A 102,099-nucleotide genomic window follows, 5' to 3' on the forward strand; every position below is an offset into this window, starting at 1 on the left:
TAAGTGGTATCACATTGCTTTTTAAAATTTTAATTTACATTTTTCTCACTGCATGCATTTATTGACCAGTTATAATTCCTCTTCTAAAAATTGCCTGTTCCTGGCCAGGTGCAGTGGCTCACGCCTATAATCCCAGCACTTTGGGAGGCCAAGGTGGGCAGATCACGAAGTCAGGAGTTCGAGATCGTCCTGGCCAACATGGCGAAACCCTGTCTCTACTTAAAATACAAAAAAAATTAGCTGGGTGTGGTTGCTGGCACCTATAATCCCAGCTACTCAGGAGGCTGAGGCAGGAGAATTGCTTGAACCTGGTGTGGAGGTTGGAGTGAGCTGAGATCGCACCATTGTGCTCCAGCTGGGGTGACAAGAGCAAGACTCTGTCTCAAAAAAAAGAAAAAAAAAATTGCCTGTTTCTATGCCTTGCTTGTTTTCCTTCATGAATTACTGTGATTTTAAATGTATTCTGCTTACCTTTGTTTTTTTTCTGCTCCATACGTGTGTGGGAAGTGTTTTCTCCTAATCTGATAGCTTGTGCTTTAATTTTGTTTATGGAGTTCTTTTCCTTGTGGTCTAGAGGAAATGACTGAACAGCTCCGGCTAACGTGTCATCTGCACAGGGCACTTTGGTGCTTTCATAGTGCCCGAGTGCTGGCAACACACACTTCTCTTGACACCTGGATCCTGAGCACGGGCTCTTTGGGTCAACATCCCTGCTGCTCTACCTGGTAGGAAAATCCCTTGTCCCTAAAAGATTTCTTTTATTTATTTATTTATTTTTGAGATGGAGTCTCGCTCTGTCGCCCAGGCTGGAGTGCAGTGGTGCAATCTTGGCTTTCTGCAACCTCCGCCTCCTGGGTTCAAGCAATTCTCTGGTCTCAACTTCCTGAGTAGCTGGGATTACAGGCTCATGCCACCACGCCTGGCTAATTTTGTGTATTTTTAGTAGAGATGGGGTTTCGCCATGTTTGTCAGGCTGGTCTTGAACTCCTGATCTTAGGTGATCTGCCTGCCTCGGCCTTTCAAACTGCTGGGATTACAGGTGTGAGCCACCGTGCCCAGCCTCAGTCCCTAAAAGATTTCTAAATGGGGCTTGAAACCTGAACCCTAACTCACAACATCCCAATTCAGATGCAATCACATGGATAATGCTTTCAGATTTTGCAGTGCTTTAATATCCATGATCTTAAGTGACCCTCTTAGGGAAATGAGGGGAGGGTTGGAATTAGATCTCCAGTTTATTGGAGGAAACAGTCTCTCAGCAGTTCCCAATGGCAACTGTGATGGTGTGGGCCATGAGCCTGATTTGTCTCTCAATCTTGGCTTCTCTTCCTCATGTGGCTATTAATTTTCATCTTGAAAGAATTCTGAAGCATTGGCTTAGCAGGGGAATGTGACTGTAATATCCTCAGAAGGGAGGTTTGTGTTAGTAAAATTGAAAGTAGTCATGGCCAATCTAAATTGCTGCTATTGTTTCTCTGGCTTTTGTCCCGGAGTTGAGACAGCAGAGAATTTAGCAAGGCTGGGGTGGAGCTGGGTGTTTCAGGAAAGGACTCAAGAGCCAGGAAACGCCCACTGTTCAGTTACTCAGGGCCTGGATGAACGGATAGAAATGGCTTTCGCTGCGTGAAATTAACACTTTCCTTCTTCCTTAAACCCATGCAACTTTGTGAACCAAATAGTGTGAGATCTAGTATCGAGGAGTTTTTTTAATGAAATACGAAATACTCATAAGAGGAGATAACAGTCACATCGAATGCTAAATCCACTATGGTTACAATTATGAGAAACAAATTCTCTGAAAGAAAAAGGACAAATGAGGCCGGGTATGGTGGTTTAAATGCTGATAATCCTAGAACTTTAGGAGGCTGAGGAGGGAGGAATGCTTGAGGCCAGGAGTTTGAGACCAGCCTGGGCAACACAGTGAGGCCCCGTTTCTATGAGAAATTAAAAACAACAACAACAACAACAACCGGGTGTAGTGGTGTGTGTCCACTCTAATCCCAGCTACTTGGGAGTCTGAGGCATGAGAATCATCTGAGCCCAGGAGGTAGAGGTTGCAGTGAGCCGAGTACTCCAGTTTGGGTGAAAGAGCAATAACCTGCCTCAAAAAGAAAAATTTGTGTTTGAGCCAGTCACCGTGGCTCACGCCTATAATCCCAGCACTCTCAGAGGCTGAGGCACTTAGGCCAGAAGTTCAAGACTAGCCTGGGCAACATAGTGAGATCCACCAGTACGAAAAAGAAAGGAAAGAAAGAAAAGAAAGGGCTGGGCGCGGTGGCTCAAGCCTGTAATCCCAGCACTTTGGGAGGCCGAGGCGGGTGGATCACAAGGTGGAGAGATCGAGACCATCCTGGTCAACATGGTGAAACCCCGTCTCTACTAAAAATACAAAAAATTAGCTGGGCATGGTGGCGCGTGCCTATAATCCCAGCTACTCAGGAGGCTGAGGCCGGAGAATTGCCTGAACCCAGGAGGCGGAGGTTGCGGTGAGCTGAGATCGCGCCATTGCACTCCAGCCTGGGTAACAAAAGCGAAACTCCGTCTCAAAAAAAAAAAAAAAAAAAAAAGAAAAGAAAGGAAGGGACCTTGTGTGTTTTGCTTATTTGTAGGTCCCTGATGCCTGGTACATAGTTCTCTCCCTTTCTCTCTCTCTTTCTCTCTCTCTCTCTATATATATCTATCTATCTATATATATATATACACACACACACACACACACACACACTATATATGTACCATCATATATATAGCTATAACGTGTGTATATATCTCTCTCTATATGATATGTAGAGATGTGTATATATCTATATATTTTATATATAGATGTGTCTATCTATCTATAGAAAAAGAGAGAGAGAGAGCAAGTTGGGCACAGTGGCTCACTCCTGTAATCCCAGCATTTTGGGAGGCTGAAGTGGGCAGATCACTTGAGGTTAGGAGTTCAAGACCAATGTGGCCAACATGGTGAAACCCGGTCTCTACTTAAAATACAAAAATTAGCTGGGCATGATGACGGGCACCTGTAATCCAGCTACTTGGGAGGCTGAGGCAGGAGAATCGCTTAAACCCGGGAGGCAGAGGTTGCACTTGCCGTTGCACTCCAGCCTGGGCAACAAGAGTGAAATTCCATCTCTTTTTTATTTTATTAAAAATTTTTTTTTTAAAAATAAAGATGGGGTTTCACCATGTTGGTTAGGCTGGTCTTGAACTCCCAACCTCAGGTGATCTGCCGCCTTGGTCTCCAAAGTGCTTGGATTACAGGCGTGAACCACCACGCCCAACCTTGTGAAATTCCATCTCAAAAAGAGAGAGAGAGAGAGATGCACATTTTTTTTTAAGAGATAGGGTCTTGCCGGGCGCGGTGGCTCAAGCCTGTAATCCCAGCACTTTGGGAGGCCGAGGCGGGTGGATCACGAGGTCGAGAGATCGAGACCATCCTGGTCAACATGGTGAAACCCCGTCTCTACTAAAATACAAAAAATTAGCTGGGCATGGTGGCGTGTGCCTGTAATCCCAGCTACTCAGGAGGCTGAGGCAGGAGAATTGCCTGAACCCAGGAGGCGGAGGTTGCGGTGAGCCTAGATCGCGCCATTGCACTCCAGCCTGGGTAACAAGAGCGAAACTCCGTCTCAAAAAAAAAAAAAAAAAAAAAAAGAGATAGGGTCTTGACCTTTTACTCAGGCTGGAATGCAGTGGCGTGATCATAGCTCACTGCATCCTTGATCTCCTGGGCTCTCGAGTTTATCTTGAGTTGATAAATTTTAACAAGTAAATTAATAAGTGAGGAATTCATTGATTCAATTATAAAAGTCTAGCAGGAAATCCAATAAATTGTAATTATAGGTACTGGGGAAGCTAAACACATTAGGTAAGGGAGCCTCACTCCTCACTGGGAAAAGGGGAAGTTAGGAGAAACTTCAGAGCAGCAAAGAGGAACCTGACAACAGTTCAGTTCAGTCTTGTGGAATCCAGTGATGTGAGACAAAATCGGTCCGTCCTTAATGACGCTGCCGAGCTTTGATTGCGCTGCTCTGGGGCCCCTCTCTGGCCTCTTTCTGTGGTAGGAGTCATGAGCTATTGTTTAAGTTGTGATCTCTATTATTTGTAGGTCAAAGCATCCCAACAGACATAATCTTTGTTGTTAATACTTGGTATATAATCACATAACCCTTTTTTGGGTGGTAGGGAAGGGGAGAAGGACAGGGTCTCAGTCTCACTCTGTTGCCCAGGCTGGAGTGCAGTGGTGTTGAAAACAGGTTTATAAAGTCGGGAAAAATCCACACTGAGACAGTGGATCAGTCAGCAAGGCTAGTTTACTTCCTGCAGGAAGGGTGCAACTTGCTGGCAGTCTCACCACGAGAGCACACCTGAACAAGGGAGACAGGGACATTTATAACTTTCATAACATGACGCAATCGTTCTACTGCTGTGTCCAGTTTCCATTGGCCAGAACGGAACCTCACATTCTATGCTTGACTCGATTGGCTAAAAACTAGGAAATTTCTTGAATAGATAAGGGGGAAAGAAGACAAGGAAGAAGAGGAAGCGAGTCAGGAGAAGGTCAGGAGGGTTTCCAAATAAGGAATGGCGTGCACCAGGGTTTGGAGCTTGCCCAGTTCTGTTCGGACATGCCAGAGTGAATCAAGGTAGGTGATTTAACATGTAACTGATTTAGAGAATATATAAACATGGGGCTGGGTGCCTGTAATCGCAGCACTTTGGGAGGCTGAGGAGGGCAGATCACCTTAGGTCGGGAGTTTGAGACCAGCCTGACCAACATGGAGAAACCCCATCTCTACTAATACAAAAAATTAAACAGGCTTGGTGGTGCATGCCTGTTATCCTAGTTACTTGGGAGGCTGAGGCAGGAGAATCGCTTGAACCCGGGAGACGGAGGTTGCAGTGAGCCGAGCCGAGATCATGCTGTTGCACTCCAGTCTGGGCAACAAGAGCGAAACTCTGTCTCAAAAAAAAAAAACCCAAAAAACATCATATATATGCATGGGTATATGTTTATGCTAATAGCAGATAATGGCCATGGAGCAAGAGATAGTAACTCCTTATAATGTAGTCTAAAATATAAACTTTGAAGAAGAACTTTCCCATCTCTCACAAGTGGCATGATTGTGGCTCGATGCACCTTTGACGTCCTGGGCTCAAGTGATCTTCCTGCCTCAGCCTCTCAAATAGCTGAAACTACAGGTGTGTACCACCCTAGACAATTAAAAATGCCTACTGGTTTTTTGAAATGTGTTTTAGTGTTTAAAAAGCTATATTCTCTTTCTCATTTTTTTTTTTTGTTTTTTTTTGTTTTTTGAGATGGAGTCTCACTCTGTCTCCCAGGCTGGAGTGCAGTGGTGCAATCTCAGCTTACTACAACCTCTGCCTCCTGGGTTCAAGCAATCCTCCTGCCTCAGCCTCCTTTGTAGCTGGGATTACTGGTGCCGCCACCAAGCCCAGTTAATTTTTGTATTTTTAGTAGAGACAGGGTTTCACCATATTGGCCAGGCTGGTCTTGAGCTCCTGACCTTGAGATCTGCCTGCCTCGGCCTCCCACAGTGCTGGGATTACAGGCATGAGCCACCTGTGCCAAACTTTTTTTTCCTTTTAGTTTACTAGACATTTATTCCTTTAGTTGAACAACCTCTACACAATCAAAATGTATGACTTAAGATCTTTTCTTGAGAAGAAATTTAGGTCTCAAGAACTTTTATGAACTTGCTACGAGTACTTCCTGGAAATCAATGACCTGAGCCTTTTGAAACCCCTGGAGAAGATAGGAGAAACCCCGGTTCAGAGCAACGAGCATTTAAATTAAGTCAGCAAAGTCAGAATTTAGAATTGGGCAATTCCTCGTCTATGTTTTCTTTACAGTCAAATTCACCCTGGAAAACAGTAGCCTAGTCTCCTGAAAGACATGATGCAAAAACAATGCATTATGGTGGTACACTTACAGTCAAAGTGGGCACACGAGTGATGTCCCAACTTTGTGGAATGCTAAGGATTTTTAGGGTACTTTGGCCAGGAGCCGGGGAAAGAGTGGCAGAAAACACATACGGTTGGAAACCGTGCACTAGTATGACTTTTCCTCAAGCCTATGGGAGAGGACAGAGGGGGTAACCCAAGGTATTTTAAAGACTGACTGGACGAAGTAAAACAGGAACGGCTGCAAGAAACAAACCTCTCGGACACCAAGCTGGGAAGGAAGGGGTGATTTATTCTGCTGGGAGCAAGGTGGCATAGCTGTCTAACAGCCAAGCTCTGCTCACCAAGTCCCTGCCCTTTTAAAGTTTCACAACTCTAGAAAGTACATGCCAGAGGGTCTTGGGCCATGGAGTAGGGTAGGGTACAGTGGCTTGGGGGGTGGGGGTTTGATCGTGTTTAAGTAAAAACAATGCCTTCTTGGTATGAAAGATTCCATACCAAGCCTGCGATCTATAAGAGGGTGATCAAAGATGGCGCCCGCTCTGCCAGCCTTTACTTCTCCTATTGAAATGCAATGTGAGGCCGGGTGCGGTGGCTCAAGCCTGTAATCCCAGCACTTTGGGAGGCCGAGGCGGGTGGATCACAAGGTCGAGAGATCGAGACCAACCTGGTCAACATGGTGAAACCCCATCTCTACTAAAAATACAAAAAAATTAGCTGGGCATGGTGGCACGTGCCTGTAATCCCAGCTACTCAGGAGGCTGAGGCAGGAGAATTGCCTGAACCCAGGAGGCGGAGGTTGCGGTGAGCCGAGATGGCGCCATTGCACTCCAACCTGGATAACAAGAGCGAAACTCCGTCTCAAAAAAAAAAAAAAAAAAAAAAAAAAGAAATGCAATGTGGAAGTTGAGACAGAGGTGGTCGTAGATGCTCAAGGGTGATTAAGGGTCTCCTTCCTCAGAAGAATGAGGTACTTATAGCCAACTACTTTTCCCCCTGATGTGACTGAAGGGATTCATAATGATCACAAATTAGTGTTACAGTTCAGAATTTTAGGGTTGACTGCTAAGCTCACACTTGAAAGGTATTTATCTAATGGCCGCTGGCTGGCCAGCTTCCCACCCTAGCACTGATTGCTAGCTGACCAACCTTAAGGCTAATATTTTATCTAACACTCAATTTCAAAATACACCAGTGTTAACACCACTGCCAATAACCGTTGAATGCCAGGAAGCCATGGCACTGAGCCAGGCGCTTTAACCTTTTATGTGAACTTAAAACAGTACTGTGCGGACTGAGGCAATTTTCTTCAGGCTAACCCACATCTGTGTCCCTAATTTTCTAAATATAATCGTGATGTAGTTAAGAAGTCCTCCTCCCACCCCACAACTTCTAAAGCAAAGCCCAATTTAAAAAGCCGGTACCTGCCAAACTGAGAAAAACCCAGCCACTTGAAAGTAAACCAGCAGAGCATTGCCATCATCCCAATAAAGCTGCAGACTTCATATGCACCAGACAAATCTACAGGGCTAGCTTCCGTACTCTTCTTTTAAAGAGTTTATTTTAAACCTATTATACTGGCTGGGTGCGGTGGCTCACGCCTGTAATCCCAGCATTTTGGGAGGCGGAGATGCGTGGATCACCCGAGGTCAGGAGTTCGAGACCAGCCTGGCCAACATGGTGACACCCTGTCTCTATAAAAACAAAAAACAAGAAAACCTATTATACCACACAGTGTATTTTGTCCACTGACATATAACTCCCTAATAACATAAAGCAAAGACGAAAACATTTGTCTTATTAGAAACAAGATACACCATCGCCTATTGTCTTCAAACATTATTGCACTCTAACTTTCTTAATCTGACAAAGCATTTATGAAACAATCTGCAGACTAGTTTTAACAGACAAATAACACCTGTAAGCAGACATGACTGTCCACAATTTTTTATTAGGTATGAATTTTACAAACTTGCTTGCGTAAGTGGTAACGGAGGAGCTGGAGAGTATTGCGCCTTCTCCAAGCTGCCCGATGAGAACCACCAAGAGTGTGGTGGAACTTACTGCCCTTTCCAAGGCCACGGCTCTTTCGGCCTGTAGATGTCGGTCCACACATCTCCCTGTGCTGGTGGACTGGTTTGGTGACCCACTGGGTGTCAGGATTTCTTCTGAGAGCTTTATGGAATGGATCAATGAGAACAACTTCAAAAAATTTGTATGTGGAATCTCTGCCAACCCAGTAAGAATTCAGGACTCTTAGAGCCCCACAGTGGCGTCCACGCGCTCCTCTGCAACAGACTGAAGCCTTCGAGCAAACTTTAGCTGGTTAACCCCATGACGAACAGGCTTGCTGTAAGTTGCACCCTTGGAACTGGGCGTTTTCGGCCACCACGGCGAACACGAATCCTATATATAACGTAACCTTGCTTGGCGTTGTAGCCCAGTCGTGGTCTTTATCAGGCCGGGTGGGGCGGGGAGGCCTGTGGAGAGCAGAGAGCTGCACTGCCGGTGGCGGACCCTCAGAAGAAAGCGCATGACCGAGACTGCTCCGCCCCGCGCGGTGGCGCGTGCCTGTGGCCCCAGCTACTCCGCAGGCTGAGGCTGGAGGATCACTTGAGCCCAGGAGTTCTGGGCTGTAGCGCGCTATGCCGATCGGGTGTCCGCACTAAGTTCGGCATCAATATGGTGACCTCCCAGGAGCGGGGGACCACCAGGTTGCCTAAGGAGGGGTGAACCGGCTCAGGTTGGAAACGGAGCAGGTCAAAACCCCCGTGCTGATCAGTAGTGGGATTGCACCTGTGAATAGCCACTGCACTCCAGCCTGGGCAACACAGCGAGACCCCATCTCTAAAAGAAAAGAAAAGAAAAAGAGACTGCTTCTTTCTCCATCACTCCTGGATATACCTGTATGCACTCATCTTGGCTTACCTGATGGCTGCCGCCAGACGGAAAGGCTTTTTTTTTTTTTAGGCAGAGTCTTGTTCTGTTGCCGAAGCTGGAGTGCACTGGTGTGAATTTTAAATTTTTTTGTAGAGATGAAGTCTTGCTGTGTTGCAGGTCTCAAACTCCTAGCTTCAATTGATCCTCCTATCTCAGCCCCACAAAATGCTGGAATTATAGGCGTGAACCACTGCGTCCAGCCTGGTTACAAAACTTCCATGTGCCTCAGTTTCTTTATCTGCAAAACGGGGCTAATAATACCTTCTTCATAGGAGTTCTGTGAAACGTAAGTGAGTGAACATATGCTAATCACTTAGAAGCATGTCTGGTACACAGTACACTTTCAATCAATGCCAGTTTTTATCACGTATTATTATTATTGTAAAATACAGTATGTCATTATACTATGTATTATTTGTTCTACATTTTCAAGAATTAGTCACTTCGAGTTGTATTTTCAATATTTTCTGTTTTTACCTTAATCTATAATATCTGATTTTACTTTAATCAGGGATGTGGTATGTATCATTTCTGCCCTTCTGTGGTATGAAATAGGAATGGTTTTTGTGAAGTGCATTTTAATGCTTAAAAAGCTGTGTTTTATTTGCTCTATCATCCAGGCTGGAGTGCAGTCATGCGATCTCAGTTCACAGCAACCTCTGCCTTTCGGGTTCAAGCAATTCTCTCTCCTCAGCCTCTCAAGTAGCTGAGACTACAGAATCATGCCACCACACCCAGCTAATTTTTGTATTTTTAGTACAGATGAGATTTCACCATGTTGGCGGTGCTGGTCTTGAACCCTTGACCTCAAGTGATCCACCCACCTTGGCTCCCAGAGTGCTGGGATTATAGGCATGAGCCACCATGCCGGGCCTGTCCTCTCTTTTCTACTTTATCAATCTTTGCAATATCTACTTCTCCTTTCTGTGTTTGAACTGGGTATTATTTCAACCTCTTCTCAAATTCCATTTTTCAGTCTCAATGCCTTACCTCTGAGAGCTTTCCACTCTCTATCCTCCAGATAATTTTCATCATCAAGATTTTGGAAAAAGATCTTCAACCCACGGCTCTGCTAGCCCCCTGGTGAGCCCTGTATTAAGCCACACTTCCTCTTGCTCTGTCTGCGAGCCGGAAGTGCCTGAAACCAGACGTTCCTTCTAGATGTGGCCAAGATCCAGCCTCTTCCCCTTTCCCTGTCATGACCCTGACACTCGGCTTTGGACTACATTATTGCTTTTTTGTTTTGTTTTGTTTTTTAAGACAGGGTCTTGATCTGTCACCCAGGCTGGAGCGCAGTGATGTGATCATTCACTGCAGCCTTGACCTTCCAGAGTGTGGATGATTCTCCCATCTCAGCTTCCCGAGTGGCTAGGACTGCAAGTGTGTGCTACTACACCTTTGTATTTTTAGTAGAAACGGGGTATCACTATGTTACCCAGGCTGGTCTCAAGCTCCTGGGCTCAAGTGATCTGTGTGCCTTAGCCTCCAAAAGTGCTGGGGTTACAGTCATGAGTCACCGCACCCGGCCTATTGCTCCAGTTCTATTTTGCAATGGTTCTCATCTTTTCATCTTTTCCTATCCTTAGACTAACTTTTTGAGAGCAAAAGATATTATGGAACCACCCACTATAGCTTATGTAGGCTTACTTGGCATTTTTATGAACAGAGAAAGGGGTTTTCGATGTGAGCTAAAGAGCTAGGAGCCAGATCAATATCTTCAACCCTTCTCTCCTTTCTTTCTTTTTTCCTTCATTACCGCTGCTTTGCTCCCAAAACTATTGGAAGGCATTCTTTGTCTTGTCCACAGCTGAAGTTTCCATTATTTTTTTTATTCCATCAACCTTCATTAAACTCCTTTTTTTTTTTTTTTTGAGACGGAGTTTCGCTCTTGTTACCCAGGCTGGAGTGCAATGGCACGATCTCGGCTCACCACAACCTCCGCCTCCTGGGTTCAGGCAATTCTCCTGCCTCAGCCTCCTGAGTAGCTGGGATCACAGGCACGTGCCACCATGCCCAGCTATTTTTTTTGTATTTTTAGTAGAGACGGGGTTTCACCATGTTGACCAGGATGGTCTCGATCTCTCGACCTCGTGATCCACCTGCCTCGGCCTCCCAAAGTGCTGGGATTACAGGCTTGAGCCACCGCGCCTGGCCTAAACTCCTTTTAATATAGCACGTACCATGCTCAATCTTGGGCGTATGCATTTGGATAATTCAAAATTGTTGCCTTCAAAAGGCTACAATGAGAGAAATATGTGTAACACAGCTCAGGCCTAAGCAGGAAAATCAGGGCAGGCTTCTCAGAAGAGGTGACAACTTGAGTTGGCCCTTGGAGAACAAGTAGGAGTTTCCAAGGAAAACAAAAAGCAGCAGAAGGATGGCGTTCCAGACATGCCTAGTGGTAAACTGCACTATTAGTTTGATGCAAACTTAATTGTGGTTTTGGCCATTACTTAATTACATTTGCATTAATGTAATAATTATCTGAAACTTCGTGAGAAATGACCCAAAACTTAGCGGTTTAAAACAACAGTAATCATTCCTTATCTCCCAGGGTTTCTTTTCTTAAATTAAAAAAAAATTTTGGCTGGGTGCAGTGGCTCACATCTGTAATCCCAGCACTTTGGGAGGCCGCAGTGGGTGATCACCTGAGGTCAGGAGCTTGAGACCAGCCTGGCCAACATGGTGAAATCCTGTCTGTTCTAAAAGTACAAAAATTAGCTGGGCATGGTGGTGCGTGCCTGTAATTCTAGCTGCTCAGTAGGCTGAGGCAGAAGTGTAGCAGGAAAGGCCACGAAACAAACCCCTCGAACACTGAACTGGGAAGGAAGGGGAGATTTATTCGGCCAGGAGCAGCAGCGGCACAGTTTCCTAACAGGCAAGCTCCCCAACAAAGAAAATCCTTGCCCTTTTAAAGGCTTACAACTCTAGACATTACATGTGAAAAGGTCTTGATCCATGAAGTAGGCGTGGGGTAGGTGACTAGGTGGGGGTTTGATCGTGTTTAAGCAAAAACAGTGCCTTCCAGAAAGATTCCTCCATACCATGCCTGCAATCTACAGGAGTGCTATTAAGGGTGGTGCCCGGGTCTGCCAGCCTTCACTTCTCCTATTGAAATGCAACCTAGAAGTCTAGGGGGAGGCCTCTTAGAAGCTTAAGAGGATGAAGGGTTTCCTTCCTCACAACCCCTTTTGAGAATCTCACCTATAACATTAGTGAGAGTTCTCGCTCTCATTCTCATCTTCCTGATCCTCTATTTTAGCTATTAACTTAGTAAGACTGTTCCATCGCCCTGTTTTGAGTTTAATTTCAAAAGCTGTATGCATAGGGGGTTCTGATGGATCGTAGCAGACATCGGGTTGTCCATCCCCTGGGCTACACACCTTTTAGTGAGTACCATTATATAAACAGGTTCCCTTCTGTGTCCCTGTATATTCATAATGACTGTAGAACAGAAGAATGGCAGCAGCTTTCTGTCCTACCTCAGTAACCTGGTGCACACACTGAGAGCATTCTCTAAAATCAGTTAATGTCCCTACTGTATACATCCAAATTTTGAGGATAGTAAGTCCCATGATGAGTTTCCTCATGCTTTGACCATGTGTGGGCCAGCCAGCTTCTGGGATGTGGCTGGAGCAAGGCTCATTGTCCTTCTCAAGGTGACTCTGCAGTCACTGTCTGGGTCTGGTCTAGCTTCCCAAGTTTTGGCTGCTGCAGGTTTCACGCGGCTGTGGTGAATCCGGGCTGGGATTCCCTCTACACTTACAGCTGTGGGAGTGGTCAGGATCACGGTCTGGGGTCCCTTCCACCGTGGCTTTAGAGGCACCTTATTCCAGTCCTTTATCCACATGTGATCACCTGGTGAGAAAGGGTGAACTGGGGAGAATAAGCTTACAGGATGTCTTTTATTTACCCAAGCTGAAATAACCTGAGTGATTTTTTCCTAGAGCTTGTAGCTGTCATCCTAGCTCAATCTCTCCCCACACCTGAGGAGTTCCTGGGAGTGCCCGAAGTATGGGCGGGGCCTATGATATAAGACTTCACAGGGGGAATATCGGGAGTACATCTAATTTTGAATAACACCAAGGGAAGTGCCTGCACCCACTTTAATTCTGTTTCCTGACTCACATTTTCCCTAAGCTGTTCATCTGCTCCACCTTCTGCTTGGAGAAAGTCCTTTTTCTCATGAATTTAACAGGCCTTTTTCTTTGTACAGCACCCCATGCACTTGAAGAGTTAGAGAGGCACACCGGGAATCAGTATAAATGTTCACAGTCTTATCTTCACTCAGTTCTAGGGCCTGAGTCAGAGCAATAGCTTCAGGCTTCTGAGCCGAAGTACCTGAGGCAGCGGCATGGTCTCAGTTACAGTGTCCAGAGTTACTACTGCACAGCCTGCACACCTTTTTCCTCATGGATTAACAAAACTGCCTCTATCCGCACACAACTCCCATTCTACTGCTATCCATGGCTGATCCCAAAGATCGGGCCTGCTTGGAATAAACTTCAACACAGATGTGTTCAGCTGGGCCTTCTAACACTGGAGGCTAAGTGGCGGGGTTTAAGGTGTGCCGACCTCGATGGCGATGTGGGGATTTTCACCTACCAGACTCAGGTATTTGGTTAACCTAGCATTAGTCCACCAGTGATGTCCTTTTGTATTCATTAGGGTCACTACTGTGTGGGATGCTTTGATGTTGAAATTTTGCCCCAGAGTTAGTTTATCAGCCTCTTGTGCTAGCAGAGCAGTTGCGGCCAGGGCCCTTAAACATGGGGCCATCCCTTGGGAACTCCAATCAGCTGCCTGGGGAGATAAGCTCCAGGCCTGGGCCAAGGTCCCACTGTTTGCGTTAGAACTCCAACTGCCCTTTTTTTCTTTCTGACACATACAATGTGAAGGTCTTCGTTAAATCAGGTAAACCCAAATCCAGGGCTAACATAAGTTTTACTTTCAGTTCCTGATAGGCCTGCCGCTGTTGGGATCCCCATTTAAAGGGTTTCCTGTCTCCTCGTATAGGTGTTTGGCCAGTACTATGAAGTTTGGAATCTGCAAGCTACAGAAACCCACGGCTCCCAGAAACTTTCTCACCTGCCTTCTAGTGTCGGGTTCTGGCAGGTTGCAAATGACTTGTTTCCTCTCTGCTCCAGGCTGAGCTCTCTCTGCTGGATGGTGAACTCCAGATATTGCTCTTGCTGTCAGCGAATCTGGGCTTTGTTTTTAGACACTTTATACCCACAGTCCTCCAGGCGCTGAAGTAAGGCATCTGTTCCTTTAGCGCACCTGGCTGCCGTGGGGTGTCCAAATAAAAGGCCATTAGCATATCGGAGCAGCATGCAGCCTAAGCCCTTAGCAGGAAACTTCTGGAGTTCAGGGGCTAGTGCCTACCCAAAGATGGTGGGAGAGTTCTTTTTTTTTTTTTTTTTTTTTTTTTTTTGAGACGGAGTTTCGCTCTCGTTACCCAGACTGGAGTGCAATGGCATGATCTTGGCTCACCGCAACCTCCGCCTGCTGGGTTCAAGGAATTCTCCTGCCTCAGCCTCCTGAGTAGCTGGGACTGCAGGCTGTGCTACCATGCCCAGCTAATTTTTGTATTTTTAGTAGAGACAAGATGGAGTTTCACCATGTTGACCAGGATGGTCTCGATCTCTTGACCTCGTGATCCACCCATCTTGGCCTCCCAAAGTGCTGGGATTATAGGCGTGAGCCACCACACTTGGCCATGGTGGGAGAGTTAGGCACCTGGGGGTAGCCAGGTCCAGATGTACTAGGAGGTTACACCTGTTTCTGGATTTTTCCATTGAAAAGTAAATAGTTTCTGACCATCCAAGGCCAGTCCAATGCTAAAGAAAGCATCCTTTAAGTCCAAGCAGGTGAACCAACTATTCTCTGCTGTCAAGAATCCCAATAGCATGTACGGGTTGGGTGCAGTTGGGTGCAAAGTCATTGCGGCCTGATTAACCAAACACAAGTCCTACACTGGCCTATAGTCTTTGGTCCTTGGTTTAGGAACAGGCAAGTGGGAGGTGTTCCATGGGGACTGGCAAGAACTATAATTCCATAGTCCCTTAAGTACTTTAGGTGGACCTGAATGCCTTCTAGGGCCTCCCAGGGAACTGGATATTGCTTTTGCCTAATGACTGAACCCCAGGCTTGACTTCATTCAGCACAGGGGCCTGTTGATTGCCAGTCTGGTGGATCATCCTCTGCCCCGACCTGTGGCCATCGCTTGGCTACAGCAGGGATCAATTCTCATCTTGGTTCAGTCAGAGTCTCCACTCCTCCTCCCGAGGGACTGTGAGGGCCGTGATAATCCCTATCTGAGGGAGTTTTAGCTGTGGGGAGCCCTTATCAGTGAAGGTGATAGTAGCAGCTCTTAGTTTGCTTAGCAAGTCTCTCCCCAAAAGGGATAGGGGGCAATCTGGCATGTACAAGAACTGACGTATAACCTCATGGCCTCCCACTGAACAGATCCGAGGCAAACAGAAAGACTGTTTTTCTGACACTCCGGTAGCTCTAACATCAGTTGTTTCTTTTGATAGGGGGATTCCAGGACTGTCCTCCTCTCCTGACCATGGGCTCTTTGGGGGCAATTGAGCCTGGTCCCCTTCAGTCCAGCAGCCCTTCCATTAGATTGAACAGAGCTCCTTCGCTTTTGTCTGATGCCTCATGCTTAAGATCTCCCCGTGTTTCTGTTAACTGGGGGCACCTGCCCTTCCTGTGTCCCACTTCCTTACAGTAAGCACAATGGTGATGCTACAGGCGTGGGCTGGGGAGCCTTTCAGGAATCCCCTTTCCCTGCCCTTTTTGGGGCACTCCTCTAACAGCAGCAGCTTTGTCGAGCTTGACGCTCGGTTTTTGTTTGTTTTTTTTTCTTTTCTGATAAGGCCCCTCTGCACCAGATTAACCTTTGAAAGCCCTCTGGGGTGTTATTTTTCCAGTTGATAAGATCAGCTGAGGTGAACAGCAAGTAGGTGAGAACATGCCTTTCCACCATGTGGCCATCCTCATCCACGCCTGTTTAGTTTACCTCTGCTCTCTTAAAGGCACCTGCACTCTTGCCTTGGGTTGCAGATGGGTTGCTATGGGAGGATTTCCTCTGCATTCTTGGGAGTCTGTGTCCCTGCTGCTGAATCTGCCAGGACCCGGGGAATCTGTGTCCTTTGGTGGGTGGAGCGGGGTTTCTCCCCAGCTGTCTGCTTCTTTGCCATCAGTACGGTTGCTGCCTGTCCTCTCAGCCACCGTGGAGGGTTTAAAACTAACTGTAGCCACAAGTCTATGTATGGAAATTGATCAGGGTGTCCTGACTGGCGTGTAACCTCATGCCATACTTTGGAGACAAGAGACCTGTCTAAGCTCTCCTCTGAGGGCCAATCCACCCCAAATGCTGGCCAGCCTACCTCACATAAGGTTCTCAGCCTCCCCGGTGTCATAGTCACTCCATAACCCCCACTAAATCCCTTCTTGAAATTTTTCAGCGTAGTCCCCAGGGGAGTAGGCTTACTATGAGTGTGACCCATGTTTTTGCATAGAAAAACAGTACTCATAGTAAGAACAGTACTCACAGTAAAAACAGTACTCACAGTAAAAAGAGTCTTACTCCACCATCAGTTGCTCCTACCCTGCATGGCACAACACACCCTCTCTCACTTTCACTTCAGGCTGGTAGGATCGTCCCCATCTCAGAGGTGTTTCAGATGCCACGTGGCTTTGGAGTTTTCATTAATCCCCTCACAATGCCTAGATTTCGAGGGTACCTCCTTCCAGCCGTATGCAGATCGCCCTAATCCTGGCCGGCCCCACAATTTGTTCGGAGCTTGGGGTCCCCTCTGATGGACCTGTGGCCCTCACATCTCATGGCTGATGAGTCCAACTGGACCCCTCCAATCATTCAGACAATCACACTCCTCCCTCCACTCAAGTTGAAACCAAAAGCAAAACTTCCAAGGTTAGTTGCAGAAAGAGAGAGAGAGACAGAGTCAAGTTCAAGAGTGCCAAATCCGACACACGTGGGTGATCAGGCCACGTTTCCACCTAAAGGAGGTGGGCAAGTTTCCCAGGATTGATCCTACTGTGTTTCTGTCATCTGGACACTCCAAGTTCCCGTTCCTTCTTGGTGTTCAGCCACTGGGTGGATCCACACTGCAGGGGCTTTCCTGCTCTGCTCTAGCGAGGCTTTCCACTGGGGCCAATACCTGCCTGGGATCACTCTCAGGAACTGCGTCGCCCAAGTGGGCTAAAGTCCCCCACAGGGATGCTAGGCAGGGCAAGGCAAACCTGCCTGAAAGGCTGTGCCTGCCGGCGCCAACCAGTCAGGGAACCAAATAAATGTAGCAGGAAAGGCTGAAAAACAAACCTCTCGAACACCGAACTGGGAAGGAAGGGGTGGTTTATTTGACTGGAAACACAGGGGGCATAGTTTCCTAACAGGCAAGCTCCCCAACAAAGAAAATCCTTGCCCTTTTAAAGGCTTACAACTCTAGAAATTACATGTGAAACTGTCTTGATCCATGAAGTAGGCGTGGGGTAGGTGACTAGGTGGGGGTTTGATCGTGTTTAAGCAAAAACAGTGCCTTCCGGAAAGATTCCTCCATACCATGCCTGCTATCTACAGGACTGGGATTAAGGGTGATGCCCGGGTCTGCCAGCCTTCACTTCTCCTACTGAAATGCAACCTAGAAGTCTAGTGGGGAAGGGCTTTTAGAAGCTTAAGAGGATTAAGCCGGGAGCGGTGGCTCACGCTTGTAATCCCAGCACTTTGGGAGGCCGAGGCAGGTGGATCACGAGGTCAAAAGATCGAGACCATCCTGGTCAACATGGTGAAACCCCGTCTCTACTAAAAAAAAAAAAATACAAAAAATTAGCTGGGCATGGTGGCGCGTGCCTGTAATCCCAGCTACTCAGGAGGCTGAGGCAGGAGAATTGCCTGAACCCAGGAGGCGGAGGTTGTGGTGAGCCGAGATCACGCCATTGCACTCCAGCCTGGGTAACAAGAGTGAAACTCCATCTCAAAAAAAAAAAAAAAAAAAAAAGAAGCTTAAGAGGATTAAGGGTCTCCTTCCTCAGAAGAATTGCTTCAACTGGGAGGTGGAGGTTGCAGTGAGCTGAGATTGCACCACTGCACTCCAGCCTGGGAGAGAGAGTGAGACTCCATCTCAAAAAAAAAATCTTTTAGGGACAAGGGATTTTCCTACCAGGTAGAGCTGCACGGGTGTTGACCCAAAGAGCCCGTGCTCAGGACCCAGGTCTCACCTTGGAGTGGCACTGCACTCCAGCCCGGGTGACAGAAGTGAAACCCTGTCTCAAAAACAACAAAATGCATATACACAGAACATCTTTGGAGAGCTCATTTTTAAAAACTACATTGGGATCCCAAGGCTAAATGTTTGAGAAACACTGATCAAAGATTTGTGTTTTTTGTTTTGAGATAGAGTCTCACTCTGTCTCCCAGGCTGGAGCTCAGTGGCTCGATCTTGGCTCACTGCAACCTTCACATCTCAGGTTCAAGTGATTCTCGTGCCTCAAGCCTTCTGAGTTGCTGGGCTACAGGCGTGTGCCAAAACACTCCACTAATTTTTTGTATTTTTAGTAGGGACAGGTTTTGTCATGTTGGCCAGGCTGTCTTGAACCCCTTCCTGACCTCAAGTGATCCACCTGCCTTGGCTTCCCAAACTGCTGGGATTACAAGCATGAACCATCATGCCTAGACTTATTCTCTGCTTTTTCTGTTTGAAACCTCGTGTAGATTTATGTACACCCCTTTCTTTCATTTTGTACTGGATTGCCTTTTGGGAAGTGTTAGTTGGTGACATGTGGATATTCTTGGATAGTCTTCCACTATGTAAAACTTAATGTCTTGGAATCAGTTGGGATACTTTTAGTTGCCAACAAAAAATTCAACTGAAAATGATTTAAGTGATGAAAATAATTTATTGACTTGTGCAACTGGAAGGTTCAGAGGTAGCGAGGAATTTAGGTGTGATTTGATCCAGAGTCTCTCATTTTTGGGAGGACCAGACTCTGATGTGTTTATTCATCTTCAGGTGGACTTTCTCCACATTAGCAAAAATAGCTGCAGTGGGTCCAGGTTTGACATCATACTCGGAAGAGAAAAAGCATCTTTGTCTTGAGATTCACTGTGATTGGTCACATGCCCACACTTGAACCAACCACTTATATCAGAGCAATAGAATACTTGGATTGCCCTAGTGTAGTTCACATGCTCCGCCCTCAGAGCTGGGGGTGAAGTCGATTCTTCCCGAACCATGTGGTCCTCCAAGTGGAAACTGAAACTGGGAGTGGCTGGGAAGGGGGAAACTGGATGCAGAGGTAACCACAAGGGTCCAACGCTAAATTAATTGTGATGTGGTTCATCTGAGCAACATCAGTGAGCCCCCACCAGGTAAGGTGCTGGGTCCTGGGGTAAGCCATGAGCAGGACATAGGCAGTCATTGTTTATCACCCCCCAAGAATGTAATCTCCGTAAAAGTAGGGAGGTTTCCGCTCTTGTTCACATTCATATCCCTGAGCCTGGAGCAGCACCTGGCACATAGTTAATACCTGTTAAATAGGAGTGTAGTGGAAAGATGGGTGTAATCTCCAAGTAATCATGCCATATACAGTTTAATTCTGGCTCTAGGGACTTAGAGGGGCTGGGGGGTGTGATCCACTCTTTACTTCTCCTCCTTCTCTTCTCCCTACCGTTTGGGGCTTCCCCAGGGTGAGGAACTGGGAGGAAAGAAATGGCAGGGGTTGCACATGCCTGGGGCCCATTGGTGGTTGGAAATGCCCCAAATCTCCCTAGACTCCAAGCTGGGTCCATTCTTGCTTATGATCCCCAGCAGCTGGAGTACAGCTGAGGTGTTCCTGGGGGTGCTATATAGCTTTACCATGGCTCCCTTCTCTGCTGAGGTGCCCTTTGGAATCAGGGATGCCTGCCTCCCCTGGGGACTTTGCCTCCACCCTTTCTCTCACCTCTGTGTTTCTTCACGTGGAACCGGGAAGCCCCTGTCTCCCTTAATTTCCCCACCGTATTTAAGGCATATTAAAGTTTTCTGGAGGAAAGTTCTCATTGAACCTGCAGCCTCTCCCCAAACCCCAAGGCCTATGAAGCTCTGAATAGAGAGGCCTTGAACTGAATGTGACAGTAATAATACTTATATCAGATCAAGGATGCCTAAGGACCACGGTTACTTTGTCAAACTGTACAGATGTTTCATCCAGAACGTGTTTAGAGTAATGATAATGATATTGTGGCAGAGAGAGCTTTGTCCCCAGCGTGCTTTTCTCTTCTTCTTTTAGTAATGAAACCCCATTAACTAGCTCATGGATACTTAGGATGACCCTACATTTCCCAGCCACCATTGCAGTTGTGTGTGACCACGTGACTAAATCCTGGTCAATGAGATGTGAGAGGAAATGATGTGTGCAACATTTGGTCACATCTTTAAAGAAAAAGGGCCTTCTTACCACTTTTTTCTTCTTTGTTATGAGACAGAGTCTCTCTCTCAGTTGCCCATGCTGGAGTGCAGGGGCAAGATCTCAGCTCGCTGCAACTTCCGTCTCCCAGGTTCAAGCGATTCTCCTGCCTCAGCCTCCCAAATAGCTGGACTACAAGTGCTCGCCATGGTGGCTGGCTAATTTTTGTATTTTTAGTAAAGGCAGGGTGTCACCATGTTGGCTAGGCTGGTCTTGAGCTCCTGACCTCACCTGATCCACCCAACTCAGCCTCCCAAAGTGATAGGATTATAGGGGTGAGCCACTGTGCCTGACCTTTTCTTTTGGATATAGATTCTTGCTGTGTCACCCAGGGTGGAGTGCAGTGGTGCAATCATGGCTCACTGCAGCCTTGACCTCCCAGGCTCAGGTGATCCTCCCACCTCAGCCTCCCAAGTAGCTGGTATCATAGGCACATATCACCATGCCCAGCTAATTTTTGTTTTTGTATTTTTTATAGAGACAAGGTTTTGCCATATTGCTGGGCTGGTCTTGAACTCCTGGGCTCAAGTGATCTGCCTGCCTTGGCCTTCTAAAGTGCTGGGATTACAGACATAAGCCACTGTGCTTGGTCTCACATTTTTTTTTTTTTTTTTTTTTTGAGACAGAGTCTCACTCTGTTGCTCAGGCTGGAGTGCAGTGGCTCAATCTCAGCTCACTGCAACCTCTGCCTCCTGGCTTCCAGCGATTCTTTTGCCTCAGCTTCCTGAGTAGCTGGGATTAAGGCATGTGCCACCATGCCCAGCCAATTTTTGTACTTTTAGTAAAGAGGTTTCACCATGTTGGCCATGTTGGTCTTGAACTCCTGACCTCAGGTGATCCAACTGCCTCAGCCTCCCAAAGTGCTGGGATTACAGGTGTGAGCCACCGCGCCCAGCCAGGCCTCACTTCTTTCTGTCCTTCCTGCCAGCTCGAGGGTGGACTTGGAGGTGGGCTGTCTTTGACCAGGTTAATGAGGACAAAACCCTCGGGATGACAGAGCAAGCTGCTGAACGAAGCCTGGATCTCCAACACCATGGAGCCTCTGTAACCTCCGACTGCTGGTGCGGGGGCAGTCACAGGACAGGCTGGGCTAAGCCTCCGTGATTTTGGGTCTTATTACAGCAGTTGAACCTCAGTCTCCACCAATACAAATTATCATTTCTGGTCGGGGGGAGGTACATCTTACATGCCAGGCACTATGCTAAGCTTTTCACATGCATGATTTAATTTAACCCTTACAAAAACTCCATTAAGTCAGGCATCGATTAAGACCTTTTGGGGAAAAACCACAGAACAAGTAGAACATGGAATTTACTGAGAATCAAATAACTTATTCCAGAAATTAATGGTTTTGTCTCCTGCCTGCTCAGGTCAGGCCCTGAGCCACTTCTGCTTTCAAGGGTGGGAGGCAAGAGGAAGTATTTTAGAGATGGTGAAATGGCTGTCCCTGCCCTGCAAGTCACCTCTAGCCGACCATGCTCTTTGTGTGACCTCGGTGGAAATACCTGGGACTCACAAAGCCTTTGGTAGGACAATTTCCTTGGCCTGCAGAACATTTGACCCCTGCATGGACTACTGAGGGAGCAGGGGGAGCATCCAGAACGCTTCCCACTGAGCGACAGGCAGCTTTCAGTCACCAGCCTCCGTGTGTCACCGAGGCTGTGCTAGCCAGGTCATCTATCAACCCAAAGCAGTTGGTAGAATGATGGCATCAAATGTTGACCACATGCACTTTGACATCTATTGTTATCTCATTTAACTGTCACAATCACTCCAAGATGTTAGTACAATTATTGCCTCCATTTTCCAGATGAGGACAGTAAGGTCCAGAGAGGAAGTTGGTCAAGGGCATACGTATAGACCTAGGATTTTATTTATTTATTTATTTTTTGAGATGGAGTCTTGCTCTGTTGCCCAGGCTGGAGTATAGTGGGGTGATCTTGGCTCACTGCAACCTCTGCCTCCCTGGTTCAAGCAATTCTCATGCCTCAGCCTCCTGAGTAGCTAGGTTTACAGGCATGTGCCACCAGGCCCGGCTAATTTTTGCATTTTTATTAGAGACAGGGTTTCGCTATATTGCCTAGGCTGCTCTCAAACTTCTGACCTCAGGTGATCCATCCGCCTCGGCCTCTCAAAGTGCTAGGATTACAGGCGTGAGCCACCATACTTGGCCTTAGACCTAGGATTTTAGTGCCCTTAGTCTGATTCCAGACCCCAAATCTTAACCAGATGGCTGAGAATGAATTCAGGTGGAATTTTATTGTTTTTTTTAGACAGGGTCTTACTGTGTTGTCCAGGCTGGAGTGGAGTGGTGCAATCGTAGCTCGCTGCAGCCTCAATCTTCTGGGCTCAGGCTATTCTCCCACCTCAGCATCCTGAGTAGCTGGGATCTCAAGAACTTTTCTTTTTTTTTTTGAGACGGAGTTTCGCTCTTGTTACCCAGGCTGGAGTGCAATGGCGCGATCTCGGCTCACCGCAACCTCCGCCTCCTGGGTTCAGACAATTCTCCTGCCTCAGCCTCCTGAGTAGCTGGGATTACAGGCACGCACCACCATGCCCAGCTAATTTTTTGTATTTTTAGTAGAGACGGGGTTTCACCATGTTGACCAGGTTGGTCTCGATCTCTCGACCTCGTGATCCACCCGCCTCGGCCTCCCAAAGTGCTGGGATTACAGGCTTGAGCCACCGCGCCCGGCAGAACTTTTCTTTTCTTTTTTTGAGACAAGAGTTTTGTTCTCGTTGCCCAGGCTGGAGTGCAATGGCGCAATCTCAGCTCACCACAACCTCTCCCTCCTGGGTTCAAGTGATTCTTCTGCCTTAGCCTGCCGAGTAGCTGAGATTATAGGCATGCACCACCACACACGGCTAATTTTGTATTTTTTAGTAGAGACAGGGTTTCTCCATGTTGGTCAGGTTGGTCTTGAACTCCCGACCTCAGGTAATCTGCCCATCTTGGCCTCTCAAAGAGCTGGGATTACAGGCATAAGCCACTGCGCCTGGTGATCACAGTAACTTTTCCTGACAGTCCAGTGCCATGGAAAAACAATATTTTGTTTTATGTGCTTCCCAGAACTTTCTCAGGAAGGCAGATCCTGTAGCAAGTTTCTTCAAGCGTGATGAGTGAAGCAAATTCGAGGAGCTCAGATGGAGATAATTTGTCTATGTAGACAAGGAAAGAGATTTATAGAGGTGGGACTGGGAGATTTTGTTGGGGAGAGAGAAGCCGTGACCCTGGGTGCTGTGCAGGACAAGGGAGATGAAGGAGACCTGATACCTTCATTCCCTTGAGAGCAAAGCTGGAGAAAATGCTGAGGAGCATGGCAAAGAAGATTTTTGAAGTTGATTATAGATAGTCATGTGATGCATTTGTTTGAAGGAGGTGAGGCGGTGAGCCTGCCGATCCCTGGGGGAAGAGGGGTCCCATCAGAGGGAATGGCCAGTGCCATGACCTTCAGGTGGCGGCGTGACTGGCAGGTTTGAGGAATGGCAAGGACGCCCAGGTGGCTGCTGTCCCAGAAAACAAGATGAACTCAGAGAGGTAAGGGTGGGGCTGGGGTGACAGATCATACAGGTCCTTGTAGGATGTGGAAAGGACCCACTTTTACTGTCGGTAATGAGGGAGACTTTGCAAGGTTCTGAGCAGGGGAGTGGCATGCTGTGTCTTATTTTTTGAAACAATCCCTCTGGCTGCTGTACTGAAAATTGACTTTGGCTGGACACAGTAGCTTACGTCTGTAATCCCAGCACTTGGGAGGCTGAGGTGGGAGGATGGCTTGAGATTGGGAGTTCGAGACCAGCCTAGGCAACTTGGTGGGACTCCTGTCTCTATAAAAAGAGTAAACAATTAGCTGGACATGGTGGTGTGTGCCTGTAGTCCCAGCTATTTAGGAGGCTGAGGTGGGAGGATCACAACAGGAGTTGTGAAAAAAAAAAAAAAAAAAAAAAAAAAAAAAGGCAGTCCAAGGACTGAGCTCTGAGATCCTTCTGAAGAGGTTGGGAGAAGAGAAGAATGAGCAAGAGAAACTGGGAAGGAGGGTCAGGGCTGTAGGTGGGAACCAGGAGAGTGTGGAGTCAGAGGACAGATGTGGAAGTCAGTTTCAGGAAGTGAGGGCTGCTGAGTCACTCAAGATGAACAGTCACTGGAGTCACTCAGGCAGCCTTGGTGACCCTGGTAAAAATAGTTGAGGAGCCGGGCACGGTGGCTGACGCCTGTAATCCCAGCACTTTGGGAGGCCAAGTGGGTGGATCACAAGATCAGGAGTTTGAGACCAGCCTGACCAACATGGTGAAACCCCATCTCTTGAAAAAAAAAAAAAAAGTTGAGGTGGAATAGGCGCCGGGTTGGGGCACAGGCTTGGTTGGCATGGGGTTAAGGGAGGATGGGAGCAATAGAACAGGGTGCAGCCAACACAGACAATTGCTTTGAAGAAGTTTTGCAAAAGGGAAGTAAAAAATGGGGCAGTGGTTGATGAGGGGAGTGGAATCAAATAAAGTCTTGTTTGCTTTTTCGGTAGGAGAAACGTATTATTTTTGATGGGAACACCAGGTATCCACATATGTACTTTGTATTCTTTTCAAGGGTCTTACCTACTTTTTTTTGAGGCAGAGTTTCACTCTTGCTGGAGCGCAACGGCACAATCTTGGCTCACCATAACCTCTGCCTCCCGGGTTCAAGCGATTCTCCTGCCTCAGCCTCCCCAGTAGCTGAGATTACAGGCATGCGCCACCATGCCTGACTAATTTTGTATTTTTGCTGGAGACGGGTTTCTCCATGTTGGTCAGGTTGGTCTCCAACTCCCGACATCAAGTGATCCGCCCACCTTGGCCTCCCAAAGTGCTGGGATTACAGGTGTGAGCCCCTGCGCCTGGCCGGGGTCTTATATACTTATTCCCGATCCAATACTGTACTTTTACCTGCTGTGTCTTTAGAATATTGCTTTGATAGGGCGCTGGTTATGAATGACATGGCATTGTAAGGTATGTCCCATTGCTTTCTAGGCTATTGCTGTGTGTTTTCTCGTCCAGGCAATTTTTTAATCAGCACGTCAAATTCTAGAAAAATTCTGCTGGGTGAGATTACAATGAATTTGAGTAATTAAATGGAGAACCGATGTCTGTACTGACATCTGTAGTCTTGTCATCCATGAAAATGATATATCTATTCTTTTTTTTTTTTTTGAGGTGGAGTCTTCTTGTCTGTTACCCAGGCTGGAGTGCAATGGTGCAATCTTGGCTCACTTGCAATCTCCGCCTTCCAGCTTCAAGCGATTCTTGTGCCTCAGCTTCCTGAGTAGCTGGGACTGCAGGCATGTGCCACTATGCCTAGATTCTTTTTTGTATCTTTAGTAGAGACGGGATTTCACCATGTTGGCCAGGCTGGTCTCGAACTCAAACTCCTGACTTTGTGATCTGCCCTCCTCAGCCTCCCAAAGTGCTGTGATTATAGGTGTGAGCCACCGTGCCTGGCCTTCTTCTTCTTCTTCTTTTTTTTTTTTGAGATGGAGTCTCGCTCTGTTGCCCAGGCTGGAGTGCAGTGGCACAATCTCAGTTCACTGAAACCTCTGCTTCCCAGATACAAGCAATTCTCATACCTCAGCCTCCTAAGTAGCTGGGATTACAGGCATGCATCATGATGCCTGGCTAATTTTTGTATTTTTTGTAGAGATGGGATTTCACCATGTTGGCCAGGCTGGTCACAAACTCCTGGCCTCAAGCGATCTGCCCTCCTCGACCTCCCAAAGTGCTGGAATTACAGGTGTGAGCCACTGAGCCATGCCCATTTCAATCTTTTTTTTTTTAATTGAGACAGGGTCTTGCTTTGTCACTCAGGCTGCAGTGCAGTGGTGCAAGCATGACTCACTGCAGCCTTGACCTCCTGGGCTCAGATGATTCCTCTCCCTCAGCCTCCCAAGTAACTGGGACACACCACCATACTCAGCTAATTTAAAAATTTTTTGTATAGATGGGGTCTCACTATGTTGCTCAGGATGGCCTCAAATTCCTAAGCTCAAGTGATCCTCCTGCCTCAGCCTCCCAAAGTGCTGCGATTACAGGCATAAGCCACCATGTCCTGTCTTGTCTTAATTATTTCCAAGTGTATAGTTAGTGGAATTAAGTTTAAGTATAGTTAGTGAGCCGGGCGCGGTGGCTCAAGCCTGTAATCCCAGCACTTTGGGAGGCTGAGGCGGGTGGATCACGAGGTCGAGAGATCGAGACCATCCTGGTCAACATGGTGAAACCCCGTCTCTACTAAAAATACAAAAAATTAGCTGGGCATGGTGGCGCTTGCCTGTAATCCAGCTACTCAGGAGGCTGAGGCAGGAGAATTGCCTGAACCCAGGAGGCGGAGGTTGCGGTGAGCCAACATTGCGCCATTGCACTCCAGCCTGGGTAACAAGAGCGAAACTCCGTCTCAAAAAAAAAAAAAAAAAAAAAAAGTATAGTTAGTGAAACTAAATACATTAATATTGTTGTGTAACAATCATCATCATCTATCTCCACAATTGTTTTTATTTAGCAAATCTAAAACTTGATGCCCATTAAACCATAATTTTGCAATCTCTCCTCCTTCTAGCCCCTGGCAAACACCATTCTACTTTTGGTCTCCATGAATATAACTACAGTAGGTACCTCATTAAGTGGAATCATATGGTTACTTGTCTTTTGGTAAATGACTTATTTCACTTAGCATAATGTTCATTTGTGCCTTCTTTAATGTCTTTAAAAAATGTTTTTATAGTTTTCATTGTACAAGACTTTAACCTTCCAGTGGAGGTTAACTCCGAAGTATTTTGTTTTGCTTTGATATTCTTGTAAGCAAAATTGTTTTCAGTTACTTTCTTGTTTTTTTTTTTAGAGACAAGGTCCTGCTCTGTCACCAGTGCTGGAGTTCACTGCAGCCTTGAACTCCTAGGCTCAAGTGATCCTCCCACTTCATCTTTCTCAGTAGCTGAAATTACAAGTGTTCATTTATATATCGTGTGTCTAAAAACATAAACTAATAATTTTTTTTTTTTTGAGATGGAGTTTCGCTCTTGTTACCCAGGCTGGAGTGCAATGGCGTGATCTCGGCTCACCGCAACCTCTGCCTCCTGGGTTCAGACAATTCTCCTGCCTCAGCCTCCTGAGTAGCGGGGATTACAGGCACGTGCCACCATGCCCAGCTAATTTTTTATATTTTTAGTAGAGACGGGGTTTCACCATGTTGACCAGGATGGTCTCGATCTCTCGACCTCGTGATCCACCCGCCTCAGCCTCCCAAAGTGCTGGGATTACAGGCTTGAGCCACTGTGCCCGGCCATAAACTAATAATTTAAAAAAGTCTCTTAAATCATGTATAAAATAAAAAGTAGAGTTATACATCATTGTTACAATAGTAGTAGCTTTTGTAATTGCCCTTATATAGTTACCTTTATTGCAATCTTTTTACTTCAAATGACTTTGACACTGTCTAGTGTCCTTTCATTTCAATCTGCTGGATTCCCTTTACTATTTTTTTGCATGGTAGGTGTAGTGATCATGAATTATCTTAGCTTTTGCTTGTCTGTAATGTCTTAATTTCTCATTTGCTTTTGAAGGGCAGTCTTGCCAGATATAGGATTCTTGGTTGACAGTTTTTTTTTTTTTTTTTTTTTTTAGCACTTTGAATATATCAGCCTACTATCTTCTAGTCTTTAAAGTTTCTGATAATCTTATTGAGACTCTCTAGTAGGTGACAAGTTGCTTCTTTCAAGATTCTGTGTCTTTCAACAGGTTGATTATAATATGTCTTAGTGAGGATCTCTTTGAATTAATCCTGCTTGTGGGTACATTGAGCTTCTTGGCTGTTTACCTTATGACTTTATCACATTTGGGGTTTTTGGCCATTAGTGTTTCAGGTATCTTCTGTGCCCCTTTCTATCCTCCTCTGTGACTCTCACAATGCATATGTTGGTCTCTCTGATGGTGTCCTACAGGTCCTTTAGGTTCTGTTCACTTTTTTCTAATCTTTTGGTTCTTTAGATATAATAATTTCCATGGTCCTATTTTCAAGTTTGCTGATTTGTTCTTCTGCTTACTCAAATCTGCCTTTGAATCTCTATAGTGAAATTTTCATTTCTGATATTATATTTTTCAGCTCCAGAAGTCACTTTTGGTTTCTTTTTAGGTTTTATACCTCTTTATTGACATTTCTATTCTGTTTACACATTGTTTTATTGACTTTCTCTATGTCTTCCTTTAGTTCTTTGGGTATCTTTAGGACAGTTATTTAAAAATCTTTGTTTAGTAGGTCTGCTATCTGATATTTCTCCTGGATGGTTTCTATCAGTTTATATTTCTCCTTTGAATAAGACACAGTTTTCTTTTAATTTGTATGACTTATGATTTTCATTGTTGTTGTTGTTGAAAACTAGGCATTTGGATCTAATAATGTGGTAACTCTGGAAATCACAGTCTCCCTCTTCCTGAGAGTTTTCTGTTATTTTCTGGTCTTATTGTATCTCTTAGCTGTGATAAATTGTCTCTGTGCCAGGAATCAGCCTAGGTATAAGCTTAAGGTCTTCTCAGGTCTTTTCTGTGCCTTTCTGGGGCATGTGTGGTAACTTTCTAATGCTATCTGTAAATGAAGTTGCTTTAGAATGTCCTAGTGTTTAAATATTTTGCTGCCAAATGGGGAAAAAGAGAAAAGTGAAGGGAGAAAAAGGCTCTGGGCATTTATGTCCCCTGGAATTTGCTTTAGCCAGAGAAGGAAGGGCTTGCGGTGATGGGGGAGGGGCTGGTTCAGCAATTGCTGCTGCGTCTGTGTCTGCACCCCTGAGATCAAAAGCAGCAATCAACAATCAGTGCACACATCTCTGATATTTGTAGGATGGAGTCTGATTGCACATCCTGACTCCTGTAAGCCAAATAAGCTGCTCCTGGAATATATGCACAGCTGCTTGCCAAGGGCTGAGGGATGGAGGCTGGGTAACAGTTACTGTGCTGAGAGCAGAGATGGACCCAAATCAGCCACAGTTTACCATCTGAGTCTTCCTCAAGAAGTTGTGGGCCTTTGAATAGACTCCAGAAATCCAAAATAGTTTTCACTGGACAGATTCTGCCACTGTAATTATAGTCTAGTCGAGGAGATGAAATCCTCATGCCTCCTACTCTGCCATCTTCCCAGAATTCTCTCTCTCATCCAATTAATTTGTATTGACTGTTTACCATGAACCAAGTACTTAGACAAGTACTTTCTGTCCTCTGGAGACAGATGTATGTGCAAGACAGACAAGAATCGCTTCTCTCACAGAGCTTATACAGGGGAGTCGGTCAGATAATGGACAACTAAGGCTGGGCAGGGTGGCTCACACCTGTTATCCTAGTGCTTTGGGAGGCTGAAGCAGGAGATCTGCTTAAGGCCAGGAGTTCAAGACCAGCCTGGCCCACACAGTGAGACCCCTGCCTCAAAAAAAAAATAGACAACTAAAATAGATTACATAATTTCATATAATGATAAGGGCTATAAAACATATTTGAGTATCTGTAGCAGACACTGCAGTTGCTCCATCCGTGTCCTGTCAGCATTGAACACTCTCATGCGAGCTGGCTAGGTTCCTGCTGGCAGTGCCTACAACTGCTTGCCTAAGGGCTCTCCCTGGCTCCTCCGAGTTGAAGATGTCAGAGTAGGGGGCACCAGGATTCCATCTCCCCACCTAGACTACAATTGTAGTGGCAGAATCTGTCTGCTGTAACTATTTTTGGATTTCTGGAGTCTGTTCAAAAGCTCACAACTTCCTGAGGAAGACCTGGATGATAAATTGTGGTTAACTTCAGTCACTCTCAGCTCTCAGCGCTGTTACCTACCCAGCCCTGGGCAGACAGTTGTGCATGTATCCCAGGAGCAGATCGTATGGCTTACAGGAGGCACGGTGCGCAGTCAGCCTCCTGGGTGCAGGACAAGCTGGCAGCATAAGAGAGCTGAGACTGCCCCGGAGAGCTGAAACAACACATACTGATATGAGTTGTGGATAAGAATCTCACTTCCTTTCTCCGCAGGCAGATAGCTCTGAGGCATGTTCTGCACTGGCTTCAGGACTTCCTCGGTGTCTTGAGTTCCAGCTGTCTAGAGTGGTAATTTGTTCATTAATTTATTATGTATTTATTTGATGGGGTCTTGCTCTGTCACCCCGGCTGGAGTGCTATGGTGGGATCTCAGCTCACTGCAACCTCTGCCTCCTTGGTTCGAACAATTCTCCTGCCTTAGGCTCCCGAGTAGCTGGGACTACAGGAGTGCGCCACCACGCCTGGCTAATTTTTGTATTTTTAGTAGAGACAAGGTTTCACCATGTTGGCCAGGCTGGCCTTGAACTCCAGACCTAGTGATCTGCCTGCCTCAGCCTCCCAAAGTGCTGGGTTTACAGGCATGAGCCACTGTGCCCGGCCTCTACAGATATTTTTTATGATTATAAAAGTTTTTTTTTTTTTTTTTTTTTTTTTGGTATAAAGGTCTTTTTTTTTTTTTTTTTTTTTCTCTTTGAGACAGGGTCTTGTTCTGTTGCCCAAGCTGAAGTGCAGTGTTGGGGTCATAGCTCACTGCAGCCTCAAACTCCTGGGCCCAAGTGATCCTCCCGCCTTGGCCTCCCAAAACACTGGGATCACAGGCATGAACCACTGCACCTGGCCTGTATAAAGGTTTTAAGTATTAATAATATAGAAAAGAAAATTAAAGTCATCTTGTGGCAGATTGAAGACAACCACAAATTCCTCCCATTGGGAGGTGGGATCTGTGTCCCCTTTGCTTGAACTCTTTTTTTTTTTTTTTTTTTTTAAAGAAGAGGAAGAAAAAGAAAGAGAAAGAGGGAGAGAGGATGGGGGTATTGCTTTATTGCCCAGGCTAGAATGCAGTCTAAATATGGGTATGCCTATAATTGTCTTTAATAATGGAGACATGAAAGAAAATGTGGGAAGAGAATAACAAACAAGGAGCCAACCAAGATTTCATTTAAACTTCTAAATTGATATGATGTGGTACTGATAAGAGTGTATATTTTGTGTATTTAAAATGGAGAGTTCTATAAATGTTAATTACATTTACTTGTTCCAGATCTAAGTTCAAGACCTGAATATCGTTGTTAATTTTCTGTCTCATTGATCTGTCTAATATTAATGTTGAAGTCTCCCACTATTATTATGTGGGAGTCTAAGTCTCTTTATAAGTCCTATATGTCTAGGTATTCCTGTATTGGGTGCGTATATATTTAGGATCTTTAGCTCTTCTTGTTGTTGCATTGATCCTTTTATCATTATATAATGTCCTTCTTTGCTTCTTTTGATCTTTGTTGCTTAATTGTAACTTCTGCTTTTTATTTATTTATTTTAGCTCTCTGTTTGGTTGGTAAATCTTTCTCCATCCCTTGTTTAGAGTCTTTGTGTATCCTTGAATGTGAGATGGATCTGGATGCAGCATACTGATGGGTTTTGGTTTTTTATTCAAATTGCCTGTCTTTGGATTGGGGGATTTAGTCAATTTAAATTTAGAATTAATAATAATATATGTGAGTTTGATACTGTCTTTAGCTGGCTATTTTGTCCATTAGTTGATATAAATTCTTCATTATATTGATGCTCTTTTTGATAATTTTTTTAGAAAGGCTGATACTGTTTGTTCCTTTCATATGTGTAGTGGTTCTTTCAGAAGCTCTTGCAAAGCAGGCCTGGTGGTGATGAAATCTCTGAGTGCTTGCTTATTCACAAAAAACTTTATTTTTCCTTCACATGTGAAGCTTAGCTTGGCTGGATGTGAAATTCTGGGTTGAAAATTCTTTTCTTTAAGGATGTTGAATATTGGCCCCCACTCTCTTCTGGCTTGTAGGGTTTCTGCTGAGAGATCTGCTGTAAGTCTGATAGGCTTCCCTTTGTGGGTAACCTGGCCTTTCTCTCTGGCTGCCCTTAGTATTTTCTCCTTCATTTCAACCCTGGTGAATCTGACGATTATGTGCCTTGGAGTTGCTCTTCTTGAGGAATATCTCTGTGGTGTTCTCTGTATTACCTGGAGTTGAATATTATCCTGCCTTACTAGGCTGGGAAAATTTTCCTGAATAATGTCCTGAAACGTATTTTCCAGCTTGGATTCATTCTCTTCATCACATTCAGGTACACCTATCAAGCGTAGATTAGGTCTTTTCACATAGTCCCATATTTCTTGGAGACTTTGCTCGTTCCTTTTTATCCTTTTTTCTCTCGTCTTGTCTTCTTGTTTTATTTCATTGAGTTGATCTTCGACCTCTGATATCCTTTCTTCTGCTTGATCAATTCGGCTGTTAAAACTTGTGCATACTTCACGTAGTTCTCGTATTGTGTTTTTCAGCTCCATCAATTCACTTATTTTCCTCTCTAAATTTTGTATTCTTGTTGACATTTCGTCAAACCTTTTTTCAAAGTTCTTAGTTTCTTTAGATTGTGTTATAACAAGTTCTTTTAATTCAGAGAAGTTTCTTATTATCCACGTTTTGAAGCCTGCTTCTGTAATTGGAACCCACTCGTTCTCCATCAAGCCTTGTTTCGTTGCTGATGAGGAACTGGGATCCTCAGCTGAGGAAGAGGCGTTCTGATCTTGGGTATTCTCAGCCTTTTTTGACCGTTTTCCTCCCTTCGTTGTAGATTTATCCATCTGTGGTCTTTATAATTACCGTCTTTGTAATTGGGTTTCTGAGTGGACGTCCAACTTACTGATTCTCAGCGCCGAAATCTGAGCAACCCACTGCGCCGACTCAATCAGCGGCGTTAAGATTGATGGTGCTTTTCTGACTCTGCACCAAGAACCGACGCTCCGAGGCGCCGGCAAAACTGCCTCGCCGGTCAGAAGAGTCGCGCTGGCGACCCGTGGGGCTCCTCCGCTGGGAATCTCCTGGTGCGTGAGCAACAAGAATTCATGTGAAGGTGTGGCGTCCTCTCCTTCTTTGCGCTTTCAGTGGGAGCTACAATCCCGAGCTGTTAGTGATCAGCCATCTTGGATCTCTCTCCTGCTTGAACTCTGAATTGTGTACACACAGAGTCTCCCTGAAGGACCACGCGAGACACCATTTGCCAGGTCCCTCCTGGGAAGGGAACTGGGGGAAGGGAGTGAGGAAGAGATTTTTACTCTTATACCCTTTTGCATCTTTTGAATTTAGAAAGCTATAAATTCAAAAGATGAATTTGATATATCTTTTGAATTGATTTATCTATTCAAAAAAATCATTCAAGGAATCGCTGATTTTTTTCAGGTGTGTAAGTCTTGGAGGGAAATCACTGAGATGGAGGCTTCACCTGAGTGTCTCATCTGGATCCTGGAAGCTGGACCACGGGAGTGCGCCACCACGCCTGGCTAGTTTTTGTATTTTTAGTATTTTTGTAATTTTTAGTATTTTTAGTATTTTTGTAATTTAGTATTTTGTCTTTTTATAATTTTAGAAGACAAGGTTTCGCCATGTTGGCCAGGCTGGTCTTGAACTCCAGACCTCTGCCCGAAGCCCCTTGCATTCTCTGAAAGGTCATTGCTTTTTCAGTGTCCAGGTTGAACCCTGACATAAGGCCAAGGCTAAGGGGAGAATGGGGAAGGGTCAAGCAGAGGAAAGCAGCATGCCTGCCAGGCACAGGGGCGCACGCCTGCAGTGCTGTTTTTAACTACGAAGTTTTGGAGTAGCTCACTCAGCAGCAATAGATACTGAAACACACCTGTAATCCTTCCATCTTGGAGATAACCACTATTAACATTTGGTTTTCCTGCACATATATATATATATGATTTATTTATGTATTTATTATTTATTTTATTTTTATTTTTTATTTTTTGAGACGGAGTCAAACTCTATCACCCAGGCTGGAGTGCAGTGGCACAATCTCAGCTCACTGCAACCTCTGCCTCCCAGGTTCAAGCGATTCTCGTGCCTCAACCTCCCCAGTAGCTGGGATTACAGGCAGGCACCACTACGCCTAGGTAATTTTTGTATTTTTAGTAGAAAAAGGGTTTCACCATGTTGGCCAGGCTGGTCTTGAACTACTGACCTCAGGTGATCCGCCCACTTTGGCCTCCTAAAGTACTATGATTAAAGGTGTGAGCCACCATGCCTGGCCTATTTATGTATTTATTGAGACAGAGTTTCACTCTTGTTGCCCAGGCTGGAGTGCAATGGCATGACCTCAGCTCACTGCAACCTCTGTCTCCCAGGTTCGTGTGATTCTCCTGCCTCAGCCTCCTGAGTAGCTGCGACTACAGGAGCCTGCCACCATGCCCAGCTAATTTTTTTTTTTTTTTTTTTTTTGAGACTAAGTCTCACACTGTTGCCTAGGCTGGAGTGCAGTGGCACTATCTCAGCTCACTGCAACCTCCACCTCCCAGGTTCAAGTGATTCTCCTGCCTCAGCCTCCCTAGAATCTGAGATTACAGGTGCCCGCCACCATGCCTGGCTAATTTTTGTATTTTTAGTAGAGATGGGGTTTTACCCTGTTGGCCAGGCTGTTTTCGAACTCCTGACCTCAGGTGATCTGCCCACCTCGACTTCCCAAAATGCTGGAATTCCAGGCATAAGTCACTGCACCCTGCCTATATATATTTTAGAGACAGGGTCTGGCTCTGTTTTCCAGGCTGGAGTGCAGTGGTGCAATCATGATTCACTGCAGCCTCGACTTCCTGGGCTCTAGCGATCCTCCCACCTCAGCTTAATGAGTAGCTGGGACCACAGGTGTGTACCACCTAATTTTTAAAAATTTTTTGTAGAGACAGGGTCTTGCCGTGGTTGCTCAGGCTAGTCTTGAGTTCCTGAGCTCAAATGATCCTCCCTCATTGACCTCCCAAAGTGTGGAGATTTGTACAGGCAGGAGTCACCATGCCTAGCTATATATAAAAATTATAAACGGATAATTTTAAAACAAAATGTACATAATTTTAACTGATTTTTTTTTTCAGTCAGCAGGCATTTATTTCCATCTAGTTATGAGGAAGGTAGAACTAGGGGCAAAAGAAAACGAGCTGAGAAAGAGTGAAAAATATCATTGGCTTGAGAATCACATTGGCAGTCACATAAATGTGTAGTTTGTGTTCCGTGTATGCATAGGAGGATTCCTATTTTCCTGTGCCTTTGAAAACAGAATTAAAAGTGACAGACACAGGGGAGGCTAAGGATATATCACATAGTGAAGTATCATTGAACTATTCCTCTGTTGTGGAATATTCAGGCTTTTTTTTTAGCTTTTCACTATTAACAATGCTGCAATGAACAAGCTTGTATATATATATGTGTGTGTGTGTATTTTTTTTTTTTTTAGATGGTGTCTTGCTCTGTCGCCTAGGGTGGAGTGCAGTGACGCAACCTCTGCCTCCAGGGTTCAAATGATTCTCCTGCCTCAGCCTCCCAAATAGCTGGGATGACAGGTGCCTGCCACCATGCCTGCCTAACTTGTTTTGTATTTTTAGTAGGGACAGGGTTTCACCATGTTGGCCAGGCTGGTTTCCAACTCCTGACCTCAAATGATCCACCTGCCTCAGCCTCCCAAAGTGCTAGGATTACAGGCGTCAGCCACCACGCCCAGCCGAGCTTGTATATATATTTTTGACTGCACTTCTTAACTGTTTCTTAAAATAGATTACTAGAAGTGAAAATTCTTGGAGGAAGAGCTTGAGGCCTCTTTTTTAAAAAAAAAAAAAAAAAAAAAAACCACCACAAAATAGGTTGGATGTAGTGGTTCACACCTATAATCTCAGCACTTTGGGAGGCTGAGGAAGGAGGATCACTTGAGTCCCGGAGGTTGAGAACAGCCTGGACAACACAGCACACTACAAAAAATTTAAAAAAAAAATTAGCTGGCTGTGGCAGCATGTGCCTGTAGTCCCAGCTACTCAGAAGGCTGAGATGGGAGGATCACTTGAGCCTAGGAGGTTGAGGCTGCAGTGAGCTGTGATTTTAACACTCCACTCCAGCCCGGTCAACAGAGCCAAACCCTGACTCAAAAAAACAAAACAAAACAAAAACAAAAACACAACAACAAAATAATATTTAAAAAGCACCAGGTATGCCTGTACTTGAGTTGTCCTTGTTGATGGCTATGAATGAGGACAGCTCTGGCCGAAGGGCATTCCTATTTCTATGGGCTGAAGGAGGGACATTTTGCAAAGTGTGTTTTCAGGGAGACACGGAGTTTGACCTCCTGCACTTGTTTGATCTGTATTAATGTTTGTTTATTTATTTAATTTGAGACAGGCTGTTACTCTGTCACCTGGGCTGGAGTGCAGTGGTATTATTGAGGCTCATTGCAATCTTAAACTCCTGGGCTCAGACAATCCTTCTGCCTCAGCCTCCCGAGTAGCTAGGACTACAGACATATGCCAACATGCCTGGCTAATTTTTTAATTTTTTCGTTTTTTTGGTTTTTTTTTTTTTTTTAGAGATGGGGTCTCCTTACGTTGCCCAGGCTGGAGTGCAGTGGTGTGATCATAGCTTACTGCAGCCTGGACTTTGGGTTCAAGTAATCCTCCCACCTTAGCCTCTTGAGTAGCTGAGACTACAGGCACGTACCACCATGCCCAGCTAATTACAAAGTCTTTTTTTTTTTTTTTTTTTGTAGAGACAAGGTCTTACTATGTTGCCCAGGCTCGTCTCAAACTCCCAGGCTCAAGCAATCCTCCTGCCTTGGCCTCCCGAAGTGCTAGCATTACAGGCGTGAGTCACCGCACCCAGCCCGTATTGTTTAGAATATGAATTCCAGGAGGAATTCAGCTTGTTCATATGCTTTGGCCAGTCCAAGAAACCAGTGGGTGACAAATGGCACCTTTTGGATAGAGATGGTGGCTTTGATGGTTTGGTCCAGGAAGCCGGGGAGGAGGGGTGGGCAGGCTGTGGGCAGTCCTGGGAGGAAGGTCAGGCAGGGCTGTGTGTTCGCTGAGCCTCCGCCCTCTTCCTTTGAATCTCTGATAGACTTCTGCCTTCCACTTCTCTTTTTCTGTCCTTCCTTGCTTTGGTGACTTCCTTCAGGTTGCTCAGTGGTGCCTGCAACCCCTGGTTCACGTCCTTCCAGGTTCTGGCTCCTTCCAGCCATGGCTCGCAGAGTCCTTCTATTAACAGGTACCTGGGGGTGGGGTGGGGTGGGGGGTGGGGGCTCTGGGTGGGGAGGAGGGGAACTTTGGATTTGTGAGTGAAGAGAGGGCCCAGAATATGTAGGAGTCCATCTGGGGAGAGGCAAAGGGAATTTCGGGAAGGAGAAAGGATTCAAGAAGAAGCAGGAGAACAGCTAGCTGCAGACGGGCTGACCAGGGAATCCTGGATGAATGACATTCATGAACTGTGCAGAGCTGCTCGGCCAGTCTGCTTGCTTCACAGACCCAGGGAGGAGAGGTGACATGGAGCAGGGTGCACAGCAGGTGTGAGACCCCCTTCCCGAGTGCTTCCTCCTGGACCCCTCTCACCATCTCCACTTTGCCTCCGGTTCTGTTTTTCAAGGAACCGGGCGCCAATGTTTGTTGAACGACTGATGAATCAAAATGATTTGAGTTTGTTTTCTTTTATATGGAGAATGAAATTCTCCACAAAAGGGAAGGAAATGCTTAAGACCTGCATAGGAAGGAAATTATCTCATTAAGCACATATAGAAACTTGATCATTGGGCAAATCATCGTGGTGGTGACATTGGGGGAAGAGGCCATTTGGGTGCTCAGAGGGGAGGCTGGAATTCAGAGCCGACTGGACATACCCACGACGGCAGTTCCTAGGTCAGGAGTCAGCAAACTGTCGCCTGGGAGCCCCGTGTGGCCCATCACCTGTTTTTGCACAACCTGCCAGCCAGGGGTTGAAGACCAACACTGATAATCGATTTGATGATAGAGAGCACCACCCCCAGATAATTTCATTTGTCCCATTAGGAAACCCGTATTACAAATTGTACTCAGTCATTACGTGTGGACTTTCCCTAATGGCAAATTTGTGGGAGTGTATTTCTGTCTTGTTATGTAAGTGCCTGTGCAACATAGTCTATCAGCCTTCCCGGCCTGCAAAGCCTCAAATTTACTATCTGGCTGTTTATACAAAGAGTGTGGTATCGAGACCATCCTGGTCAACATGGTGAAACCCCGTCTCTACTAAAAATACAAAAAACTAGCTGGGCATGGTGGTGCTTGCCTGTAATCCCAGCTACTCAGGAGACTGAGGCAGGAGAATTGCTTGAACCCAGGAGGCGGAGGTTGCGGTGAGCCGAGATCGCGCCATTGCACTCCAGCCTGGGTAACAAGAGCGAAACTCCGTCTCAAAAAAAAAAAGAAGAGTGTGCTAATTCCCACTCCAGGCTGTCAGAGCTGTACCTGGGAGGCAGACATCTGGAATTGGGTTAGTTAGGGTGACTGAATGGACGCGAAGGGGCGTGGAGCAGGAAGATGTGCTGCTATCTTTTTCTTTTCTGTTTTTTCCCTCTTTCCCTCCCCTCCCCTCCCCTCTCCTCCCCTCCCTCCCTCCCTCCCTTCCTCCCTCCTTCCTCTCTCTCTCTTTCTTTCCCTCCCTCCCTCCCTCCCTCCCTTCTTCCCTCCTTCTTTCCTTCCTTCCCTCCCTCCCTTCCTCCCTCCCTCCCTCCCTCTCTCCTTCCCTCCTTCCCTCCCTCCTTCCTTCCTTCCTTCCTTTCCTCCTTCTTTTTTACTTTCTCTCTCTCTCTCTCTTTCTTTCCTTCTTTCTTTCTTCTTTCATACAGGGTCCTGCTCTGTTGCCCAGGCTGGAGTGCAGTGGCATGATCATGGTTCACTGCAGCCGTGACCTCCTAGATTCAAGCCATCCTCCCACCTCAGCCTCCTGAGTAGCTGGGACTGCAGGCATGCACCACTACACCTGGCTAATTTTTAATTTTTTAATTTTTTGTAGAGATGGGGTCTCACTGTGTTGCCCAGGCTGGTCTTAAACTCCTGGGCCCGAGTGATCCTCCCACATCAGCCTCTTAAAGTGTTGGGATTATAGGCATCAGCCACCATGCTCAGCCATTGCTTTCTTTTACATTAGTATTATTTTTCATTTTTTTTTGTGTGTGTTGTTTTGAGATAGGCTCTCTCTCTGTTGCTCAGGCTGGAGTGCAGTGGCACAATCAGGGATCACTGCAGCCTCAACTTCCTGGGCTCAAGTGATCCTCCTGCCTCAGCCTCCCAAAGTGCTAGGACTACAGGCGTGCGCCCCTGTGCCTGGCGGGCATGGTACTTTCCTCTGCTTGATCCTTGCCCCCTTCTCCCTTTAGCCTTGGCCTTATGTCATGGGTTCAACCTGGACACTGAAAACGCAATGACCTTCCAAGAGAATGCAGCAGGCTTCGGGCAGAGCGTGGTCCAGCTTTCGGGATCCAGGTGAGACCTTCAGGTGGAGCCCCCATCTCAGCGATTGCCCTCCCAAGATTTACTCATCTGAATAAAACTGGTGATTTCCTTGAGAGATTTTTTGAATAGATAAATCAATTCAAAAGATACATCAAATTTGTCATTTGAATTTACAGCTTTCTAAATTCAAAAGATGCAGGAGGGTATAAGAGTAAAAATCTCTTCCTCGCTCCTTCCCCAGTTCCTTCCCAGGAGGGACCTGGCGAAGGGTGCCTCGTGTGTTCCTTCAGGGAGACTGTGTGCACACAACACAGACGCGCTCCCCCTCCACCAGCACGGCATGTGCAGCGCACGTTGTACTGAAATGAAGGCCGGCCTGCAGCTGCCGCCTATTTTTGTGAATAAATTTTATTGAAAACAGCTCTGTCCACTTGTCACCTACTGTTTATTGCCCTCCCTCCGTCCCTCCCTTCCTCCCTCCCTCCCTCCCTCCCTCTCTTCCTTCCTTGCTCCCTCCCTCCTTCCCTCCCTTCCTCCCTCCCTCCTTCCCTCCCTTCCTCCCTCCCTCCCTCCCTCCCTCTCTTCCTTCCTTGCTCCCTCCCTCCTTCCCTCCCTTCCTCCCTCCCTTCCTCCCTCCCTCCTCCCTCCCTCCTTCCCTCCCTTCCTCCCTCCCTCCGTCCCTCCCTTCCTCCCTCCCTTCCTCCCTCCCTCTCTTCACTCCGTTCCCTCTCTCCTTTCCTTTCCTTTCCTTTCTTTTTTTTTTTTTTTTTTTTTTTTTTAAATACAGGATTTCACCATGTGGGTCAGGCTCGTCTTGAATTCCCGACCTCAGGTGATCCGCCCGCCTTGGCCTCCTAAGTGCTTGGATTACAGGCATGAGCCCCACCACACCCTGCCTTTCCTTGCTTTTCCTTCCCTCCTCCCCTCCCTCCCCTCCTCTCCTCCTTTCTGACATGGTCTTGTCCTGTCCCTCAGCTTGGAGTGCACTGGTGCAATCGTAGCCCACTGTAGACTCAAACTCCTGGCCTCAAGCAATCCTCCCACCTTAGCCTCCCGAGTAACTGGGACTGCAGGCCTGTGCCACCATGCCTGGCTCCTTCTTGAGGTTTTTGCATAGACGAGGTCTCTGTTGCCCAACCTGGTCTCAAACTCCTTGCCTCAGATCATCCTCTTGCCTGGGCCTCCCAGCGTTCTGGAATGATGGTTGTAAACCACTGCACCCGGCTATGGCCACTTTGAAGCTGTAATGGCAGAATCTAGTAGCTGTGACAGAGACTATATGGACCTGAGTCTAAAACATTTACCTTTACAGAAATAGTATTTGTGAAGGTGATAGTACCTTTCCAGAAGTTGGGGCTGGTCTCTGCTCTTTGCTTTATGTCCTATAGAAAAGCCTGGTGATTTGACCAGCTAAGCCCATTAATTCCATGTTATGCTTGCATTGCGTCCCACAATTTGGAGGTGTATAATTTACTTTTTTTTTTCTTTTTTGAGACAGAATCTTGCTCTGTCACCCAGGCTGGAGTGCGGTGGGGGCGATCTCGGCTCCCTGCAACTTCCGCCTCCTGGGTTCAAGCGATTCTCCTGCCTCAGCCTCCCCCGTTGCTGGGATTACAGGCGTCCACCATCATGCCCAGCTAATTTTTGTATTTTTTTTTTTTTTTTTTTTTTTTTTTTTAGACGGAATTTCGCTCTTGTTACCCAGGCTGGAGTGCAATGGCGCGATCTCGGCTCACCGCAACCTCCGCCTCCTGGGTTCAGGCAATTCTCCTGCCTCAGCCTCCTGAGTAGCTGGGATTACAGGCACGCGCCACCATGCCCAGCTAATTTTTGTATTTTTAGTAGAGACGGGGTTTCACCATGTTGACCAGGATGGTCTCGAACTCTTGACCTCGTGATCCACCCGCCTCGGCCTCCCAAAGTGCTGGGATTACAGGCTTGAGCCACCGCGCCCGGCAAATTTTTGTATTTTTAGTAAAGACAGGGTCTCACCATGTTGGCCAAGCTGGTCTCAGACTCCTGAGCTCAGGTGATCCACCTGCCTCGGTCTCCCAAAGTGCTGGGATTATGGGCATGAGCCACCGCGCCCGGCCTGTAATTTCCTTTCATATTACATTAGTTCTCTTGTTAGTGAACATTTAGATCAGCCATCCCCAAACTATGGCCTGGCCCGCGGGCCGCATGCGGCCCCCTGAGGCCATTTGTCTGGCCCCCCGCCCCTGAGGCCATTTATCTGGCCCCCCGCCGCACTTCAGGAAGGGGCACCTCTTTCACTGGTGATCAGCGAGAGGAGCACAGTATGTGGTGGCCCTCCAACGGTCTGAGGGACAGTGAACTGGCCTCCTGTGTAAAAAGTTAAGTTTGGGGACGCCTGATTTAGATTGTTTCCAAACTTTTCCTCTATGAGCAATGCTGTCATTTTGCACGTCTGCAAGCTTATTTGGAAGTAAAGCCTAGACTGGGATTGCTCTATCCAGGGGTGCATGGGCACCTGCAATTTTAATAGGTCTTTCCAGAGCACCCTCTACAGAAGTGGCAACAATTTACATACCAGAAATTCACGAAATTACCTACTTCTCACCCATTTGCCAACTCAGTCCGCTATCAAACTTACTGATCTCTGCAAATCGAGTAGGTGTGAAGTGATATCTTAATGTAGTTTTAAATTGCTTTCTTTTTTAGGAGAGAGGTATTTTCTTTTCTGTGAACATGTTTTTCTCATCTGTTGTCCATTTTTCTTTTTCTTTTTCTTTTTTTTTTTTTTTGAGATGGAGTCTTGATCTGTCACCAGGCTGGAGTGCAGTGGTGCAATTTTGGCTCACTGCAACCTCCGCCTCCTGGGTTCAAGCGATTCTTCCGCCTCAGCCTCCCGAGTAGCTGGGACTACAGGCATGTGCCACCAGGCCCAACTAATTTTTGTATTTTTAGTAAAGACGGGGTTTCGCCATGTTGGCCAGGATGGTCTCAATCTCTTGACCTCGTGATCCTCTCACCTCGGCCTCCCAAAGTGCTGGGATTACAGGTGTGAGCCGCCGCGTCTGGCTCCCATTTTTCAATTTTTATTTATTTATTTATTTAGTACTAGTTTGTACAAGCTTTGAATTCACAGGGGAAGTAGTCTGGGGTGTGAGTTGTCAATCTGTCTCCCTTCTTTATTATTTTTCTTTTGACTTTGCTTATGGTACTTTATCACATACAGAAATTTATTTAAAATGGCTGTGTGGAGGCCAGGTACAGCGGCTCAAGCCTGTAATTCCAGCATTTCAGGAGGCTGAGGTGGGCAGGTCACTTGAGCCCAGGAGTTCGAGATCATCCTGGCCAACATAGCGAAACCTCGTCTCTACTAAAAATACACAAATTAGCCAGGCATGGTGGTACACATCTGTAATCCCAGCTACTCAGGAGACTGAGACAGGAGAATTGCTTGAACCCGTGGGGTCCAAGGTTGCAGCAGTGAGCCGAGATTGCGCCACTATACTCTAGCCTGGGTGATAGGATGAGACTCTGTCTCAAAGAAAAAATAAATAAATGAAATGACTGGGTGGGCTGGGCCCAGTGGCTCATGCCTGTAATCCCAGTACTTTAGGCAACTGCGGTGGGAGGCAGAGGTTGCAGTGAGCTATGATCGTGCCACTGCATTCCATCTTGGGCAACAGGGTGAGATCCTGTCTTAAAAAAAAAAGGTCAGCCCGGGACTACAGTTGTGTACCACCCCACCTGGCCAGTTTTTAAAAACACATTTTGTAGAAATGGGGTCTCGCTATGTTACCCAGGCTAGTGTCAAACTCTTGGCCTCAAGCAATCCTCCTGCCTCAGTCTCCTAAAGTGCTGGGATTACAGTAGTGCCCAGCTTAAATTGACCCATTTTTATTTTTAAAATTTTTGTATTTATTTTTTGAGACAGAGTCTTGCTCTGTCACCCAGGCTGGAGTATAGTGGTGCTATCTCGGCTCACTGCAACCTTTGCCTCTTGGGTTCAAGCAATTCTCTTGCCTCAGCCTCCCGAGTAGCTGGGACTACAGGCACGCACCGCCACACCCAGCTAATTTTTTGTACTTTTAGTAGAGATGGGATTTCACCACGTTGCCTAGGCGGATCTTGAACTCCTGAGCTCAGGCAATCTGCCTCCCTCGGCCTCTTAAAGTGCTGGGATAGCAGGTGTGAGCCACTGCCCCAGGCCCTATTTTTAAATGACTTCTGGTTTTTGTGTCATTCTTAGGAAGACCTTTTCTCATTCTGAGCCTTAACATTTTCCCATGTTTTTCTTGCTAATTCTTCCTCCTAGGCATGGGAATTCAGAAACGCGGGTGTGGGCCCCCTCTTTCCTCTGGGTGGCAGAACTTCTGTGGTCTCCTTCTCACCCCGCATGTCGGAGTTTTCTCTTTTCCCACTTCTCCCCGCAGGGTGGTGGTCGGAGCCCCCCAGGAGGCAGTGGCCACAAACCAAACGGGCAGCCTCTACCAGTGCGACTATGGCATCGGCTCCTGCGAGCCCATCCGCCTGCAGGGTGAGTGACTGCGCCGCCGGGCCGGGACTGGGATTCCCCTGTGAACCCATAGGACTTGCCACGCACTCCTGTGTCCTGGGAGATCCGAGGTGGGGGCACAGGGCTCTGGCTCCCTGCCCTCTCCTCTGCCTGCAGTCTCTACCCCAGACCACCGCAGGTGTGTACCTTTCTTTCCCAAGCTCTAGGATCCTCCTTCACCGTCAGACCTCCTTGTCTTCCACATGGAGGTGAGCCCTGCCCAGCTCTTCCACAGCCTTCTGTGTCCCCCTGAGGGTGACCATGCCCATATCTGTTCCCACAGTCCCCCTGGAGGCCGTGAACATGTCCCTGGGTCTGTCCCTGGCAGCAACCGCCGGCACCCCCCAGCTGCTGGTGAGTGGCCCTGGATCCCAGGAGTATCCTAAGGGGGGCGTTCGGGGGCCCAGGTGTGGTGGGGCTGGGGGTCTTGTGGAGGGTGGAAGTGCTGGGGTACAAGGACTGAAAGCAAGGGCAGCCCCTTCCACTGGCCCCTGCCCCCTAGGCCTGCGGCCCCACCGTGCACCAGATTTGCAGGGAGAACACATATGTGAAAGGGTTCTGCTTCCTGTTTGGATCCAACCTACGGCAGCAGCCCCAGAGGTTCCCAGAGGCCCTCCAAGGTGGGTTGCCTTGGGCAGAGGGAACAGATAGGCAGCAAAAGACCAGGGGAGGGGGCAGGACTGAGGTAGGTCTGCTCGAGGTCTGGACTCTGGGTGCAGACAGGTGGGGGAACTGGGTTCCATTAGAGAGAGAGGCTAGGGAGATGCTAGGGTCTTGTAATTTAGCAAAAGTCCTTGGCTAGGCACAGGGGCTCACACCTGTAATCCCAACACTCTGGGAGTCCAGGAGTTTGAGATCAGCCCAGGCAACGTAGTGAGACCCTGTGTCTAAAAAAAAAAAAAAAATTAGCTGGGTGTGGTGATGAGCACTATAGTCTTAGGTATTTGGAGACCAAGGTGGGAAGATTGCTTGAGGCCAGAAGTTCAAGCCTGGGCAACATAGGGAGACTCCGGTCTCTACAAAAAAATAAAAATAAAAAAAAAAATTAGCCAGGTGTGGTGGCACACACCTATAGTCCCAGCTACTCAGGAGGATCACTTGAGCCTGGGAAGTTGAGGCTGCAGCGAGCTGTGATTGCACCACCGTACTCCAACCTGGGCAACAAAGCAAGATCTTGTCTTTTAAAAATACGTCCAGGTCATACTGCAGAGGAGGGGCTCGTGTAAGGTGTCATTGGCAGGAGGTGGGAATCCTGGGGACCATCTTGGGGGCTGTCTTCCACACCCTTGTTCCCCAAACCTCCATTGATTGAGACTGAGTGCATGGATTTTTTTTTTTTTTTTTTTTTTTTTTTTTTTGTGGCAGAGTCTTACTCTGTTGCCCAGGCTGGAGTGCTGTGGCACAATTTTGGCTCACTGCAATCTCCACTTTCAGGGTTCAAGCGATTCTCCTGCCTCAGCCTCCTGAGTAGCTGGGATTACAGGTGCCCACCACCACATCCAGCTAACTTGTATTTTTAGCAGAGACAGGTTTCACCATGTTGGCTAGGCTGGTCTTGAACTCCTGAGCTCAGGTGATCCGCCCCCTTCCGCCTCCCAAAGTGTGAGCCACTGCGCCTGGTGTGCATGGATCTTTCAAGCTGCTTTCTCCCGCTGCTCTGTTCAACGGCTCTGCCATCTTTTTGCTGGTCTTCATGTTGATGCTGGCACCACAGGCAAATGTTTCTCCCTTGCACTTTTTTTTTTTTTCTCAAGCCCGGTTCCTCTATGCTTCACCCTCCACAGATAATCCTTCTTCTTCCACAGAGAAAACAAAAGCTTCTGGCATGAACTCCCTTTACTTTCTTCTTCTCTCATTTTATCTTAGTAAGGGGGTTTCCAGTCTTCCCTGGAATTTGTTAGACAAATTCTGAAAGAGCCGTAAGACCGCACTTTCTCCGTGTGCTCAAATTTCCATAATGACATCACTCCTGGCAGTGAGTCACTGGTTTTAGAGAAAGACCGGTCTCTCCTCTGTTTCATGGCTGAATTCTTCCATCTGGGCTTTTGAGAGTCTCTCATGCACTAACTAAGGTGATCACCTATCTTTCTTTTTTCATGTTTTTGAGACAAGGTCTTGCTCTGTCACCAGGCTGGAGTGCAGTGGCACAATCTCGGCTCACTGCAGCCTCTGCCTCCTGGGCTCAAGTGATTCTCATGCCTCAGCCTCTGGAGTAGCTGGAATCACATGTGTGTGCATATCCTAATTTTTTTTTTTCTTTTTTTTGAGAATGAGTCTTGCTCTGTCACCCAGACTGGAATGCAGTGGTGCCATCTCGGCTCACTGCAACCTCCACCTCACGGGTTCAAGTGATTCTCCTGCCTCAGCCTCCTGAGCAGCTGGGGCTACAGGTACCCGCCGTCATGCCCAGCTAATTTTTGTATTTTTAGTAGAGACATGGTTTCACCATATTTGCCAGGTTGGTCTCGAATTCCTGACCTTGTGATCCACCACCTTGGCTTCCCAAAGTGCTGGGATTACAGGTGTGGGCCACCACACCTGGCCAGATTTTTTTGTATTTTTTTGTAGAGATGATTTCGCCATGTGGGCCCAGGCTGGTCTTGAACTCCTTGGTTCAAGAGATCTTCCTACGTCAGCCTCCCACAGTGCTGGAATCACAGGCGTGAGACGCTGTGCCCAGCTCAGCATCTCCTGAATCACTTGTTTTCTCTACAGGACATTTAACTTCTCCCTTCCTCTGGCTGTAAACATTCTCATTTTACCTCTATCTGAAAACGATCAACCACCAAAATTGATAGCCATGAAAACAATCTTCTCTCTTCCAGCCTCCTCCTCACCTCCTGCCATCTCTCTCCACCCTCACTGCCCAAACTTCTGAGTGCATTCTCTTCACCCCAGGCTGCCTCCTCCACCTTCCCTCCCCTACTCCGGACACTGGGTTCTGGCTGCTCTTTTCACCCACGTGTTCTTCTTGCCTGAAATCACTCAGTTCCGTGGCTTCAGCTAACACGTCTCCCTCTCCCTCTTTAGACCTCACTCTCAGGGGTTCAAGACTACTTCTTTAAACAAGTTTTCATTTATTAAAAATATATAATACATACACTTGGTTCACAATTTGGAAAGGGCTGGGTGCTGGTAGCTCCTACAGTGCTGGTAGTTCTATTTTTATTTTTTACCTGTAATCCCAGTGCTTCGAGAGGTCAAGGCAGGAGGATTGCTTGAGGCCAGGAATTTGGGACCAGCCTAGACAACATAATGGGATTCCATCTCTACAAAAAAGCAATTAGCCTGGCATGGTGGCGTGTGCTTGTGGTCCTAGCTATTCAGGAGGACTCCCAAAGAGCCACTGTACCCTGCCAGTCTTTCTAAAATACAAAACAAATGATCTACTTCCTTTGCTAGGAACCTTCCATGGCTCCCCATTGCCTATGGATAAAGTCAAGCTTTTTATTGGAGTTGAGAGGCCCTGGCCTGCGGTTCTCTGCTTGATGTCACAGCTGTGTCTCCATCACCATCACATATATTTACCCTGCAGTGCCATCTCCATCAAACAGCATTCCTGGATTCTGCCAGAATCCTTTTGACACCCTTGTCCCAGTCTCAACTGGGACAGAAGGCATACTCCAGTAATGTCACCGCCCAAGGGGTTCACTTTTCCGGCTCCCTAGACAGAGCCAATTCATCAAGACAGGGGAATTGCAATAGAGAAAGAGTAATTTACCCAGAGCCACTGTGCAGGAGACTGGAGTTTTATTACCACTCAAATCAGTCTCCCTGAGCGTTCGGGGAGCAGAGTTTTTAAGGATAACTTGGTGGGTAGGGGCAAGCAAGTGAGCCATGGGTGCTGATTGGTCAGAGATGAAATCATCAGGAGCCAGAGCGGTCTTCTTGCATTCAGTCGGTTCCTGGGTAGGGGCTACAAGATCAGATGAGCCAGTTTATTGATCTGGGTGGGGGCAGCTGATCCATCAAGTGCAAAGTCTGCAAAATATCTCAAGTACTCATCTTAGGAGCAATTTAGGGAAGGTCAGAATCTTGTAGCCTCCAGCGGCGTGACTCCTAAACCACAATTTCTCATCTTGTGGTTAATGTTAGTCCTACAAAGACCTCTAGTCCCCAGGCAAGAAGGAGGTCTGCTTTGGGAAAGGGCTGTTATCATTTTTGTTTAAACTATGAACTATAAGCTAAGTTTCTCCCCCAGTTAGTTCAGCCTACACCCAGGAACGAACAAGGACAGCTTGGAGGTTAGAAGCAAGATGGAGTCAGTTAAGTTAGCTCTCTTTCACTGTCTCAGTCAGAATTCTGCACAGGCAGTTTCAGTAAGATTTATTTACAAAGAGGGGGGTTTGTTTATAAAGGGACTATGTATAAAGCTGTGACAGGGCCTAAGGGAGTCATCAGGGACTTTCCAAGTCCTGGGCAAGCAGTGCCAGGTCTGTTGCCACCTCTGGGCTCATGGGGTGAGAAGGGGGAGAGCTCACCAGGGTCCCGAGAGAGTCATGTGGAACTGGCCTCCTTCCAAGGAATAGTTGGTCTTTTGTGGAGGACATATCTGTCCCCAAGCAACCTCAATGGGAGAACACCCAGACCTCACTGTCCTCCTTCCTTCAGTCTTCTGTTGAGTCCGCTCATTGGCCAGATCCAACGGGAATCCAGGGGGCAATGGAGTCCTGCGGCTGGGATCCCTGGAGGTCCACCTCCCAGGCCACAGAGCTGAGTGGTGATGGGTAGAAAGTGGATTTGGGGATGGGGACAGAAGGCAGAGGAGCACGTTCCACATCCCTTTATGTATGGGTGCCATTCCCTTTTCTAGAATCTATTCTTTTTGTACTTCTGGCAAATTATTTCTTTCCCTCCCTCCTTCCCTTCCTTCCTTCCTTTCTCTCTCTCTCTCTCTCTTTTTGGCAAAGTCTTCCTCTGTGACCCAGGCTGGAGTTCAGTGTCGCGATCTCAGCTAATGTTTGTATTATGAGCAGAGACGGGGTTCCACCGTGTGAGCCAGGCTGGTCTTGAACTCCTGACCTCAAGTGATCCACCTGCCTCAGCCTCCCAAAGTGCTGGGATTACAGGCATGAGCCACCACACTCAGCTGGGCAAATTATTTCTTGTTCTTCGTGATCCAGTCCAACATCGCCACATTCCCTCATTCCTTTGGTCAGAATTAACGAAAAATTTCCGTACCACTTTGTCCCTGTTTGTTTACTTATTTATTTTTTAGAGACAGGGTCTTTCTCTGTGGCCCAGGCTGGAGTGCAATGGCATGATCTCAGCTCACTGCAGCCTCAACCTTTCAGGAGCTGGGACCACAGGCATGTGCCACCGTGCCTTGCTAATTTATATATATAAAGAATAGAGACAGGATCCTATGTTCTCATTGTTCATCAGAGGGCTGACATGCAAAAAACCCCAAAACACCAAGTGTTGAATTACTTAATGCATACTCTTTTTCCCCTTCCCTAGGGTGCCCTCAACAGGATAGTGACATTGCCTTCTTAATTGATGGCTCTGGTAGCATCAACCCAAATGACTTTCGGCAGATGAAGGAGTTTGTCTCAACCGTGATGGAACAATTTAAAAAGTCTAAAACCTTGGTGAGGGCCCATGGATAGGGCAGAGAAGAGCCTGCACAGGGCTGGAAGATACTTGGCAACCGGGCTACCATGTTCTCCACCGGTTTCAACTGCGGACATTGCCATATTGGCAGTCGATTGTGGTTTGCCTTTCTGAGTCTCTTTTCTGCTCTGTTGGATGCAGCCTCAGCATTCTTTCAGCCTTTTATAAGGCAGGCAGCTCTGACTGATTTTTTTTTTTTTTTTTTTTTTTTTGAGAAGGAGTTTTGCTCTTGTTACCCAGGCTGGAGTGTAATGGCACAATCTCGGCTCACCAAAACTCCACCTTCTGGGTTCAAACGATTCTCCTGCCCCATCCTCCCGAGTAGCTGGGATTACAGGTGCATGCCACCACCCTCGGCTAATTTTGTATTTTTAGTAGAGACAGGGTTTCTCCATATTGCTTAGGCTGGTCTCGAACTCCTGACCTCAAGTGATTCACCGGCCTTAGCCTCCCAAAGTGCTGGGATTACAGGTGTGAACCACCATGCCTGGCCTAGCTCTGACTAATTGTTAAGGGTTGGCATGGGAAATGAAGCCCACATGTCCTTGCTGGCTGAGGTCTATTTTTATTTTTTTGAGACATATCTGCTTGGGGACAAATATGTCCTCCACAAAAGGAGACTATCGCCCAGGTTAGAATTGCAGTCTCGGCTCACTGCAACCTCTGCCTCCCAGGTTCAAATGATTCTCCTGCCTCAGCCTCCCGAGCAGCGGGGATTACAGGCATACACCACCACACCTGGCTAGATTTTGTATTTTTAGTAGTGATGGGGTTTCACCATGTTGAGCAGGCTGGTCTTGAACTCCTGACCTCAGATAATCCACCCACCTCAGTCTCCCAAAGTGGTAGGATTACAGGCATAAGCCAGCGGCTGGTGATGTTCTAGTATTGAGGAGAGATGGGAGCTGCTGGCAGCTCTCTGCCTTGGTGAGGCAGGAGATTAGGGGCAGCGCAGAGAAGGAATTTGGAGACTGGAGTGCTTAAGATTTTTGTGAGGCCGGGCGCGGTGGCTCAAGCCTGTAATCCCAGCACTTTGGGAGGCCGAGGTGGGTGGATCACGAGGTCAAGAGATCAAGACCATCCTGGTCAACATGGTGAAACCCCGTCTCTACTAAAAATACAAAAGATCAGCTGGGCATGGTGGCGCGTGCCTGTAATCCCAGCTACTCAGGAGGCTGAGGCAGGAGAATTGCCTGAACCCAGGAGGCGGAGGTTGCGGTGAGCCGAGATTGCGCCATTGCACTCCAGCCTGGGTAACAAGAGCGAAACTCCGTCTCAACAACAAAAAAAAGATCTTTGTGGAGCTTGCTGGGAGATGTCTGAGGGTGGGGGCTCCTTCTCCAGCATCACCCCAGCCACTGCCTCTGCAGTTCTCTTTGATGCAGTACTCCGAAAAATTCCGAATTCACTTCACCTTCAAAGAGTTCCAGGACAACCCTAACCCAAGATCGCTGGTGAGGCCAATAAGGCAGCTGACTGGGTGGACACACACGGCCACGGGCATCCGCAAAGTGGTGTAAGCTTCCCCTTTTCACTTAAGGTGGAGGGAGGAGGAGACACTTTTAGCTGGGCGTTGATGGATGAAGGGAGTCATTCAGACAGGGGTGGTAGAGGATGTGTCCCCACAGGCAGAGGTGGGGAGGAGGGGCTGTGCGTGGTGTGTTCATCAAAGGACAAGGTGAGAGTGAAAGGGGCAGTGAGTGGGGAAGTGAGGGAAAAGTGTCTGGAGGGAGGCTGGAAAGATCGGCTCAGGCCAGGTATCAAAGGCAGCTTTATAGCCCGTGGGGAGACATTGGCATGTCTCGTTTTGCAAAGTTTGCTCTGATTTCAGGGTGTATGTAGAGGCAAGGGTGGGGTTGGGACAAGAAGCACGGGAGAGTCGTAGAGGAGCTGGGGAGCTGGTGCAGGGCTCTGGGAGAGGTTTCAAGGCCAATCGTTTATTTCTTAATTATATAATAATTATACGGCAGGGCACAATGGTTCATGCCTGTAATCTCAGCACTTTGGGAGGCCGAGATGGGTGGATCACGAGGTCGGGAGTTCAAGACTAGCCTGGCCAACATGGTGAAACCCCATCTTTAAAAATAGTAATAATGATAGTAATAATAATAATAATAATAATAATAATATATGTGGTGGGGCTGAAGGAAAAGTAAAAAAAATTATATATATATTTTTTCGAGATGGAGTCTCACTCTGTCACCCAGGCTGGAGTGCAGTGGAGCGATCTCAGCTCACTGCAACCCCCACCTCCCAGGTTCAAGCAATTCTCCTGCCTCAGCCTCCCAAGTAGCTGGGATTACAAGTGTGTACCACCACGCCCAGCTAATTTTTGTATTTTTAGTAGAGATGGGGTTTCATCATGTTGGTCAGGCTGATCTCGAACTTCTGACCTCACGTGACCCACCTGCCTTGGCCTCCCAAAGTGCTGGGATTATAGGCGTGAGCCACCGTGCCCAGTCCCTTAATTTTTGTATTCTTTTAGTAGAGATGGGGTCTCTCCATGGTGGTCAGACTGGTCTTGAACTCCTGACCTCAGGTGATCCACCCACATCGGCCTCCCAAAGTGTTGGGGTTACAGGTGCGAACCACCTCGACCAGCTGAGTCTCTATGTCTGAAAAAATTACTGTGTCATCTACTTGCATTTGACTTTGTCCCTCCTCTTCCCTGCACAGACGAGAACTGTTTAACGCCCACCAGGGAGCCCGAGAGAATGCCCTTAAGATCCTAGTTGTCATCACAGATGGAGAAAAGTTTGGTGATCCCTTGAAATATGAGGACGTCATCCCCGAGGCAGACAGAGAGGGAGTCATTCGCTACGTCATTGGGGTATGGAATACAGCTCTCAGGCTGATGCTTCTGTGGAGGGTTTCTATGTGGGTCCGTCCTCCCTTCAATTTACAAATGTTAATAAAATCAAAGTGACATGAGATCTATTTCCACCTCATATACGCCGTATCAGCTGTCTATTGTCACATCAATGCTGTGTAATAAACTATCTCCAAATTTAGCAACTTAAAATAATAAGTAAGTCTGTGGGTCAGCTGGCCAAGGGTTCCGGTTTCAGTGGCCTTCCTCACTGTCATTAGCTGTAGGTTGGTAGGCTGCTCTGCTGATCTTGGCCGGGCTCTCTCTGCTTCTGAGGATCACCAGCTATGTCTGTCCACTGGACCAGATGGCCGTGGGTAGAAACACTGGGTGACTTGGCTCTTTGGCATCCTGGCTCTCATTCTCTGGGGCTAGCCTGGGCATGTCCTCATGGCGAAGGCAGGAGAGCAAGAGAACAGTGGAGATGTTCAAGTGTTTCTCTTTTCTTTTCTTTCTTTCTTTTTTTTTTTTTTTTTGGAGAGTGCAGTGGCTCGATCTCAGCTCACCACAACCTCCGCCTCCCAGGTTTAAGCGATTCTCCTGCCTCAGCCTCCTGAGTAGCTGGGACTACAGGCATGCATGCCACCATGCCCAGCTAATTTTTTTTTTTTTTTTTTTTTTTTGTATTTTTAATAGACGGGGTTTCACCATGTTAGCCAGGATGGTCTCAGTCTCCTGACCTTGTGATCCGCCTGCCTTGGCCTCCTAAAGTGCCGGGATTACAGGCATGAGCCACCGTGCCCGGTTGCAAGTGCTTTTTCCTGCCTCTGCATCATGTTTGACGAGATCCATGCGTGTCAGGAGTGGTGCAAGCTTAGAAATAACCGGGTCCACGAAGGTTTGTGCCTTTCCACAGTGTCAGGCTTTTACTGATGCTATTTCAATCACGAATGCCACGAGCTGCGTGGAATTCCCAAGGAGGCATTCCCCTCAGTGCCGTGTTCTCTCCGACACACAGGCTCAAGCCACCCACACGTCAGTCAATGTTGCAAACCATATATCACAGTATACTTAGTCAATATCTAAAAGTTACAGGTTAAACATTCCACAGCAAACAAAGTAACATTTAACATCAGAAGAAAAAGAGAGAGGAGAAAGGATGAATGAAAAGGACTCCTGGGCTGGGCCCAAGGGTCGTGGTCCCATCAGTCTTGCAAGGCAGAGTCTTTGATGTGGTGGAGTCCTCGGTGACAAATGCCAGGCTCTCCTGACAAGCGACTGTGAGGTGGTATGAGTTCAGATGGCTGCTCTGAGCGGCTGAAAGCCTGATCCTCTTCTAGTTACAGAGCCCGCTGGTGAGAACAGACAGGGAAGAACGTGCTTGTTTGCGCTCTTACCTGATTGGACGTAGTCTTTATTTGTTTGTTCGTTTATTTATTTATTTATTTTGAGACGGAGTCTGGCTCTATCACTCAAGCTGGAGTGCAGTGGCATGATCTTGATTCACTGCAACCTCCGCCTTCTGGGTTTAAGCGGTTCTTGTGCCTCAGCCTCCTGAGTAGCTGGGACTACAGGCATGCATCACCACACCTGGCTAATTTTTTTTTGGTATTTTTAGTAGAGATGGGGTTTCACCATGTTGAATAGGTTGGTCTTGAACTTCTAACTTTAAGAGGTCTGCCCACCTCCGCCTCCCAAAGTGCTGAGATTACAGACATGAGCCACTGCTCCCAGGCTATTTTTAAAATTTGTTTTGAAACAATCTTAACTCTCGTTGGCAAAATGCTCAGTGAAATATAGCATGGAGCCTTTTTCTAAGATGGAGTCAGTTATGTCAAGGGTGCTCTATATACAGTGGGCTAAATCAAGACTCATGCTTGAGCCCAGAGCCAATGAAGGGGGCACACGACTCTGCCAAGAGCAGGAGGGCACAGCAGAGCACTGGGGGAAAGGGTTGGATACAGGAATAGGCAAGGAGTCAGGATCATCCGTGTAATCAAACTACTACAGCACCTGCGTGACACAGAAAGTGATATCACCATGGATACATGCCTTGGCATGTAGGAAATAGTTTCATATAAAGAAAAGGCTTCCTTTCCTCTAGGTCAGCTCCACACCAGGAGACGTGGCACAGCAGACGGATCAGCAGCCGGGTTTCTGCCCCAAGTTGCTTCCTTGGCACAGTGCCTTGTGCAGTGTACAGCCTGCTCAACTATACCTGGCAACCGTGTCCCGGGGACCTTCTGATGCATTTCTTCACTTGATAAATAATGGTTCAGACTAGTTTCCTGCAGAATTGTCTTTGCCAGATGATACTACTACCCTCAGACCGTGATTTGGCCTCTGTATTTTTGGAACAGGTGGGAGATGCCTTCAACAGTGAGAAATCCCGCCAAGAGCTTAATACCATTGCATCCAAGCCGCCTCGTGATCATGTGTTCCAGGTGAATAACTTCGAGGCTCTGAAGACCATTCAGAACCAGCTCCAGGAGAAGATCTTTGCGATTGAGGGTGAGTCAGGCATCTGTGTTCCCAGAGTAGCTCTAGCGGCAGCCCCTGACCCCAGAACACATATTCCCCTGTGGAATCCAGCCCCGCCTAAGCCTTGGCATCCCCCAGCATCAAGTCTTTCCACTGCCTCCGGCTCCCAGTCCTGGCCTCACTTGGTCAATTTCTTTGAAGAAAGAATCCATACTTTTTTTTTTTTTTTTTTTTTTTTTTTTTTTTTTTTTTTTGAGACGGAGTTTCGCTCTTGTTACCCAGGCTGGAGTGCAATGGCGCGATCTTGGCTCACCGCAACCTCCGCCTCCTGGGCTCAGGCAATTCTCCTGCCTCAGCCTCCTGAGTAGCTGGGATTACAGGCACACGCCACCATGCCCAGCTAATTTTTTGCACCTTTAGTAGAGACGGGGTTTCACCATGTTGACCAGGATGGTCTCGATCTCTCAACCTCGTGATCCACCCGCCTCGGCCTCCCAAAGTGCTGGGATTACAGGCTTGAGCCACCGCGCCCGGCCAAGAATCCATACTTTTATCTCTAATTTTGCAAATCCTGGCTACAGGTTGGCAGATTGGAGTATGGGGGAGTCAAATCCCACCCAGTATTTTTCCAAAAAATTGGATATGTTGCCAGCAGTCATCTGTTTGGTTCACTATTGTATCCTGATTGCCTAGAATAGCACCTGGGACTCAGAAGGTGCTTGATAAATGTTTGTTGAATAAAAGGAATTTAGAAATTTGGGAATTTCATATATAGTCGGGGTTTATGGCTTATCTTGAAAAGCTGGAAGATTAGACACCTTGAAGACCCTGAAGACCACATTTCCACTTGGCAGGAAGTGGCTGCAGGCGAAGGCTGCCACTGTTCTAAGAGGGATGAATGTATCCAGCTTGACACAGATCCTGCTGGGGTCTCCTTTTGTCTGGACACCGGAGCATTTGGGTTTTTAGTACCTGTTCTAGGTTACTCTGCTTTCTTTTCTTTTCTTTCTTTCTTTCTTTCTTTCTTTTCTTCTTCTTCTTTTTTTTTTTTTTTTGAGACTGAGTCTTGGTCTATTGCCCTATTGCCCAGGCTGGAGTGCAGTGGTGTGATCTTGGCTCACTGCAACCTCTGCCTTCCAGGTTCAAGCGAGTCTCCTGCCTTCAGCCTCTTGAGTAGCTGGGATTACGGGTTCCCACCACCACGCCCAGCTAATTTTTCTATTTTTAGTAGAGATGGGATTTCACCATGTTGGTCAGGCCAACTGACCTCAAGTGATCTGCCCACCTCAGCCTCCCAAGGTGCTGGGATTATAGGTGTGAGCCACCGTCCCCAGCCTTCTGCTTTGTTTAATGTAAAAAAGTTCTCCTCTTCACAGGTACTCAGTCAGGAAGTACCAGCTCCTTTGAGCATGAGATGTCTCAGGAAGGGTTCAGTGCTGCCATCACCCCCGTAAGTGGCCCTTCATTAAATTGCGGGGATGGGGTGGAGGTAACAAGAGAAGAGACAGGAGAGATGCGGGGGACCGGGGGCTCTTCTCTGTGACTTGGGAAGTAGCTCTGTAAGGGGCAGCCCTGGTCCCTTTAACCTTCTTCATCACCCTGTTCTGCCCTTTCCCAGAATGGCCCCTTGCTGAGCACTGTGGGGAGCTATGACTGGGCTGGTGGAGCCTTTCTGTATACATCAAAGGAGAAAAGCACCTTCATCAACATGACCAGAGTGGATTCAGACATGAATGATGCTTACTTGGGTAAGTGGGAGGGCAACAGTTACTCTAAGAAGGTGTCAGGATGTGGCATATGACAACTAGCATGGATGTCTGGGTCTTTCATAGGCTCTTGGGATAGCTTTAAAGCCAGAAACTTCCTTTTTTTTTTTTTTTTTTTTTTTTTTTTTTTGAGGTAGAGTTTTGCTTTTTTCGCCCAGGCTGTGATCTTGGCTCATGCAACCTCTGCCTCCTGGGTTCAAGTGATTTTCCTGCCTCAGCCTCCCAAGTAGCTGGGATTACAAGCATGCGCCACCACCCCGGCTAATTTTTTTTGTATTTTTAGTAGAGGCGGGGTTTCACTGCATTGATCAGGCTGGTCTCAAACTCCTGATCTCAGGTGATCCACCTGTCTTGACCTCCCAAAGAGCTGGGGTTACAGGTGTGAGCCACTGCGCCTGGCCAGAAACTTCCAAACTGAATTGCAATTATGTTCATAAAGAGGAATATAGCTCAGGGATCAGTCACCCCAACATAGCAGGTGTGGGGCTGCCCCAGTGCTCCTACTCAAGGGGTGGGTCTGCATGGCAGAGGAGGGGGCAGGGAACACATTTCACCTCTCAGACCCCCACCTTCAGGTTATGCTGCCGCTGTCATCTTGCGGAACCGGGTTCAAACCCTGGTTCTGGGGGCGCCTCGGTATCAGCATGTCGGCCTGGTGGCGATGTTCAGGCAGAACGCTGGCATGTGGGAGTCCAACGCTAATGTCAAGGGCACCCAGGTGAGTGCGGTGTGTGGAGCATGAATGTGCAAACAGAGGCTCCCTGGGGGCTTAGAGATTGTGGGAGAGGTATTCAGATGACATGCATCGCAGTCATGTAAAGGAGCCTCGGGGGGCTGTGAGCTGGGGAGTTGTGGGATCAGCTTAGCATTTGAAAATGCCAGGTCCTCAGCTTTTTGACCACGATTAATAACAATGCTTGCCTGTACAGAGCTCTTTATGGGTCTTCCTGTACTCAGAGCTGGTATTCAACCCATCAATAACCAGGATAGCCATGTTAATAAAATATTGAAATAATTCCGTACTCACTGATAAATGGTAGAGCCCCCCCTCTTGCCCTTGCACGCTGGTGCCGCTCCAGTCTCTTTGGGCTTCCCTATGATCCAGCAACTATGAGGTCAGGCAGGACACCTCAACGGGCCCTCTAGGACCTGCTCCAGCCACGCCCCTGCTCAGCACCTGTGCAGCCCCAGCTGTTCATTATTACGAATATCACCCCTGCAAAAGCAGCATGGTCACATATTATGTGGAAACTGGTGAGTGAGGCAAAAATTTCTAGTCCAAATCATTATTGCAAATTCCTGAAACAGGGCTGCACCCATGATATGGTGCCTATAGTTCTTTTTTTCTTTTCTTTTTTTTTGAGACAGAGTCTCACTCTTATGCCAGGCGCCAGGCTGGAGTGCAGTGGTGCGATCTCGGCTCACTGCAACTCTGCCTCCTGGGTTCAAGCAATTCTCCTGCCTCAGCCTCCCAAGTTGCTGGGACTACAGGCATGAGCCACCATGCCCAGCTAACTTTTGTATTTTAATAGAAATGGAGTTTCATCATGTTGGCCAGGATGGTCTTGATCTCTTGACCTTGTGATCCGCCTGCCTTGGCTACCCAAAATGCTGGGATTACAGGTGTGAGCCACCGCGCCTGGCCTATAGTTCTTTTTTTTTTTTTTTTAATTTCAGATGGGACATGGTGGTCCACGCCTGTAATCCTAGCACTTTGGAAAGCTGAGGCAGGTGGATCACCTGAGATCAGGAGTTTGAGACTAGCCTGGCCAATATGGTGCAACCCCATCTCTACTAAAAATAAAAAAATGAAAAGAAAAATTAGCCAGGCATGGTGGCTTGTGCCTGTAATCCCAGCTACTCGGGAGGCTGAGGCATGAGAATTGCTTGAATGCAGGCGGCAGAGATTGCGATGAGCCAAAATCATGCCACTGCACTCCAGCCTGGGTGACAGAGAGCGAGACTTCATTTCAATTTAAAAAAATAATCATTTCAACTTTTAGATTCATTGTACAGGCTTGTTACATGTATACATTGCATCTTGCTGAGGTTTGGGCTGCAGATCCCATCACCCAGGTAGTGAGCATAGTACTCCAAGGTGGTTTTTCTTTTTTCTTTTCTTTTCTTTTTTTAGAGACAGGATCTCACTCTGTTGCCCAGGTTGGTTTTGAACTCCTGAGCTCAAGCAATCCTCCTGTCTTGGCCTCCCAAAATGCTGGGATTCCAGGCGTGAGCCATTGCACCCAGCCCAATAGGTGATTTTTCAGCCCACACCTCCTGCTCCCCCATCTGTAGTCTGCAGTGCCTGTCACTCTCGTCTTTATGTCTATTTGTACCCAATGTTTAGCCCCCACTTATAAGTGAGAGATGCAGTATTTGGTTTTCATTTCCTGGGTCAATTAATTTAGTATTATGGCCTCCAGCTGCATCCATGTTGCTGCAAAGGATGTGATTCGCTCTTTTTGATGGCTGCATATTATTCCATGGTGTATTCGTACCACATTTTCTTATCCAATCCACCACTGATGGGCACCTGGTTTGATTCCATGTCTTTCTAGTGTGAACAGTGCCATGGTGAACATATGAGCATGTGTCTTTTTGGTAGAACAGCTTCTTTTCCCTTGGCTATATGCCCAGTAATGAAATTGCTTGGTTGAATAGTAGCTCTGTTTTATGTTCTTGTGTGTGTGTGTGTGTGTGTGTGTGTGTGTGTGTTGGTTATTTCAACCACAAACCTCATGTTTATTGATTAAAAGTAAGAATACCTAAAACTTAATTCTGACAGAGCTGGAAAAAAAAAAGTAAGAATACTACTACACTGTTGCATCAAAATTTAAGTGACAGAAGATAAAGTAGCTGTTTTTGTTAAAAAGCTAGGCTGAGTGTGGTGGCTCATGCCTGTAATCCCAGCACTTTGGGAGGCCAAGGTGGGAAGATCACTTGTGATCAGGAGTTCAGGATCAGCCGGCCAACATGGTGAAACCCCATCTCTACTAAAAATACAAAAATTAGCTGGGCGTGCCAGTGGGCACCTGTAAGCCCAGCTACTCAGGAGGCTGAGGCAGGAGAATCGCTTAAACCCAGCAGAGGTAGAATCGCTTGAACCCAGCAGAGGCAGAGGTTGCGTTGAGCAGATATGGTGCCACTGCACTCCAGCCTGGGCAACAGAGCACAACTGCATCGCAAAAAGAAAAAAAAAAGTTCATGTGTGCACAATGTAATCCTCCTTTATGGCAGACAGTAAAAGAAGGAATTGGCAGGGCGTGTTGGCTCACGTGCAATCCCAACACCTTGGGAGGCTGAGGCAGGCAGATCACTTGAGGCCAGGAGTTCCAACATGGGGAAACCCCATCTCTACCAAAAATATGAAACAATGAACCGGACGTGGTGGCACATGCCTGTAATCCCAGTCAGCTGAGGTCATGCCATTGGACTCCAGCCTGGGCAACAGAGTGAGACTCTGTCTCAAAAAAAAAAAAAAAAAAAAAAAAAAAAAAAAAAAAAAATTATCCCTCAGTATTTGTATGCATTTGAACATGAACATTAAAGTGTTTGTCTGGATAAAAATTCAAGGTTCATGTATTTTTGTTGTTGCTGTTGTTGTTTTGTTTTGTGTTGGAGTCTCGCTCTGTTGCCCAGGCTGGAGTGCAACCTCTGCCTCTCGGGTTCAAGCAATCCTCCTGCCTCAGTCTCCCAAGTAGCTGGGATTACAGGAGCACACCACCATGCCTGGCTTATTTATTTTTATTTTTTTAAATTGCATTTTAGGTTTTGGGGTACATGTGAAGAACATGCAAGATTGTTGCATAGGTACACGTATGGCAGCGTGATTTGCTGCCTTCCTCCCCTTCACCTATATGTGGCATTTCTCCCCATGCTATCTCTTCCCACCTCCCCACCCTCTGCTGTCCCTCCCCTATTTCCCCCCAACAGACCCCAGTGTGTGATGCTCCCCTCCCTGTGTCATGTGTTCTCATTGTTCAATACCCACCTATGAGTGAGAACATGCGGTGTTTGGTTTTCTGTTCTTGTGTCAGTTTGCAGAGAATGATGGTTTCCAGGTTCATCCATGCCCTTACAAAGGACATGAACTCATCGTTTTTGATGGCTGCATAATATTCCATGGTGTATATGTGCCACATTTTCCCTGTCCAGTCTATCATCGATGGGCATTTGGGTTGGTTCCAGGTCTTTGCTATTGTAAACAGTGCTGCAGTGAACATTCGTGTGTATATGTCCTTATAGTAGAATGATTTATAATCCTTTGGTTATATACCCAGTAATGGGATTGCTGGGTCAAATGGAATTTCTATTTCTATGTCCTTGAGGAATCGCCACATTGTCTTCCACAATGGTTGAACTAATTTACATTCCCACCAACAGTGTAAAAGTGTTTTATGTTCTTTGAGAAATCTTCAAACTGCTTTCCTCAGTGGCTGGACTAATTTACATTCCGACCAACCGACAGTGTATAAATGTTCCTTGTTCTGCATAGCCTCGCCAGCATCTGTTATTGTCTTCTTTTTCTTTTTTTTAAGATGGAGTTTCACTCTTATTGCCCAGGCTGGAGTGCAGTGGTACAATCTCAGTTCACTGCAACCTCCACTTCCCCCTGGCCCCCGCCCCAGGTTCAAGCCATTCTCCTACCTCAGCCTCTTGAGTAGCGGGGATTACAGGCATGTACCACTATGCCTGGCTAATTTTTTATTTTTTTATTTTTACTTTTTGAGACGGAGTTTCGCTCTTGTTATCCAGGCTGGAGTGCAATGGCGCGATCTCGGCTCACCGCAACCTCCGCCTCCTGGGTTCAGGCAATTCTCCTGCCTCAGCCTCCTGAGTAGCTGGGATTACAGGCACTCACCACCATGCCCAGCTAATTTTTTGTATTTTTAGTAGAGACGGGGTTTCACCATGTTGACCAGGATGATCTCGATCTCTTGACCTTGTGATCCACCCGCCTCTGCCTCCCAAAGTGCTGGGATTACAGGCTTGAGTCACCGCACCCGGCCATTTTGCATTTTTAAAAGTAGAGATGGGGTTTCTCCATGTTGGTCAGGCTGGTCTCGAACTCCTGACCTCAGGTGATCTGCCTGCCTTGGCCTCCCAAAGTGCTGGGTTTACAGGCGTGAGCCGCCGTGCCTGTCCTTGTTATTGTCTTCTTAATAATAGCATTCTGACTGGTGTGAGATGGCATCTCATTGTGGTTTTTGAGTTGGATTTCTCTGGTGATTTGTGATAATGAACCTTTTTTTCCCAATTTTTTTCTGGCCATTTGTATGTCTTCTTTTGAGAAGTGTCTGTTTACGTCCTTTGCCCACTTTTTAATGGGGTTGTTTTTCGCTTGTTGATTTGTTGAAGTTCCTTGTAGATTCTGGATTTCAGACCTTTGCCAGAGGTGGCTTGCAAATAGTTTCTCCCATTCCGTAAGTTTTCTGTTTACTCTGTTGGTGGTTTCTTTTGCTCTACAGAAACTCTTGTCGATTTCTGTGTTTGTTGCAGTTGCTTTTGAGGACTTAGCCAAAAGTTCTTTGCCAAGGCTGGGGTCGAGAAGAGTATTTCCGAGGTTTTCTTCTATGATTTAAGTAGTTTGAGGTCTCACATTTAAATCTTTAATCCACGTGATTTAAATCTTTAATCACGTTTAACTCCTTAATACATCTGGAGTGGATTTTTGTATAAGGTGTAAGGAAGGGGTCCAGTTTCATTCTTCTGCATATGGGTAGCCAGTTACCTCTGTACTATTTATTGAATAGGGAGTTCCTTCCCCATTGCCTGCTTCATAGGCTTTATTGAAGATCAGATGGTTGTAGGTGGGTGGCTTTATTTCTGGGCTCTCTGTTCTGTTCCAGTGGTTTATGTGTCTGTCTTTGTACCCGTACCATGCTGTTTTGATTACTATATTCTTATATTTGGGTGATGTAATGCCTCCAGCTTTGTTCTTTTTTACTTAAGATTGTTTTGCATATTCAGGCTCTTCTTTTGTTCCATATGAATTTTAGGGTAGTTTTTTTCTAATTCTGTGAACAATGGCATTGGTGGTTTGATACGAATGGCATTGAATCTGTAAATTGCTTTGAGCTGTAAGGCCATTTTAACAATATTGATTCTTTCAGTCCATGAGCATGATTTGTGTCATCTCTGATTTTCTTTCAACAGTGTTTTGTGTTTCTCTTTGTAAAGACCTTTTACCTCCTTGGTTAGCAGCGTTCCCAGGTACTTCATTTTTTGTGTCTGCCTGTAGTTCTGTGTGTTTTTAAAATTTTTGTCACTGGTTCTCTTTGACCTGTAATTAATGCATTGTATGGAGATGAAACCAGTTTGTCCTGATACCTGAACAGCTTGTCATCATTCTTTGCCAATAGTCAAATTCTTCCCATGGTCTCTCCAAACGTTTTACAAACAACTATTGGCCATTGAATGGCGTCAGTGCCTGATACGTATAAGGGATGGGGTGGGGAAGAAAGTGTAGAAGAATTATGGGAAGTCAAGTGTAGATGGGATGTCACTTCGCTGTTTTGGGTGTGTGGTCAGGACCACATGAGGAAGACTGGCTGGTCAACCCCCCACCCCACACGAGTACACGCACACAACCATCAAGGGTGATAGATGCTTAAACTGGGAACTTCTGGCAGTTATGAGAGCAAATGGGAGGGGCAGCCACAGAAAGGCAGTAAGGAAGGCTTCCTGGAGGAAGTGGCAGCTAAGCCAAGGCCTGTGGTGGAAATACAAGAGAAGTGAAAGAAGTGGGGAGAAGAAAGGGGCCAGAAGAGGGAGAGAGCATGGAACAGAGGTCAGAATGTGGGTGTATAGGGGTGGGAGGAGTGGTGGGAGAAAATGAGAAAGAAGGGCAGGTGTGGTTTATCCCAGGGATGCAGGACCTGTTCAACATCCCAAAGATCAATATTGCGGAAATGGAGAAGCTGATTCTGAAGTTCATATGGAAACAGAAGGGACCCATATCTTGGATTTATAGCTAAGTATTTCATGGCATTTGGCACTATTGTAAATTGCACTGTTTTTTTTTTTTTTTTTTTTTTTTTTTTTGAGACGGAGTTTTGCTCTTGTTACCCAGGCTGGAGTGCAATGGCATGATCTTGGCTCACCGCAACCTCCACCTCCTGGGCTCAGGTAATTCTCCTGCCTCAACCTCCTGAGTAGCTGGGATTACAGGCATGTGCCACCATGCCCAGCTAATTTTTTTTTGTATTTTTAGTAGAGACGGGGTTTCATCATGTTGACCAGGATGGGCTCGATCTCTTGACCTCGTGATCCACCCGCCCCGACCTCCCAAAGTGCTGGGATTACAGGCTTGAGCCACCGCGCCCGGCCACTGTTTTTTAAATTTACATTTCCATTCATTCAATGATATAGAAATGCAACTGATTTTTACATATTGATTCTGTATCCGAAACAATCTTGGAAAAGAGGAACAAAGTTGGAGGGTTCACACTTCCCAATTCAAACTTTACAAATCCATAGAGCCAGAAAGTAAATTAGTGGTTTCCAGGGGCTGGGGGTTGGGTTGGGGATTGGAAGTGACTGCTAACAGATACAGAATTTCTTTCTGGGAAGATGAAAATGTTCTCGGGGTAGTGGTGGTGATTATACAACATTGCGAATACGCTAAAACCCACTGAACCGTATACTTTAAAATGGTAAATTTTATGGTATGTAAATTTAATCCAAATTATAAAAGCTACTTAAAAAAAAATCAATGTGATTCACCATAACAGCAGATTAAAGAGGAAAAAGTATGTAACTACCTTAACGGATACAGCACTATAATTTGACAACATACAGCATCTTTTTATGATTAAAAATATTCTCAGCAAACTAGGAACTAAAGGGAACTTCCTCAACCTGAAAAAGAGCACTTACAAACAATCTCTAGCAGGCATTTTACTTAACAGTGAAAGAGAGTGCTTTTCTCCTAAAATTGGAAACAAGGCAAGAATATTCACTTTTATAATTCCTATTTGACATTGTACTGGAAGACCTAGCCAATGCAATAAAGCAAGAAAAAGAAGAAAAAAAATACAGAGAGGAAGGGAAGAAAGAAAACCATCTCTATTTGCAGATGATATGATTGCATGGAAAATCCCAAAGAATCTATAAAAAAGCTATGATAATGTTTTTTTTTTTCAGTGAGCTCTCAGGATACAAGATCAATGTATAAAAATCAGTTATATTTTTATAATATAATTGAACAATTAGAAATTTAAATTAAAAAGTACCATTTACAATAGCATCAAATACCTTGAAATATTTAGGTATAAATCAAACAAAATGTGTATGATAACTTTATGCTGAAAACTACAAAACGCTAATGAAAGAAATAAAAGACCTAAATAAATGGAGAGATACACTGTGGTCATGGACTCGAATGTTGGAATTCCAATATTGTTAAGGTGTCAATTCTCCCTGAGTTGATCTACAGATTCAAGGCAGTGAAAATTGTGGATAACATTCCATTGTGCACATGTACTACATTTTCTTTATCCATTCTCTGTTGATGGACACTTAGGTTGATTCTCTATCTCAGCTATTGTGAAGTGCTGTGATAAACATGGGAGTGCAGTTATCTCTTCAATATACGGATTTCCTTTCCTTTGGAGATATACCCAGCAGTGGAGTTGCTGGATTGCCTGGTAGTTCCATTTTTAGTTTTTCTAAGGAGCCTCCATACTGTTCTCCTTAGTGGCTTCACTAATTTACATTCCCACCAACAGTGCATGGAAGTTCCTCTTTCTCTGCATCCTTGCCAGCATCCATCATTATTTGTATTTTCTATAAAGCCCTTTTAACTGCAATGAGATGATATCTCATTCAGCCTTGTGATTTGCAATAACATGATTGGAACTGGAGGACATTATGTTAAGTAAAACAACCTGGGCACAGAAAAACAAATATTGCATGTTCTCATTCATATGAGAAAAAATGAATCTCATGGAAGTAGAGAGTAGAATGATGGATACCAGAGATTGGGAAGGGTAGTGAGAAGGATGGGGTAAAGAGGAGATGGTTAATGGATACAAAAATACAGTTAGGAAAAATAGGACCTAGTGTTTGGTAGCACAGTAGGGTGACTAGAGTTAACAATAATTTATTGTATATTTCAAAATAACTATAGAAATGGAATTGGAATGTTCCCAACAAAAGAAATGATAAATGCTTGAGGTGATGGATATCCTAGTTACCCTGATTTGATTATCACACATTGTATGCTTGTATCAAAATATCACATTCCCCATAAATGTGTGCAACCATTATGTATTCATAAAAAATTAAAAATCCTGGAAGTATATTTTGCTGAATGTAGAATTTAGCCAATTCTAAAATCTATATAAAAATAAAAACGTAGACAATCCAAAAGAATTTTGAAAAGAATCTAGATAAATATCATTAAGTAGCTGTCACTTTTTATTTATTTATTTTTTAAAAATTAGATCAGGCCGGGCGCGGTGGCTCAAGCCTGTAATCCCAGCACTTTGGGAGGCCGAGGTGGGTGGATCACGAGGTCAAGAGATCGAGACCATCCTGGTCAACATGGTGAAACCCCGTCTCTACTAAAAATACTAAAAATTAGCTGGGCATGGTGGTGCGTGCCTGTAATCCCAGCTACTCAGGAGGCTGAGGCAGGAGAATTGCCTGAACCCAGGAGGCGGAGGCGGAGGTTGCAGTGAGCCGAGATCGCGCCATTGCACTCCAGCCTGGGTAACAAGAGCGAAACTCCGTCTCAAAAAAAAAAAAAAAAAAAAAAAAAAAAATTAGATCAATATTTTGTTATTATCTTTTAACTTTTACTTTAGGTTTGAGGGTACATGTGAAAGTTTGTTATACAGGTAAACTCATATCATGGGGTTTGTTGTATAGATTATTTTATCACTCAGGTATTAAGCCTAGTACCCTATTTTCTGCTCCTCCCTCCTCCCACTCTCCACCCTCAAGTAGACCCCAGTGCCTGTTGTTTCCTTCTTTGTGTTCATAAGTTCTTCTTCTTTTTTTAAATATGTATTTTATTGCATTTTAGGTTTTGGGGTACCTGTGAAGAACATGTAAGATTGTTGCATAGGTACACACATGGCAATGTGGTTTGCTGCCTTCCTCCCCATCACCTACCTATATCTGGCATTTCTCCCCATGTTATCCCTCCCCAACTCCCCATCCAGCATAAGTTCTTATTTTTTAGCTCCCACTAATGAGTGAGAACATGCAGTATTTGGTTTTCTGTTCCTGTGTTAGTTTGCTAAGGATAATGGCCTCCAGTTCTATCCATGTTCCCATAAAAGACATGATCTTGCTCTTTTTTATGGCTGCATAGTATTCCACGGTATATATATATATAAATATATATATATATATATATATATATACCACATTTTCTTTATCCTATTTGACTTTGGTGGGCATTTAGGTTGATTCCATGTTTTGCTATTGTGACTAGTGCTGCAATGAATATTCATGTGCATATATCTTTATGGTAGGATGATTTATATTCACCTGGGTATATACCCAGTAATGGGATTGCTGGATTGAATGGTAGTTTTACTTTTAGGTCTTTGAGGAATCACTATACCACTTTCCCCAATGGTTGAACTAATTTGCCACTCCCACCAACAGTGTAAGTGTTCCCTTTTCTCCACAAGCTCAGCAGCATTGATTTTTTGACTTTCATTAGTAGCCATTCTAACTTGTATGAGATGGTATCTCACTGTAGTTTTGGTTTGCATTTCTCTAATGATAATGACATTGAGCCTTTTTTCATACACTTCTTGGCTGCATGTATGCCTTCTTTTGAAAAGTGGCTGTTCATGTTCTTTGCCCACCTTTTAATGCAGTTGTTTGTTTTTCTCTTGTAAATTTAAGTACCCTGTAGAAGCTGGATATTAGACCTTTGTTGGATACATAGTTTGCATCGAGACTATAGTTAGATCAAAACCACCCTGGTTAACATGGTGAAACCCCATCTCTACTAAAAATACAAAAAATTAGCAGGGCATGATGGCATGCACCTATAGTCGCAGGTACTCGGGAGGCTGAGGCAGGAGAATCACTTGGACCTGGGAGGTGGAGGCTGCGGTGAGCTGAGATTGTGCCACTGCACTCCAGCCTTCGTGACAGAGCAACACTCCATTTCAAAAAAAAAAAAAAAAAAAAAAAGTCAACTCTGACTGTGTGTGGTGGCTCACACTGCAATCCCAGTACTTCAGAGGCTGAGGTGGGGGGATTGCTTGAACCCAGGAGTTTGAGACCAGCCTGGGCCACATAGTGAGACTCTACCTCTATTTAAAAAAAAAAAACAAAACCCTATCAGTTTTATTGATCTTTTCTATTACTTTTCTAGCCTGCAACTTCTACCTCCTGGGTTCTAGAAATTCTCCTGCCTCAGCCTTCTGAATAGCTGGGATTACAGGTGCCTGCCACCGTGCCAGGCTAATTTTTGTATTTTTAATAGAAGTTTCACCATATTGGTAAGGCTGGTCTTGAATATCTGACTTCAGGTGATCCACCTGCCTTGGCCCCCCAAAGTGCTGGGATTTTAGGTGTGAGCCACTGTGCCTGGCCAATACTTGATATGATTAAAATCTTGAATTTCTTAAGACTTGTTTTGTGGCCTAACGTATGATCTCTATTTAGCAAATGTTCCACATGTGCTTGAAAAGACTGTGTATTCTGCTGGTGTTGAATGGAATGTTCTGTATATGTCTGTTTAGATTCATCTGGTCTGTAGTATTGTCCAAGTCTGCTGTTTCCTTATTGATTTTCTGCCTGGATGATCTAACTATTGTTGAAAGTGGGATACTGAAGCTCCCTGTTATTATTAGAATATAATAATGGTAATACTATTATTTATTGCTGCCTACTTCTCTCTTCAGTTCTGCTAACATTTGCTTTATATATTTAGGTGATCCGGTGTTGGATGCATATATGTTCACACTTGTTACATTCTCTTGATTAATTGACTTATTTAACATTATATGATGACTTTCTTTGTCTCTCGTGGCAGTTTTAACCTAAGGTCTATTTTGTCTGATATAACCATAGTCCTTCCTGATCTCCTGTGGTTATCATTTGCATGGAAAGTGTTTTTCCATCCCTCCACTTTAGCCTATGTGTGATCTTAAATCTAAACTGAGTTTCTTTTAGGCAGCATATAGTTGGATTTAAAAAAATCCATTCAGCCACTTTATGTCTTTTGACTGGAGAATCTAATCCATTTACATATAAAGTCATGATTAGCAGGTAGGAACTATTATTGCTATTTCATTTGTTGTTTTCTGACTGTTCTGTAGTTTCTTTGTTCCATTCTTCCTTCCTCTCTTGATATCTTCCTTTAGGATTTTATTTTATTTTTTTTTTTTTGGTAGTGATATGTTGTGATTCCTTTTTCTATGTTTAGTGTATCCACCACAGTTTTTTTTTTTCTTTGTGGATACCGTGGAGCTTACATAAAACATCTTATAGTTATAACAGTCTATGCAAAGCTGATAACAACTTTGACCACATACAAAAACTCGACCTTTTAACTTCTGCCCACACATTTTACATTAATGTCACACTTTACCAATTAATTTGCAATAAAGGTGGAAAGATAGTTAAAGAGTTTTTCACCAAATGGTTCTGGAACAATTGGATATCCATAGTAAAAAAAAAAAATAAATAACAACCTCCATCCGTACCTCACACCATATAAAAAGTAATTCAAAATAAGCAATTTTTTATAAAATATAACATACAAGTTACCATACTAGCAATTCCACTCCTAAGTCTTTACTTAAGAGAAATGAAAACAGATGTCCACATGAAAACCTGTATGCAAATGTTTCTGGTCGCTCTGTTAATAATCACCCCAAAGTAGAAAAAACCCAAATGTCTTTCAACTAAGGAATGGATAAACCAACTGTAGCACACTCATACAATGGTAATACTGGTCAGCAATAAAAGAGAGCAAATTACTAATACCTGCAACAACACAGATGAATCTTAAATGCATTATTGTAGGTGAAATAAGCCAAATTAAAAAGGTCACATACAATATAATTCCATTTACATAACATTCCAGAAAAGCCAAAATCCTAAGGGCAGAAAACAGTTGAGTGGTTGCCAGACGTCGGTAGTTGGAGGGGAGAAATTAACTATGATGCAGCATAGGGAATATTTTGGGGATAATGAAACTGTTTTCTATTTTGACTGTGGTGTTGGTTATATGACTTTATTTAGTAATTTATTTATTTAGAGTCTCACTCGGTCACCCAGGCTGGCGTGCAATGGCATGATCTCAGCTCACTGCAACCTCTGCCTCCTGGGTTCAAGCGATTCTCCTGCCTCAGCCTCCCAAGTAACTGGGATTACAGGCGCTGGCCACCACACCCAGCTATTTTTTGTATTTTTAGTAGAGGTAGGGTTTCACCATGTTGTCTAGGCTGGTCTCGAACTCCTGAGCTCAGGTGATTCACCTGTCCTGGCCTCCCAAAGTTCTGGGATTAACAGGCATGAACCACTGCACACGGCTGGTTATATGACTTTATATGTTTGTCAAAACTCGTAAAACTGTGTACTAAAAGGCTGAATTTTGTTGTATGTAAACTCTACCCCAATAAATCTGATCTAAAAGAAGTCAAAATTCTGTTGACTTTAGGATAAAACTTATATGCCTGTATTTAGTTATTAATGAGTCTTCCCTCAATGGTGTATGAAGCAGAGATCACGTTGCAGTGAGTTGGGGCATGATGTCCCCTGCACATTCCCGTCCTAGAATTTGTCCCAGTTCGAAATTGCTATACGTATCTCCCTGTTAATCCATCAGTTACTCTCCTCCTCTCCACCCTGCTGCACTGAGAGCCCTGGAAAGTGCTGTCTCTACTACTGGGCCTTGTACTTGGCAATAAGAAACACTTGTTTGTTGAATGAATGAATAAATGAATGAATGGAAGAACAGGTGAATTGTATGGATGAATTCTACATATTGACCTTGAAGATCTTCAAAACTTTTTTTTACTTGTAGGTAAACAGTATTTCTTGATCTCACAAAACATATTCCTGGGCAGAAATAGTTATTTTTAATCTAAGCCAGTTATTAGCCTTATTACTCAGAACCCCAACTTTGACTTTTTACCCCGCTGAAGATTCTCAATATATTGAAAGGGTAGTCTGTCTGTTCTTCTAGAATTTTCTATCTGTATTTTCCAACCGAAGTCTTTCTTCGCTGCCTTAATAATCTCCTAGGAATACAGTTTGGGGCAAATCCTCACGCTCTGCCCGTTGACTCTGTTATAGGCTTCTTCATGTTTTATCTTTTAAATTATTAAAATATATGTATACTTAGATATTGGGGTCTGTTGCCCAGGCTGGAGTGCAGTGGTGACAAACCTCACTGCAGCCTTAAACTGCTGGGCTCAGGGGATCCTCCCACCTCAGCCTCCCGAGTAGCGGGGATTGCAGGCAGGAGCCACTATGCCAGTCTTATTATACAGGTTCTTTTAGCTGGCAGCACATGCGAATGATAATTTATCATGAATCACACAGAAGATCACATCTGCTCCAGAGGGATTCCCCCAGCAGGCATAACTTTTCTTCACAGAGAGAAAACCCCCATGTCTGCTTTAGGTGGGAAGAGGTGTGTGATTATGGCCCTGTCTCTTTCAGATCGGCGCCTACTTCGGGGGTTCCCTCTGCTCTGTGGACGTGGACAGCAATGGCAGCACTGACCTGGTCCTTGTCGGGGCCCCCCATTACTACGAGCAGACCCGAGGGGGCCAAGTGTCCGTGTGCCCCTTGCCCAAGGGGGTGAGTGGCCGATGAGACCTGGGCTGGGTGGGGCCCGGGGTGTGTGGAGGGGTGGAGGCATCACCCGGGTTGGGGCCTGACACTGTTTGTGTTTAGCAGAGGGCTCGGTGGCAGTGTGACGCTGTTCTCCACGGGGAGCAAGGCCACCCCTGGGGCCGCTTTGGGGCAGCCCTGACAGTGCTGGGGGATGTGAATGGGGACAAGCTGACGGACGTGGCCATTGGGGCCCCAGGAGAGGAGGACAACCGGGGTGCTGTTTACCTGTTTCATGGAACCTCAGAATTTGGCATCAGCCCCTCGCATAGCCAGGTGAGACCCGGTCACTGTCCTGGTCATTTCAGTAGTCTCTTTGTTGATCTTTCTCTTTCTAATTCGGTGTGCCCACAGCTGGCAGATCAGTTCCCATGGTACTCCTTTCAGAATCTTCAAAAATAATAACATGTGGCTGGGCCTGGTGGCTCATGCCTGTAATCCCAGCACTTTGGAAGGCCGAGGTGGGAGGATTGTTTAAGCCTAGGAGTTCAAAACCACTTCGGGCAACATAGTGAGAACCCACCTCTCAAAAAAAAAAAAAAAAAAAAAAAAAAAAAAGGCCGGGCGCGGTGGCTCAAGCCTGTAATCCCAGCACTTTGGGAGGCCGAGGCGGGTGGATCACAAGGTCGAGAGATCGAGACCATCCTGGTCAACATGGTGAAACCCCGTCTCTACTAAAAATACAAAAAATTAGCTGGGCATGGTGGCGTGTGCCTGTAATCCCAGCTACTCAGGAGGCTGAGGCAGGAGAATTGCCTGAACCCAGGAGGTGGAGGTTGTGGTGAGCCGAGATCGCGCCATTGCACTCCAGCCTGGGTAACAAGAGCTAAACTCCATCTAAAAAAAAAAAAAAAAAAAAAAAAAGCCAGACATGGTGGCACACACCTGTGGTCCCAGTTACTCAGGAGCCTGAGGCTGGAGGATTGCTTGAGCCTGGGAGGTGGAGGCTGCAGTGAGCCCTGGTCACACACTGTACTCCAGCAGCCAGAGTGACAGTCAGACCTGCACACGTGCATGGGTGCACACGTGCACACACACACACACACACACACACACACTTCACAGAAATCTCAAAGTCTCTTAATTCTAGCTGGATTATTTCTACAGCAATGGGAGGTGAATGCGGCTGGCCACCTTATGGGATTGCACACTTCCCGGATGTGTGATTGTGCCCCTCTCAGAAGGGCCCTGTGCTTGGCTTAATGCTCTGCTATTACCAGCTACATTTTGTATTTTTTTGTAGAGATGGGGTTTCAACATGTTGTCCAGGCTGGTCTCCAATCCTGGGCTCAAATGATCCGCCTGCCTCAGCCTCCCAAAGTGCTGGGATTACAGGAGCGAGAATCACGCAGTTTTTTTCCTTCTGTGACTGGCTTCTTCTTTTTTTTTTTTTTTTATTTGTTTTTTTTGAGACGGAGTTTCGCTCTTGTTACCCAGGCTGGAGTGCAATGGCGCAATCTCGGCTCACCGCAACCTCCGCCTCCTGGGTTCAGGCAATTCTCCTGCCTCAGCCTCCTGAGTAGCTGGGATTACAGGCACGTGCCACCATGTCCAGCTAATTTTTTGTATTTTTAGTAGAGACGGGGTTTCACCATGTTGACCAGGATGGTCTCGATCTCTTGACCTCGTGATCCACCCGCCTCGGCCTCCCAAAGTGCTGGGATTATAGGCGTGAGCCACCGCGCCCGGCCAGACTGGCTTCTTTTACTTAGAATAATTGTCCTCCAGGTTCGTCTATGTTGTCACAAATGAAAGAATCTTCTTCTTCTTCTTCCTCCTCCTCCTCCTCTGCCTCTTCCTCCTCTTCTTCTTCCTTCTTTCTTCTTCTTCTCAAAGTCTCGTTCTGTCTCCCAGGCTGGAGTGCAGTGGCACAAACATGGCTCCCTGAAGCCTCAACTTACTGGGCTCAATCGACCCTCCCACCTCAGTCTCCTGAGTAGCTGGGACTGCGGGCCGTGCCATCGTGGCTGGCCAATTTCTTTGTATTTTTTTGTAGAGATGGAGTATCCCTACGTTGCTCAGGCTGATTGATGTCTTTCTTTTTTAAGGCTGAATAATATCCTGCTGTATGTATATACCACATTTTAAAAAAATCTATCATTTCCTGGTAGAGAGGGAAGGAAAACAATCCATCATCTCTTGATGGGCATATAGGTTGTTTTCACATCCTGGCTATTGTGAATAGTGTTGCAATGAACATGGGCATGTTCATATCTCTTTGAGATCGTAATCCCAATTCCTTTGGATAAATAACCAGAAGCGGGATAAATATGGTAGTTCTATTTTTTTTTTTTTTTTTTGAGACGGAATTTCACTCTTGTTGCTTAGGCTGAGTGCAATGGTGTGATCTCAGCTCACTGCAACCTCTGCCTCCTGGGCTCAAGAGATTCTCCTGCCTCAGCCTCCCGCGGAGCTGGGAATTACGGCATGCGCCATCATGCCCGGATAATTTTTTAAAAATTCAGTCTCCATAGAGACTGTCAAAAAGTGCCAATGCTGACTATATTTCAAGTCGTCATGGCGGGGTATTGGGAAAAGTTTTCAATTAGCAATAATCCCTCCTCGGATAAACCTCATTGGCTACAATACTGCCACTGTGCAAAGCTGCCCAACTAATTTTTTGTATTTTTTAGTAGAGATGGGGTTTGTCGTATATCTACATGACAAAGTTGTAGTAATTAAAATAGTATGGTACTAGCATAAAGATAGACGTCTTTCATTTAATGTTATTTGCCTCTAATAAAACGCAGGAATTCCTGCGTTTTATTAGAGGCAAATAACATTAAATGAAATACATTTATATTAGTTTTAGAAAATCCAGTGATGTTGCTCAACTTTGCACATACTTGAAAAAACAAGGCTTATTAACTCATATATTTGGAACTAAAAGGTATTTGAAGTTGATCACAGCATGATGAATCCTCAATTTCCAGAGTACTAGAGATGATTATACACAAAAGTCCAGTAAAACTTATTTTACTAACTTATCAGTTCTATGCCACTCCTAAATTTCCCTAAAAATATGGATTAATAAATAGTAGTGTTCTGTAATTCACAAATACAGAGAGCTTTATTGTGGTTATGAACTCTGTATCACCCATATGGCTTTAGGAAACTACTGCTTTTCTTACCGACTTATTTAAGGTTTCACTATATGAGTCAGTATGCAGAACTCACTCTGTTTTAACTATGATCTGTAACGATACAAATTTAGAACCTCTTCGACTTTAATCTAAGAAAGTCACCTTATAATAAAGCAGTGTTAATGTAATCAAGCATCAACCCTGACAAATAAATAAACCACTTAAGGCTTTTAAAAATAGCTCATGGTTCTTTCAAAATGATGTAGCTACCGTCTTTTCTAACAAAGGAATATTTTCATCACAGCAACTATTTCTGAGCCAAAAATAAGCCACACTAAAAACAGAAGAAAATTCTCAGCGTGGAAAGGAAAAGGCTCATTTGTTGTGCAATAGCAGGCACTGGGCTCTGCGAGCACTTTCCAGACAAGCTCAGTCAGCCCAACTAGAGGCGCTATTGGGTTTATCCAGAAAGGTCACTCGCTGTGCAATCTCTAGTGCTGTGAGGGCATTACTTAATCAGCCGAAGGAAGAACAATTTCTGTCTTTCCTTTCTTTCTTTTCTTTTCTTTCTTTCTCTTTCTTCTTTCTTTTTTTCTTTCTCTCTCTCTTTCATCTCTCTCTCTCTCTCTCTCTCTCTCTCTCTCTCTCTCTCTCTCTTTTTCTCTCTCTCTTTGGACAGGATCTCCCTCTGTCACCCACTGATGTCATCATGGTTCATTGCAGCCTTGACACCTAGGCTCAAGCAATTCTCCCTTCTCAGCCACCCAAGTAGCTGGGACTATAGGTGTGCACCCCTGTGGTTGGCTAATTTTTAAATTTTTCGTAGAGATGAGTTTCACTATGTTGCCCAGGCTAGTCTTCTGGCCTTAAGCTATTGGCCTCTCAAAGTGTTAGTATTATAGATGTGAGCCACCGTACCCAGCCAGAGCAATCTTCAAGTCATGTACCGGTAGTTTATATAGCTTTTCTAAAATTAAAGCAAGTACTGAATGGACTACAGTTATTATATGATTTTAAAAATTAAGTAGCTTTTGGAGTACAAGTGTTTTTTGGTTACAAGGGTGAATTCTATAGTGGTGAATTCTGAGATTTTAGTGCACCTGTCATCAAAGCAGTATACACTGTACCCAATATATAGTCTTTTGTTTCTTAACTCCTCCCAGACTCCCCTTTACCAAGTCCTCAAAGTCCATTATATCTCTCTTGTCTCTGCATCCTCATAGTTTAGCTACCACTTATAAATGAAAACGTATAATATTTAGTTTTCTGTTCCTGAGTTACTTCAATAATGGCCTCCAGTTCCATCCAAGTCGCTTCAAAAGACATTGTTTTGTTCCTTATTATGGCTGAGTAGTACTCCATGTATGCATATATGTATATATATGTATGTATATGTGTATATACGTATATAATGTTTTCTTTATCCACCCATTGGTTGATGGGTACCACAGGTTGGTTCCATATCTTTGCAGCTGTGAGTTGTGCTGCTATAAACATGCATGCTCATGTGTGTCTTTTTTATATAATGATTTTCCAAAGGAAAAGAAGGGATGGGCTTACTAAATCAAATTGTAGATCTCCTTTTAGCTCTTTAAGGAATCTCCATACAGTTTTCCATAGACGTTGTACTAATTTACATTTCCACCAGCAATGTAAAAGTGTTCCCTTTTCACCGCATCCATGCCAGATCTATTGTTTTTTGATTTTTTTAGTGATGGCCATTCTTGCAGAAGTAAGGTGGTATTTCACTGTGGTTTTAATGTGCATTTCCCCAATGATTAGTGATGTTGAGCATTTTTTCATACGTGTGTTAGCCATTTGTGTATTTTCTTTTGAGAATTGTCTATTTATATCCTTTGCCCACTTTTTGATGGGATTATTTGTTTTTTCCCTGCTGATTGGTTTGAGTTTCTTGTAGATCCTGGTTAGTAGTCCTTTGTCAGATGCACAGTTGGCAAATATTTTCTCACATTTTGTGTGTTGTCTGTTTACTCTGATGGTTATCTCTTTTGCTGTGCAGAAGCTTTTTAGTTTAATTAAGTCCCATTTATTTATTTTGGGTTTTGTTGCATTTTGCTTTTGGGATCTTAATCATGAATTCTTTGCCTAGGCCAATGTCCAGAAGAGTTTTCTAGTATTGTTACGGTTTCAGATCGTAGATTTCAGTCTTTGATCTATCTTGAGTTGATTTTTGTGTAAGGCGAGAAAAGGGATCCAGTTTTATTTTCTAGGTGTGATTTGCCAGTTTCCCGAGTACCATTTATTGAATAGGGTGTCCTTTTCCCAATTTATGTTTTTGTATGCTTTGTAAAAGATCAGTTGGCTATAAGTATTCGATTTTATTTCTGGGTTCTTTATTTTGTTCCGTTGATCTAAGTGCCTATCTGTATACTAGTATCGTGCTGTTTTGGTATGATAGCCTTGTAGTATAATTTGAAGTCTGGTACTGTGATGCCTCCAGATTTGTTCTTTTTGCTTAGTATTGCTCTGGCTATTTGGGCTCTTTTTTTGGTTCCATATGAGTTTTAGGACTTTTTTTTTCTAGTTATGTGAAAAATAATATTGGTATTTTGATGGGAATTTCATTGAATCTGTAGATTTCTTTGGGCAGTATGGTCATTTTGACAATATTCATTTTTCCTATCCATGAGCATGGGATATATTTCCATTTATTTGTGTCATCTCTAATTTATTTCAGCAGTGTTTTGTAGTTTTCCTTGCAGGGAGCTTCACCTTGGTTAAATTATATTCTTAGGTATTTTATTTTATTTTTGTAGCTGTTGTAAAAGGGATTGAGTTCTTGATTTGATTCTTAGCTTTGTCATTGTTGGTGGATAGCAGCAATACTGATTTGCATACATTGATTTTTCTAACCTGAGACTACTGAAATTGTTTATCAGATCTAAGAGTCTTTTCGATGAGTCTTTAGGATTTTCTAGGTAAATGATCGTGTCATTGGCAAACAGCTCTAGTCTGACTTTCTTTTTTCCAATTTGGACACCCTTTAGTTTTCTCTAGTCTGATTAGCCTGGCTAGGAATTCCAGTACTGTGTCAAATAGAAGTGCTGAAAGTGGGCATCCTTGTCTCATTCCAGTTCTTGGGGAGAATGCTTTCAACTTTTCCCCTTTCAATATGAAGTTGGCTGTGGGTTTGTCAGATATGGCTTTTAATACTTTGAGAGAAATCCCTTCTCTGTCTAATTTACTGGAAGTTTTGTTTATCATAAAGGGATGCTGGATTTTATCAAATGCTCTTTCTGCATCTGTTGAGATGATTACATGATGTTTGTCTTTAATTCTGTTTATGGGATGTATCACATTTATTGACTTGAAGATGTTAAACCATTCCTGCATCCTTGGGATGAAACCCACTTGATCACGATGTATTATCTTTTTGATGTGCTGTTGGATTTGGTTAGCTAGTATTTTGTTGAGGACTTTTGCTTCTATGTTCATCAGGGATATTGGTCTATAACTTCCTTTTTTTGTTATGTCCTTTTATGGTTTTGGCATTAGTGTGATACTGGCTCTATCGAATGATTTAGGGAGGATTCCCTCTTTCCCCATCTTTTGAAATAGCATCATTAGCATTGGTACCAATTCTTTGAATGTCTGTTTAAATTCAGCTGTGAGCCCAGTTAAGTCCTGGGCTTTTTCTGACTCAATCTCACCGCTTGTTATTGGTCTGTCCACAGTATCTGCTTCTTGCTACAGCTATTATATGATTAATCCAAGGCACCAAAAAGCATTTTTGCATGATTTAGTGGACCAACCTTTTTCTTTGTATCCTAATGAGGAATTTTTTTTGACCCTTCATCATTCTCTTGATTAACAAGGAATTTTAGCTCCTCCTCTATCGTTTTGTAAAATAATGATAACTTAAAACTTCCATCAAAACATTAAATTTTCAAAATTAACCTACTAAAAGCTGCAAAAACTTCAAAGTTTGAATTTTAAACTGAATATTTGAAGCGAATGTAGAAATTTTGGATAAGAATATCAATGCAGACATATAAAACTCAAACCCTCACAACTAATGGCAATGTTTGTTAACACTTAAGAGTGCTAATGCAAGGTACTCTTTCCTTTTTTTTTTTTTTTTTTTTTTTTTTTTTTTTTTTGAGACGGAGTTTTTGCTCTCGTTACCCAGGCTGGAGTGCAATGGCGCGATCTCGGCTCACCGCAACCTCCGCCTCCTGGGTTCAGGCAATTCTCCTGCCTCAGCCTCCTGAGTAGCTGGGATTACAGGCACGCGCCACCATGCCCAGCTAATTTTTTGTATTTTTAGTAGAGACGGGGTTTCACCATGTTGACCAGGATGGTCTCTATCTCTTGACCTCGTGATCCACCCGCCTCGGCCTCCCAAAGTGCTGGGATTACAGGCTTGAGCCACCGCGCCCGGCCTCCTCTTTCCTTTTTTTTTTGAGATGGAGAATTTTGCCGTGTTGCTCAGGCTGGAGTGCAGTGGCACAATCTTGGCTCACTGCAACCTCTGCCTCCTGGGCAAGTGATTCTTCTGTCTCAGCCTCCTGGGATTATAGGTGTGCATCACCATGCCTGGATAATTTTTATAGTTTTAGTAGAGAATGGGTTTCACCATGTTGGCCAGGCTGGTCTTGAACTCCTGACCTTGTGATCTGGCCACTTCAGCCTCCCAAAGTACTGGGATTACAGGTGTGAGCCACCGCACCCAGCAGCAAGGTACTCTTAATGGCTTTTAAATCACGTTTAACAGAGAGTTTATACAAGTCAGGCCAATGTAGTTAGTGTTAGCGTCCAATAATATATGAAGACCCTTCAAGACAATTGCTGCTACTTTTTCAATATAATTATGAACCATTGTCTGAAAAACACATATAAGACTCAAAGCTCTGTCACAAAAAGAAAAAAAGAAAAGAAATCCAATGGATCAATTAATACTATCAACAAAGAACAGGCAGGAACGTAACATTACATGTAATTTTTGTTTTTCTAAAAAAGACACTAAAATGCCACTGGATTAAAATTTATTTATTATTTATAATCATTATTTTTGAAATAGGGTCTTGGTCTGTCATGAAGGCTGGAGTGAAGCGGTGCAATCATGGCTCACTGCAGCCTTGACTTCCCAGGCTCACGTGATCCTCCTGTCTCAGCCTTCTAAGTGGCTGTGACTACAGGTGTATGCTGCCATGTCTATCTAATTAAAAAACAATTTTTGTAGTGACAGGGTCTCTGTATGTTTCGCAGGCTGGTCTCCAACTCCTGGGCTCAAGTGATCTTCCCACCTTGGCCTTCCAAAGTGCTGGGATTATAGGTGTGAGCCACTGCACCTGGCTGGACTATAATTTATTCAGAACGTCTTTAGTGTTCATTCCCAGATATCTTGATCTGCTCAGCAATGCCTTCACAAGATCAATTACAGCCATCTTTTGCAGCAAATGGTTAGGCTGGTCCTCCTGTGGTAGAATAGGGCAGACTTTTTTTTTCTTTTTTTTTAAATTTAATTAAATCTTCGTGTTTTATTTATTTATTTTTTTCTGTTTTTAATTATACATTAAGTTCTGGGATACATGTGCAGAACGTACGTGCAGGTTTGTTACATAGGTATACATGTGCCATGGTGGTTTGCTGCACCCATCAACCCATCATCTAGGTTTTAAGCCCCACATGTGTTAGGTATCTGTCCTAATGTTCTCCCTCCCCTTTGTCCCCCCATTCCCCTGATAGGCCCTGGTAATGTTCCCCTCCCTGTGTCCATGTGTTTTCATTGTTCAACTCTCACTTGTGAGTGAGAACAAGCAGTGTTTGGGTTTCCGTTCCTGTTTTAGTTTGCTGAGAATGATGGCTTTCAGCTTCATCCATGTTCCTGCAAAAGTCATAAACTCATTCTTTTTTATGGTTCCATAGTATTCCATGGTGTATATGTGTCACATTTTCGTTATCCAGTTTATCATTGAGGGCATTGATAGACGTTTGGGTTGGTTCCAAGTCTTTGCTATTGTAAATAGTACTGCAATAAACGTACATGTGCATGAATCTTTATAACAGAGTGATTTATAATCCTTTGGGTATAAACCCAGTAATGGGATTGCTGGGTCAAATAATATTTCTGGTTCTAGATCCTTGAGGAATCACCACAATGTCTTCCACAATTTACTAATTTACACTCCCACCAACAGCATAAAAGCGTTCCTCCTTCTCCACATCCTCTCCAGTATCTGTTATTTCCTGACTTTTTAATGATCACCATTCTAACTGGCATGAGATGGTATCTCACTGTGGTTTTGAATTGTATTTCTCTAATGACTAGTCATGATGAGTGTTTTTTCATATGTTTGTTGGCTGCACAAATGTCTTCTTTTGAGAAGTGTCTGTTCATATTCTCTGCCCACTTTTTGATGGGGGTGTTTTTTTCTTGTAAATTTGTTTATGTGCCTTGCAGATTCTGGGTATTAGACCTTTGTCAGATAGATAGATTGCAAAAATTTTCTCCCGTTCTGTAGGTTGTCTGTTCACTCTAATGATAGTTTCTTTTGCTGTGCAGAAGCTCTTTAGTTTAATTAAATCCCATTTGTCAATTTTGGCTTTTGTTGCAATTGCTTTTGGTGTTTTAGTCAGGAAGTCTGCCCATGCCTATGTCCTGAATGGTCTTGCCTAGGTTTTCTTCTAAGGTTTTTGTGGTTTCCGGTTTTAGATTTAAGTCTTTAATCCATCGTGAGATACTTTTTTGTATAAGGTGTAAGGAAGTGGTCCAGTTTCAGTTTTCTGCAGATGGCTAGCCAATTTTCCCAGCACCAATTATTAAATAGGGAATCCTTTCCCCATTGCTTTTGTCAAGTTTGTTGAAGATCAGATGATTGTAGATGTGTGGTGTTATTTCTGAGGCCTCTGTTCTGTTCCATTGGTCTATATATCTGTATTTTGGTGCCAGTACTGTGCTGTTTTGGTTACTGTAGCCTTGTAGTATAGTTTGAAGTCAGGTAGTGTGATGCCTCTAGCATTGTTCTTTTTGCTTAGGATTGTCTTGGCTATATAGACTCGTTTTTGGTTCCATATGAAATTTGAAGTAGTTTTTACAAGATCAGTTACAGCCATCTTTTGCAGTGAATGGTTAGGCTGGTCCTCCTACAGTAGTAGGGGGCAATTTTTTTTTTTTTTTTTTTTTTTTTTTTTTTTTTTTCAGACAGAGTCTCACTCTGTCACCCAGGCTGGAGTGCAGTAATAGGATCTTGGCTCATTGTAACCTCTGCCTCCCAGGTTCAAGTGGTTCTCCTGCCTCAGCCTCCTGAGTAGCTGGGATTACAGGTGCCCGCCACCATGGCCAGCTAATTTAAAAAAAAATTTTAGTAGAGATGGGGTTTTACCATGTTGGCCAGGCTGACCTCAAACTGTTGACCTCAAGTAATCTGCCTGCCTCAGCCTTCCAAAGTGCTGGGGTTACAGGCATGAGCCACCGTGCCTGACCCTCTTTTCCCATTTTTAAATTGGGTTATTTGTTCTCTTGCTATTGAGTTCTTTATATGTTATGGATATTAACCATTTATCAGTTATATGGTTTGCAAATATTTTCTCCCAGTCTGTAGGTTGTCTCTTCACTCTGTTAATTCTTCCTTTCTTGTGCAGAACTTTTTAGTTTGATGCAATTCCATTTGCCTGTTTTTGCTTTTGTTGCTTGTGCTTTTAGGATCATAGAAAAAAGTCATTGCCTAGACCAATGTCATGAAGCTTTCCCTCTAGGTTTTCTTCTAATAGTTTATGGTGTTAGAGCTTACATTATCTTACATTTAAGCCTTTAATACACTTTTGATTTTTGTATTTGGTTTGAGATAAAGGCTCAGTTTTATTTTTCTGCCTGTGAATATCCAGTGTTCTTAACACCATTTCTTAAAGTTCTTTCCCCATTGTGTGCTCTTTGCACCTTTGCTGAAAATTAGTTGATTGTAAATACATGGGTTTATTTCTGAGCACTCTATTCTGTTCCATCGGTTGATATCTCTGTTTTTATGCCAGTGTCATGCTCTTTTGCTGACCATAGCTTTGTAATGTATTTTGATGTCAGGTAATGTGATACCTCTACCTTTTTTTGTTTATTCTTAAGCTTGTCTTGGCTATTTAAGGTCTATTTGACTCTATAGATCACTTTGAGTAGTATGGACCTGAAAAAATATTCTTTCAATTCATAACATGCACTTAAGAAGAATGTATATTCTGCAGTAATTGGCTTATGTATTTTGTATGTGCCTGTTAAGTCCATTTGATCCATGGTGTTGTTCAAGTGTGCTATTTCTCTCTTGTTTTTTTGTCTAGTTGTTCTACTTGCTATTAAAAGTAGGGTTTTGAAGTTTCTTACTATTGAATTGCTGTCTATTTCTCCCTTCAGTTCTGTGATTATTTGCTTTATCTATTTAGATGTCTGACGGGTGTGTATATAAATAAATTGTTTTAACTCCTGGTGAATTGGCCATTTCATCATTTTATAATATCATTTGTTTCTTGACTTAAAGTCTATTTTGTCTAATATTAGCACGTCATCGCACTCTCTTTTGGCTACCATTTTCATGGAATAGCATTTTCTACTCCTTTACTTTCAGCCTATGTGTCAGTAAATACAAAGTGAGTATCTTGTAGAAAACATGTAATTGGATTTCGTATTTTTATTCTGCCACTCTGTTTTGAGAGTTTTTGTTTACATTTAAAGTGATTATTGATAGAGAAGGATTTATTATTGCCATTTTATTGTTTTCTGTTTGTCATGCAGGTTTTTTGTTCTCTTTTCGTCTCTTGCTGTCTTCCTTTGTGTTTTATTGTTGTTAATTCTTCTATTAATATGTTTTCATTCTGGTCTTTTTTTTTTTTTTTTTTTTTTTTTTTTTTTTTTTTTTTTTTTTTTTTTTAGCTGGAGTCCCATTCTATCACCCAGGCTGGAGTATAATGGTGTAGTCTCAGTTCACTGCAACGTCTGATTCCCAGATTCAAAGGATTTGCCTGCCTCAGCCTCCCAAGAAGCTGGGACTACAGGCATGTGCCACCACGCCTGGCTAATTTTTGTATTTTTAGTAGAGATGGAGATTCACTATGTTGGCCAGGCTGATCTCAAACTCCTGACCTTGTGATCTGCCTACCTCAGCCTCCTAAAGTGCTGGGATTATAGGTGTGAGCCACAGAGCCCAGCCTTCTCTTTTTAACTTCTAAAGGTATTTTCTTTGTGGTTTCTGCAAAATGTCTTATAATTATCATGGTCTGTTTTAAGCTGATAACCACTTAAATCACATGCATGCTATACTTTTATTCCCCACTACGTGTTTTATGTTATTAATTCACAGTTTACAGTTATTTATATTGTGGAGCCATTAACATATTTTTAGCCGTAGTTATTTTTAATATCTTTGTCTTACAACTTTTATACCAGAATTAAAAGTGTTGAATTTACTGGCATTAAATATGTGACAAAATCGCTTTTAAGATTTCTTTTAGCCGGGCGCGGTGGCTGACGCCTGTAATCCCAGCACTTTGGGAGGCCGAGGCGGGTGGATCACGAGGTCAAGAGATCGAGACCATCCTGGTCAACATGGTGAAACTCCGTCTCTACTAAAAATACAAAAAAATGAGCTGGGCATGGTGGTGCATGCCTGTAATCCCAGCTACTCAGGAGGCTGAGGCAGGAGAATTGCCTGAACCCAGGAGGCGGAGGTTGTGGTGAGCCGAGATCGCGCCATTGCACTCCAGCCTGGGTGACAAGAGCGAAACTCCGTCTCAAAAAAAAAAAAAAAAAAAAAAAGATTTCTTTTAAATTTATTATTTGCCTGCCATGTTTTCAGTATTACTTTTGCACATACTTTAAAGAGCAAAAATAGTTCTAAAAAGCTCACTATAAAACACAATAGTTTCCACGTACACAATGGTTTTGGCTTCATTTCCCTTGCTCTTGAGGGAACCACTTTCAGCTCTTTCAGTTCTCCATCTGTTCAATTTACATAATAATAATTTTGCTACTTTTTGATTTTTGTTTTAGCACTGACTTCCCATGGTGGAAGATGGAGATTGATCTCTTTTTCAATTTTCCTTTTGCCACAGACTAGCCCTCTTTTACCCCCCATCCACTCCTCATGTCATTATTTTGGTTAGATCAACATTCAGTGTTTGCATTATTCTGACTATGTAAATGAAATTCAGCAGAGCCAAATAATATACTTTCACTTTTCCCTGTACTCAGGGAAATGCAGGTAATTAATAGAAACTTCGGGTTGGGTGTGGTGGCTCACCCCTATAATCCCAGCACTTGGCAGGCTGAGAGGGGAGAATCACTTGAGCCCAGGAGTTCAAGACCAGCCTGGGCCACAAAGTGAGACCCCATTTCTATTTTAAAAGTTTTTTAAAAAAGAAACTTGTGGGTATCCTCTTGAGGCTGTTGTTTAAAGGTGATTAATTCCTTCATAAGTTTAAGCTGCCTTAGTTTCTTGGTTAGTTGCAAGAGGTGATACTTGAATAGAGCTTAGAGAACCTCTGTCTGGGTCACGCTGGGTGACTGAGTTATACATCTCCCTATCCTTTCCTACCCTCTCTCTCTCCACCTCTTTTGTACCCTCAGCGGATCGCAGGCTCCAAGCTCTCTCCTAGGCTCCAGTATTTTGGTCAGTCACTGAGTGGGGGCCAGGACCTCACAATGGATGGACTCGTGGACCTGACTGTGGGAGCCCAGGGGCACGTGCTGCTACTCAGGTGAGAATGCCTTTTGGAGCTGACCAGGCGTTCTCCCTTGAAGGAGCGTTTGTTGTTTGAAGGTCCCTGATGGTTTTCTGGTGTCCCTGTAGGTCCCAGCCAGTACTGAGAGTTGAGACGACCATGGAGTTCAATCCCAGGGAAGTGCCAAGGAATGCATTTGAGTGTAATGATCCGGTGGCAAAAGGCAAGGAAGCTGGGGAGGTCAGAGTCTGCCTCCGTGTCCACAAGAACACACGGGATCGGCTAACAGAAGGTGAGGCTTGGTGGGTGAGTCTCTAGAGGTTAAATGATTGAGGATATGGATGGGTGGTACAACCCACTCTGCCCAGCCTTCTGGCTGTTCTGAACCAAGTTCTCCCAGGCTCTGATGACCTTCTCCCAGACTTACCAGAGTGAGCAGGCTATTGCCCTGCTGGGTGGGGGAGTCCAGCAGACCTCCCTAAAGAGGTGAGCATGTGACACTTCCTTACTCCCTCAGTTCTCCAGAGAACTAAGGGCCCATGCCTGTGAACAAACCACGTTTTTGTTTTTTAATAAATGAAGAGAAAATCTATTTGGGGAGATTGAGTTGATGAAGTTAAACACAGATTTAAGAAGCATTCACATATGCATTTTATCACCAGTGACTTCTTTCATTGTTCCTATTCTCAAACAGTAGAATTGTGCTTGGAGTGGGAGAATACTAATGACAGTACTAGAAAGAAGTGTATTATCTTTTTTTTTGAGATGGAGTCTTGCTCTGTCATCCAGGCTGGAGTGCAGTGGCGTGATCTCAGCTTACTGCAACCTCCACTTCCTGGGTTCAAGCAATTTTCCTGCCTCAGCCCCCCAAGTAACTGAGACTACAGGTGCCCGCCACCATGGCTGGCTAATTTTTTGTGTATTTAGTAGAGATGAGGTTTCACCATGTTAGCCAAGATGGTCTTGATCTCCTGACCTCATGATCTGCCCACCTTGGCCTCTCAAAATGCTGGGATTTGTGTCCTCTTTACAGGTAAAATTGTTAACTGGGCATGATGGCACATTCTTGTAGTCCCAGCTACTTGAGAGGCTGAGGTGGGAGGATCACTTGAGCCCAGGAGGTCGAGAGCAGACTGGGCAACATAGCAAGACCTACCACTAAAAGCATTTACCTTTCTAGGAACAGTTTCCCTGGGCTGAGGAAATAGCATTCCAGATGTAAGAGTAGCCAGCATGGCTAGATATTAAGAGCAAAATGTTAGAGAGAAGAGAATTGAAGAGGAGGTACCCCCAAATCTACATAGAAATCCCCCTCAACTCTTTGGCTGACTTCTAAGCCATGAATGCCCAGGTCAGTACTCCAAGAAACCCAGTAGAAAACAGCAACTGAAAAGCTAAAGAGCTGGTCAGAGAATTCAGCAGCTCCCCAGTGCTGGGAAGGCAGAGATTTGAGAGGCCTTGGTAAATACCTGGTTTTTCCATTGAGACAACTGACTAGCAACCAAGAGAAACAATAGACAATAGAAATAGACCCATATGTGATTCAGAAGTTAGAGTGCTTGGATAGGAATTTTAAAAAGGTAACTATAATTAATATCTTCAAGAAAAAATGAAAGGATGAGAACTTCAGCAAAAACATGGAAACTCTAGCACCAAAAAACACAGTGACTGAAATGAAGAATTCAGTAAATAGATTTATAGCCGATTAGAAGCAGAACAGAGAAATGGTGAACAAGAAGACAAGTCGTTTGAAAGCATCTGGATTAAAATGCAGACAAAAAAAGAATGAAAAATACAGGAAAACATTATAAGAGATGTGTGGGATATGGTGAAAGTTCTAATAAATATGTAATTGGAATTACAGAAAGTGGTGGTGGGGGGAGAAGAGGGAGAGAAATACAGAGAGAGAGAATAGGAAAGATGAAATAGGAAAGACAGAATAAGATGGATGCATTAGTTAAAGAATTTCCCCAAACTGACTAGGCATGGTGGCTCGTGCCTGTAATCCCAGCATTTGGGGAGGCTGAGTTGGGTGGGTGGATCACTTGAGGTCAGGAGTTCGAGACCAGACTGACTAACATGGTGAAACCCTGTATTTACTAAAAGTACAAAGTTAGTGGATACAGTGGTGAGCGTCTGTAATCTCAGCTACTTGGGAGACTGAGGCAGGAGAATCGCTTGAACCTAGGAGGTGGAGGTTTCAGTGAGCCAAGATTGTGCCCTTGCACTCAAGCATGGGTGACAAGAGCTAAACTCCATCTCAAAAAAAAAAAAAAAAAAAAAAAAGAATTTCCCTAAACTGATGAAAGACATCAAGATTCTTTACAAAATCAAAGCAGGATAAATATAAAGGACGTCGCATCAATGTACATGATAATCAAACTGCTAAAGACCAAAGACAAAGAGGAAAAAAATTTTAAGTAGCCTGGAAAATACAATCAATTTTTTAGTGAATAACAGAATAGCTGCCATTTACCGAGTACTTATTGTGTGAAAGATACTGTGCTAAATACTTGGTAAGCACTATTTCATTTCCTTTTTACCGTTGGGAGGGTATTATTATCTTTACTGTCCTCTCTTTAAAAATAAAGAATGGAGGCCAGGTGTGGTGGCTCCACCTGTTATCTCAGCACTTTGGGAGGCCAAGGCAGGTGTATTACCTGAGGTCAGGAGTTCGAAATCAGCCTGGCTAACATGATGAAACCCCATCTCTACTAAAAATATAAAAATTAGTGGAGTGTGGTGGCATGCACCTGTAATCTCAGCTACTTGTGAGGCTGAGACAGGAGAATCTCTTGAACCTGGGAGGCAGAGGTTGCAGCAAGCCGAGATTGCACCACTGCACTCCAGCCTGGGTAACAGAGTGAGACTGTGTCTCAGAAAAGAAAATAAAAAACAAAAAGTAAGGAAGGAACAAAGGTAGGAAGGAAAGAAAGGGAGGAAGGAAGGAAAGGAAGAAAGATGCAAGAAAGAAAGAAGGAAGGAAGGATGAAAGGAAAGAAAGAGACTCAGAGAGGTCACATCATACACCCCAAGTCGCACAGCTGAGGAGCAGAGGAGCTGGGCCTCGAGCTCCCATCTGCCAGGCTCCGGAGCGCAGGGCCCTCACTGCTGTGCCACCCTGCCTCTTCAGGGCAGATCCGGAGCGTTGTGACTTACGATCTGGCTCTGGACTCCGGCCGCAAAAATTCCCGAGCCATCTTCGATGAGACGAAGAACAGTACACGCAGACAGACACAGACCTTGGGGCTGACGCAGACTTGTGAGACTCTGAAGCTACAGTTGCTGGTGAGCAGGCGAGTGGCCAGACCCCTGGGTCCTCCAAGGATGGGGCGGGCTTGAGGAGCTAAGGAGGGCAGATCTGCAAATCCCACCTATCTCTTAGAATTGCATCGAGGACACAGTGAACCCCGTCGTGCTGCGCCTGAACTTCTCTCTGGTGGGGATGCCCTTGTCTGCTTTTGGGAACCTTCAGCCAGTGCTGGCTGCGGAGGCTCAGAGAGTCTTCACAGCCTTTGTGAGTATGGAGTTGGGGTCCTGCAGGGGTGTGGAAGAGACCAGAGGCCAAGGTGGTTGAAACTCATTTTATTTGATCGCACCTAATTTTACTTCAACGTTTGATTTTATTGTTTAATTTCACCATATTTGGTTGTTTCCTTTCCTTTCACTTGATCATATTCTATTTTTTAAAAGTTTCCCTTTGAGAAGAATTGTGGCAATGACAGCATCTGCCAGGACGACCTCAGCATCACCTTCAGTTTCATGGGGTGAGTTTCCGTTCCTCCTCGCCGCCTCCACGATGCGCTCTGTTCTCCTCCTGGCCCCCAAGGGAGTTGGGTGTTCCTGGGCCACGAGGCCTTGTGTGGCTGTTCCTTACTGTCATCTCTTGTCAAGTGCCTGCGTCTCTGTTTTGCCAGAGCAGGCTTGCCACAGGGAAGCCCCCAGCTCCCCCATCCTGTCTTCTTCCTCCCACAGCCTGGACTACCTCGTGGTGGGTGGTCCCCGGGAGTTCAACGTGACAGTGACTGTGAGAAACGATGGTGAGGACTCCTACAGGACACAGGCCACCTTCTTCTCCCCGCCTGGCCTGTCCTACCGGGTGTCCAGACTCCAGGTAGCCATATCCTTCTTAGGCTCCATCTGACCTTTGCTTCCTCGTCTTGTGGCTGGAGGTGGACATGACCATCTTTGCCTCCCTCGCCTTCCAGATCCAGCCCTCACAGCGACCCTGGCGTGTGGGCTGTGGGTTCGCCTCCTCCACCGAAGTGTCTGGACCCTTGAAGGGCACCAGCTGCAGCATAAACCACCCCATCTTCCCGGAAAACTCAGAGGTCAGAACTCCTGGCTCCTCCCCTCTTTTTCTCTTTGGCTTTCTTTGGAGATTCTTGTCTTCTTTTCTTTAGTAGTGCTTCCTTTTTGTACAAAACAGCTTTATTGAGATATAATTCACATACCATACAATTCACCTATTTAAAGTGTACATTTCAGGCCAGACACAGTGACTCATGCCTGTAATCCTAGCACTTTAGGAGGCCGAGGCAGGAGAATCGCTTGAGCCCAAGAGTTTGAAACCAGCCTGGGTGACATGGTGAAACCCTGTCTCTACAAAAAATGTGAAAATTAGCTGGGCATGGTGGTGTGCACCTGTAGTCCCAGCTACTCAGGAGGCTGGGGTGGGGGAATTGTCTGAGCCTGGGAAGTTGAGGTGCAGTGAGCTATGATCACACCACTGCACTCTAGCTTGGGTGACAGAGTGAGACCCTGTCTCAAAAAATAAAAACAGGCTGGGGGCAGTGGCTTGTGCCTGTAATCCCAGCACTTTGGGAGGCTGAGGCAGGTGGATCACCTGAAGTCAGGAGTTCAAGACCAGCCTGGCCAAGATGGTGAAACCCTGCCACTACTAAAAATAAAAAATTAGCTTGGCATGGTGGTGTGCGCCTGTAGTCTTAGCTACTCAGGAGGCTGAGGCAGGAGAATTCCTTGAACCTGGGAGACGGAGGTTGCGGTGAGCTGAGATCACGCCATTGCACTCCAGCCTGGGAGACAGAGTGAGACTCTGTCTCAAAAAAAAAAAAAAAAAAAAAGTGTACAGTTCAGTGGCTTTGAGTGAATTCACACCGTTTTGCATCCATTATCATGATCAATATTAGAACATCTTTGTTACCCCACTAAAAGTCTCTGTCCTGTTGGCCCTCAGCCCCGGTCCTCCCATCTTCCCCAGCCCTAGGCAACCACTCATCTACTTTGTGACTATAGATTGGCCTATTCTGGACATTTCATATAAATGAAATCGTCCCATATGTGATCATTTCGCTTAGCATAATATTAAGTAAGGACTTAGCAAGGATCATTCACTTCGTAGCATGTGTCAGTACCTCATTGATTTTTTTCCCTTAAATTAAAAAAAAATTATTATTTTTTGCGATGGAGTCTCACTGTCACCCGGGCTGGAGTGCAGTGGTACAATCTCAGCTCACTGCAACCTTTGCCTCCCAGATTTAAGTATTCTCATGTCTCACCCTCCTGTGTAGCTGGAATTACAGGCACCCACCACCATGCCCAGCTAATTTTTATATTTTTAGTAGAGAGAGGGATTCCCCATGTTGGCTAGGATGGTCTCAAACTCCCAACCTTAGGTGATCCGCCTGCCTTGGCCTCCCAAAGTGCTGGGATTACAGGCATGAGCCACTGCACGCGGTCTTCATTGCTTTTTATTTGTTGAACAATATTCTGTTGTATGGATGGGCCACATTTCAATTTCATGTCTCCATTCATCAGATGATGAGCATTTGAGTTATTTCTTCTCTTCTATTTCTATCATTGTCTCTCTTTTTTCCCACTCCAGGTCACCTTCAATATCACATTTGATGTGGACACTAAGGCTTCCCTTGGAAACAAACTGCTCCTCAAGGCCAATGTGACCAGGTGCTCTGTGCCTGGCTTTCACAGGCAGCCACCTGTCTGAGGCCCCAGCCCCTGGCCCAGGGTGGGCCTTTGCCCCCTGCCCACTGGTTTTCCCTTTGACTCATTCGTTCACTCAGCAAACTCTCACTGAGCACCCACCATGTACGGGGTCTTGTGCTGAGTGCTGGTGGGACAGTGGTGGATCAGACTATGGTTCCTGCCTTCCTGGAGATGATAATTTAGTGGCAAAGACAGATAAGGAAACTAGCCATAAATCTTGCATCTCAAATCCAGTATGAGATGCAAATTAGATGGGGGATGGCCAGTGTTCTTGGGAGTTCGGTGTTCAGAGAAGATTCCTGAAGAAAATATATTTAGGGGGCCAGGCGTGGTGGCTCATGTAATCCCAGCACTTTGGGAGGCCAAGGTGGACAGATCACGCGGTCATGAGTTTGAGACCATCCTGGCCAACATGGTGAAACCCTGTCTCTACTAAAAAACACAAAAAACTAGCCAGGTGTGGTGGTGCGTGCCTGTAGTCTCAGCTACTCGGGAGTCTGAGGCAGGGGATTAGCTTAAATCTGGGAGGCGGAGGTTGCAGTGAGTGAGCTGAGATCGCACCACTGCATTCCAGCCTGGTGACAGAATAAGACTCCATTTCAAAAAAAAAAAAAAAAAAGAAAAGAAAAGAAAAGAAAAGAAAATATATTTAGGAGCTGGGCATGGTGGCTCATGCCTGTAATCCTAACACTTTGGGAGGCTGAGGCAAAAGGATTGCTTGAACCCAGGAGTTTTAGTTCAACCTGGGCAACAACATATCAAGATGCTGTTTCCACAAAAAAAAAAGATTAGCCAGGCATGGTAGTGCATGCCTATAGTCTGATCTACTCAGGAAGCTGAAGCATGAGAATTGCTTGAGCCTGGAAGGTTGAGGCTGCGATGAGCTGAGATTGTGCCACTGCACTCCAGCCTGGGTGACAGAGTGAGACACTCTCTCACAAAAAAAGAAAAAGAAAAAAAGAAGAAAAGAAAAGAAAATGTAAGCAAAGGCACGAACTGAGGGCGGGTGTGAAGACAGAAGGCAGGGATGGGAAGATCAGGGTGTGATTAAGGGTGGCCTCAGCATGAAATGCCAGGTTGAAGGAGTTGGTGGTTGTTAGATACAGGCCATGTCCCAAAATGACTGATACATGTTGTTAGGGATTGTAGCTTCGCCTCTGAGAGTGACATAATCATATTTGCATGTTAGAATGATCACTCTTCAGAAGGGCTGGCGATTGGGGTGGGAGCAGGTGTGAATTCAGGGGACCAGTTAGAAGAAGGCAGCTGCCGACATCCAGGTGGAGAGGGATGGGCCTGGGCTAAGTGGGGACAGGGGTTGGAGACCTGTGGGGTTTCAGATGCAGAGAGAACAGGATTTGGTGGCTGATGAGAGGCAGAGAGTGAGGGAGAGGGAGGAGGAAAGGCTGACCGTCAGTTCTCAAGGGCTGGCTGGAGCTCTCTCTTTCCCTCCAGTGAGAACAGCATGTCCAGAACCAACAAAACTGAATTCCAGCTGGAGCTGCCGGTGAAATACGCTGTCTACATGGTGGTCACCAGGTGCTGGCTTCCAGGACTTTAGCTGAGCCTCTACTTCTGGGCTGGACACGGCCGATCACGTATCTATGTGCATGCATCTGTGCATGTTTGTGTGTGAGTGTGTCTGAGGATCTATGTGCATGTGTATATGTGTGCATGGGTGGGTATTTGTGCATACGCGTAAGCATGAGAATCTGTGCATGTGTATATATGTGTATGGGTGTGTATTTGTGCGTGTGTGTCTGAGGATCTATATGCATGTATGTGTGCATGGGTGTGTATTTGTGCGTGTGTGTGCCTGAGGATCTATGTGCATGTGTGTATGTGTGCATGGGTGTGTATTTGTGCACGTGTGTCTGAGGATCTATGTGCATTTGTGTATGTGTGCATGGGTGTGTATTTGTCCGTGTGTGTGTCTGAGGGTCTGTGTGCATGTGCATATGTGTGCCTTTGTGCATGTGAGTGTGAGTGGCCCAAATAGGCACGCACTGTGTATCCAGCACACACTGCTTCCCCCATTCCCCTGCAGCCCACCCCACCTCCACCCCCCAGGTCTGCATACCCATTATCCTTGTGCCTGTTCGCTCATACACACTTAGCCTGAGACACTCTCCCACTTCCTGTCCCTTCTTTCTCCCTTCAGCCATGAGGTCTCCACCAAATATCTCAACTTCACAGCCTCAGAGAATACCAGTCGAGTCATGCAGCATCAATATCAGGTGGGGAGCTGGGACGTCTGGGTCCCAGCTGGGAAGGAAAATCTATGTGTAGAAAATGCAGAAACAGGGCCTGGCACAGTGGTTCACGCCTGTAATCCCAGCATTTTGGGAGGCTGAGGCAGGCGGATCACAAGATCAGGAGTTCAAGACCAGCCTGACCAATATGGTTAAACCTCCTCTCCACTAAAAATACAAAAATTAGCTGGGCATGGTAGTGCATACCTGTAATCCCAGCTACTCAGGAGGCTGAGGCAGGAGAATCGCTTGAACTTGGGAGGCAGAGGTTGCAGTGAGCCAAGATCGCACCACTGCACTCCAGCCCGGGCAACAGAGTGAGACTCCGTCTCAAAAAAGAAAGAAAGAAAATAAAAGAAAATGCAGAAACAGGGATGGGAAATGTGCATGAGGCACCTGTGGTGTGCCAGACTTGGTTCCACGCTGCCATCGCTCAGTATACACGCATGCACGCATGCAAGGACGTATATGACATGCACGCACGTAATTATCTTGTGTTACCTTTGTAACGACTCTGTGGGGCACTGTCATGATCCCTAGTTTACAGATGAAGAAACTGAGGCTCAGAGAGGTTTACAGAACACGATTAAGGTCTCCCACCAAGTAAGCAGGAGAGCTAGGACTGGAGACCAGGCTGTGTGGCGCTCGAATGCGCATTAGGTATACGCTCCACTCTCTTAAACAGGAAGGGGCAGGACGCCCGGGCCTGTGGCCTGCGCCGTGGGGAGGGGAGGCTGATTCTCCAGGCTGGTGGGGGAAGAAGGCAGAGCCCTGACCTCGCCCTCCCGGTGCAGGTCAGCAACCTGGGGCAAAGGACCCTCCCCATCAGCCTGGTGTTCCTGGTGCCCGTCCGGCTGAACCAGGCAATCATATGGGACCGCCCCCAGGTCATCTTCTCCGAGGTGAGTGGAGCACGGGCCTGCACCTTCCTCACACCTCTGTTTCCACCCTTGGGTTTCGGAGCCACTCCGCCCCTCTCCTGGACTCAGGGCATCTCACCTCCTGGTCGGCCGGCCCCGGGTGCCTTCGTCTCTGCCCCTTAGTGCCAGTGGCTCTCTTTCTTTAGAACCTCTCGAGTACGTGCCACACCAAGGAGAGCTTGCCTCCTCACTCCGACTTTCTGGCTGAGCTTCGGAAGGCCCCTGTTGTGGTGAGAAGCTAAGTCAGCCCTGGGGCCACGTGGAGACTCAGCGCGGTTCCCTGCAGGAGCCTATCTGGTCTCTGAACAACGGGGACGCGTCTTCTCTGCCTTGGGCTTCGTTACCATCCCCTCCTCTCCTGCGTTCCGCAGAACTGCTCCATCGCTGTCTGCCAGAGAATCCAGTGTGACATCCCGTTCTTTGGCATCCAGGAAGAGTTCAACGTCACCCTCAAAGGCAACCTCTCGTTTGATTGGTACATCAAGGTGTGTGGGGTCCTGAGGCTTCGCGGGGCGCAGGCGTGGCGCTCAGGGCCCAGGTGCAGCGCCGACCCGCTGTCTTCCGCAGACCTCGCATAACCACCTCCTGGTCGTGAGCACAGCTGAGATCTTGTTTAACAATTCCGTGTTCACCCTGCTGCCGGGACAGGAGGCGTTTGTGAGGGCCCAGGTACCTGTCTTGCGCGCTGAGGAACTATTGGGGGTGGGGGCTGGGCTTGTGGAGATCTCTGGGGGAGAGGAGAGAGACAGAAAGAAAGGGAGAGAGACAGAGCGACAGAGAGATAGACATAAAGAGAGACAGAGACAGACAGAGAGAGAGAGATAGAGGGAGCAAAAGATAGAGACAGAGACACATAAAGAGGAGAGAGCCGGGAGCGGTGGCTCACGCCTGTAATCCCAGCGCTTTGGAAGGCCGAGGCCCGTGGATCACGAGGTCAGGAGTTCGAGACTAGCCTGCTGGGCGTGGTAGCGGGCGTCTGTAATCCCAGCTACTCGGAGGCTGAGACAGGATAGTCGCTTGAACCACGGAGAAGGAGGTTGCAGTGAGCCGAGACTGCGCCATTGCTCCAGCCTGGGCGACAGGGCGAGACTCGATCTCAAAAAAAAAAAAAAAAAAAAAGAGAGAGAGAGAGAGATAGAGACAGAGAGATACAGAGCGAGACAGAGAGATAGTGAGAGATGGAGCTAGAGAGACAGAGGCAGAAAGAGAAGAGATAGAGATAGAGTCAGATATGGAGAACGGAGAAACGGAGGAGGGAGAGGAGGCGGAGAGGTGGGAGAGGAGGAGTGAGGGCTGGGGTTCTGGGGGACATGAGGCATTCCCCATTTGATTCAGGGGTGCACATGGTGTGAATGGGGAACCCCCAGAAACCCGGAGTCGTCTCCCGTGACGCCCCTCCTTGCTCCTCTTCCTCCCACAGACGGAGACCAAAGTGGAACCGTTCGAGGTCCCCAACCCGGTGCCGCTCATCGTGGGCAGCTCTGTGGGGGGGCTGGTGCTCCTGGCCCTCATCACCGCTGCGCTGTACAAGGTGCTCCCCGCCGCTCCACCGCCCTCTCCCTTCCTCCTCTCGCGCCTCGCGCTGCAGCTCTGTGCCTCGGTTTCCTGGGCGGGGCTGCCAGCTGTGTGGCAGGGGCGAGTCCGAGAGCCTCTCTGCGCCTCAGTCTCTTCAGCCGTAAATGGGGAGGGCACACCCCCGTCGGGAGGGTGGCCTGGTTCAAGAGCAGGCGCTGAGAGCGTCCCAGGCACAGGCTCCACCAAACGCGGAGCTACCGTTCTTGTAGTAGTTTCTGTTTCCCTCCAGGCCCCGATGCGGATGTCACTCCCCTCCCGCTCCGCCCTCCCGGGTCCCTTCTGTCTCTGCCCCGCGCTCAGGGGCCGGTGGTGCCCCCCACTCCCCGGTCTGCGGAGCCACCTGCTCCCTGGCTTCCGTGGCTCTCACTGCCCTCATCTGCCCCGCAGCTCGGCTTCTTCAAGCGGCAGTACAAGGACATGATGAGTGAAGGGGGTCCCCCGGGGGCCGCACCCCAGTAGCGGCTCCTTCCCCATCGAGCCGCCTCTCCGTGGCCAGCCGGACTCTGCCCAGACCACGCGCAGTCACCAGCCTGCTGGATACATCGGACGGCGACGGCTCTCCCGGACAGGACTGGCTTGGGCTTCCATTTGTGTGTGTGTATGTGTGCATGTGTGAGCAAGGGTGTACAAATGTGCGCACGCATGTGTGCAAGAGCGAGCAAGCGTGCACATGTGTGCCTGTGTATCAGTGTGCGCGCGTGCATGTGAGTGTATGCGTGTGTGAACGTGCGTGTGTAAGGTGTACAAGTGTGTGTACTGTGTACAAGTGTGTGCACATGTGTGTAAGTGTGTGAATGTGTGTGTGCATGTGTGTGCTCGGGGGCATGTGGCTTGCGTGTGTGATTCAGATGTCTCTTGGCATGTGGGTGGGTGCTGGCAGTGCAGCCTCTTGGGCAGAGGGGAACTGCCTGGGCTTCCTTGTTCGTGGGTGAAGCCACTGCTGGGTTTTCCTCCGGGAGAGGGGACAGTCGCTCCTGTGGGTGAACACCGAGGGAAACGCAGAAGCTCCTCCTCATTGAAGGATGTGGGACTTCCCTTAGCCGGCGAGCCTGTGCAGCCTGGATGGAGACTCCATGGAAGCCGTGGGCGGAACCAGGAACCTCACCAATCCCACTCCACTGGCAGTGCTGATGCTCAGTAAAGATGCCCACCGAGGAACGATGAATCTCCCTTTATGGATTCATTTATTATTTCCCTGTAACTTTAATTTTTTGAATGGATAAGCCTGTCTATGGTACAAAAATCAGAAGACATTCAGGAGTGTACAGTGAAAAGTCTCCCTTCCCAGATATTCAAGTCACCTCCTTAAAGGTAGTCAAGATGTGTTTTGAGGTTTCCTTCAGACAGATTCTAGGCTATATGCAAATGTACACATGTGCACACACACCACACATATACACTCACAAGCTTTTCTACACAATTGGTAGCATACTTTATACTGTTGCGTATCTTGCTTTTTTCCACTAATATTTCTCAGACATGGGTTCATATGAAGACATAAGTTACTTTTTCACTCTTTTATACTGCTGCATAGTATTTCATTGTGTGAGTATACCCTAATGTATTTCACCAGTTTTCTTTTGATAGGTTATTTTCAATCTCTTGTTATTGCATCAATGCTGGGTTAATAAATCTAATATATGTCATTTTTGCATATATGTAAGGATAATTTTAGGATATATTCCTGGAAGTTTGGGTTCTCCCAGAAGCAAACCCAAGAATTTGACTGAAACAAGTGTATTTAAGAGGTGGGAGGCCAGGCACGGTAGTTTACACCTGTGATCTCAGCACTTCGGGAGGTAGAGGTGGGAGGATTGCTTGAGCTCGGGAGTTCGAGACTAGCCTGGGCAACATATTGCAACAATTTTTAAAAGTGGCCAGGCATGGCGGCATGCATCTGTAGTCCCAGCTACTTGGGAGGCTGAGGCAGGAGGATTACTTGAGCCCAGGAGGTCTAGACTGCAGTGAGCCATGACTGTACCATGGCACGCCAGCCTGGGTGACAGAGTGAGATCCTGTCTCAAAAATAAACAAAATAATAACATAAAATAAAGGCCGGGTATGGTGGCTCACGCCTGTAATCCCAGCATTTCAGGAGGCCGAGGCAGGTGAATCACTTGAGGTCAGGAGTTCGAGACCAGCCTGTCGAACATGGTGAAACCTCATCTCTACTAAAAATACAAAAATTAGCCAGGTGTGGTGGCATGTGCCTGTAATCCCAGCTACTTGGGAGGCTGAGGCAGGAGAATTGCTTGAACCGGGGAAGGAGAGGTTGCAGTGAATTGAGATCACGCCACTGCCCTCCAGCCTGGGCAACAGAGTGAGACTCCATCTCAAATAAATAAATAAATAATCATTTTGGTCTAAAAACATGTCATCAATTTCATATGCTTTAACCTAATATTGTAACAGTTAAATAACAGCCACCCTCTCCTGACACCTGATCTGGGGCCAGTCCTCTGAGGCCGTCAGGACATTAAAAGAGAAAAGCTTTCGAGCCAGACAGAGCTGGGATTAACTCCTAGCTCCATTCCTTTTCAGCTGTATGACGTCAGGCAACTGGTATGATCTACCTAAGCTTCAGTTGCCTCATAAGTGAAATTCAGATAAATTACCAGGGACTGGTGTGAGGATTAAAGAGGGTGCATGTTCCGGCCAGGGTCGTGTTTACTGTGCTTGCAAAGTGTAAGAGGCGCCTGCCACCACGCCTGGCTAATTTTTGTATTTTCAGTAGAGAGAGGATTTCACCATGTTGGCCAGGCTGGTCTCGAACTCCTGACCTTAGCTGATCCACCCGCCTTGGCCTCCTGAAGTGCTGGGATCACAGGCGTGAGTCACTGTGCCTAGCCAAAAAATAATAATTTCATGATGTTCTCTGAAATGTAAGAAAATGAGGACTTAGAGGGATGTTTCTTCCAGATGTGGTAGGAGGAGAGAGGGCTTACTCCTTAGGGAGGTGAAGGAAGGGTCCCAAAGGGAGGTGACACCTGACTGAAGCAGGGACAGAAGCCTTCCAGGTGGAGAGGAGGGCAGGGCAGGCTGGGAGAATGGGCAGGGCTTGGGCATGAGTGCTTTGTAAGCCAGACTTATCAATTTCGCTGAAAGTGCAGTGAGATGGCCTTGAAAGGCGGCTGATGTGACAATGGCCCTTTGTATCTGTGGGGGTGACACAATACACCGTCACCTCTAGACGGTTCTTTGGTATTTCTTCTCCTGAATTAAATAAAATCTGTTAAGAATTTTTGTTTTCCGTTTTCATTAATACATTCACATCAATTTCCATTTAATTTTTTACCACAAAACCCCAAAACACAATGAGCCCTGATATACTTACCACTCAACTTCAAAACTATCCACATTTTGCTATGCTTGTTTGATTCACCCTTCCAGTAGCTTCTTGTTGTTAGAATATTTTAAAGTGAATTCAAGACATCATAACCTTACATCCGTAAATATTACATTATGCATCTCAAAAAACACTTTGTTATGTACTAAAACGTCATTATTACATCTAAGAAAACCAAAATAATTGCAAAGTATCATCTATTACCCAGTCAGCATGCTAATACATTAATATATAAATAGTTAACCCCCCCAAAAATTTCTGTTTTCTTATGTTGAAAGATAAAAGTCCTCAATAGCTCCAGAAATCCTGAATTGCCCTAGGAAGGGAGAGAGCTCTGGACCTCTGATCACCTGTCCTTGCAGCCTCCGTGCCTGTAGCTGCCTGTCCTTGTAGGGGAGTTAAATTCCTGTGGGCTTAGAGTTCACCTGAGTGTCTTCAAATGGAAGCTTGTGTTGAATGCAGCCTGATAAGAACTTTATGATGGGTTAGAAAAGTACATAAGTTCAAGTGACAAATTGCCCTAGCATGACTACAAAGTGACTAATAAATGGGACCGAAATCTGGTGATAAGTGGCCAAGCCCAGGAATGCCTGCTTGCTTTGATTTTTTGGGATTTCTTGCTTCCAAATAAATGAATCCCTTCAGTATCCACCCTCCTCTTCCTACTTGGAGTAGAATCCTAATCTGAGCCAGCATGGCATGCGGATACAGTTCTGACCCCCAGTGAATTCCGCTTTCCGGCCACACGCCCTTGCAGTGTGACATTGCTGCCCCCGACATCACATGGTGTGGCCTGTCTAACTCCTTGAATCTGGGCTGCACCAGACTCTGCCCCCCAGTCTGCAGCAACCTGCCCAGGAGGCCTAGTAATAACTAATAATCAGCCCCATGTCCAGGACTTAATTGATAACTGATGGCTTCCTAATTTTTGTCCCTGCTTCCAACTTAGGACCAACCAGACAAAGCCAAATATACCTCCCAGTCAGTTGAATAGGATGCCCGCTCCAGTGAGCCACCTGCAGCCTCCCAGGCCAGCAGCTTCCACTTGGGGCTTCCCTGAAGCCTTCCCATTTTCCACTGCAAAGCTTTCCTACTGTGCTGTTTTTGAGTGTCTGCCAAAAAGGACCGACTCCCTGGCTAGAGTGAGCTCTGAATAAACAGCCTTCACCTGCTCTCATTTTGTTGGTCTTGGTGTCTTTCCTCAGTCCTGCGGTCCAGCTACTGTGATAAGTAGATCAATTGAGCAGTGTCCTTTCTGCTTCCTCCGTGGGCATTCCCATCTTGGTGCAGACTTGAAGAATTGCTAGAATCCTTCCCCTTATCTTCCCCCCACCCCTTACAGCCATTAAAGGACAGACCCCTCTGCAGGCTGGGCTGAGTGAGCAGGAATGGAACTCACTGGTTGCCAAGTTCGGCCATACTCTTGCCTGTTGAGATCAATCCTGCTGCCAAGCCAGGACCAAGAAATAGAAGCCGAGTGGGATGACCCTGCCTCACTCCTCCTCTTTGGAATACACAGGCATCTCCAGCCCAGACCCTCCCGGGCACGGCCCTGATGGTTCAAGTTCTCATAGAGACTCTGGATGTCTGCTCTGTTTTGTTCTGTCACCCCACTTCCTTAGGGATCCGCTCACTCCCTCCTTTTACCCTAAAAAGGATTTAAGATGAAATCATTCTGTGATCACTAGATGCTGTCTGTGCCTGAGTCAGAGCGGGGGCCCCTCTTAGAGGCCTGCTATGTTCCCCCACCCACAGAAATAAAGAAAAATCTTGAGTTTCTTCAAGGAGAGTTCCAGGCACCTTGCTGATCTGGAGAAGCAAATGAGCAGCTGGTAAGCAGGAAAGTAACAGTCACTTTAAACAGTAGCCAAGGAAGTGAGAGCCCCAAGATGTGTGGTTGCCCAGAAAACCAAGAGTGTTAACACACGCCCGAGTTGTTTTTCAAAAACCTAGACCCCACTGTAATATTCCGTTCTTGCATTGCTACAAAAAACTACCTGAGACTGGGTAATTTGTAAAGAAAAAGAGTTTCATTGGCTAGTGGTTCCTCAGGCATTTTAGGAAGCCTGGCTGGGAAGGCCTCAGGAAACTTACAATCATGGTGGAAGGTGAGGAGGAAAGAGTCCTGTCTTACAAGGCTGGAGAAGGAAGGAAGGGAGAGCAGGGCGAGGTGCTACACATTTCTAAACAACCAGATCTTGTGATAACTGACTCACTATCATGAGGATAGCAAGGGGGAAATCCACCCCCATGGTCCAGTCACCTCCCACCAGGCCCCTCCTCCAACACTGGAGATTACAATCCAATATGAGATTTGGGTGGGGACACAAATCCAAACTGTATCACCCACGAAATGGAAAATGCCATCTGCTGGTAGGTAGGCCTCTAAGGAGGAGGAACTGAAGACTCAACTCTGATCGCTCTTCTTTGCTCTTAATTTCTTCCTGAGGGTCCTGGAGTCACTCCCATAGGCCAGACCTTAACATTCCTTCCTGCTGACCCCAAGTTTTTAGACAAAGCTTTTCTTCCTTAACCAATTGCAAATCAAAGAATCTTTGAACCCACCTATGGCTTGTAAGCCTTGCTTCAAGATATCCTGGTTTTTTGGGCCAAACTAAGGTATAACCTCCAGGTATTGGTTTATGATTTTGCCTATTAACTTCT

The 102,099-nt window shown here is 45.7% G+C and overlaps 1 protein-coding gene, 1 non-coding gene and 1 pseudogene across 5 annotated transcripts; 1 reads left to right on the forward strand and 2 right to left on the reverse strand.

Moving 5' to 3' along the window:
- Window positions 1-7,867: 7,867 nt before the first annotated feature.
- Window positions 7,868-11,070, reverse strand: LOC101039067 (large ribosomal subunit protein eL15-like; annotated as a pseudogene).
- Window positions 11,071-36,923: 25,853 nt separating this feature from the next.
- ITGAM (integrin subunit alpha M) lies at window positions 36,924-99,322 on the forward strand. Of its 4 annotated transcripts, XM_074382047.1 has the most exons (31): window positions 36,924-36,998; window positions 37,311-37,400; window positions 39,541-39,646; window positions 44,020-44,123; window positions 44,425-44,495; window positions 44,644-44,761; window positions 49,602-49,732; window positions 51,125-51,270; window positions 52,431-52,584; window positions 54,924-55,074; window positions 56,421-56,494; window positions 56,663-56,792; window positions 57,386-57,528; window positions 71,457-71,597; window positions 71,694-71,906; window positions 85,284-85,414; window positions 85,507-85,670; window positions 88,512-88,666; window positions 88,764-88,895; window positions 89,072-89,145; window positions 89,354-89,492; window positions 89,587-89,709; window positions 91,224-91,303; window positions 92,798-92,881; window positions 93,504-93,579; window positions 94,389-94,496; window positions 94,661-94,744; window positions 94,886-94,999; window positions 95,082-95,183; window positions 95,935-96,045; window positions 96,477-99,321. In XM_074382047.1, exons 2-31 carry the CDS (start codon window positions 37,373-37,375, stop codon window positions 96,546-96,548), a joined length of 3,459 nt encoding a protein of 1,152 aa, XP_074238148.1. In that variant the 5' UTR covers window positions 36,924-36,998; window positions 37,311-37,372; the 3' UTR covers window positions 96,549-99,321. The 4 variants fall into 4 exon arrangements, with proteins under 4 accessions (XP_074238148.1, XP_003930084.1, XP_010338956.1 ...); XM_003930035.4 differs by lacking the exon at window positions 36,924-36,998 and having other exon boundaries at window positions 37,265-37,400; XM_010340654.3 differs by lacking the exon at window positions 36,924-36,998 and having other exon boundaries at window positions 37,265-37,400; window positions 71,697-71,906.
- Window positions 74,096-74,236, reverse strand: LOC120367515 (U4 spliceosomal RNA). Its single transcript, XR_005581885.1, has one exon. It is a non-coding gene; the product is annotated as a U4 spliceosomal RNA (small nuclear RNA).
- Window positions 99,323-102,099: the final 2,777 nt, after the last annotated feature.

Source organism: Saimiri boliviensis, chromosome 12 (genome assembly GCF_048565385.1).
Source record: "Saimiri boliviensis isolate mSaiBol1 chromosome 12, mSaiBol1.pri, whole genome shotgun sequence".
NCBI classification, from domain to species: domain Eukaryota; kingdom Metazoa; phylum Chordata; class Mammalia; order Primates; family Cebidae; genus Saimiri; species Saimiri boliviensis.

Bases quoted from the DNA above. Each gene is read 5' to 3' on its own strand.
- ITGAM (XM_074382047.1), top strand. From the start codon at position 37,373: ATGGCTCGCAGAGTCCTTCTATTAACAG. The intron at 91,304-92,797 runs GTGCTCTGTGCC...CTTTCCCTCCAG, and splicing joins CTCAAGGCCAATGTGACCAG to TGAGAACAGCATGTCCAGAA. The intron at 92,882-93,503 runs GTGCTGGCTTCC...TTCTCCCTTCAG, and splicing joins GTCTACATGGTGGTCACCAG to CCATGAGGTCTCCACCAAAT.